This window comes from Microcebus murinus, chromosome 8 (assembly GCF_040939455.1).
Source record: "Microcebus murinus isolate Inina chromosome 8, M.murinus_Inina_mat1.0, whole genome shotgun sequence".
NCBI classification, from domain to species: Eukaryota; Metazoa; Chordata; class Mammalia; order Primates; family Cheirogaleidae; genus Microcebus; species Microcebus murinus.
The window spans coordinates 3,941,037-4,081,654 of NC_134111.1; the positions used below are offsets into that span (position 1 = coordinate 3,941,037).

General features: G+C 52.9%; 1 protein-coding gene and 2 long non-coding RNA genes across 31 annotated transcripts; all 3 read left to right on the top strand.

Annotated features, from left to right (window-relative positions):
- Positions 1–7,301: 7,301 nt before the first annotated feature.
- Positions 7,302–61,012, top strand: BIN1 (bridging integrator 1). 28 transcript variants are annotated; one of them, XM_012779240.3, is made up of 20 exons: positions 7,302–7,607; positions 34,932–35,012; positions 39,902–39,956; positions 40,076–40,170; positions 40,597–40,692; positions 41,651–41,758; positions 42,411–42,503; positions 45,815–45,900; positions 46,069–46,144; positions 47,519–47,601; positions 48,811–48,855; positions 50,235–50,382; positions 51,588–51,716; positions 54,839–54,946; positions 55,389–55,412; positions 56,353–56,460; positions 57,231–57,302; positions 57,552–57,662; positions 57,934–58,035; positions 60,428–61,012. In XM_012779240.3, the coding sequence occupies exons 1-20, from the start codon at positions 7,524–7,526 to the stop codon at positions 60,533–60,535; spliced, it is 1,812 nt and encodes a 603-aa protein (XP_012634694.1). In that variant the 5' UTR covers positions 7,302–7,523; the 3' UTR covers positions 60,536–61,012. The 28 variants fall into 28 exon arrangements, with proteins under 28 accessions (XP_012634694.1, XP_012634683.1, XP_012634730.1 ...); XM_012779229.3 differs by having other exon boundaries at positions 7,303–7,607; positions 57,231–57,320; XM_012779276.3 differs by lacking the exon at positions 56,353–56,460 and having other exon boundaries at positions 7,303–7,607; positions 57,231–57,320.
- On the top strand, positions 13,222–28,620 carry LOC142872335 (uncharacterized). Of its 2 annotated transcripts, none has more exons than XR_012920525.1 (2): positions 13,222–16,621; positions 27,833–28,620. It is a non-coding gene; the product is annotated as an uncharacterized LOC142872335 (long non-coding RNA). The 2 variants fall into 2 exon arrangements; XR_012920526.1 differs by having other exon boundaries at positions 27,836–28,620.
- A 14,905-nt stretch (positions 61,013–75,917) lies between the features above and the next one.
- LOC105879281 (uncharacterized) lies at positions 75,918–113,692 on the top strand. The gene is made up of 4 exons (XR_001157691.2): positions 75,918–76,073; positions 76,712–76,792; positions 99,793–100,067; positions 112,938–113,692. It is a non-coding gene; the product is annotated as an uncharacterized LOC105879281 (long non-coding RNA).
- Positions 113,693–140,618: the final 26,926 nt, after the last annotated feature.

Sequence of the window (140,618 nt, forward strand, 5' to 3'; positions counted from 1 at the left end):
AAAGCCCTGTAAGTATTAGGGGCCTGTCTGGGCAAGGCCGAGATGGACAGGTCAGCTCTGGACTTGGGGCACCCCTCTCCATCTGGGTGTTTATTTGCTGCCACAAGGCCACACGGAGCAAGACAGTCAGCTAGGCCCAGTTAGATTTCAGATATACATGATGAACTTGTGTAGAAGATGATGTGAGAGAAAAAGATACATTCATCATAAGAAAGGAGGCATCTGCCGTGGGGAGGTGGCTTTGCGCAGAGCTCCAGTTGCTCGACTGGCTCGCTGGTGGTGTCAGTCTTTTTAATTCCGGCCATGTCGTGAGTGTGTGGTGCTAGCTCCTTATGGTTCATTTTGCATTTACCTAAAGACTAACAACGCTGAGCATCTTCTACGTGCTATTGCTACTTGTATATCTTATTTGGTGAAGGATCTCTTCAAATCCTTTGACTGTTTATTATTATTATTGTTTAGATAAGCTGTTTGCCTTTTTATTATTGAGTTACAACAATTCTTTATATATTCTGGATAAAAGTACTTTGTTAAATATATGTATCACAAATAGTTTTATCTGAGTGGATTACTTCCTCATTTTCATGATGGCAAGTTTGGAAGAGCAGACTTTTTAAATTATGCAGTCCTATTTATTGATTTTTAATGGTGTCCTACTATTCAAAATACAGTTGACTTTTGATCAATGTGGGGCTTGGGCACTGACCCCTTGGGCAGTTGAAAACCGGTGCATAACTTTTGACTCCCCTAAAACTTAACTACTAATAGTCTACTGTTGACCAGAACAATCAGTTAATACATATTTTGCATACTATATGTATTATATACTGTGTTCTTATAATAAACAATAGAAAAGAAAATGTTATTAAGAAAATCACAAGGAAGAGAAAGCATATTTACCATTCATTAAGTGGAAGTGGATTGTCATGAAGGTCTCCATCCTCATCGTCTTCATATTGAGTGGGCTGAGAGGAGGGGGGTGTTGGTCTTGTCTGAGGATGGCAGAAGCAGAAGAAAATCCGAGTATAAGTGGACCCACTCAGTTCAAACCCATGCTGTTCAAGTGTCACCTACAAAGACAGACTAAAATGTAGCCATTAGCTTATTTAACAACCCATGCTTGGACGTTTAGGTTGTTTCCAACTTTTCACTATTTGACCTGTTGTGTCGAACGTCACTGTACTTATACCCATGTTGTAAAGACAGACTCTCAGATGCAGGGCAGGATGCAAATGTTTGTAAGGCTTTGGTTATACACCCCGAAACTGTCTTCTTAAAGGGCACCTAGTAACTTGTAAACAAAACTCAGTTTCAAGGAACTTGCCAGTTCTCTTAGTAGTTCCACAGCTTGGTACTTTGTTTATAGATAATGAAATTTTAGAAATGCTTAAAAATGTACATGCACGATGTTATCGCTACACTCTGATTCATAAGACCTTCTTCTCATAGATAACAAAAGATAATTACAGTAACTTTCCAGAGAGCATTCCGAAAGCCTGGACCCTCACTCCGCAGGAACTAAGCAGGGATCTGTCACAGAAGGAGTGCCAGGTAAAGGGCTGTTGCTTTTCTGCACCTGTATTTACCCGTCTGTGAAGCTGCCAAAGGTCAGCCCTGTCTCACCTCCAATGAGCGCCACACGTCAGACTAACTGTGAGCCTGGGGGTCATAGCAGTAACCATCTTCACCAGGGCTGGGCAGCCCTGGACCAGGGCTGCCTGTTGTGCCTCTAACCCTCGTGACAGCCTCACCTGGCGAGTGCTGCTGCCCCACCTCAGAGCACAGGCAGGGACCAGCCCAAGGCCACAGGGCTAACACTGACAACGCCTGTAGTATGGTTGATGTCATCTTGATCTACCAATTTCTAACCATGCCATAGACCACACAGGGGTCAACCAAGGTTAAAGGCATGGAGGAGAAACACAAGCAAGCTGATCATCTTGAGAAATATCTTGCTCTTCGAGACTTTCTTTCCTCTTTCAAAGTTGTCCCAGTTATACTCCATGTTAATGCGAACGGGCCGGGCAGAGGCACTCAGGGCAGACTGGCCTGAAGATACCTCTAGTGCTATGGATGCCTTAGGGTTGCCTCTCAGGGCTTTATTATGATAATGGTATATTAGTCATGACTCTTTTAATTGCAAGTGACCTCAAATTGGCTTTACCAAGAAAAGAATGTATTGGGTTAGTGTAGGTGGGTAGTTGGAGGCGGGAGTGGGTAGGATTCAGGAGTCCCTGGGACCAAGTTCTCAAGCAGTATCACTGATTCTGCTCGTCTGTCTCTGTCCCCATCTCTCTCTCTCTCCATGGACAAGCAGTTATGAATAAAGCTGTCCAAACCTGGAAGCAGCCAAGATATCCTTCAGTGGATGAATGGCTCCATAAACTGTGGTACATCCAGACACTGGAATATTATACAGTACCAAAACGAAGTGTGCTATCAAGCCACAAAAACACATGGAGAAAACTTAAATGCATATTACTAAGTGAAAGAAGTTAGTCTGAAAAGGCTACAGACTATGTAATTCCAACTATATGGCATTCTGGAAAAGGCAAAGCTATGGGCACAGTGAAGAGCTCAGTGGTTGCCTGGGGTTGTGGGGTGGAGGGAGGGACGAACAGGCGGAGCACAGAGGATTCTTAGGACAGTGGAACTAGTCTAAGTAGAATATGATACTTTGATAGTAGATACATGTCATTATACATTTGTCCAAACCCACCAAATGTACGCAACCAAGAGGGGGCCCTCCTGTGAGGTTCACAGATCTGGTGGGGGACGTTGGTAGTGAAGCAGGCTGAGCATGTGGGGCGGGGTATGTGGGAAACCTCTGTGACTTCTGCTCAGTTTTGCTATGAACCTAAAACTGCTGTGTGACTTACAGTCTATTTAAAACTAGGAAACAAACAAGGTTTCTGCAGCTCTCACAGTTGGAGTGTACAGCACACATCCTCTGCCTGTGTGCTTTCTCTTTCTATTTCTCTACATTGCAGTTTCCCAACTAACCCAGGGGACGGTTTCCTCATTTCAATTTGTCTTTTTAGTAGCATTTCTTCTGATGACAGAAATAACATATGTACAAAATTTGGAAAATAAAAAAGGAAGAAACTGCAAAAAAAGGAACAAGCTTACCTCAAATTGCTCCGGCCAGAGATATCAATTACATTTTGGATAGTGGCTGGCAATATACTGTTTACTTAATTTAATATTGCATTATTCTATTAATATCACATTTCTCCATTACAAAAAACTTCAAGAGCATTATCATTTTGGTAAACATATCATGTGTGGCCATACCATGGTTTAGTTAATCATTCAGCATTCAGGCGGTAATATTTAGGATGGTTTCAGTTTTGCACTATTACAAATAATGTCTTGAATGTCTGTGTTGTTAAAACTTTGTTGAATTTTTGAATTATTTCCTACACTTTGAATTATAGGCTTGAAGAATATGGACATTTTGGTGATTCTTATTCTATTACAAGATTGCTTTCCAGTAATTTTGTATCTGTTTATACTCTCAGAAATAGTACATGAGGGTTTCTTTCTGGTTTTAGTAAGTAACAGAATTTAAAAGACAATTTGTTGACTTGATGAAATTGGGGACAGAAATGGTATCTCACTGATTTAATGAACATGTCTTTTTTCCTAGTAAGGCTGAACTTTTAAAACTTATTTATTGATTATTTGAATATCCAATTTTGTGAATTGTCCATTTGTGCCATTTGCCCAATTATACTGGGATCTTACTGTTTTCCTTATGAATTTGTAAGAGTTCTATTTTATTTTCATAAATATTTTTCTCAATTTTTTATAGTTTAATTTTTTATGTCAAACTTATTTTAAAAATGGAAATATCTTTCTCCTGAAAAACAAAGTAATGGAGCAAGGATGTGGAGAAAGGGGAACTCTTGTACACTGTTGGTAGGAATATAAAATTGGTGCAACCACTATGGAAAACAGTACAGAAGTTTATCAAAAAACTAAAAATGGAACTATCATATGACCCAGCAATCCCACTGCTGGGCATATGTCCAAAGGATGGGAATTCAGTATATCGAAAAGATATCTGCACTCCCATGTTTACTGTACCACTATTCACAACAGCCAAGATATTGAATTAACCTAAGTGTTCATCAACAAATGAATGGATAAAATTGTAGTACATATACACAATGGAATATTATATAGCCACAAAAAGAATGAAATCCTGCCATTTGAAACAACGTGGATGGAACTGGAGAACATTATGATAAATGAAATAAGCCAAGCACATAAAGACCATGTTCTCATTCATGTGTGGGAGATAAATATTGATAACAATTGATCTCATGGGACAGGGAGTAGAATGACAGTTACTAGAGGGTGGGAAGGGTGGCAGGAAGGGAGGATAGAATAGGGATGATTAATGGGTAAAAAAATATAGTTAGAATGAACAATATTTGATAGCACAACAAAGTGACAATAATCAACAAGTCAGGGTATACTTTAAAATAACTGAAAGAATGGAATTGGAATGTTCCTAACACAAAGAAATGTTAAATGCCCAAGGTGATGGATGCTCCAATTACCCTGATTTGATTAATTCTCATTGTATGCCTGTATTGAAACACCACATGTACCCTATAAAGATATACAACTATTATGTACCCATAATAATTTAAAATAAAAAATTTTTAAAAATGGGCTCTCATGGTAAAAAAATAGTCACATATAAAGAAGAAAGTAAAAATCTTCGACATTCTGTCCCTTGAACTTGAACTAACATTTTTGGAACATTTCTTTCCAAACTTTTATCCTATGTTTTAATGATACTTTTTGAAGTTCAAAAATACATTTTATGTACCTCAAACCAAGCATTTTTAAATTTCAATGTATCCTCCAATGCTTTTGTGTTTAGAAAAGCCTTTTCAATGTAGAGATCAGAAAAAGAATCACCTTCTTTAAAAACAGAGCGTGGTTCTTTTTATGAAGGTGTTTTGTCATATTACAGAATATTTAGGAAATTAAGGGGAAAAGATCAGCCTTAATGTATTGATCGTAACACATCTATTTCCTTTATGCATTCTTCTTTCAAGTCTTTAATTGTGAGCTTTTAATTTATTTTTATGTGGTTGCAAGGGTAGTGCATGTACAATTTCCTATCTTCCCCTTTTGGCTCATAATTGTGCCATAAGCATTGTTTTCATATTGCTATATAATCTCTGTAATGTGTTGTTTTAAACGAGTCCTTAATGACCCCTCCTGTCGCTGCGCTGTCATAGCTGACCCCATCCGCTGATGAACACTTCCATTGCTCCCCACTTCTCTGTCAAGTGGTATTTTGAAACAGCAAAGCCCAGTGAAGCTGAATCTCCCACTGTTCCCGGGGGCTGACTGTAATAGGATTTGACTTCTGTTCCTTTCCTCCGAGGAGTGTTGGAAGAAATCGCTTTCAGAGAATGGTTAGAAAAACAACAAACATAAAATTAGGAAGAAGGAGATGCATGTTGAACATTGAGGAGAAGGCTGCTTTAGAAACTAAGGCTGTTTAGGTTTTTCTTTTGTGACTCACAAATTGGGCATGAGTTTATAACAATAATTTTGACAAATGCTTTTCACTCATGTGGTATTGGTGTTTTTTAGGGCTTTGGTGGAGGAAGGCCTGGGGCTGGATCTCTGCTTGTCATTTGCTGTGTGTGACTTTTAGCAGTGATGCAGCTGTTCAGCGCCAGCCTGTCTTTCTGCAGAACAGGAGTTTAGTCAGCCCCTATATCCGCAGGTTGGGCACCCACAGATCCAACCAACTGTGGATTGAAAATATTCAGAAAAAGAAATACAACAATAAAATAATCCAGATAAACACAATATAGTATAACAACTATTTATATAGCATTTACATTGTATTAGGTATTATAAGTAAACGAGACATGATTTAAAGTAAAAAGGACAATGTGGGTAGGATATATGCAAATACTGCAGCATTTTCTATCAGGGACTTGAGCATCTGTGGATTTTATATCCACAGGGGTCCTGGAACCAGTCTCCCCCTTGGTACCAAGGGACAGCTGTCACAATAGGCCAGGAAGGAGGGCAGATTCACATCATGGCAGTGCTGTGGTGACAGATGAACTGAGAGTAGCCAGAGAAACTGCAGGAGACCTTCCAGGGAAGAGAGCAGCCTGTGTGAACCCAGCCTGGATCTTCCATTCCTGGGCCTCAATTTCTCCATTGGTATACCAGGCTTGGTGTGTGGTCTGCAAGAACCCTTCCTGTTCCTCCAGGGAGCCCCTCAATCCTGTCCCTGGCCAGCTCTGCTCCTCTGCCTGCAGCAGCCCTGGTCATGCCCAGGCCTCCTCAGCAGGACTTGCTCTGTTCCACAAGCCCACAGTTCCTGAGAGACTTCCAGAGCCAGGCCCTGACCTCTAGGGCAGCAGAGTGCTGTAGCCCTGACATGTTTTGGGGTCAGGGTTGGGTATCAGCAGACTTAATATGTGTCTGTTAACCTATGATGGTGTCATTGATGGGTTGCTGAAGCGGTTCACAATAACCTCATTTCTCTGTGAATAGTATCATTAATCGTTTCCTTTCCTGCACGGGATAGGAGACAAGCCAGCAAACAGTGGTGGAGAGCGTGGGACGCAGAGTCAGAGATCTATTTCCACGATGTCTTATTTGTAAAATGGGAATAATACTAGCACCTACCTCACAGGTCTGTCGCGGAGACTGAGATAATGCCTGGCAAGTCACTTGGCACCCAGTAAGCCAGGCACGCAGTGAGCGCTCAGTAACGTCGGGTGGTTGTTATTTTAATAAATTGTTAACAAACTGGAAGGCGAGTGCCTGTGGGCAATGGACTAGGCTCTGCCGGCAGGGGTGAGGAGACGTCACGGAGGCGCCCAGAGAACCCGGGTGGCGACGCTGGGCACCCGGCGGGAGGTGAGCCCGCGAAGCAGAGGGGCTCCGGCGCTCTCCCAGCCGCCCGTCCTCCACACAGGGCGGCGCACCCGCCGCACACGTTAACCTTTGATTGTCGCGAGCACCCCTCTCCTCCACCTGGCCTCCTTTCCTGGGCGGCAGGATAGCGACTGCTTGGGAGGGGCACCAAGGCGCCAGGCCCGCGGCGGCGCCGATCCCAGGACTGTCGTGTTAGTCCCGCCCCTGGGCGGTGTCGCCCGAGCGTCCGGGGTGTCCCTCTCCACGCAGCCCCGAGCGCCCGCGCGTGCCCCTCCCTTCTCGCGGACCTCGCGCTCCCGGCGCCCGGAGTGGCCCTTTAAAAGGCAGTGCCCCGTCCGGAGGGGCGGGCGGGGGCGCTGACCGCTGCCCGAGGCCCGGCCCCCGTCCCTCCCCCTCGCTCCGTCCCCGCGTCGCTCGCTCGCCCGCCGGCCGGCGCACGCTCCGCCCCCGCCAGTTGGCTCCGCGGTGTGGTGCGCGGCGTGGAGAGGGAGCCAGTCTGGACGCGCGGCGGGGCTGGGGGCTGGGGGCGCAGCGCGCGCAGCTTCCCCGAGCGAGATCGGCGCCCGCCACCGGGCGAGGCCCGCGCCGCGATGGCAGAGATGGGCAGCAAGGGGGTGACGGCGGGAAAGATCGCCAGCAACGTGCAAAAGAAGCTCACCCGCGCGCAGGAGAAGGTGAGCGAGTCGGAGCCCCAGCCGCCGCGCCATCCCTGCCTCTTGTCTCTCCACCCTCCGTCCCCGGGGGACGGTCCTCACCGGGGTTGGGCGCTGTCACCTCCAGACTAGAGCTTCCGAAGGCTTGGAGGGGACCACAGGCTGAGCTCACCCCCGCCCACCCCGTGTCCCTGGAGCCCTCGTCCTCGGTCTTTCCACCCCCGGCTGGGGCAGGAGAGGGCGCAGCTGTCCCCTCGCTCCCTTCGTCTGGACGCTTTGTACCTTCGCCGCTGGTCTACAGAGAAGTGGCGGCCCACGCTCTGGGCTCTTGGGACGCACGGTCCAGGCTCGCCCCGCTTTGGATGCCGGGGACCGGAGGCTGGGAGGCCAGGAGGCCGGGTGGCGATCCCAGCTCTCCAGGCCCACGCAGGCAATCCGGGCGGTGCCGGCGCTTGGGGAGCGAGAGTCTGTTCCTCCGACCCCGGGAACGCTCCATCCCCAGACTCCCGAGCCGGCTTCCAGCGCCCGCACCCGCCGTTCCCCTCCCACCGCCTCTTCGCTGGCGTTCACCGCGGGCTGAAGGAGGGATCTGGTTTCCTTTCCCGAGCGGTGCCTGCGGCCTGGAGGCTCCGGCCGGCCCGCCGGGGCAGAGGGCTGCGCATCCCTCGAGGAGGTGCCCTCATCCCAGCAGGGGCTGAGCGTTTTCGGCGGCTCAGAAGGGGTGGCGGCGCTGGCTTTCGGGGCCCCTGGCCCTGGTGGGGAGCCGGCCTAGAGGAGGGGCGCCGAGGGCGCCGCAGGAAACCCGAGCCCTCCTGCTGGAGAGCGGCTGGCTGGAGTGGGGGGTGGAGGCGGTCTTCCCGGGGCACCCTGAGTGTGCAGGAAATGCAGGGGTTGGGGCGGGGGTCTGCCCCTGTCCGCTTTCTGTCCCAAGCCACCTCTGGTTTATTGAATTGGATCACGCCAGCTGCTGACGCCACTTCCCCTGCCGACTCTGACTCTGAAATCTGAGATTGCAGAATCCGTGTTTGTGCCCGGGTGGGCCCCGGTGCTGCGCGGCGGGACCTGCCTCCTCTCCAGCCCTCCCACGGCCGCCCGCTGCATGGGGACCCAGGGGCAGGCCGGCCTTTCCCTGCCAGGCCTTGTGGCTGTTATAAACAATGACTTTTGCAGCTGAGACCTGGGGGCTCCCTAAGGATGCAGCCACGTGACGGGGGTGGGGGGTGGGGGGGGCTAGAGCTGCCCTTGCACCTCCCGCAGAGTCTCACTGCTTACCCTTGTGGGTCCCGGGGCAAGGGGGGTGGGCTGGCGTGCATTGAGGGAAGGGCCCTCAGCCAAGCTCCAGGTCTGGCCAGACCCAGCTTGCCCACCCCGCACCACAGGAGGGAAGAGGAGGAGGAGGAGGGGGAGGGGGAGGGGGAGGGGGGGAGGAGGAGGAGGGATTAGAGCCCCCAGGAATAGCTGGTTGGGTGCTGGGAAGACTTGAATCACATAGCTACCTTTGCCCCTGCCCACCCCCTTGACAGGGTAATCCATCTGGGGCCTGAGCCTGCTGCCTGCCCCTGAGGAGCCAGGGAGATGAATGGGAAGCCCTGGGTTAGCGAGACAAGTTCCCTGCCCCCACCCTACTGACTCCCGTTTGCTCTTGGTGTGTCCCCTTTGCCCTGGCTGCCTTTTCTCTGCAGCAGCACCTTTGATGTCCTCCTAGGGACAGTAGGCATGGGCTGTGTATCACTGACCCACTGAGCTGCCAGCCCTCTCTCCCAGGCCCTGTTGTGTGGCTGTGGGCAGTTGCCTGACAGCTGGTCAGCTATGGCTGCTGGTCTTGGCCAACAGCTGGCCTTGCCCAAGCCTGAGCTTTATGGGGCCGGAGTTGCTTAGTGCTGCAGCTGCTCTCTGCCTGCTGGAGACTGGTTAAGGACCCTCCCCCATCAGGAGCCAAGACTCCTGGCTAAGTCTCTGAAAGTGGCTCTGCCCTCCCTTCTTGGCCCAGCGACAGGCCCTGCCCCCAGAAAGCCCCGTGCCTCAACCTACACCAGCCTCTCCTGTCTGCCTTCGTGCCATACAGAGTCTGTGTCATAGCCTGGGTGCTGCTACACAGTATCTTTGCGTGGTGTTCAGTACCCCTGTCACTGGGCCTACAGTAGGCAGACCTGCCATCGTCCCTACCTTGCCTCAGTTAAATCAGTGAGTAATGGGGCAGTTCCAGTTTCCCTGTGGCTGTCCTGACCGAGGACAGCAGGAGCTGTGATGGAAGGCCTACAGAGTATTGGCCTAGGAAGAAGGGCCCCCATTTGCCATCCTCTCTGCTTCTCCCCCAGTCTTCCCACATGTCTTCTCAGCCCGACCATCCAGACTCCAGGGGTGACAGTGAGGTCAAGGGCAGCTTGTCCCTTGGAGTGGGGGCACCATGGGGTCCCCAAGCTGCCTCTGCACTGCCTGTCCATGGATCCTGACTTGTTGACCTGCCTGTCTCCTCTGCTGGTCTGGTGCTTCCTGAGGGCAGGGCAGACCCATGTATGTGCACCAACGACATTCACCTGGCTCCAGTAGGGTCTTAGTGAATGTTTATGAGCAAACAAGGGCATTTGGTGGCTTGGCTTGAGAGCCCTGACGCAGGCCGATGGGTACACTGATTGTACTGCATGCTCCCGTGCCTTTCCTCGTTCATCAGATCCTGCCTGGACACTTGCCTGGTGCCTTGTCCTGGCCTGAGTCCCCAGATGCCGTCTCAGGCAGGGTGCCTGTGACTCTGGCCTGCACAGAGCTTTGTCTTGTAAGGTCTGGTGGCCTCTGGCCCTGGGGTAAAAGCACCACTGTTGCTGGTCCCCAGCCGCTGCCCCCAGAGTGCCTGGGGTGCGCAGTGTGTACCTGGAGCTCTGGCCTATGGGTGCCATGAGGTCATCTTCCCATTGCGTTTGGCTTGTCGGACCCTCTATAAATGGCTGTGTCCATTTTTGGGCCTCAGAAGGGTGGCTGGGTAAAGCCAATTTAGGGTGGAGCCTGGGTCAGATGACTGAGAGGATTAGAGGTTGGCAGGCTGGGCCCCTTGGGGGTTGGGTGGCTGGGAAGAAGGACAGTTGGGGTGGGGGGTGGGATCTGGCCTGCTGGCTCTTGAAGCCCACCGCTAGAGGGTCTACTAGAGTGGGAGGCTGGACCTTGCTCTGGCAGAGCGGGGCTGGTGATGAGCACAGGAGGAAGGCCCTGGCAGGGGTGGAGGTGTGACCCCGTCCATCCCTCCTGGCCAGCCCTGAGCCTGCTGGGAGGGGTGCAGGCTGGACAGTGGGGAGGGCCTGCTGGGAGCAGGGAGGGCCCAGGCTGTAGACGCTCACTAAAGGAGGGTGCGACGGTGGTGACTTCTAGGTCCTGGATGCACAGCCGCGAATTGCACTGCACTTATCTGTGTGCTCAAGGTCTCCCGGCACAGTAGCCACCTCAGCCTCCTCAGTAGGGGCCAGGCCTGCACACCAGGGTTGTCCTCCTCACAGCAGCCTTAAGAGTAGCCATGCTATACCCAAGGGTGGGTGCACGCGGCCCCTTTAATGGAAGAGGCATCTGGGGCCATCTGGGTGACGGAGCTGGAAGCCCACCCAGATGCCCTGGGCTCCTCCCACCTAGGCCACTGACTTTGCAGGTGCCCTGCCCCTTCCAAGCCCCAGGCCTAAACTGTCGCCCTCTACCGGTAATTCCTGCTGTTCTGTCTTGGTGTCCATGTCTGTCCTTGAGTGTCTGAGGCCTTGAGTGTCCCTGTTCCCTGCCCTCCAGCTGTCTTGCCTTTTCCCCTCTCTGTTGCGCCTCCCTGCTGTGGGCCTCATCTCTCTGAGCCCGCACGGGTGTTTCCCACACCTCTCCAGTCTTGGAGCACTTCTCCCTGAGCCCAAGTTACTTATGTAGATGGTTCATCTCACCCGCTGGAAGGGGGTGCCTGAGTGGGCATCCTCTCTGGACGGGTGCGTTTGGGCTCCGTGGCATTTGGCTAAGGCCTTGGGAGGTTAGAAGCGTGGCCTCCAGACTTCCCCAAGCCCCCAAGGGCCCTGGGTGGCTTCAGTATAGTCTGGTGGCTCATGGCAGGGGTCCAAGCCAGGCACAGGTTGTTTGCCCAGGGGGGCTGAGGAGGGGGGCGCGCTGGGCTGCATGGGGCACAGGGAAGGAGAGGGTGTTCCAGGAGGCACAGGTGTGGGCCAGGCTGAGGGGCAGTGAGGACATGAGGATGCTGGGGCCCTGAAGATAAGGGTTGGCTGGGTAGTAGATTCGGGTCAGTCTTATCAAGTCACGAAAACCGGGCAAATCCATGTACCCCAGGGATGCTCAGGAAAGGCTTGACCTCTTCTCCATCCTCCGTCAGGGTTCCCTTCCCACATGGCATCTGACCAGGCCCTTGACCCTGGATTGGCAGTGTCAGCCCAGCTGGTTCCTTGCAAGCTGTGAGATGGGATGGAATGAGTAGGGTGCTCCTGTCCATGAGGCTCCAGAACCCCTGAGTCCTACCCTCTGTGTGAGGCCCTCTGTCCTCAGATGGCTACTGGAGGGATGGCAGGGAGCTCCAGGGCTCTGGGGTCCCCTGCCTGGCTGTGGGACCTTCTTGAGCCCAGTTTCTTCAGGCAGTAATAATGGTTCCTCTTCACATGTGTGTTGTGCAAAGTAAAGCCTCCAACAGGTGCCCGGCACATAGCAAGTGCTCATTAAATGCTGGCTCTGGGGCAGAACCAACATCAGCCTGCACAGAGAGCCCTCCCTCCCACGCCCCTCTTCCCTGCCCTGTGCCCGAGAGTGTCCATTACAGGCCTCTATAGACAGCTAATCCCTGCTGAGCCTGGAGCCGATCAGGCTTATGATGTCACAGTCCTGTGGTGGTGACTGTGTATGTGCATGTGTGTGTGTGTGTAGAGGGTGGAGGGCTTGGATCCAGAAATCAGATAGTTTTGGGGTGAGTCTTGACTCCTACATATAAACCCTGTGACCCTGTGTAAGTCTGCTCCTCATCCCTGGGCTTTCCTTTTCACCGTCAGTAAAGTGATACTGGGGTTTGCTTGTTCATTTACTTACCCGCGCAGCAGATATCCAGGGCCCACCCTCCCCTGGGCACTGTGCACGGGGACTGGGGCCATGGGGGAGCAAAACCAAGCCCCTGCCCTCCTGGAGCTGACATTCTTGCTGCAGGAGACAGTGGGGAGCCGCAGCTGCGATGGCAGGTAGTCAGAAGAGCAGTGAAGCAGGAGGTGGCCTCTGGTTTCCTCAGTGGAGACTGGCTGGTGTGGAGACTCGGTGGGGGCGGGGCGCAGGTGCTCACACAGCGGGAGGATGCAGGGTAGAGGCCCGTGGGCAGCTCTGGTCTTCTGTTGGATGCCACCCTGGTATATGGTGTTTTCCTAAAGCCACCTCTTTGGCAAGTCTCCTTTGGGGATTAGAAGTGCAAAGAAAAGGATATCAGTTTTATGTGGACAGAGGGCAGGCCTGGGCAGATGTGCAGCCTCCGCGGGTGTTTGTGCAGGGCCAGGCGGGCGGGGCCCCCGCCCAGGAGTAGGGTGGGGGAGGTTAGAGGGGCTGCTAAAAGAGAGGAGGAGGAAGGCATGACAGGTGGCCTCGACTGGGGGTGGGGGTGGGGGGTGGGGCTGCAGCAGCGTGGTGTAGTGGAGCCCATGAAGGCTCTCGAGAGCTCTGTCTGTGTCCTTCCCACATGTTGCTACTCTTGGGCAAGTCATGCTCGCTTCTCTGAGCCTCGGTTTCCTCATCTGAAATAGGGGTAGTGATCGCTGCCACTGGGGCTGTTGTGAAGTGGGAGCGTGTGGGGTGGGGAGCGGCTCCAGGTCCTGCTCCGCCTGAACTCACGGCAGGGTTTGCCTGCTGCTGTTCTCCTGCTGCAGAAGGCACGTGCTCGGGGCAGCTGGCACCTGGCTGCTGGGCTCCCCGAGAGGCTGCGATCTCCTAGAGAGGCCACAAGGTCGGGGACATGCCAAGGGCTGACTGGGGTCAGTGCTGGGGAGCTGAGCAGAGAAAGGCAGGCTCTTTCTGCCCCTAGGGGAAGCCTTTGCCAGACATTGACTTAATAATAGCGTAGTGTCACTGCATACCTGCCTGAAAACAGGTGAGGGCACTGGGTCCCATCCAGCAAAGGAGGAAACTGAGGCTCGAGTGGTGGTGTGACTAGTCCACCTTCCTTGTGGTCAGTTGGTGGGGCTGGCCTGGAGGAAGCCTGCCTCCCCCACCAAAGACCTCACGGTGAAGGGCGTTGCTGTGACAGACTTTGGTCCCTAAGTCTCTCCCCTATTAAACAAGAATTGGAGCCCCTATCTGCCCCCCAGCCCCACCTGGGATCTAGGCTTACACTCTGGGTGTGTGGTGGAGTCTGGGGCCGAGGGAAGGCCTGGGGTTTCCAGAGGCAAGTCCAGAGGCGGGAATTTGCATGCAAATGAGGACAGAAAACCTGTGGTGTGTGGTGTTTCCCAAGTAATAAAAGCCACATCCAATCTATTCCATCTGAAGGAACACTCCTTATACTGAGATTGTATCCTGTCTACTTTTGTTTTTGTCATTGCTACAGTCTTTCTTTTATGCAATCATAGTGTAATACTAGTTGCTTTTTATTGTTCTTGCAGAGAAAATAGCCATATGGCTGACCCGCACACAGGGAGTACTTTTCCTGCTGTGGCATCCCATGCTCTGGGCACATGGCTGCCACCCCTGTGGCCCACCTCGAGGCTTGAGGCAGTCCCATACATTTCTGCTCCACAAGAGCTGGGCTCTGCCTACTGTGGTCACCGTGGCACCTGCCACCTCACCTTGGCACACAGTAGGTGCTCTGTGCATATTTGTTGCATGCATGGATGTGTGGGTCCTTCAGGCAGCGGGAGACGGTGCTGATGGCTGGCAGAACCCGGAGGCCCCTGGTGTCAGGTGCAGGTGGGAGGGAGAGCTGGCTGTGACTGCAGGATGCAGGCTGGGGCTAGGCTGGAGGGTGCAGATCCCGCCCTGCCCCAGGTCACACCCCCTTGTCCCTCAGTGGAGTGATGAGTGAACTGCGTAGGGCCGTGGCGGGGCCTAGCCTGAGCCAGTGGCTATAGCGCTTGGTGCCCAGTAACGCGGTTCTTGTGATGGGCCGGGGCCCTGCCTGGGAGTCCTGCCTGGCTTTAGGCCAGGTGCCAAGTCCAGCTTGGCCTCAGCCCTCTGCAGAGGGTATCCCAGAAAAGAAGCGTTCGGGTGGCAGAGGTGCTGGAGAGCACCAGCCGAGGGGGTCGTTGTGGTTTGCTGGCCCAGAGACGTCCCCGTCAGGGCCAGGGAGCTGCTGCCCTCAGACAGGCTTCGCTGGCTCTTTGCCAAGCCTCTTCCCTCTGCTTCCTGGGCCTGCACCTTCGGCCCCAGTCACTGACCCAGATCCGAGCGCAACAGCAGATGGGGTGGGATTGGGGTCACAGCACAGGGCGGGAGGTTCAGGCCTTGCAGCTGGGGGGACAGCGGCTTTGGGGTGCTGAGGACTGCCCTGTGGTGCCCTGGGGGTGGGCATTTGTGCCCCCCTGCCGCACCCATCCCACACGGCCACCCCAACCCCCAGGGGCCGCGAGCTGCACATGGCCGCCCTCTGCAGTGTGGGCCGCAGCATCTTGGGGGCTGAGCCGGTCTGTCATGGCAGTGAGTGGGTGGCCGCGGGCTGCCAGGCCACGGGGCGGGGAGAGGGCTTCCTCTTGCTAGGGCCATGCAGAGACTCAGGCCTTCCAGAGCACTGAGGCCTCTCGCCTCTGGGCCCCCAGGGTGCCTTTGCAGGGCACGCCTGCTGGCTGGCTCGGAAATACGGTCCTCGTATATGGGCCAACCTCTTACACAGAGTCAGGCCTCCTGAGGAGCCTGCAGCACACACAGGGGTGGAGGCCGCACTGCCTTCTCACTGACGCCCTCAGTCATTCTTGCTGCGGCCTGTGGTTGTGGGCCAGGGTGCGAGGTGCTGAGAGGAGAAACGGGCCCCTGCTCTCAAGGAGCTCCTAGCCCACACACGGGCCAAGCCCAGGACTGGGGGTGGGGCAGGCACTGGCGCCTTGAGGTGCTGTCCCTCAGACCTCGGTAGTCTGGGAAGGCTCCTTGGAGGAGGTGGCACCTGAGCTGAGTGCAGAGGGCAAGGAGGCAGGTCATGGGGCGGGGAGAGAGAGTTCTGGCGGCAGTGGCTGTCCGGGGTGGCCGGACAGTGTGCGCGTGTGTGGCAGGTGGGATGGCGGCTGCGTCTGAGATGGGTCAGGCTGGCCCCAGTGTAGCCCGTGGCCTCTACAGGAGGCCAGTTTCCCTGTGGTCCCTGGGCTCTGCACCTCCCCTGGTGTTCCCTGAACTCTTCCAACCCCAGTCTGGCCTCAGCCAAGGACTCGGTGTCTTACTGTTAGGCTGGGAGTGAGAGGATGAGCCCCAAGGCCCCGGAGGGACTGGCCTTGTCTGGGTTAAACTCCAGCTGTGCCCAGGGAGGCACAGGGACCCAGGGTGGGGCTTAGGCTGCCGTCCTCCAGTGCACCCCAGTCAGGGCTGGGGTCACAGGGGCCGGCGACGCCCCTGTGGGAGGGGCTGGTGGACGTCCTGTGCCTGCCGCCTCACACACACCTGCACCTCTGTCCGCTTCAGGGCCCAGGTGACATGAGGAGGGGCTGACACTGCTGGACTTGGAGAGCTGTTGCTCGGACGGCTGGGCCAGGAAATCGACCCAGGTGGCCGTGGGGGCCATGCCTCTTTGCTCCTGGGCCACAGCCAGGGAGGGTCCTCTGAGGTAGCGTGGTCCTGTTGGTTGTGTGGCCGTGGCTCCAGGTGCAGACCGCTAGGTGGGGAGTGGGCACAGTAACAGACACTGATGATGGCATAGTCGCCGGTGTGTGGGTGGAGCTGCAGACAGGTTTGCACTGGGCCTGTGTCTGGAGGAGTGTTGCTGGGACTTCGGGGCTGGCAGGGATGGGGTGACAGCAGAGCCTTGGCCAGCCCGGCCCCTTTTTCCAACAGCTGCTGCTGCTTTCTTTGGACGCTTTGCTCAGCTTGGCTTCTTCCTGGGGCTGTGGCCAACATGCCTGAGCAGGGTGAGCCTGCGCCTGCCGCTGGGCCCTGGGGACCGACCTGGTGCAGAGAGGCCAGGGCTGGGAGAGACCCCTCAAGGGCACCCCTACTTCCCACCCCCTGCCCATGTTGGGGCCAGATGCGGGCGGTAGGGGATGGGGTGCTGAACTGCTCCTGGGACCACTGGCGGTGGGCAAGCGGAGAGGAGAGACCGAATGGGGGAAAGGGAAGAAGAAAGTTCAGGGGCATTAACCCTCAGGGAAAGGAAGGAATTCACCCCCTACAGCCACTCCCCTGCTCTGTGGCCCTGGGCAGGTTGCTTACCCTCTCTGAGGCCCCATTTGGGAGGATGGGCAGGGGGAGCACACAGCACAGGGCCGGCCCAGGGGTGCTGAGGCGCGTGCTCTTTCCCAAGGGAGCAGCTCAGGAGGACCCGGTCGCCCACAGGCGCGAAGTCTTGGCGTCTGTGTTTTAAGCTTGTTTGTGCTTATGACAGTTTCTTGCAATTGAGCTGAGACGTGCGCCCCACTTTCTTGTTTTCCTGTGTAGACTGAAAAGGCTAAAGGAAGAGATGGTCTCACCTTCTCACCTCCCAAGGGGCCAGTCCGCGCTCCCTGCCCAGACCCTGCTTGAAAGGGGGGAGGAAGGCGGAGGGTGCCGGTGGGGCTGCAGTTTGAGGGGCAGAGGAGGGGCACAGCGCTGGGCGAGAGGGAAGGCCTCCTCTCGTTCACTCTTTCACTCACTGGAGGAGCCTGGCGGGTAGCAGGAGAGCACAGGCTTTGAGCCAGTCACACCTGGTCTGGCCACCAGCCTCGGTGTGCCCATCCGGGCACTGGGGAGCCAGAGGCCACGCTCTCAGAGAAGTCAGGTGAACTTGCGCCCTGCGAGGGATCCTGGCTGCCGCAGGTCCTGCTGGGTGATCGGGAGGGCAGGGCCTGTTGCACCTCTGCTGTGTTTTGTGATTTACCGAGAGCCATCACCCTGCTGCTTCCTGTCTGTTTCTCTCTGTGCCCTGGGAGGCAGGTAGGACTGAAATATGGTCCCATTTGGCAGATGAGATCACTGAGGCTCAGGGAAGTTCTGGGATTTCCTCCCTGCTGGGCCCCAGCCTTGGCCCCAGATTGGCCTTTCCCAGGTCCGAGTCCGGGCAGTGGGAGGGAGGAGGTGGGAGCTTGGAAGGCACTATTAAATCACAAGTGGGAGCCCTTCCCTGTCTTCCAAGGAACACGGGTACGAGGGCTGCCTTTGTCAGGGAGCACCTGGTGTGTGTTTGGGGATTTCACACTGCCCAGGATTTCCCAGCCACCCACAGGGAGGTGGGGTGCAGGCGTATGGGACCCCAGAGAATCAGAGTTGAACTTGAAGGTGGTTGGCCTGACCTTCCCTCCCTGGAGCCCCCGTGTGGGGATAGGCGGGTGGAGATGCTGCACTCACACCTCCCACCTCCCGCGAAGAAAGAGATGGGGAGATTCTAGGGGATGTTAGCAGCTTGGGGGGATTTAAGGATGAATTAATTGCCAGGCATATGCTGACTCTTGTCCTACACTGAGAAACAGAATCCACAATTAATTGGATGTATTTGCTGAACCTGGAACAGGACCCAAATGCTGTTCTTTTTCTGAAATATACACTAAGCCAGTTTATTTATTGCGTGCCGGTACCCCCAAGGACTCTGTGAGGCAGCCTGCCCTGGAAGGGGGCTTGGCTGAGCTGGAATGTCACCACCTTCCCCAGGCCGACCGACCAGCCTGTCCTGGTGGGTGGATTGTAGGCCCAGGGGAGGCTCCAGTGAGGGGGCTCTGGGTCCTTCCTGAGGACTCGGGGGCAGCACTGCCTGGATCTGGTGGGCCAGGTGGGGTTTCCAGGCCGGCCTGGTGCAGGCGCCTGCAGGAGCCTCCCTTAGCCGTGGGTGTGGGGCCGCAGGGCCTGGCTGGAGAGCTGAGTCAGCACCGTGGCGCCTGTGCTCAGTGCTGAGGACAGAACCTGATGCCGGCCTCTGACTTTGTGCCATGCACTCGTGGGTCACTCTGCCCGCTGTGCCCGCAAAAGGGGAGGCTGCCCCCGTGCCTGTGCTCAGGGCGTGTGCCCTAGCCATGTGGGGCGGAGAGGGGCAGGCAGTGGATCCAGGGATCCAGGGGAGGGATCTCTGCTCCTGCTGTCCCTCCCCTGCCAGGGCGATGGAAGGGGATGGTCGTTATTTAACCCTCTGGCTTCTGTGCGCTCCTCCTACAATGGGCAGCAGTCCTGCCTGCTGGACCCCAGTCTTGAAGGCAGGAGGCCCGTCCTGTCGTGTGTCTGCGTCGCGGCGCCGGCACACAGCAGGCACGCCACGCCAGGTGGATTGGAGTGAGAGACCAGGGACAAGGGCGGGAAAAGCTCTGTAGGGCACCTGCCGCAGTGTGGCCGGGGGAAGGAGCATCAGTCTTGAGTCTCACGGCCCAGGTTCAAATCCCAGCTCTGCTCCTCGTAACCCTTTCGACCTCAGGCAGGTCACTTTTCCCCTCCGAGCCTCAGTTTTCCTGTCTGTGAAATGGGTGATATCCTGCGTGGGAGGGTTGTCCTGAGGAATGAACGGAGGACAGGTGTCTCCGTGTCACACACGAGGACACAAGGCCGGCACGGGTGTTCAGCCGCACCACCACCCTGCATGTGTGCCCCTGGGGCCATCCGCCCGCGTCCAGGCCTTGCCCCTCCAGCGGTTGAGGAGTCCAGGCCCAGCGTGGGGTCCGGATGGTGGGGCCTGAGGCCCTGGGGAGGGAAGGACGGGGAGGGGACTGTCCAGAGAGGCAGTAGGGCAGAGGTGTGTGGCACCTCTCTTGCCGCCGTGAGGGTCGGGGCTGACGCTGGCGGGAGAAAGACAGGAGGCTCGCAGGAGGAAAGCACAGCCAGTGTCTCGCCACAGGCGCGGCAGGGCCCTTCGGAAGGGAAGACCCGAGCACCCTGGGCAGACTGCCTGTTTCTATGCTGAGGCTGGATGATCGGACAGTGGTGTAGACATGGGGTGCATGGCAGGCTGCGATCTCACGGGCTGCGGCTCGGATGTCCTTGGCCTGTGCCGCGCAGGAAGGGCCCCTCTGGGATCGCCAGGGGGCTTCAAGGGAGAAGGGAGGACGGAGAGGGTGGCCTTTCTGGAGTCCTGGCTGGCTCTGAGGAGCGACATCGCCGCCCCCATGGGGAAGAGGGCCTGGTTCCCCTGACTCGCCTGGGGGCGGGAGGGCGGAGAGGGCGGAGGGGCCTCCAGCCCACAGGCTGTGGCGTTCTCAGCCCCCACCGGCTGTTCCTGTTCCTGTTCAGGTGCAGCCTGGCATGGGTCTGTGCCCGCCGCACCCCAGGCCTGGCCCATCTGCCCCTCTGTGCTCTTGCCTTTGGCTCCATGCTGGGATTTTGTCTTTTTTTCTTCTTTAAGAGATCAGTAGCTCTGAGCTCAGCTCCTGTCTCTGTCGAATGGTGAATGGTTTCTCCCGATGAAGAGGGTGCTGGGGTATGGGGAGGCGGGAGGCGGGAGGGTGCTGGGGTACTGGGAGGGTACTGGGGTACGGGGAGGCGGGAGGGTGCTGGGGTACGGGGAGGGTGCTGGGGTACGGGGAGGCGGAGGGTGCTGGGGTACGGGGAGGGTGCCGTCTGGGATGGATGGCCCTTTGGAGCTCTGGAGGCAGTGACCTGCCCTGGGCTGCAGGCTAGTGACAGTCTTCTGGCTGCCCCTGCATCGGCCTTGGGCCATTGCCGGGCTGAACTAGGGGTGGCAGGAGCTCCGGGTGGCAGCCCCGCAGCTCAGTAGCTGGGCGGTGGCCAGCCTCTCTGAGCCCCACCGCGCCTGTGACGTCCTGTCCCTCAGAGGTCAGCAGGACTGAGTCATGCCGAGAGAAGACTGGCACCTGCTGGAGTGCACAGCCAGTCGGGTGGGCTGGGCTGTACCCCCCGCCCCTCTCCACCCCGCCCTGTCCCACTGTGCACTGACCCTGGCATGGGCGGGTGGGGGACAGTGCCTTCCCCTGGAGCCCACTTCAGTTTCCTCCTTGCTCTCCACATTTATCTCAGACCACTCCCCCTGCCAGCACTTGCATAGCGGGGAGCAGGGTTAGCCGGGGAGCAGGGTTAGCTGAAGTAAGCCTGGAAAGCCCCTCTTCTCCCCTGAGCATTCCTCATCTGCCAGGGTGGGGCAGGGCTGTGGCAGGGAAGGGGTGGGAGAGGGCCAGGGGCACTGCAGGGTAGGGTAGGGCAGGGCAGGGTAGGGCAGGAGTAGGGCAGGGTAGGGCAGGGTAGGGCAGGGCAGGAGTAGGGCAGGGTAGGGTAGGGTAGGGGTGGGGCAGGGCAGGAATAGGGCAGGGTAGGGTAGGGCAGGGCAGGGTAGGGCAGGGCCGGAATAGGGCAGGGTAGGGTAGGGTAGGGGTGGGGCAGGGCAGGAGTAGGGCAGGGTAGGGCAGGAGTAGGGTAGGGCAGGGCAGGGTAGGGTAGGGGTGAGGCAAGCTAGGGTAGGGTAGGGCAGGAGTAGGGCAGGGTAGGGCAGGGTAGGGCAGGGCAGGAGTAGGGCAGGGTAGGGTAGGGTAGGGGTGGGGCAGGGCAGGAATAGGGCAGGGTAGGGTAGGGCAGGGCAGGGTAGGGCAGGGCAGGAATAGGGCAGGGTAGGGTATGGTAGGGGTGGGGCAGGGCAGGAGTAAGGCAGGGTAGGGCAGGAGTAGGGTAGGGCAGGGCAGGGTAGGGTAGGGGTGAGGCAGGCTAGGGTAGGGTAGGGCAAGGTAGGGGCAGGGCAGGGTAGGGCAGGGGCAGGATAAGGGCAGGGCAGGGGCAGGATAAGAGCAGAGCAGGGTAAGGTAGGGCAGTGTAGGGCAGGGTAGGGAAGGGACAGGGCAAGGTAGGGGCAGGGTAGGGCAGGGTAGGGCAGGTAGGGGCAGGGTAGGGTACGGGTGGGACAGGGTAGGGGAGGGTAGGGGCAGGGCAGGGTAGGGTAGGGGTGGGACAGGGTAGGGTAGGGTAGGGTAGGGTAGGGTAGGGGCAGGGTAGGGCAGGGTAGGGGCCGGGCAGAGTAGGGTAGGGGTGGGACAGGGCAGGATAGGGTAGGGTAGGGGCAGGGCAAGGCTGCCACAGACCTCTCTCACCTGTCCTGTCCCTTCTCAGGCGTTCTCTCCAGGCCCCACCCTGATCTGAGTACCTGTTCATCAGACACCCTTTCCCTTCCGGTCCCTTCCTACCTCTCCTCCAGCCTGGGCTTCTGCCATCTGAGGCCAAATGTGGTAGGCAGGTCCTGTCCTGGGCGGGGGTGTCCAGCCTTTTGTGCTGGGGCCCTGAGCCAGCCAGCCCTTTGTTCACCCGTCTGCAGAGTGGGGAGTCCCTTGGCACCTCACAGCCATTTGGTTTGGTGGGCAGTCCAGGTCTGAGGCTGGGAAGCCCTCTAGCACCATGGCCGAGGAGGGCCTGGGAGTGGCGCTGGCGGTGCGAGGCCCCCTCCCGCCATCCGTATGTCAGTGGCAGGCCTGCTGAGCGCTACTTGAAGCTGACTCTGGGCAGTCACTCCTTTGAATAACAAAAATGACAACAATAATATCCAAAATAATACCGGTGATGTGTTTAAAATAAACACAGATTTCATCCCTAGTAGGCACCATTTCATAGCTCCAGTGTCACAGGTGTGGAAACTGAAGACTCTGATTAATAAATAAATAACCATGTTGCACATTTAGGTCTAGCTTCTTGGACAGGAGCAGACGGGAAAGGGCTGAGTGTGCCCAGAGGAACAGGTGAGCCCCTCGGGCCTGGGGCGGAGTCAGAGAAGGCTGCCAGGAGGAGGTGATGGGAAGGGCCAGCCATGGCAGGGGAGCCAGGGCTTCCTGATGCAGACTGTGGGGGTGCCCAGCACCTGTGGCCAACTGCCCTCCACCCTGTCAGCCGGGTCGTGGCTTGGCCCCAAGGCGGGTAGGTGCTGGCAGGGCTTTGCTGCCCCCTGGCCCCGCCCTGAGCTCTGCCCTGGCTGGGGCTGCCCCTCCCCCACAGGCTGTTCCTCCACCCAGCCCAGGGAGCAGGTGACAAGGGTGGGAGGTGGCTGGGCTGGAGGAGCAGATCCCACCCGGTTTATGCCAGTGTCCTGGAGCCTGGGCTGAGAATAGCACCCACACTTGTGTGGAAGGACAGGTGGGTGGAGGGCAGGGGCCAAGGGTGAGGTGGGTGCATGTGGAGACAGGTTGTCCTTAGCAGGTCCCAGGTCGGCAGAAGTGGCCAGAGGGTCGCCCTGGGTCCCTCAGATGCGGTGGCCGCGCCCTCCCTGCGTGGGCTTGGCCCAGGGCCGCGAGGGGCGCCTAGCGCTGCTAGGGCCGCTCCTCCTGAGGCTGAGAGTCTCCGCTGCTGTGGGGTGGTTTCCTTGAGTCTTTCGCGGGTTTGCCCCTTCTCAAGGGGCCCTTGAGGAAGTGCGGCGGGGGCTTGCAGGGCTGTGGGCGAGGAAGGCGCGCCGCTGTCTGCACTCCCCAACAACGCCAGGCAAGCCAGTGAGCCCTGCGCAAGTGCGCTGGGTGCAGGGAGGAGGCTGTGTGCGCGGCGCGACGCAGGGCGGGGCGGGGGCTGTGTGCGCGGCGCGACGCAGGGCGGGGCGGGGGCTGTGTGCGTGGCGCGTGGGGAACCAGGGCGGGGGCTGTGTGCGCCGTGCGTGGGGACCCAGGGCGGGGGCTGTGTGCGCCGTGCGTGGGGAACCAGGGCGGGGGCTGTGTGCGCGGCGCGTGGGGACCCAGGGCGGGGGCTGTGTGCGTGGCGCGTGGGGACCCAGGGCGGGGGCTGTGTGCGTGGCGCGTGGGGACCCAGGGCGGGGGCTGTGTGCGTGGCGCGTGGGGACCCAGGGCGGGGGCTGTGTGCGTGGCGCGTGGGGACCCAGGGCTGGGGCTGTGTGCGTGGCGCGTGGGGACCCAGGGCGGGGCGGGGGCTGTGTGCGCGGCGCGTGGGGACGCAGGGCGGGGCAGGCAGCTGTGTGCGCGGCGTGTGGGGACCCAGGGCGGGCAGGCGGCTGTGTGCGCCGCGCGTGGGGACCCAGGGATGGGCGGGCGGTGGCCCTACCAGGCCCCTCACCTACACAGTCACACTTCTTCCTTGAAGCCCTTGAGGGAGTTCTGGGCTCCGAGTTACTGATTAGACTAAATAGGCCAGAGAAGTGAAGTTACCCGCCCAGGATTGCACAGCTGGGGCCTGCTACCTGTGCTCCCGCCCGGCAGCGTCCTCACCAGAAGGGGTCCCTGGCCAGCTGTCTAGACTAGATGCCCTGACCTGGTCACCTGGAGTGGGAGGAACCGAGGGGCAGGTAGGTGGGGAATGGGGTGTAGAAGGTGCCCGACTGTGGGGTCTGTCTTGGCTGCTTGTGTCCCCACCTCCTGCCATGACATCTTTGGGTACCCCCACTGTCCCCCTGGGTGTCATTGAGTGAAGACAGCTACTTCCCTCTAGTTGCTCAAACCCAGAATCTCCTTCGCTCCCCTTTTTGTCACCCCATGTCTGACATTTCTCATCGTTTGCTGTCTTTGCCCAAGCCACTGTGGCCTCCTGCTGGGGTCATTGTGGTCGCCTGTAAATGGGCCCCTGCTCCACCATTCTCCGGGGACTCGTCCTCACAGCAGCCTGGGACCTCTTCATGCTGTAAGTCAGACCGAACTCTGCTCGCTCGCTGCTCCCCCATTCCACGCTGGATTGAGGGGTCAGGGTCTTCAGGGGCCCAGGCGCTCCTGGGGCCGTGCCCTGGCTGCTGAGGTGGTCTGTGCAGTGGCTACGGCACTTCACGCCTCTGGACCCCAGCTCGGGGGTGGGAGCCTGGCTGTCCCCTGGCTGGCTGTGTGACCCTGGGGACTTTTTAAAGCAGTGCCTCAGTTTGCTCATCTGTAAAGTGGGGATATAATGGTGTTTCCTTCGTGAGGTCATGGAGGGATTGACAGATGAATCAGCTCAGCATGAAACCTGGCACCTGGCGTTTCGAGGCCCCTGATCCTGTACCTGCCCTGTCACCCTCTTTCAGCCACACTGGCCTTGCCATTCTGTGGACACCCCAGCCTGGCCCCACCTCGGGGCCTTTGCACTGGCTATGCCCTCTGCCTGGCACCCTCTTCCTCTGCACGGCCGTGCCTTGCTCCTTCATCAGGTCTCTGCTCAGCTGTCACCTCCCTGAGCTCCTCCCTGGAGCAGCACCCACTCTGCTCCCCGGCCGCTCCTGCCCTGCTGCACTGCAGAGCAGGCTGGGCGCACAGTGGCCCCACACGGGATGGGAATGCAGGGAGGAACTGCACTGGGTGGGGTCCGGCTCTGCAGCCCTACTCTACATCTGCCCTGCGCTTTGTGCCCCTCTCTGGCGCCAGCTGTGAGGGCCCTGCGCGTTTGGCCAGCGCTCCTTACCCAGTGCCAGTGCTGATGCGGGTGCCAGGGATGAGCCACCCAGCCCCTGGCCCGCAGTGGGGGAGGGGACGCCTCACTGTGGAGGGGCCATTGGATCTGGGCTGAGAGGGGCAAAATCAAGTGGGGCTGCTACGGGGGAGCAGCGTGGCCCTGGCTGGAGGTTGTGAAAGCTCCTTCCTTCCACTGAAGTGCAGGCTGCTGGGTGGACGGCTGGCAGGGCGGGGCTGGCTGCTTCCTAGTGATCCGGTCGTCCCGGCCCTTCTAGACACCTGCCTACCCACTGGTGGACATCTGGTTCTGAGGAGGGGCTCAGCCTGGCGTGGTCCCTGAGGGGAGGGCATCAGTCATGACTGGGGGGCTCTCTGGAATCCTGGTACTCGCCATTGTCTCCTTGAGAGCCACGGGCCATGTGCAAGCCTAGCTCATTGCTTCCCTGACCTTTTGAGCCTCAGTTTCCTCATTGCGGGTGGGACACCTTCCCCTCCTCAGAGGAGTGGCTCCCACTGTGCTGTCGGCTCCTGTCCTGGTGTCGGCTAGCTCGGCCTCGCTGACCCCTCCTCTGGGGTCCAGATGGCCCCCTGCCCTGGCCATGGCTTATCTGCTGAACAGCTGGAATTTCAGGCGCCCGGCAGGGTGAGAGGAGGGGAGGCAACTGGACGCTTCTGCCCCGGGCCGGAGCCTTCCTTCCACTGGAGAGGTGGGTATGGAGGAGGAGACCTTAGCTCCCCTCCCTTACCCCATCTTCCTCGGGGTGGGGTCCTGCTGCCAGCCTGGGGGGTCTGATGAGGAAAGGGCCCCTGAGGCCAGGCACTTGTTTTTGACCAACCGGTCCCATTTCAAGGCATTGTTGTGGGGCTGACACTGGGGGCCAAGTTTTTATTCAATTAAAGACGTAAGAATGAAAACCCAACACCACGTTTTGCTCCCCTCAGTATTTCACAAAGGAAAGGAAAAATCACTAAAGAGAGGAAGGAGAAGATCATTTTAGAGTGAAGGTCTCCCAAGAGAGGCCACTTGGCTTCCTTGGTCAGCTATTCTTACCAGGGGCCCACAGAACAGTGTGCGTCTCTGTCAACACAGCCACTCCTGGGGCACAAGGACTTGTTAAAAGGACACGTGACCTTGGGGGTGAGACCAGGAGCGTCCTGGGCAGGGGGCTGCCCAGCCTCAGGTAGCCAGTAGCACCCTGGAAAATGTTTTACTAGTTTTCTATTTCCTTGCAAAAATCCTTGCAAATTTTGCATTCTAATCCACAAGCTGTCTCTGTTGGCTACGTCACAGAAGTGTTTCCTTTGCCATTTTTGTCTTTGGAACCCAGCAAGATGGAGCGTGAATCTTCTGCAGGAAACCCCAGACACTGCCCGCTCCTCCCGGGGCGTCTGTGCACCCGAGCCAGAGAATCTCGAGTTGAGTTTGGGCTTTGGAATTGGTGGGGTTGGCGTCCTGGCTCCGCTGCTTGTTAGCTGAGTGACCTCCTTGAGCCTCAGTTTCTTCATCTTTCAGATGTCGCCAACATCTGCCACCTCAGGTGGCTTGATGATGTGAGCCCAGCTGAGGGGAGTTGAGGGTGGTGGGAGCCCGGCGAGGTGAGTCCTTGGCTGAATGACTCCCTGGGGGTCACGCCTTGCACTGTGAGCTTGGTGGGGGTGTAGGGCAGGTCCTGGGCTCTCCTTGGCTGGGACCAAGGGGCCCTTGTATGGCTGAGAGGAGGAATGGAGTGTGGGGAAGCCAGGTTGACGGACGGCCCCCAGAGCCAGCCTGGGGGAGTGGGGTGCAGAGGGACCCCAGGGACACTGAGGCTCCGGCCTGGGTTCTCCTCTTGGGGCAGCCCTGAGTGCGTGAGCTGGGGCGGGAGTCCTCTCTGCCACTCACAAGGTGCCGGGCCATTCCCTCGCCGCCCTGGGCTCCCTGTTGCTTTCCCTTTCTCTGGTCTGTCTCCGGCTCTCCCTCCTCACTCTGGGTCATGCCCAGTTTCCCCTGGCCTCTGCTCTGCCCCTTGCCCAGCTCCATGGCTCCTTCATGGTTCCTGCCACCTTCGCACTGTGCCCAGGGGGGCCAGAGGCTGTGTGAGGGTCACTCACATCTGGGGCTGCCTGTGTGTGTGCACACCGAGCTTGTGCCTGTGGGGTCTGCAGAGTGGGGGCATTCCTGCCTCCTGGGGGCGGGATACTTCCCTGGCTCTTGCCCTGCAAATGACTACTTACCAAGAGAAAAGTTACCTTCATTTCCAAGAAACAATCAATTTAATTAACTAAACAATCAATTTAAGAAGTCATCATACCTTTGGGAAATGGGAAGGCAAAGCCTGACGGGTGCAGGTTTTCACCGCCGGACTCTGCTGTGTGTTCTGGACCCGCCTTCCAGCACGGAGCCCCAGCACCCTGGGCTGTGCTCCCGGGTGGGGTTTGTGGTCACACCTGGGCTGCTGTGCTCTGTAGCTCTCCCAGGGAGGCCTGGCCCTTCTTTCTGGCCCCTTTCTCCTTGGTCACAGGCCCAGGTGCCCTTCCCTCCTAACCCGAGGGTGCAGCAGCAGCTCTGGTCTGCAGCCAGGACTGACTTGTCCCCAGTGGAAGCGCCAGGCGCTGGGGAAGCCTTGCCACTCTGAGGGGCGGAGCTGTGCCTGTGTGAGCTCACTGGCTCTGAGGCGGCAGGGAGCTTGCCTGCAGCTTGCGGGGTCTCCAGGCGGGGTCGCCACCATCTGAACACCGTCAGGGGCCCAGTGGGCAGCCGCCACCATGGTCTGTTTCACTTCCCGCAGCAGACAGGTGGAGCAGTGCGTGTTTTCGGCCACGCAAAGCCACAGAATCCTGGCTCTGCCCCTTCTTAGCTGTGTAGCCGAATCCCTTAGTGTCTCAGCCTTTCTTTTCTTGTCTCTAAAGTAGGGGTAATAATCTGCAGCTCGAGGCACAAGCTGAAGATTAAATGCCTACTGAGGACGCCAGGTGGTGCCTGGGCTGAGCCTGGAGCGCGTGGCAGTGCCCGCAGACCAATGGGGACGTGTTCAAAATCTCCCCCTTGTGCCACTTGGGACCGTCAAGCGTCAGAAACTGCAGTGAACGCACAATGAAGGCATGAGTGCGTAGGGATCTCAAGACGGCCCTCCCCACGAAGGCGAGACCAGGAAGCTCGTCCTTGTAGAGTGGCAGGTCGCGGGGAGGAGGCTGGATGGCAGTGGGCTCCGGCAGGGCGGTGCTGCTCGGACTGCAGCCTGCACGCAGCGCGCTGGGGCCTGGGTAAGGTGAAGACTGGGGCTCAGCGGGTCCGAAATCTTTTTTATGTCTGCCAGGCTTTCAGGTGACTGCGATGCGGCTGGCTGGGCCCACTTTGAGTAGCGAAGCATCAATGGAGGCCACAGGCACTGGGACAGCAGAGGCTGGGCTCGACCGCCCTGCAAATGACTAGTTACCAAGAGAAAAGTTACCTTCATTTCCAAGAAATCTGTTGAACACAGCCCAGACTGAGCTCCTGAGCTTGGCACAGCCACCAGGACCGCCGTGCCGGCCGAGTGCCGCCGGGAGGACCCACCTCTCGCAGTGCGCGGCCGGGGCAGCGCTTAGCTAGCTCAGTCGCTGTGCAACAGCGATGGCTGCGGAGCGCGGCGCATCCTGGTCTGTGCTGTTGCAATAAGTCAATATTGTGAAAGGCAAAATTAAATAAAACTGATGCACAGGTGTGTGGGGTCGTGTTCTGGATTAAAGGGATGAGAGACATGACATCGAAAGCAACGTGTGAGCCATCACTGGATCCCAGATCCGAACACGAGCCACCCAGACGTAAGGGACATTTCAGGGGACAACTGGGGGCGTTTGAGTGTGGACTGTAGATTAGATAATAGTAAATGCACATTGAGTGCATGGAGGGCGCTCACAGTATCATAGGGTTTAGGAGAAAGATCTTGTTCTTAGGAAACATGCCCAAGTGTTTAGGGTGAGGTGCTTGGGAGTGAAGGGTCTTGATGTCTGCAGCTTTCTTTCCATTGGTCGGGCAGACACGCACGAGAACCAGACTGTCTAAACCTGGAGAAAGCAGGTGTGGCCAAGTGGTAACCACTGGTCGGCAGCTCCCAGTGAAGGGTCGATGGCAGTCCCTTGTGCTGTCCTTTCGACTTCTTTCGAGGTTTATATTTTCGAAATAAGAAGTTGAGAGGGGTGTGCAGTGAGGTGGCTCAAAACCTCTCTTCCTCCCTCTGCCCTCCTGTCGGTGCTACTGTGGCCCCCGATGGCACCTAGACTGCTGGTGGCTGCCACTCCAGGGTGGGCGATCACAGGGGCAGCAGGGACTCGTCCCCAGGGGAGGGCAGGAAGGTCCAGCAGCAGCTAGGAGAGAGGGCTCCTGCCCGCTGGGAGCAAGGGCAGCTTGGAGGGGGTTGGGAGCTGGGGCCTGGTGATTGTGGGGTCTGCAGGACTGTCCCAGGGCTGGGCCCCTCTGCCCCCCGGGGGCTCCAGACTCCCCTGGCACCCCTTCACCACCGCTGCCCCAGCCTCCAGGCCAGTGTGTGGCCTCTGGGGCAGGAGGGAGAGGCGGGAGGGCCTCACCCCTTCCCCTGCCTGGTGCCCACGTGGACCCTGGCCTCGGTGCAGGGTTTCTTCTCATGTTTCTGGCCTCTCCAGCCAACTCCCCACAAGGCCTCAGAGCTGGTGGCAGGTGAGGCCTGTAGCTGGCGCCCTGCCCTCTGTCTTCCTGTGAGGGCCCCTTACGCATCGGGGCAGAAGGACCCAGGAGGCTGGCTCTGTGCTGTCAGCCACAGTTCCCCAGCCTGGCTGACTGGAGCTGTGTGCAGGAGAGGGTGGGGGGAGGGGGCCGGAGAGAGGAAACCTCAGGGTGTCAGGCAGCAGCCTGGAACCTGCAGGCAGATGGGCAGAGTATGGCCTTTGGCCTCCTTCTGGGAGCTCCTCCACACTCCCGTCTTTTGAGGTGTGTCCCTCAGGACTGGGCCCAGGGACAACCTGGCTGGGTATCTCGCAGTGGCTCTTCCATGTGTCTGTATCTGCCTGCCTGCGGAGCCTCAGTGCAGGGGTGAGGGGTGTGAGGCACGAGATATGCATCCTGTCCTGTGGTCTCCAGCCGAAGGTCCTGCTGGGAGGAAGAGGGAGGTGCAGCTGCCCTGCGGGCGGGGCTCACTGTGCACCCACCCTTCCTGAGGCAGCAGCGGGGCAGGTGCGGGAGAAGATGATGAGGAAGGTGAAGGCCCGATGCATTTTCTGGGGGGCTTGGCAGCTGGGTGGAGGGGATCTGTGGGATGGTGGGAGAGTCTGGGCCAGGCCTCCCTTCTGCACGCACGCACCCGTGTTTGTGTGTGTGTGTGCGCGTGTGTACTGGGAACTCTCGGGGTGAGGCCTGGGGTGTGCCCGGCTCTGCCACCCCTGACAACAGAGATGAGGGGTGCTGCCAGCCGGTGGAGGAGCCCCCACTTTCCTGCCAGGCTGGGAACCCAGGACCAGGGCTGCCTGGGAGTGTGGGCCCTGCCTTGCTCAGGGCCTGGCGTCTGGATGGCGTGAATCCCCCCACCTGCGCCATGCTGTGCAAACTGAGGGGACGTGTCCCCACAGGTGCACGGGGTACTGAGGGAGGGGTCGGAGTCCCCAGGGGGACTGCCAGAGCCTGGGCCCAGCCGGGGGAGCCCACATGATGGCTCTTCTGCGTGCCTGGATGGCCGCAGGCTGTGTCCTGATTTGTCTGCGGTTACCTGCCATCTGTCGCAGGGTGGTGAAGACCTTACCTTGGGAGGAGGAGGTGGTTGGTATTGGGAGTAAGTGGTGAGCTGCTCCTAGTTCAAATGAGACGGACCTGGAGGCCTTTCCTCCCTCCGCCTTGGTGGCTGTGCACCAGCCTGGGCCCTGCGACCCACTGTGCTGGCGCCTTGCCCGCCGTGCGTGGCTGGTAGAGGGCTCGGCAGGGCTCCCTGCGCCTATGGGAAGCGGCTGCCCCGAGCCTTCTGTGCACACGTGGGGCATGACAAAGGCCATGTGGAGGGCTTGGGAGGGGCAGGAGAAGGAGGTGCTGGAGCTCGCCATGGGGGCACCCCTTTGCCTCCCTGCCCTGGCCCAGAACGTCCCTCCAAGGCCTTCCAGCCCCACTCACATCTGGCCTCAGGCTGAGGCGGTGCTGAGAGGAAGCTCTGGCAGGGGAGCGGTGGAGCCGGCAGGCTTTCTGGCCGCCGGCCCCTCCCCCCTGCCCAGCCTCTGTGCTCATAGTGCTCACCTGGGGGCAGGGCCCGTGTCCCTGGCCCTTGTCACATTATCAAAGGCTCCCTCTGTTCACTGCAAAGTGAGACGTGTGGCAAGTGCAGATGAGACCTAGTGTCTGGGGCTAGACCTAGTGTCCCAGCCGGACCGCCAGCCCCCTGCACCCGAGTCCTGCTCCTCCCTCAAACCCGCTCAGCGGCCCCGCCTTCCCTGAGCCCCCGCGGCCCTGGACACCCGGCGCCCCCTGCGTGCTTTAGCGGCCTGTCCATGGGCCTGGCACAGGGCAGCCCGGTGAGCAGGTGCGGGGTGACGGGGTGGAGCCCGTGTGCCCTGGCTCCGTCAGCGTGGGGAGGACTCTGAGCGCGAGCGTGGGCCTGTGTGTCTTGGGGGAGGCTGCCTTGTGCCCCGCCCGGCATGGACACAGGCCCTGGCGTGGCTGAGCAGCATTTAGGTGGCCGAGAGGGGAGTGGTCTCGGCCTGGGCACCTGGGGGCTGTCAGAAAGGCCTCTGCACCGCAGCTGTGGCGAGCTCCCCAGTCCCCGGGGAGTGGGGAGCCGGAGTGGGGAGCCGCAGCCAGCGAGGAGGTGGGGACATTGTTCCGGCCCACCCTGGGGCGGGCGGTGCTGGCTGGTTTTCCCTGTGGCAGCCACCCCGGGAGCTCCTTGAGGACGGGGACCCCAGGCCACATGCCCCCATTCCCTGACCTTTAACACGGGGGCAGGTGCAGTGAGGACTCACCAGGCCAAGGCTGGTGTAGACCTGCTGGCTCCCCTGGGCCTCTGCCCCGCGGTGGCTGCCGTCCCCACTCCCACTTGCGAGGTGGGGACTGACGTGTGGATGGGTGGGGCAGTGCTTGAGCGGGGATCCTGGCTCAGCCTCCCCGTGCCTGTCACCCCTCCACCCTTCAGGGCTGAGAGCTTTCTGTCCATACCCCTCCCACTTCTCATGGGAGGAAACCGCGGCTGAGAAGCAGCTGTTTTGTTTAAAGTCGCAGTCTCTGCCCTCATAGCCCATGGCTCAGATGAGCAGCAGCCACCGAGGCTGTTTTGTGTGTCTGTGCTGTGCCTAGCCCTGTGTGGGGGCTGGGGACACGAAGATGACTGGGACACCGTCCCTGACCTCAAGCTGTTCATGCGGTGGGGGGCGGATGCCAGGCAGACACTCAGGCAAGTCACACAGCAGTGAGGAAAGTAGGTCCCAGGTCCTGAGTGCTACAGAGTATTTCAAGGGAGGGAGAGGCCAGGGACAGCTTCACACTGGAGGTGTTGCCTGAGTAAGGTTTTGAAGGGTGCGTAGGAGTTTGCCATATGCACACACAATGTGCATGTGTGTGACTTCTGTCTAGCACCCTAGGATGCCATCAGTCTGGACCTGGAGTGAGGGCTGGCAGTGTCGGGCCCAGCCCCAGTTGCGTGAAGGCTGCTCTGAAGGCCTTTTGGAGAGTTGCCATTGCTTGAATGCTGTGGGCTGGCACTGCTGCGCATTTTATAGACATGATCCTTGTCATCCTTCAGGCAGGTGCTAATGTTCTCTTTGTTTCACAGATGTGGCACGGGAAGCTCAGAGAATAGGTCTCCCTTTTCTTTAAAGGGTGCTGGGTGGATTTTTACCTTGACTGGCCTCTCTTAAGGCTGGAAGATCTCCTGTGTGGCTCCAGCTGTCTGGGCAGAGCACACAGCAGTGCCCGGGAGCTGGGCCGGGCAGTCCACGTCTCTGTACAACTGGGAGCCGTGACGGCCAGCTGGGGACTGGCGGCCCCGTGCTGACTGAGTGCATCCGTCTCTGCAGGGAGAAGGAGAGCAGGCGGCGGAAGGGGCCTCCTCCCTGTTCCTCTTGCCTTGAGGGTCTGCCAGGCCCTGACCTGTCCCTGGAAGCCTCTGGCTCTCCCTGGTGGCCCTGGTGACTTCTGGAAGTTTTTTCCCTTTTGGTGACCCATTTCTATCTTTGGAGGTGGCGGGGCTGTGGTGTAGCACCTGAGAGTGGGGGCTCAGTCACCTGTCCAGGCTCAGTGCAGAGCCAGGCAGGTACCTGCCTGATCTACCCCCTTCCTGGGGGACCCAGCTTGGGATGGCTGCCAGGGAGCAGTGGGGAGCCTGGGGACTGTGCAGAGTGTCATTTACTTGCTCGTGGAGGTTTTGTTTTGGTTTTTTCCTCAACCCAGCATCAGCCCTTGGCACCCACGTCCATGTGCCCGATGGGCTGTGTCCTGATTGGTGGGGGTCCTCAAAGCCCACCCTGCCTTTCTACCTGCCACCTCGGCCTTCCCGCTGCATCTTCTGTGAGCTCTAGTCATCGCAAGCAATCCGAAATTCCCCAGTAAGGTGCCTCAGGTCTCTGGTCCCCTCGCCTTTGCTACAAGCTCTCCCCTCTGTCTCGCCACCACCTCCCCCAGGAAGTCTTCCCTGTCTGCCCAGGCGGGATGGAATCCCTAGCCTGGGCTCCCTGTGTGTTGGGACAGGGATCCTGTCTGACCCATCTTTCCTGCCCCAGCCGAGATGCACGAGGCCGGCACAGAGCAGGCACTTGGCCAGAGGTGGCCAAGAGCGGCCGCCGTGCCAGGCCTCCTGGGGGGATGCATCACTGACCCAGCAAGGACCAGGCAGGGTGCCAGGCCTCCCGGGGGGATGCAGCACTGACCCAGCAAGGACCAGACAGGGTGGGAAGGGCCTGTCCTGTCCTGGCACCAGGCACCCCTTGGGCCAGGACCCTGCCTGGGCGCTGGGCAGGCAGAGCTGGGTTCAGGCAGTGTGGCCTGCCACGGGTCTTCAGAGGAGGATAAGCCGGTGAGGACCTGCCAGCCCCCGCTCACAGGGCCCGCCTTCGCGGGGCCACCTCCTCCGCCCACCTCCCAGCCCCACCCCCACCACCATTTCCTTCTCCTTCTTATTGGGTTGTGGCTACTGCCTCTGCAGAGGCCTCTGCTGAATGTTGGTGTGGTGGCGGCCTCTCTGCACCAGGTGCCCCTCCTCTCCTCCTTTTGCCTGCCCTGCCCTCTGTCCCTCGTGGGGAGCTCTGGGGTCGGAGGGAGCAGGCCCAGAGAGGGAGGTCTGGGAAGCCCTGGTGGGCTGGCCTTTCTGGTCAGGGCTTCTGCTTAGCTTCCTGGCCCGGCTCCCTGCTTTTTCTAGGGTTTCCCCCCCTCTCCTGGCCTGGGCCTCCTTCCTACCCTTACCCGCCACCCCCCGCCCCTCCCCAATCCAGCTGTGGAGGGCCAGCTGTATGTTGTCAGAGGGGGTCCTCCTCTGAGATCCCCAGCTGGGAGCAGAGCCTGTGGCTGTGGGCCGTGTGCGCCCTCGAGGGGCTCTGTGTGTGCCCAGATGGGGCCCGTGGGAAGGCGGGGCTCGGCTCCTGCTTGGTTCCTGCTTGGCTCACTTTTCAGCAGCCAGGGGAGCACCCAGGGGTGCAGTGTGAGGTCAGCTAGGAGGGTGCCCAGTCAGTCCCTCCTGCTACCTTTGAGGCCTCCCTCCTCCTGGTGTTGGTCCCTACAGCAAGCCTGTCCCAAGCTCCCACTCTTGGTCGAGGACCCAGCCCTGGGTAGTGGCTGGGGAGGCCTCCAGACCTGATGGCCTTTTAGGGAGTTGCCATTCCTTGAAAACTGTGGGCCAGGCACTGCTACCTACGTGTTTATAGGCATGTCGTGCCCTGGAGGTCACAGCAGCGGGGAGGGCACCCTGGGCTGAGTGACGTCATCCAGGGGCCCCCGGCCCTGGTCTGGGGTATTGGTGATGGAGCACTCCTGGTTTGGCCACTTTCTTTCTCAAGATAACATTCTCCACTTCTCCCTTCGCCATGGCAGGTCCTCCAGAAGCTGGGGAAGGCGGATGAGACAAAGGACGAGCAGTTTGAGCAGTGTGTCCAGAACTTCAACAAGCAGCTGGTGAGTGTGGGTGGCCCTTGGCCTTGGGGAGCTTGTGAAAATTTGGCTGCTGGGTGGAGGACGACAAGAGCCGAATCTGTGCAGCAGGAGAGCTTGGAGAAAGGCCGGTGTGGGTGACACGGTCACAGACGCTCCTGCAGCAGGGAGCACCGCCGAGAACACAGGGCATGTACACTTTCCATCCTTGGGAAGACAGAGAGAGGGCGGTGGGGTGATGGGAGAGAGTTGGGTGCAAGTAGGAAACAGTGTGGCCAGGCTGGGAAAGCTTGCCTGTCAAGGCAAGTGGGAGCTACAGGAGCTTGTGGCCAGGAGAGTGGCACCTGCAGGGTGAGTGTCGGGGCAGAGCAGGCGAGGTGTGACCTGGCATCTGCTGAGCGTGGTGTGCTCCCATCGCCCTGTAAGGTGGCCCCTACCCTTGTTTCCTTTTGTAGCTGAAGCAGTGGAGGCTGAGAGCGTTTGGGTAGTTTGCCCAAGGCCATCCAGCTTTGGAGGTGGATTTGGGCCCATACTCGTCTAGGTCCAAAGCCTGGAAGAGACTTCCAGGGCCCCCTTACCAAGGCCCGTTATAGGCCAGGGGCCAGGGGCATCCTGACATCTGACTCCCCTGACATCTGTCCAAGGGGAGTAATCATGGGGCAGCCTGGCGGCAGTGGTTAGATACAAGAGAGGACTTCCTGACTGGAGGGCTCTGAGCGCTCTGGTCTGCCCTAAAACTTTCCCCTGGAGATCTGCTAAGTCGAACAAACCACTGCTGCTTCCGTGTCTGAGGACAGTAGAGGTGGGGAGTGAGATGACCCTGGCAGTTCCCCTCCCTGGGGGGGGACAAGGTGGCAGGAAGGGAGGGGAGCTGGACCATGGCTCTGTGGCTCCTTCAGGCAGCCACAGGAAGTGTCAGCTGGGGATGGAGGCCAGAGAGCGAGGCCACGGTGAATGGGGCTGGGCCTGGGGGAATGAGGTCTGTGTCCAGATCTGCGGAGAACGGGCGGGGTGGGCCCAGGCTGGGCGCCAGGGGAACCAGGCCTCTGTCCCTGCCTTGTTGGTGTCTGAGCCTGAGGCTACTGGAGCTGCCCACCTAGGCCTCCGCAGCCGCAGTGGAACTGGGGGACAGGCCTCCTTTGGAGGACCTTGACCAGGAGCTGGGAAAGGGCCAAGGAACGTTCTGGGAGGGGCTGGGAGCATCCTCAGGGTGGACTAGGAGCATTCTGGGAGCAGCCCCACGGCCAAGTCCACCCTGGCCTGGCAGAGAGCCTGAGCCTGAGAAGCTTCCAGGGCAGGGATGGGAGCCACCTTCGCTGCTTGTCCTCTAGGCCAATAGCAAGACATGTTTTAGGGCCCAGGTCGGCCCCATAACAGGGACAGCTCCTGCCTCTATGGCTCTGAGCAAGCCCCTGCCCCTTCGGCCTCAGGTACTGTCTGGCAAAACGTAGGCTTGAACAAGAAACCTGAAGTCGGAGTTTTTGATTCCATCTCCAGGAAGCCCCCGAGCGCTGCCCCCACTCAGCTGACTTCCTCAGGTGTGGGCTCTCTGAAGGCCTTCAAAGGAGTCGCTGTAACTTGGGCACTTGCTTTGGGCCAGGTACTGCTATGTGTTTTACAGACATAGCCTTGCAGTCCTTAAAATAGGGCTGCCATTCTCTTTATTGTGCATATGAGGTATTTGACGCTCAGAGAGGTTAAGCAAGTCTTCCAAGGCCACATAGCTGGTGTGGGGCTTTGGGGACTTAAATCCAGGCCAGGAAGGACTGGACTTAAATCCTGGCTCTGGGGCCTTTGGCTCACTCTTGAGTTTCCTCTTGAGCTGGCCCAGGCCTGAGGGCAGCTGGCTGGGCTGGGGAGAAAGGTTAGGGCAGCTCCGGAGCTGCTGCCCTGGGGTGTGGGTGCTGGGGTCTCCCTGGAGCAAGCTGGGCCATTTGGCAGAGGGTCAGCAAAGCACAGGTCTGGGAGCTAAGGTTCCTTGTGGCCTGGCCCCACTTGTTCCTCAGAGTCACCCCTCTGGGTCCTTGGCTCTGGGCAAGGAATCACTCCTCGTTGGGCAGAGAGGCCAGGGCTGAAGAGGCACAGCCCCTCCTGTGCCCAGCCCTCTGAGACCCTAGGGAGCTCACTCGGCCCCTCCTGCACCCCCAGAGTGCTGCAAACCCAGCTCAGGAACTCCTAAAAGCCATCCTGGGTGTTCCGGGTCAGCCAAGCTCTTCCTCTTGGGGGTCACCTGTAGCTTTCTGGACCTCAGGATTTATCATTGCTGTCTGTCTGCCATTGAGTTGGGGTGGTCTGATTCCTTCTTGTCCCCAGGCCCAGCCAGGTCTCCGCTCAAAGTGAGCATCCCTGGCTGCTGGGTGAAGAGTGATCCCCCAATGTAGGCTGCCCTGCAAAGCTGCCAGAGTCAGGGCTGGAGCCAGAGGGGCATCGCTGCATGCTAGACCCACTGGGAAGACGGGGCTCGGGTCTTCAGGCCGCAGTGGGGGCTGGCATGGGGGCAGGTGCAGCAGGGGTGTGGGGGTGTCGGCTGCTGCACCACCAGAGTTGTACCAGGCGCTTGCTGACTCCGGAGCCCCAGAGCTGGGAGACAGGCCGAGATGGGCAGTGGCCCCCAAATCTTCTTTTCCCCAGCTGGGTTCTACTGGGAGTGTGATCGGAACCCCAGGAACCTCCAGAGAGTTGTTCCTCAGACACCTGTTTAGGGGGCTGAGGGAGCCGGGGGCAGCGGGGCGGGGCCTGGCGAGCCAGCTGCAGCGGCACAGGGAGGCAGCCCCCACCGCCTGCACATCTGTGCGCCACGTGCCCGCTCACAGCCCAGCGTTGTCTGGGGAGCACAAGGGACCCTGGCACGGCCTGAAGCCCGGCGAGTGCAGCACCCACCGCTGGGGCCGCCGGCTTGGGGCACGGTGCCGGGGAGAGGGGTGGCTGGGAAGCTGGAGACTTGGCAGGGAAAGCAGCTGGGGCTGGAGGATTCTGTGACAAAGGGGACACAAGGGCATCCCACCACGCACAGGCCAGTGCTCATCGCAGCCAACAAAGCGCGGGCTGTTGCGGTGAGCGGGCGTGAGCGGGCGTGAGCGGGCGTGTCGGGAGTGGGAGGCCCCTCCCTCAGTGTGTCTCAGCCCCGGGGGTTCCAGAGAGCTCTGCATGCTTGCGATTGGCCTTTTGTTTCTTCGCTTAATCTTGCACCAGTGAGCCTTAGACCCTGACGTTCATAAGCATGAGGACTGGCCAGGGTTACGGACTGTCTCCGCGCCCCACGGAAGGGGTTCAAAGAGGGTTTTCCTTCACTCGCCCTCTGTTAGATCACACAGCGCTCGTGTGCTGCTCTTAACCCTCCTGCTGGCTGTCTCTGCGGCCACGCGGAGCGCTCGCCATGGGAGATCGGCACGTCTGTGGGTTCTGGTGGCCACATTGCTACCAGTGACCCGCTCGGCCCTGCGGCCTGAGCGCCCAGGCCTTGGAGGGTCTCACCAGCTCCCCCAGCCTCCTGTGACAAGTGGCTGGCCCTCTCCCCTTCCTCGACTGTCACGAGGGGGCAGTGGTGTGGGAAGACGGTGCGTGGCAGCTGCCGGCCCCACGGTGGGTACCAGGAGAGGAAGAGCAGGCTCTGGCTGAGGAGGGGACCTGTTTGCGGGGCAGGAGAGATTTGAGGGTGCCGGGGTTGAGCCTGTGAAGGTGGCCAGGTCCCTGCTTGCCCTCACCTGGAGACTGGCCTGCTCGGGTGGGGACCACCTTCTGGCTTCTGTGGGAGACAGAGCTGGCCAGGCCGGAGCTCTGCAGGGCGCTCGGGCTCCCGGGCCCGTGGCCAGCTGCTGGGTCTGTGTCTCCCTAACCCACCCTCTGGTGGCAGGTGGGGAGGCTAGGGGCGTCCTTGCCTGTGCAGGTCGTCCCGACCACTGCACTCTCTCCTGAGGCCCCTGTCTGCCCCCGTGCCTGTCCTCAGCATGTGGCCCGTCTCCTGTGGCTGGCTCACTGCAGCTGTCCCCTGGGCACCTGTGGACAGCCAGGGAGGGGCCATTCATGCCCGCTGGTGGGGGCTGAGGCTCAGCGAGGCTTAGGCTGCATGTCCACTGAGGGGTAGAGCCGGGTCTGATGGCTCCACAGCCTGTGTGTGCTGCCACCTTTTTTCCCACGGCTTCTGGGAACTTCAGCATCTCACTTCGGGGTCCCGGACCTCATCACTGGCCTCACCTGTTGTTCACCCCTCCTCACACCTGCAGTTCAGCTTTGTTGGCTCCTGCTTTCTCTGTTACTGACAGCCCAGAGGGACTTGAGGCCTGGCCCACGGTTCTACCCTCTTTGCTGGTCCTGCTATCTCAGGAAGCCTCTGGAGGCCACTCTCCCTGTAAAGGCCAGTCCTTCTTCCCTGGTACGATGCAGTGGGAGCGCCCCATTCTTGGGCACCACCTGATCTTGTGGAACAAGGTGCCTGGTGGCCACCAGCCCCACCTGGCCCGTGCCCTGTGGCCCTGTGCCCTGTGCCTGGTGGTCTGAGGGCAGGTCAAGGTGCCAGTCCTGCTGCACACGTGTGCTGTGCCTCATTCAGCCATACCCTCAGCGTCCCCTCTGGGGCAGGGCACCCTGTCTTCCTGCTGTCCTTCCAGGGCTGAGGGTGCTGTCTGGAAGAGGACAGGTGCTGATGAATGGCAGGTGAATGTCCCTGTGGGAATAGGGTCTCTGAGGTGGGGATGGTGCCAGGAGCTCCCTGCTGCTCAGCTTGAGTTTGTGGCCGAGGGGCCGTAGCTGCTGTCTTCTGAGGTGCACCTGGCACTGGCCTGAGGAGAGGGTGGCTGACTGGTGGCTGCTGTCAGAGGAGTAGCCTGGCTGTCCATGTGGGAGTGGCAGGGAGGAGAGGGTCAGGGACCAGTGTGCCCCAGGCCCTGACCTGGCCCTTGTCTTTCTCTTTGCAGACTGAGGGTACCCGGCTGCAGAAGGATCTCCGGACTTACCTGGCCTCCGTCAAAGGTAAGGGGCAGGCAGGGCAGAGCTGGCCCTCGGGGGACAGGTGGGTGCAGAGAGGTGGGTGTGTGGTGGCTGGGCGGGGCTGTCAATGGGAGGCCCACGTGCCTCCTCTGTGCCCACAGCCATGCACGAGGCCTCCAAGAAGCTGAATGAGTGTCTGCAGGAGGTGTACGAGCCCGACTGGCCTGGCAGGGATGAGGCAAACAAGATCGCAGAGGTGAGCATGGGGCAGGTGGCCCTAGCCCCTCCCTGTGGCCCTGTGGGACAAGCCCTCTGGCACTTACATGCTGTGTGCTCCTGGGCAAATTGCCTTCCCTCTTTGAGGGTCTTCTCACACGCCCTGACACCAAGGCGAGTCAGATCACGGATTGTGGCCGTCCCTCACCTGTGTGTTCTGGTTCATGACTCATGAAGCCTCTCTGGCTGGTCACAGTCTCAGCACACCTGACCCCCACAGTCTTCCCGAGAGAAGCTTTAGGGCAGGAATTGTTGCTCTCATTTTACAGGAAACTGAGGCTCTGAGAAGCCACTGAGCTGCAAAGTGATGGGGCTGGGCTGACCCACAGGTCCTGGGCGGTGAGCGCTGGGGGCTGGGTGTGGCCCCACTCCCTGGAGGCACACTCCGTGCCCTTGCCTGTTTCAGAACAATGACCTGCTGTGGATGGATTACCACCAGAAGCTGGTGGACCAGGCGCTGCTGACCATGGACACGTACCTGGGCCAGTTCCCTGACATCAAGGTGAGAGTGCTCTATGGGTCCCCACGCTCCGCCCAGTCGCCTGTGGAGGGAGCTGGAGAGGGCCCGGCTCGCGGCACAGGCTGGCTCAGGCACGGAGGTGACTGTCCTGGAGGCTGGCGGCCCCTGCTTGTCATCTCCTCCCTCCAGGGCTGCTCCCCTATAGCTGCCCACTGCCCCTGCCATCTCAGGCCTGGGCCTTCCTGTCCCTTTGGGTCTCAGGCTGCGGGTGTGTGTGTGGCATGTGTGGCCATGTCGCTGGGGAGTGATCAGATTAGTGTGCAGGTGTGTAGGGTCCGGGCATGTGTGTGTCTGCAGGTCCCCTGAATTTATGCTGTGTGTGCCTGGAAGGGTGCGTGTGCATAGTCGTGGGTGTCATCTGTTACCTGTGTCTGTGTCTGGGTGTATTTGTGTGGTTGTGTGTGTTCACGAAGCCTGCTGTCTCTGCTGGGCCTGGGTACTTGGTAGGAGTTGTCATCGTGCCGTGGTCTCTACTGAGCTGAACGGCCCCCGGGTGGTGTGTCCATGGAAGCACTGGTGTCTGGAGCCTGGGAGGGCCACCGCCGTCTTGCTGGAGCTGGGCTGAGTGGGTGGCAGTGTCACGCTCATGCTGGCTCCAGGGGCCACCCAGTGTGGACTGCTCATATTCCCCAAGGCTGATGGTAGTGGCTCTGGAGAGAAGCCAGGGCCCAAGAGGCGTCTTTAAGGAGCTCAGGGCCAGATCAAGGAAGAGACTTGGGTGATGCAGTCTGGCTGGTGGGAACTCACAGTGGGTTCATGTTGCAAGGAACTGGTTTGATAGTGGGGCTGGACTGCATGGAAGGGTGAGCTCTTTGCCACCAGAAGGGTTCGAGCAGCAAGGGCTCGTGGATACTGCCTGGGCCCTCCAGGCCCGTGCAGGCTGGCCACGGCCGGCTTCTCTGGCCTGCCTGGCTCAGTCCCTCCTCCGTCTGTCCTTCAGTCACGCATCGCCAAGCGGGGGCGCAAGCTGGTGGACTATGACAGTGCCCGGCACCACTTCGAGTCCCTTCAAACCGCTAAAAAGAAGGATGAAGCCAAAATTGCCAAGGTAAGGGCTGACGGGTGGCGGGAAGAGCCTGCAGGGGCCTGAGGAGGAGGCTGGTGTCCCCAGCGGAGCCTTCCTCTGCCTGGTGCAAGGTCACTGAGCAGGGGTGGGGGCGGCCCGGCCCAGGCCACGGGTGAAAGGCCCTGCGGGTGCCTGGGTGGGGGCTCACGTTCACTTCTGGTCCCTCCCCACCCCCGGCCTTCCCAGCCCTTGGCCCCATCCGAGGCCACTTTCCAGCGTGAGAGTGGGCCTGGCTTGGGTTTCGCTGGGCTGGCGCCGCCCTGCCTGGCGCGCTCCAAGTGGAATTCTGTCACAGGATCCGGTGTGGCCCTGCCTGGGCTGGAGCAGGCCGGTGGCGCAGGGCTGGCCACACTTGCCACTGGTGAGGGGCTGAGGGCGGCCCCCCGGCCCTGGGCGACTGCTGGCTGAGCCCTCTGGCCGCTGACCGCTCTCACCCTGCACCTCCTCTGCGGCCGAGTCCCCCCTTGGGCTCCGCTTCTCTCAGCCTCAGGGGCCTCCACCTGCTGCGGGGCGGCCCCCCGGGGTGGCTGGCTCGGCTGTCACTGTGTGGGGTGGGTGGACGTGGTGTTTAATATCTGTGTCTCTGTTTCTCTCTCCCACCCCTCCCGTCTCTCCACCCTCGGCCCCCCCCCAGCCTGTCTCGCTGCTTGAGAAAGCCGCCCCCCAGTGGTGCCAAGGCAAACTGCAGGCTCATCTCGTAGCTCAAACTAACCTGCTCCGAAATCAGGTGACACTGGCTTCTAACCTTGCACGCGCTGGTGCCTTCCAGTCTGTCCTCCTCTCCTCTCGCCCTGGGCCAGGGATGCAGGGTGGCGTCTGAGCACGGCCGAGTGGCAGTGGCAGAGCTGCAGCGGGCAGAGGCTTGTCAAAGGCCTCTGCTGGGAGAGTCCTGCTTCAGGGGGGCCTGAGGTCGAATGTCTGGGCAGAGAGCAGCGGAGGAGCTCTGGGAGAGCTGCTGGGGCGCCCAGGTCCACCCCTCAGTGCCTGGGTCTGCGGCTGTTCACCAAGACTCATCCAGGAACCCAGGGACACTTTCAGCTGTGTGTTCTCTGGGAAGTCTCCTGTGGGGGAGGTGGCCATGAGGGCTCCTGGCCCCTGGCATGTGCTGTCCTTCAGCCTGGGACGCATTCCAAGGGTATCTTGAATTTACTGAGCAGACAGACCTGCCCAGAGAGGCACGTCTCCTCCCGGGGTCCTACAGCTGACCGGGCAGAGGCAGAGCCTGGGCTCTCCTGACTCAGCCCCTGGGTTATTATTATCCTGCTCCCTGGCTGGGCTCCCGGGACCTGTGGGCCCCTGTGGTGACTCCAGAGGGGACGCCAGGAGGGCTCTCCAGTCTGGCTGAGCTGCTGAGGCCTGGGGTTGGCCGTTTGGGGGTTTCGTGGAGGGCAAGTGCGCAATACCATAGTGGTCCTGGGGGACTTCTTGGAGGAGGCTCCTTGTACAAAACTGCTGGGCCGTCTCTGCACTGTGGCAGTAGATGCTTTACTCTTTTTAACCCCTGGTCCTTGGAATGGGCTGGTGTGGCCAGGGACCCTGGATGCACTGCTCTGTGAGAGGTGGGCCACATGGTTTTCTCTCCCGTGAAACTGAGGCACGTTTCAGGTCATTGTAGACACAGCCTGTATGAAACTCTCAAACTCCTTCATGTCCCCACAGTAGGGGTGTGGTGGGGATGGGGATAGGGGACTGGGAGGTTGGGCTTCTCTCTGGGCAGCTGCCCCATTTTCTCTGGGCCACCTCTTGATTTCATCCTCTTCAACCCACACGTGTTGAGCCCTGCAGTGTGGACGGCTCTGGGCTCGGTGCGGCTTGCTGCCTGATTTCCCACCTCGCTTGCTGCCTGATTTCTTTTAGGCTGAGGCCATGGGCTGTTGTTGGAGGTGCTGAGTGTTGGCAGCCTCACCTGGGGTTGAGGTGACACTGGCTTTCCAGGGACTAGGGGAGATGACTAGGGCTTCCATAGGCCTGGAGGAGGAGCGAGGGGCTGGGTGGGTGGGCCCTTGCCTGTCAGTTCAGGACGGGCTGGAAGGGGGACTGGAGTTACTGACCCAGAGTCAGAGAGTCTGCATAACTTCCCTTAAAGCAGCTGGGAGACTTTGTGTGGCAGAAGCCCCTGGTAGGCCATGGGGCCTGGGATGGGGCCTGCCCACTGCCCAGCGCTCACCTGGGGGAGCAGCAGGACGGTGAGGCACGTGATTGCATCTGTGGCTGCTGGACTGCAGATGTGTCACCTCTCAGCCAAATTGGCCTTTGCATTTGTATCCCATTTTTACTTGAGCACATCCTTGTTGTCCCCACCCCGCCTCATGCCCGCTGGAAGCTGGAGAGCCTTTGGAGTTACCCGTGGTGGCTGGCTGGCTGTGAGCTGGGCCACTTGGGCCCCTGGGTGCACTTGACTTGGGGAGACAGTGAATTCTCCTGAGGCTGCGCTTGGGGCGGCCGACCAGCACCACATGGCCCCTGATCTGGCTCCGAGCTGCTCTCCACACTTGCCACAGCCCCAGAAACCCGCCCGCAGGGCCCTGGGCCCGCGTGGCCCTGCCCGTCCTGTCTGCAGGCTGCAGTGGGGCCGTGGGGCTGCACCCCACAGCGGGCAGTTCTTCCCTCCCTCCCTGCCACTCCCAAGTGCTTCTTAGAGAGCCAGAGTGTGAGGGATGTGACCCAAAGGGGACAAAAGGCACAGGCCCCGACTTCCAGGCAGTCTGGAGTGGAGCCACCCCGTGCTGCGCAGTGGCCTTGCCATGGGAGCACGGCTCGGCGCAGATGGGCTGCCTGGACAGGCTGCTGCCACCAACACTGCTTCCTCGATCGCTCATGTGGGGAGCTGGGCTCAGGGGCTGGGGTGGCTCCGTCCCCATGGAGAGGTGGCCTTCGAGGGTACAGGAACTGGGGAATGTGGCACTTGAGGAGGACTCCTGGCTGTTGAGGACGGGAGGTGTGCGCGGTCCATAGTGCCGGGCTTGCGCCGTGCGGTGGGAGTCACTGCCTCGTGCGTTCCACAGTCCACCCTCGGCAGCCGCTGCCAGGCAGGGGACGAAGGGCAGGATGGCCCTGAGCCTGGCCCTGGTGCGGCTGTGCCAGACCCCTGAGCCTGGCTCCGTCTCAGAGAGGCACGCATGCTTAGATAATCGAGACATTCCTTTTTATCTTATTCCACCTTTAAATTTATATTAGATTCTGAAAGGTCGGGCAAGGAGCCCACGCCCTCTCTAGCTAGTCCCTGAGGTAACTGTGGGCAGAGCCGGCGGCCCCTCCTCTGGCCCAGGGGGCGCTGACTGGGGCCCGCGTCGCCTGCTGCCGGGTGGGACAGTAGGCTGGGCCCGGAAATCGTGTGCTTTGTGGCTGGCCGCTGGCTGCCTTTGCCAGAGGCCCCAGCGCAGCCCGAGAACGTGAGGCTACTGGCGGGAAGTGCCCCCCGCCGCATTCCTGGGCTGTGACTCAGACCCTGAGTCCAGGCCCCCTGAGTCAGTCCCGGCAGCGCCCTGCCCTCCAGGAGTGAGCAGTGGAGCCCTTCCAGCGTCTGCGCCTGGGCCGGCACGGTCACTCTGGCTGTGGGACGGGGCCTTGGGGCCACCGCACGGTGGCAGCTCCCAGCACGACAGGCTGGGGAAGCGTGGGCAGGAGCGTCCGGCAGCCACCTCCCTCCCTCGCCACCCCCCACCATTCCTGGGGTGCCTGAGCGCTCCTGCGACCTCTGCTGGGGGCCGCAGGCCGCAGGGAGGGCTGACGGGAGGGGCTGCCCAGGGCGGCGTGAAGGCTGGTGGCTGCTGAGCAGCAGCTGGCCCTCGGAAGGGGCGGGCGGGTAGGAGGGAGGCCGCAGCGTCGGGCCTCAGCCTGGGGGCCACGTGCGAGTGCGCAGGTACCCTGGTGCAGGACTGTGCGTCTGCCCTGTGCCCTGGGGCTGCAGTGCGAGGGGCTGCAGGTCCAGCCCAGCCCCTGTCTTGCCCGAGCCCTGGTCCCGGAGGGGGCAGGAGGGCCTGGCTGGGCTGGCAGGGACAGCCCCCAGCAGAGGGGATTGACTCATCCTGCCCCCAGGCCGAGGAGGAGCTCATCAAAGCCCAGAAGGTGTTCGAGGAGATGAACGTGGATCTGCAGGAGGAGCTGCCTTCCCTGTGGAACAGGTGAGGGCCGGGAGGTGCCAGAGTGCCTGCCCGAGGCCCCAGCCTGTGTGTCTGGTGTGGGCCGTAGGTGCCCGTGCCTCTCAGGGCTTGTGTCTATGATGGGGGTGGGTGTGTTTCCCTGGGCCTGCCCTGCCTGCTCATCTGGCCCTCCTTCCCTCCCTCCTGCAGCCGTGTAGGTTTCTATGTCAACACATTTCAGAGCATTGCTGGTCTGGAGGAAAACTTCCACAAGGAGATGAGTAAGGTAGGCCCTGGTGCGCCCTCTGGGGGCCACATGCCACCCTGGCCAAGGGTGAGAGTCAGAGGCACAGAAGCTGCGCTGGTGGGGAGCTGGCTAACACCTGCCGGCGGGCCCACACTGGTGCCCAGGCCCAGTGGGAGCTGCTAGGGAGGCTGCGAGTGGGTCCCTGGGTCCAGCCCTGGCCCTCTCCCATGCCCAGTCCTGTTCTTGCCCGGACAGATGGTTGGGAAATGCAGACCAGCCCCTCTCAGACAGTAAATGAGTTCTCAGGCAACCTTGGCCCAGGGAGCTCAGTGTTAGAAAATGGTAGCAGTTTTCCAATTTGTAGGAAACTAATAAATAAAATTACTAAAATTTTCTCAATTTTTAATTTTTTGTGCTATGTTTCTTAAGACATTGAAATAGGCCAGCTTCATCTGCCAGAATCTGGTATAAGAAGTCTGGTCTGGTCAGCTTGCTTTCCTGTGTTGTGTTGTTTTCATCTTACCTGGCAGTGAAAATGCAAAGCTGTTTAACTTTGCAGTTTGAGAAACCCAGTGTTGGAAGTGCCCCCAAATGCTGCTGGAGAGACCCAGCGTCAGCAGCTCACTCACTCTGCTCAGTGGGTGGGTCTGACCTTTTCTCTTGGGCCCAGAGGAAGGAAGCGATGATGGTATATTCCAGGCCAGGGCTGGAGGAGGAAAACCATCTTGGGGCCTCTTTATACTCACATCCCTGAGGATAGATTCCTGCCTAGTTGGCCTTCTCTTTCCTTCCTACTTTCTCTTCTTCCCTTCAGAGATTTGAGACAACTTATAAAAAAGTTTAAAAAATAAATATTTTAGGGAAGGAAATATTTATGTAAAGTTAGTCTATGGAAGTAGATGCCACAGGGCACAGTTGTTTATAAGTGGGAGGAAAATTCAGCTCTGAGCTTCCTACTGGCCAAATCGAAGAAGGAAACATTTTCAGTAATGAGAATCACCATGTGCCAGGCATAAACCTCCTCTCTCGCCTGTTCTTTCAGTGAAATTTGTGGAATTTGTAGTGTGATCTGAAAGCATCTTGGCAAAATGACCTTAACAATTAGATCAGCAATCTATAGAAACAGTTTTTAAGAAAAATATGTAAAACAGTACAAGCTGTATGTGGTTTAGGATAGCCCTACAAATAGAAGGAGAAAAGATGGCCACCGGAAACGACAGGTATTTGTGACGCAGTCCACTTTTGCCTTTGGTCTGGGTTTGGTGTGCTGCTTCCAGCTCTCACTGGTGGGGAAGGAGGAGTTCGTTCTGGGCAGCAGCAGGGACTGGGGGGAGGTGTGGGACGGGGTGTTTTGGGGGATGCAGGTCTGTTTGGAGGCGCTGGAGCCCCCACTTCCTTGTGTCCCTCCTGCAGCTCAACCAGAGCCTCAACGGCGTGCTGGTCAGCCTGGAGAAGCAGCAGGGGAGCGGCACCTTCGAGGTCAAGGCGCAGCCCAGGTGTGTGAGCCCCGCCCGCTGAGCCGCGGCGTTGGGGCCCTGGCGCACACCGCCTCTGCGCGGCGGCTCCACTGCCGGTGTCCTCCTTGGCCGCCGTGGGCTTGGCCCGGGGCGTCTGGGGACCTTCCTGGCTCGGCCTCGCTGTGCTCAGGGAGTCGGGTGAGGGCAGGTCTCTGTCCGGGGACACCTCGCCCTCTGGCCGAGTCCGCTGAGGAGGGAGCACCCTGGAGGAGTCTGCAGGCCGGAGCCTGGCGCCGACCCCTCATCTGTGGAGCAGCTGGCAGGTGCCGGCTTGGTTTTGGGGTGCGGGAGGGGACAGAAGGATTCCCGGGCGCACAGCCTTCCTGAGGGCGAGTGCCCTCTCCAGAGCAGGGAGGCGGCTCTTGGGAAAGCCCGAGTCCCTGGACAGCGCTGGCTGCGCTGGTGCCTGTGCTCAGCTGCGGCCCCTGGGGAGGCCGGACTGCCAAGGAATCGCTGCTTCCTGAGCGGGACCCGAGGGAGGGGACATGCCTCTTCCGCTGGCTGTGGCTCAGGGACAGCAGCAGGACTGGGCGTCCCTCCTTGCACGCGTGTGCGTGTGTCGAGACTGCGCACACAGGCGTGTCGGAGCAGAGCGCGGCGGCGCTGGCCGGCCTCTGTGGAACTGCTTCTGGGGGCAATGGAGGTCTGTGCAGGCCTGAGAAGGTATCGCGGAAGTCGCTGCTCCCTTCCCTCCCCAACATAGAATAGGTGCCCTGAGGCCAGGGTGGGGAGCTGGGGCAGGGCGTGAATGAAGGCCAAAGGCAGGGACAGCTGCCAGGCCAGGGAGCGTCCAGGATGGGGGGTGGGGCAGTGGGCTCGCTGTGAGCAGACTGTCCCGGGCAGGAGTGGAGGCTGGTGAGCCTCCTTCCCGCCAAAGCGGCCCGCGCTGGCCAGCGGACCCCTTGCTGGCACTCTGGGTGTACCCGGAGTGCTTGGGCACTGGGGCCCAGACAGGGAGGACCTGCCTGTCCGCCCGGCCTCCGGCCGCTCGCCAGGCTGTCAGCGCCACCCGCAGCTGCGTGCTGAGGCCAGCCAGGGCAGGCCCAGGCCCTCTTCACGGCGCTTGGGGGAGGCTTTTGACCCTTTGCCCTCTGAGCAGAGGGACTGGCAAAGAGGAAAGGGGACAGGCCACCCCTCATCTGGCCTTGCCCCAAAATGAAGGCCTCCACGTCCTATCCGTCCCCACAGAAAGAAAACTAAACTGTTCTCCCGGCTGCGGAGAAAGAAGAACAGGTACTGCCGTGCGTGCTGCGTGCGGGCGCAGAGGCCAGTGCCCGGCTGGCCCTGTGCATGTGCCCGGCTGGCCCTGTGCCCGGGGCGCCACTAACCCGTAACCTGCCTTGCGTGTGGCGCTCGGGCAGGGCTGCCTGTGCTGTGCCGTGTGTGTGGGGGAGGGGAGGAGGTGGAGGCGCAGGGCAGCCTTCGCCAAGCGGCCTGGCTTCCTGCGGCACGTCCCCTGGGCGCCACCGCGTGGCCAGCGCTGGTCGGCCGCGGACAGGGCCTGCTGTGGAGAGCACAGCCAGGAAGGGGCCGGCGGGGGAGGGGTGCTCGGAGCGGGTGCTGCAGCATGGCGGGGTTTGAGTTCTAAGACCATGTGTGTGTGCGTGCGTGTGACTCACATGCATTCTTTAAGGAGGCAGATACATTCCCATAAAACGCAAACTCAAAACAGGAAGGCGGCACCAGCAGTGACTCTCACCCGTCCCAGCGTCGCCCCGGGTCCTCCTGGACCCTGGTGTCCAGCACAGCAGCCTGTCACCCCTGTGGCTGCCGAGCACTCGACATGCGGCCAGTGTGACTGAGCAGCTGAACTTGAAACTAATTTAAGTTTACGTCCCGCCCCGCAGCTAGTGGCTGTTGGGGGCAGCGCCGTCCCAGAGGCCTCTGTGAGCACTGGCGGAGGGTCCCTGCCCACGCCTCCGCACCGGCCCCGCGCCACACTGTGCCCCTCGGGGCCGGGACTGGGCGCTGTGCTTGGGGGCCTTGCCCTCCATCCCTTGCTGCCCGCTCCTCTGCCTCGAAGGTGCCACTCTGTCACCCAGGCCCCGCCTGTGCCCTCCAGTGGCATGGGCGCTTTAGCGGGTGTGTGGACAGGAGGTGTCTGGCTGAGTGTGGCCATGCGGCGTGTGACGGGGCTGTGGGGAGGCCTGGGGGCAGGCCAGGGGACTGCAGCCCAGCCGAGGGCGGGACTCACTGCCTGGAGGACTCGCCACAGCGGGAAGTCTGGCTTCTCGTGCTGTGGGTCTCCAGCCCTTCAGCGCGAGCCAGGGTAGAGGCCCAGGGAGCCTGTGCAGCAGCTGGCCTGGCCTCTGGCAGGTGGTTCCCAGGGACCTGCCCTGCACCCTTGGGCACCACAGACCTCCAGCCCAGAGGCACGCCTTGTGCTGTCACTGTTCCCAGCGCAGGCCCCCCACTCTGAAGGCCCACAACCCAGGTCCTGAGATTCCTACCCATTCTCTTTCACACACACAAGCCTGCAGTTTCACACTCGGGGCCACGGGGCACACACATGCACAGTTTCACACGTGGGGCCCGGGCATCCACACGTGTGCACACTCACCCCTTGTCACCGTGGTCTCCCTACACCAACTCCCCTTGTCCTGCCTCCACAGTGATGACGCCCCTGCAAAAGGAAACAAGAGCCCCTCGCCTCCGCCCGATGGCTCCCCTGCCGCCACCCCCGAGATCAGAGTCAACCACGAGCCAGAGCCTGCTGGCGGGGCTGCTGCTGGGGATACCCTCCCCAGGTCCCCATCTCAGGTAGGTGTGATGTCTCCGGGCCTGTCCCTGCCTTCCTCCTCTGCCTGCCCAGCTGTCACCCCCTCTCCCTCCTACTCCTTTGTCCCCTCCTGGGCCTGGGCCTGGTAGGTTTGGAGCCGGAAGCTTTGCCTAGTGGGGTGTGGGCCTGGACCTTGGTCTTTTTGGCCACCCCCTCTAGGCTAGCTCTGTGGTCCTGGTCTGCTTTGGAGGGTGGGGTGGTGGGAGGGTGGCATCTGTGACTATGTCCCCTCTCCAAGCGGCCCCCACTGCAGCACCTTCCCCTTCCCTCTTTCCCCGGCCTTTGTCTCTGTCCATCTTCCTTTCCTGCCTGGGCAGAGGCTCGGGGGCCCTCAGCTCCCAGGGCACCGGCATCTCTGGAGGTGGCCGCCTTCCCTCTGCCTGGCCCTGTCTTGCAGGGGCTGAGGGAGGAGCCCAACCTGGTGGCCGTGCAGGACCTGGAAAGGGACAGAAAGAGGATGGGCTCAGAGGGGAGCGTGGGGTGGCTGGGGGTACAGGCCTGACCCCCAGGTCCTCTAGGTTTCTGCGCAGGCCCTGGAACATACCTGCGTGGAGCCTGCAGATGGCGTCCTCCCAGCGCTCCTCCGGCCGTGTCCCACAGCTGCTGGGATACGCTAGGATAGCCGCGTGGGGGCAGGGACGGGGCCCACTCTGAACAGCGCTGCCTCTGGGCCAGACACGTTTTCATTCCCTGAACGCTCACAGAACGCCCCCGTCAGTACCGGCTGGGTCTCACATGGGAGGGAGCCACACTTGGCGGGCAGGGGTGTGGCCTGTGCCGCTGGCTCCGTGCCGCGTCCACAGGGACCACTGAGGCAGAGTTGGGCTGGGGCTAGAGCGAGGGCCTGCAGGAAGGGTGGCCCGGCTGTCTGGGGGACTTCTTCCCCACAGCGGGTGGGAGCCACACCCTCCCACAGTGGCCGGGCAGCTGGGCTCTCCTCCCTCCCTTCTTCCCCCTGCCCCCCTCCCGGCTCTCTCTGCACAGGGTCTGGCTTCTGGACCCTGGCTGGGTCTCCTCCAGGTGGCCTTGGTCCCGGTGTCTGTGTCTCCGGGGAAGTGACTCTTCATCTGCTCCCTCCTCAGTGGCCTGGTGGGGCTGTGGCCTGGGGTGTGACTGACTGTGGCTTTGTCTCTGTCTGTCTTCCCCGCCCGTGCTCCGCGCGCCCCTCACCCACCACCGACCACAGCTGCGGAAAGGCCCGCCAGTCCCTCCGCCTCCCAAACACACCCCGTCCAAGGAGGTCAAGCAGGAGCAGATCCTCAGCCTGTTTGAGGACACGTTTGTCCCTGAGATCAGCGTGACCACCCCCTCCCAGGTCAGCCGCGGCCACCGCGGCCCAGCTCTGCCCACTTCTTGCCCTCTCTGGGCGTGCATGGTCTCCGCCCTCCATCCCATGCCCTGGGCTTCTGTCTTTAGAGCCAGGAATCTGGCCAGCGAGATTGGTCTGAGCCTCCCTCTCTCCTGCCTCCCTCCATCATCTCCATCATCTCATCGCCCTCCTCTAGCATGTGCTGTGGCCAGACGCAGGGCACAGGGGAACCGTGCGGCACCCTCCGTGCAGGGGCGATGGGTGCTCTGGCAGAGGGGCGTGGGGAGCGTGGAGGACCTGGGGTGGGGGGGGTTTCCTGGAGTGGGGAGGGCGTGCAGGGTGTGGCAGTGGAGGAAGTGGCAGGAACGCAGTGGGAATGCTCTGGAATGGCCAAGACACCTGGACCTCAGCTCCAGAGCTGCTGCCAGCCACTCAGGATTGGGGTCAGTGGCCAGGCTGCAGGATAGAGGCGTGTGACACCCAGTCACAGATGCTCAAAGGGAGGGCCGGGTGGGGAGGTGTCCCTTGTGGTAGAATCGCATGCAGTCACGGCTGGAGTGCCTGACGCACTGTCAGGTCAGCTCAGGGGTGGCTGGGTTTCCCTGCACCAGAGCCTGCCTGCTGCTCCAGGCCGGCTCCCTCTGTGGCTGGGCCCTTCCCACGAGGGTCCTTGCCTCTGGGGAGGTTAGCTGGTCCAGACTGTGCCCCAGCAGGTGCTTGGCGCAGCTCAGAGGCCTGGATCATGGACAGGCTGGAGGGAGAGTGAGTTGAGGAGTGGCCGTCAGAGCTGAGACCCGTGTTCTCTGCTTGGAGGGGCCTAGGTGAGGTGCCTCAAGCTCCCATGCAGGGATGTGGGGTTGGAAGTAAGGAATTTTAGAACAAGGCTGCTAGTAGGTAGGTGGATGGACCCTGGTCAGGGCCTGGCAGACAGGTGAGCCCCTGTGTAGGAAGAGCAGTGTGGAGACGGGGCTGAGGACCTGCAGGGCTCGAGTGTGCCTCTGCCCGGGGCTGGCTGAGGAGGCCTGGCAGCTGCCACGAGTGTGCAGCTGAGCACGGATGGCAGGGTGGCGTGAGCGCCAGCACATCCCGGGGGCACAGTGCCGGCACGGCTCTACTTCTCCCTGTTTGTTTTTTACCACCCTCTGGGAGGGGTCGTGCTCCCATTTAAGAGGTGGGGGGCTTGTGGGCCCACCTGTGGCCTGTCCAGTGGGCCATTGGTAAGACAAGGCAGGGTGGGCCCAGCTGGGAGGTGGCCCAGAGACTGCCCACACTCTGGGCTCCGAGTGCGCCTGTCCCTCAGGTCACCTCAGGCCCCCTTGCTGCCCCCTTGCGCCATCTCCAGGGAATTGGGCCTGTGGGCCTGGTCTGGGCTGGAGAGCTGTGCACCGGGGTGGTGTTGCGGGCAGGGGTGGCTCGTCCTGCCCATGATGGCATTGCCACCAGGGCTTTTCTGCTGTGGCGTGGTGAGTAGCCTGTGGCCCTGCACGGAGGGGTGGTCTCGGTCTTGCAGGGCAGGGTGGCTGGCTGCTGGGGCAGGGCAGGGAGGAGGTGGGCCGCTCTCTGGGGGTGACCCTCCCCGTGGAGCACGAGGGGCATTGCCGCCTGGGCGTGGCTGACTTCTCAGAAGGGGAGGGGTCGTGGGGCTTGGTGGGGTCCACTGAGAGGCGCTGGCCGCCTGCTGGTGGGAGAGCACCTGGGCCGTGCACCGGCTTCCGCCCGTCCCTCAGAGACGCGTGTGGCAGGCCGAGCAGCGACTGCCCTGCCCAAGCTCTCGGGCAGCGCTGGACAGACGCAGAGTCAGTTGCTGGGTGGGCCTGGGGCAGGGCTTGGGGCCCAGACCCCCTGGTGCCAGGAAGTAAGTCACTTGGGCAAGGCTCTCCGTCTGTGGCTGGGCCTGCATGTAGTGCCCGATGCCTTGTCTGCTGAGCTGTGGGACAGCTCTGCATTGTTGGGGCTGAGGGTCTTGGGTTTCTCCTGATGGGCCCACTGCTCGGCTGCAGAGGCCCCTCTGGGAAGGGCCTGCACACAGCCTGGCTCTTTCATGATGGCGCCATGGGGTGGACGCGGGCCTGGGGGCACCCCCTGTCAGTGCTGGCACCCCTCAAGCGTGAGTGGAGCCAGGCCGCCTGCTGGCCTGGGCTTGTGGGGGCGAGGGTCCTTCCAGCGCTGCGTGAGGGCCGGGGAGGGGGTGTCCTGAGCCACATCCCTCTTCCTTTGGACCTGGGCAAAGTCCTCTCTGGCCCCCCAGGGAAGCCCCACATACAGGATGGGCTCCTCCTTCCCAGAAGGCAGCTTGTCCCCGGGTGCTGGAGCGGCCCTGGCCGGCCTCCCGAGCCGCGGGGAGTCCCTGCTCCCACCCGCAGGGCCCTTCCTTGTGGGGGTGTCTGAGAAGGCCCCTGCCCTCCCAGGACAGCTGGTCACCGCAGGCTTGTCACAGAGTTGCCGGTGCCGTGCCCCGTCTCCTGGGCTGTGCCTGTACGTGCACATTCCTGCGGCACCCTGGCTCAACAAGCAGCAATTTCTGGGGGTGGCTGCTGGACGGGGGACGGTTTGCAGTTTTAATGCAGGTGCCCCAGGGGTTCTGAAGCCCCCAGTGTTGGGGACCCCAGTTTGAAGGTTGGCCCCTGGGCTATGTGGGCTGGTGGTCCCTGTCCTGGACCCTGGGCTGTCTGGGCTGGGGAAAGGCCCGTGAAGCCTCTGCCCTTGGGCCCTTCCTGGTTTGGGGGCTGAGTGTGCTTGTGTCTGGCAGTGGCTGTGGCCTGACACTGCTCTTGGGGGCAGGGCGAGGTCAGTGGAGCTCATGGGGTAGGGAGCAGAGAGGAGGGGCAGGCACAGGGCGACGCCCGCCCGCAGGCAGAGGCGGGAGAGTGCGGGTTTTGTGTTGGCCCTGCGGGGCCGCCCGAGCAGCCTGTTGCTGGAAGTCCGAGGCGTGCGCCAGGGACTGTCCTCTGGGCGGGGCCTGTGCCAGGGCATGTGGCTGCGGGCAGTGCACCCTGCGTGTGGGTGGGGTGGCCGGGCCGGTGCCTGGACGTGTGTGCGTGTCCCTGTGTGCGTGCGTGAGCCTGCCGTGTGCGCCTGCGGCTCCCCGCCTGACACTAACCGCTTCCTCCTCTGCTGCCGCTGCCAAGTTTGAAGCCCCGGGGCCTTTTTCGGAGCAGGCCAGTCTGCTGGACCTGGACTTTGACCCCCTCCCGCCCGTGGCGAGCCCCGTGAAGGCACCCACGCCCTCTGGTCAGGTTGGTTGTGCCCACCACTGCCCACGATCCGCCGGCTTCCCACGCCTGCCGCGTGGGCCCATCTAGGCCCAGGTCACGGCCCTCCCCCGGCATCCTGGCCCCGGCCCGCAGCACCGCCGGGTGTGGGGCAGAGAGCAGACACGGGCCAGCCAGGGCCGCTCGGGAGGGCCGGCTAAGCCCTGCCCAGCAACTGCCGGCTCTTCTCAGCATTCTGCCCTCGTGGCAGCCGCCCCTTGTCCGGGCACTCCCTGGCCGGGCTCCCAGCCTCCTGAGAGGTGTCCGGGCGCGTCCATGGTGGACCGCAGGGCCCAGCCGCTCTGGGCCAGCCTGTGCCTGCTGTGCTGGAGAGCCTGGGCGGGTGGGGGTGTCCCCGGGAACTGCTTGCCGCCCCCATCTTAACGTCTGTGCTAACTTGTCCTTCTCCCCTCACTGCTGCGCTCAGCCAATTCCGTGGGACCTCTGGGAGGTAAGCTCAGTGTTTGCGCCCCGCCCCTCAGGGAGCCGCGCTCCCGCACATACCCCGGTTCACATGCTGCCTCCTCCACCTGCCCGCCACAGGTGCCTGCACACGCACATGCACACGCACACCTGCCCACGCACACATGCACACGCACACATGCACACGCCATGCTTGCTGCGCAGGGAGCTGGCGGGGCTGCCCTGTCTGCAGCTATCCTGCTGCTTCTCCCTCCGTGTCAGGCCCGTGGGAAAGGGGCTCCTCAGTGTCGCTTGAACAAGGGTCCTCTGAGTGGCCCTCTGGTCTCCTCTAGACAGTGGCCGGCTGGTCACCCAGGATGGTTGTGTCCCCTTGGTGGGGTGAGGCCTGCGAGCCAAGAGGGCCCGAGGGCGGAGCTGCTTGGAGGGAGCTGGAGGCGGTGGAGGGATGGTTTGAGGGAGGCAGGGTAGGGGCGCCTTCTGAGAGCAGGGCCTGCGGGCTGGTGTCACCCACGCCTGACAGCTCAGGACATGGAGGCCCAGGAGGCTCGGGACTCGCCCGACAGCTGGTGATGGCAGAGCAGAGGTCTCCCAGGCTTCCTGGGCACGGGCCCTGAGACCCGCTGACAAGCAGGGGCGCTGGGAGGCGCAGGCGCAGGCCCTGGGCCCCCGGAGTTCGGGAAGCCCTCGGACAGTCTTTACTGTGGAGCTGGTGGGGCCACTGGACAGTAGTTCTCAGTGGGTGCTGGCTTCTGCAGCGCAGTCACAGCGGCCTGTTCCCTGGCGGACGCAGGGGTGAGGGGCTGGGAGGTGGGCCCGGCCAGGCCACCCCCCACTGCAGGCACCACACCCCGCCCTCTGCCAGCACGGGCCACTGGTGACCGTCTTCTCTTGTCCCACGTCCCTCCCATCACCTTTTCCACCCCGGCCTCTCCACTGTCCCCCACTCTCTCCTGGTGGCCTGTCACTAGCCCACAGAGGGTCCAGCTGGCAGCTTGCCTTCCGGGGAGCCCAGTGCTGCTGAGGGCACCTTTGCTGTGGCCTGGCCCAGCCAGACGGCCGAGCCGGGGACTGCCCAAGTAAGTGTCTGGTTCGTCCCCCGCCTCTGGGGGGCAGCATGGAGGAAGAGCCTGGAGGAGGGGGTGCAGGATGGACCAGGCCACCGTGGGCCTGAGGGTGAGGACAGGGACGGGCTTGTCACCAGGGCTTCCGTGGGCGGGGAGTGGGCCTGGCTGGGGCACATTAGCCCTGCCCCGCGCCCCCGGAGCCCAGCCTCTTAGAGTAGGAGGCAGGAGCACTTGGAGCACCAATGTGCTTATGCCAGCACTAGCCAGTGTCCTCATTGAATCTTCCCCGTAACCTTGTCAGTCAGACACTGCCTCCTACGAGTGAGGGAAGGGAGACTAGGCAGGTGGAGTAACTTGGTTGCAGCCCTGGAAAGGGGCGGAGTCTGTCGCCAAGTCAGCCCCCGCTTGCTGTGACCCCTGGGGGAGATGCCCCCGGGTCTGGGCATGGGCTGCTCCAGCCCGCCCTGCGTTGTGTTCCCGCTGGGACAGGCAGGTACAGCTGTCCCTAGGCATGGGCCATCTGCGAGGGGCCACTGGACAGGGCGAGCGGGCGGGACCTCCGAGGCTCCGAGGGCGCCAGGCCCGCCGTAGGCTGCTCAGCATGACCGGCAGTGTTCCTGGGCCCGCTCGCGCCTTCTCTCCAGCTGCTTCCCACGCACGGGGCTGCTATCCCACGCAGGGAGTGGGATTGGGCGAGGCACTGCCCTCCTGTGGCTGGGTTCCTGTGTCCTGGTCTCAGGACCTGTTCTGTGTCTGACCCCAAGCCGGCATTTATGTTGCAGCCAGCAGAGGCCTCAGAGGTGGCGGGTGGGACCCAACCTGCGGCCGGAGCCCAGGAGCCCGGGGAGACAGCGGCAAGTGAATCAGCTTCCGTAAGACAGCAGGGTCCAAAGCCCGTCTCCTCCTCCCCACTGCCTGTCCGCCTGCCTGCGGCTCCCCCTGCTCCTCGCCTGTGCTGGTCCAGGCCTGGCTCCTGTCGAGGGACCTGGTGCAGGCCAGTCTGGCACCGGGCGCAGATACCTCCCCTCCCATCCCCTCTGCGGTGGCCCCGGCCTTCCCTGCACCACCTCCCTGCCCAGCTGACTTGTGCTCCCTGCCCCCAGAGCTCTCTTCCTGCTGTCGTCGTGGAGACCTTCCCAGCAGCTGTGAACGGCACCGTGGAGGGTGGCAGCGGGGCTGGGCGCTTGGACCTGCCCCCGGGGTTCATGTTCAAGGTGAGCCAGGCCAGCGACCCACTGCCTCTGACTGCATCCCTTGGAGCCCTGGGTGTGGGATGGGGCGCTGAGCCCCTGGAGGCCTGGTTTCCCGCAGTCACACTACCCTCGTAGGCCACTCCCGGGAGGCAGGATGGCTTCTGAGGCCCGTCCTGCTGCTCTCAGGCGCTGAGGGTCTCCACGTGGCCACACCGTGCACACCACAAGGCCTAGCGTTGTGCAGGCTGGAGCTTGGGGCCAGAGGTCTGACACACCATCCCCACCCCCGCAGGTGCAGGCCCAGCACGACTACACGGCCACCGACACAGACGAGCTGCAGCTGAAAGCTGGCGACGTGGTGCTGGTGATCCCCTTCCAGAACCCCGAAGAGCAGGTAGTGCTGGGGGCCGCTCTGGCGGGGCTGGCCAGCAGGAGCAGCACAGGCCAGGAGAACCGCAGCCCCCACCCCAGCCTTCTCTGTCCCTGAGCTCCTCCCCTGCTCCCCCGTCTCCTGGCCCGGCCCCTCCCTCTCTCCCCCTTTAGCCATTGCTTTTCCCTTCCCGCTTCCTCCTGTCCTCCTCCGGTGCTGTCTCTCACTTCTGCATCCAGGTCTCTCTCCCCATCTCCCTCCCTGCCCCTGTCCCTAGGGGCCTGCCCTCCTCCCAGGATAGGTCACTGCCTGCAAGGTGCCTACTCTGCAGCTGGACCGAGCAGTGGCCTGAGCGCCGGCTCTTGCTGGGCTCCAGTCGGTCCTGCATGCCCCTCCAGGCGGGCCCTGCCCCCCTCCAGGTGGGCCTTGCCCCCAGCCACACAGGACCACAGGCTTCCCAGCTGTGTCCCCAGCCGAGGGTCGCCCCACATGCCTTCCAGACCCTCTTCCTCCTGCTGTGGTTTCTCCATGTTAATCTCTTGAAGCGAGGGCTCCCCTTGACTTGGGTGCTAAATGGGTCCCTTCTGGATCCGGGTCAGCTGCCCTCCTCTGGTGGCCGTGGGCCCTTGGCAGGAGCCTCCGTGGTTGTGCAGATAGCACATGTGCTTGTGGGGTGTCTGGGGTGCCATGTGGTCATCCCAGCTTCAGCCGAAGCTCAGCCACTGCCTGCCCTCAGGCCGTGCACAGGGGGCCTGGCTGGGGTCTTCTTGCTTCCAGAAAACCCATGAGTTGTCAACACGTCTATGAATGGATTGTTGGGGATGTGGGGTGGCAGGTCCGGCTGGGTCTGGGATGAAGCTGGCCTGCCTGGGGGTCCTGGGCTGGGTCATGAGGGCAGCAGGTGCTCACTGAGGCCCAGGGTGGGAGCCTGAGTGACCAGGGTCTCTGGGGCTTGGTGCTGAGTTTCTGTTCTCCCAATCCCCGGCTCCACTGACCTCCCTGTGGGCCAGCCCGGCTGGGAAGGGTTTCAGGAAGCACAATCCTGGTGGACTCCCACAGTGGGTGTGGTCCATGAGTGGCTGAGTGGCCTCACACAGGACATACATGAGGTCTGTGACAAGGCCTATAATGACACAGGGAAATAGCAAAGACCCAGGCAGAGCCCAGCCGCAGGGGCAGCAGCAGCCCAGCCATAGGCAGGGATATAGCCATGGGCGGGGGTGCAGCCATGGGTAGGGATGCAGCCATGGGCAGGGGTGCAGCCATGGGCAGGGATACAGCTATGGGCAGGGGTGCAGCCATGGGCAGGGGTGCAGCCATGGGCAGGGATGCAGCCATGGGTAGGGATGCAGCCATGGGCAGGGATGCAGCCATGGGCAGGGGTGCAGCCATGGGCAGGGGTAGAGCCATGGGCAGGGGTGCAGCCATGGGCAGGGGTATAGCCATGGGTAGGGGTGCAGCCATGGGCAGGGGTGCAGCTATGGGCAGGGGTATAGCCATGGGTAGGGATGCAGCCATGGGCTGGGATACAGCCATGGGTAGGGGTGTATCCATGGGTAGGGATACAGCCATGGGGTATAGCCATGGGTAGGGGTGTAGCCATGGGTAGGGGTACAGCCATGGGTAGGGGTGCAACCATGGATAGGGATGCAGCCATGGGCTGGGATGCAGCCATGGGCTGGGATACAGCCATGTTTAGGGATACAGTCATGGGCAGGGGTGCAGCCATGTGTAGGGATGCAGCCATGTGCTGGGATGCAGCCATGTGCTGGGATACAGCCATGTTTAGGGATACAGTCATGGGCAGGGGTGCAGCCATGTGTAGGGTTGCAGCCATGGGCAGGGGTGCAGCCATGGGTAGGGATGCAGCCATGGGTGTATGTCCACTGCAGTTCCAGGGGCCAGGGTATGGGGCTGGAAGGTTGTCAGGGTGCGGGTAGGAGCCCCGTGAGTGGTGAGGGGTCAGTGTTAAAGCCAAGGGGCAGTTGGAGCTGAAGGGATTGTTGATGGGGTGGCGTGGATCTCTCTAGAAGCTTTTAACTGGTCCTTGCTCCTAGAACATTCTGGTATTGTGTGTAGGCGTCTGGAAGCCTGGAACGACAGTTATGGCCTGTGCGGGTGCCAGCAGGTGGGAAGCCCCTTGCCCTGAGTGAGGGGACTGGACATGCCCGACCAGGGCGGCCGTGAGGCTGCCCTTCCAGAGTGAGGAGGGTCGCCAGAATAGCGCCAGGTTCAGTCCGCCTGCTGAGGGTGGCTGGCTGCGGCGGGGCGGCAGTGGGCACAGGTCTCGGCAAGCATCAGGGAGTGCTGCCTGGAGGAGGTGTTCTTAGGGTGGGCTTGGCGGGCTGAGGGAAAAGAGCAGCAGGACGGGAGACGCATGCCTGCCTGTGGCACTATGACCCGGCTGTGCCCGCAGGATGAAGGCTGGCTCATGGGCGTGAAGGAGAGCGACTGGAACCAGCACAAGGAGCTGGAGAAGTGCCGTGGTGTCTTCCCTGAGAACTTCACCGAGCGAGTGCAGTGACGGAGTGGCCTCTGGCATGTGAAGAACACCTCTTCCCGAAAAATGTGTGGTTCTTTTATTTTTATTTTTTTCGTTGTTGTTTTTAAACTTTTGCAAAACAGAGGGAAATCAAGAGGAGAGACCTACGAGGTGTTCTCCCAGAGATTGGGTGGTTTTCCAAGGAGCCCGTCCCGCAAGTCGGTGGGATTCACCGGTGTTCCCGAGCGGCTGTGACCCCTCGCTGAGCCCCGCGCCCTGCCCGTGCCGCGTGTGTGCGGGCCTCGGGGCGGGGCGGGGCGGGGCTGCCCAGCCACACGCTTGCCTGAAGCTTCGGCCGTGTCACGGGCAAGGGGCCTTTTTCTGGCAGCTGCTGTGGGTGGGCCCAGAGCCAGCCCAGCCCAGCCCGGCCCTGCAGACGGTCTGTGTGCTGTTTGAAAATAAATCTTAGTGTTCAAAACGAGACGAAACAAAAACTGACGAAAACACTCAGGAAATGTGTGTGTGTTTACTTTTCTCCTTCCTCTTTTCTGTAAGTGTGGATGGAACCGTGGTTATCTGTGGCTTTCCTACCGAGACAGCCCCCCTCGCAGGCGGGCACTGGTGGGCCAGCCGCAGGGCCACCACGTCCCCTTCTGAGTGCGACTGGGCTCTGACGCAGCCGAGGGGCTGTTGCAGCCAGGGGCCGGGGTGGGCGCCGAGGAGGCAGCTGGGCGCCGTCCCGTTTGACCTCATTTAAAACATGACAATCTAGCAGTCAGGGACCAAGCTCCAGGAGGTCCGGTGGCTTCTGGGTGAGCGATGGCACAGGGATGGATGTGAGCCCTTGGCCCCAGGCCACAGGGAAGGCCTCGGTCTGGCAGGGCCTGGTCAGGGGCAAGCTCTCGGGCCTGGCTTCTCCCTCAGCGTGGGGCCCTGCGCGCCAGCCCCGGGCTCTTCGTGTCCGCTGGTGGGCCTGGCGGGTCTGAGCAGCCGTGGCACGTGCAGCCGCGGCTTCCCGGGAGCTGCAGGCGTTGGCGTTCACAGGCCAGCTGCCGGCCTGGACTCCAGGCGGAGGAGCCTGTCTCCACGTAAATCTGTGCTGACGTAAGAGCAAAGCGGTGAGCTGAGTGTCAGAGACTGAGCTTGGCTTGTGGGTGGAGCCCTGGACTTCGCAGGAGCTGGCGTTGCTGTGGCCCTGCCTTGTCCTTCAGGTGGCCCTGCCACCCACAGTCCACAAGCAGTGGCAGTCACAGGGGCCTCCGCTTGCCCTGCCTCCTCCCTCGCCCTTCGTCCCTGCCAGAGCCCGCCCTGGGCTCCGTGGGGTGTGCATCCACCTCTCAACATGGGGAGTCTTCACTTTTATTTCAGCGTGAATACGTAAAACATTGTCATTTGAAGCACATTAGCCAAGAGAAAGCATTTGTGTTAGATTTTGCCACGAGACTCAAAGATGTATCACGGTGTGGTGGCTTTGAGCTGGGCACTTTGGTAGGAAAAGCCTGCTCTGCAGCAGGGGCGGCTGCAGAGACAGGCAGGGGTGGGTGGGCAGGGTTCGAGGTCCCCACCCCACTGCGGAGGGGCAGCTGCCTGGAGTCTGAGCTGGGCTGTGTGTTTGGGAGCCAGCTTCTCATCGGGTTCATGTCAGCCTGAGGGGCGTTCAGAGGCGGCAGCTTGAACAAGCAGGTTGGCGAGTTGCGGGGCGGGGCAGGAAGCAGAGGCCAGAGCCAGGATGGAGTGGAGGACGTGTTGAGAGGTCGGTGAAGGGGGGGAGCAGTAGAAAGGAGCGGGCCGGGTCTCACACCTGGCAGCGGGGCACATAGTGCCCTGGAGGGCTGGCAAAGCCTGGCTTGATTGGGCTGCCGAGGCCACGGAGGCCCAGTCCCTGGGCAGGGCTCCCGGCTCGCAGGCAGGCTGGGGATGTGGGTTCGGGGGCCCCCCAGAGGCTGGTGGCTCCCGAAGACCCCATGCCCTAGGAGGTCCAGGCCAGGGCTGGGAAGAGCGCTCCTTCTGAGACTCCTCTGCACTCTCGAGCCAGAGTGTGGCGGGCAAGACGGGGGAGGATTGAGCTGGGACGGGATAAGCCAGGCCTAGGAAGGCCGGTCCCTTGCGTGGGGGTGGGGGTGTCCGGGGAGGGCCAGGCCAGGGGTGGAGGCATCCACGGGGCTTCCTGCAAGGTGTGGGCCTCTTGAAACCCTGTCAAAATCTTTAGAACATCTATGAACTTATTTTTCTATATGTTATGAACCAATTTGCCGGCAGGAAACAGAATTTTAAGTCTCAGGACTTGGCACCTGAAATCATGACACACGGCTGGCCAGTGCTGGTTGCCCTCCCTGCCCCACACCCAAGGCCATGGGCCCTGCAGACTCCACTGTCAAGTATCTCAGGTCTCGGGCGGCCTAGGGAACTCCGTTGCCCCATCCTGCCCGCTCGCAAGGCCTTGCACAGCGGCCCCCACCCTGTGCCGCTTGGCTTCCCGCCCTCGTCCTCGGCTGCACTGGGGAGCCAGGCTGGAGTGGCTTCACTCAGTTCGGCTGGCCTGGGCACCCTTGGCCCTGCCTCTGGGAATTTAAGTGTCCACACCCCTGACCTCACCGACCCCCAGCACCAGGCTCCATGCAGGAACATAGCAAGAGGCCTCCACACCTCGTGCTTCTGCTCAGAACCTGCGGTGAGTGTAGTTGGTGGCTGGCAGTGGGCGTCCAGGCTGCCTGCTGGTCCTCTGGGGTATTCCTGGTCCCCCATCCTCTGGGCGTCAGCTTCACTTGGGGGCTGGGTCCCCAGTGGTTGCAGGTTGATACCTGCACACTTTCTTCCTGGAAGCCCCCAGAAAATCTCTTTCATGTAATTGGCCTAACGTGGTCAGGTCCCCAGTCCTGACCCCCTTGCTGGGGCCTGAGCTGGGACCTGCTGATTGGCCCAAGAGGAACGGGCCAGCGCTGGAGGTGGGCCCGCTGGGTAGGGAGGGGTGATCACCGGAACAGAAACTGGAGTGAGACCTCCAAGGAGAAGGGGAGACAGATGCTAGGAGCTCAGACCCTGAATGTCCACTCTGTAGTGGCTTCCAGAAAAGGCTAGAGACCAGGGAACCCGGCTGGACAGAGACCGAGTGTGTGGAGTGAGCTCTGAGTGTGACACTGGGGTGGCCCTTGCTCTCTGCCCAGTCTGTTGGACTAGCCTTTCGAAGGTCAGTGTGTGGCAGAGCACATGCCCAGGCAGGTCTGCTCTTTCTGTCAAACCCAGGAGGAACATTCATCAGACACCCCCTGCCTCCTTGTCCCGGAACCTGCCCCACCACTGAGACAGTATGGACAGCCTGGGACCACCCTCAGCCGTTTGGAGGCTTGTGCGGCTGGGGCTGTGCCTCTGTGAGGTAGATCAGTCTCCGGACGTTCATCCACTCACTCATCCGTTCCTGCATCCATTCAGCCTCCATCTCCCTCGCAGTATTAAAATGTGGTTCCTGCCCCAGGAGTGCTCACAGCCTGGAGGACGCAGCCGCAGTGGCAGCCGCAGTGGGCACTGTCTCTGTGGGTGTTCAGGGCTCTGGAGGCGGTCAGGCAGAGCTGCCACCCGGTGCACACGGGGGAGGTGACCTGCGGCACCTTAGGGAGTCCCTGGAAGGCCAGTGGCAGGAGTGGCCCGAGGTTGCTGAGTTGGGGAGGGATGGGGCACCAAGCTCTTGCTGGGGAGCCTGGCGCTGGGGGAGCCTGTAGAGGCGGTGGCAGGGGTGGCCCAGGCGCCTGTGACCTGCGCTGTCAGAGGAGTGAGGGAGCATTTCATGGCAGGCGCCGCTAAGGGGCAGCTCAGTGCCACGGTCAGGACAGCCCGCCTGCCTGCTCCCGCCCCGGGCTCCCGCAGGCTGCCTGGCCACATTCCCGACTCTGATTATGTGGAAGAGCAAACCGCTGAGGAAAGGCCCTTCTCCGCATAATTAAAAAGGATAATTAACTTCCTGACAGCCCTGAGTACAAGTGAGGGTCAGAGCAAGGGCACGGATGGACAGCGAGTCCTGCCTGGGCAAGGGCTCTCAGGGTGCACAGAGCCCTGCAGGGCCCTGCCGCCCCCGTCAGCCATCCCCAGGCGTCATCCTCGCCCTGTGGACTGCGGGTGACCAGGAAGGAGGCGCGGGCGCAGGCGGGCCAGGGCCGGCACACAGGCGCCACCCAGGGCTAAGGCCGGCACATTTCTCCTGGGGGCCTGGTGCCTCTCCCCATTCTACCTTGGTGGGTAGGTGGAGAAGGCACGTGGTTTCCATAGAGCAGAGTCAAGAATGGGCTAGGAAGCTTCTGGAAGATTATCTGCCATTATGAACTGAGGGCCCCAAATCTATATCTTCCAGTGTCTAACTGCCATCTCCCTAGGGGCACTTTGAACTCTAAGTTTCTCTAGGCTTGGCTTGCCGAATGTGGGCCCTCCCCTGGAGCAGGTGCCGCTAGGTGCACACCCAGTGCTCACCTGCCTCCTGGCTAACTCAGCTGATGTGTCCAGGTGCCAATGTTCTCCACTGAAGTCACTAGTTTTCCTTGCAGCCAGGGGTGGCCTCATGACATTGTCCTGGCCAATAAGATGAGGGCATCCCTTCCCAAATGAAAAGTCAAAGGTTTACTAAGAAAAAGGTCTTTGTCTCCTTCTGCCTGAGACGAGGGCGGAGGTGCAGCAGCCGTCATGTGACCCCGAGGCCACATGCAGGCAGACAAAGGGCCTAGATCTGAGGATGGCAGAGCCCAAGAGTAGGGGAATAGCATCAGACAGTGTTTGGCTCAACCCGATTGCCATCTCCTGACTTATTTTTGTGTGAAACAAACACATCACATTTGTAGGCGTGTCTGTGACTTGCGTTCCAGATCGAGGAGCCTTGTCTCCTCGTCCTCTGACTGGGCTCTTAGAGAGCTCTGCATCTGGTTCTTCCTCCCACCTGCCTCCTCCTGGTTCAAGCCTTGCTGTTCATTTCCTCCTGCACTGATGCCGTCGTGGGTCCCGCCACCTCTGCAGTATCTTTCTCTAGTCCATCCCCAAGTGGACCGTGGCCGCCGGGAGATTTTCCTGAAACTCACTTCTGACCACATTGCTCCCATGTTTCAACACTCCAATAACCTCCACTTCCCAGACAAGCCCAGATCCTTAACCAGACCCTGCACGCTCTGCCCTGACCATCTCTCTAGCCCCATTGTCACCCCCCCACCCCCCCACCCCCGCCTGAGTGGCATGTCCCTACAACGCAGACTAGCTATGGGTCCACCTTTTCTCTGCCCAGCTGCAGTCAACACTGCCAAGGGACGAGCTCTTCCCCCACTGACTCCCGCTCCCTGCAGGGCCCCCATGCCCAGCCCCAGGGCTGGCTGCCCCTCTTGCTACTCCCCCATCTGTCCCCGAGTCAGCTGGGGCACTGTCGTGCTGAGTGTGCCTGTGTGTCCCCTGCCCACTCCTCCGACGCCTGCCCGGATGCCGGCTCCCATGCAGCCCTCGGCCCCAGCCCAGGCTCTAAGCCCAGGATGCTCAGTGAGTGGACTCTGTGCTGTACCATGCTCTGCCTGAGATGTACCATGCCCCTGTCTGAGAGTCAGACAATCCCTGGGGGTGCTTTAGATGACATTCAGAATTCCATCAAAAGGACACTCAGTGGTTTCTTGCCCATTTAAAGCCTCTCACGATTGAACAGTACTGTTCTCCTTCTCCCAGGATCATTGCAATCTCTGAAAGCAGTCTCGACGGCAAAATGGCAGGTCTCTTTTAAGTGCAGCCTGTTTATTTACATGAGTGCAGCAAGAATGTTCCTGCCTTTACCGTCCTCCTTGAGCTAGCTTTCGAATCTGAAAGAGCTGTGTGGCATCGGCAGCTGCTAAGGCCCTAGAGTTAGCTTCTGTCTGGACATTTGTATATGGAATCTTAGCTGGGATTTTTACAAGACTCCTTTATCTGTTAGGCTAAAGGAGTCTTTTCTCTGTTAGTCTTTTATCTTTTACAAGACTCTTTTATCTGTTAGGCTAAATAAAGCTTAAGGAGTCATTGCTACCGGATCTCACCTGCATACTTTGGATAACTTTGGATGACTTCCTCTCTGCTCAAAGTCTTCCAAATCTGGTGGTGCTCCTGGCCTTCAGGAAGCTACCTTCCCTACCACTTGTGAGGCTGGGACTCAAGCACCAGGCATGTTCTCCTGTGAGGGCTCTGTGGCATTGATTCTGTATATAATTATCATACCCGATTAAAAGAGAATTATTTCCAAGTATAACATCCCAAATATGACCCTTATCATGCAAATGCAGTTTTATCCTAGTGAAAACTCAGCATCGGCTGCAGTGCACAGAAGAGCTCCCAGACGCACGTGAGACTGAATGAAAAGCTTCTTGTAGATGATCAGAACTGTGGTTAAGAAAAATGGCGGAGTAGAGGTGACTCCGGACTCTTGCTCCCCGAGAAGGAGACACAGATCCAGGTCTCCTACACGCGAGTGGATCTCCCCACTAAAAGGACAGCGTTGAGAATCCGCAGAGGTTCAGCGCAGGACTCCCATAAAAGGATAAACAAGGTGACTGGGAAATAAGATCGCGTTCTCTGGAGCGTGCAAAGCAAACAATAGGGCGCGTGGGAGGGCGCCCGCCCGCCGGGCCAGGGGGTGAAGTGGGATCAGACCCACAGGAGAACTCCTTGCTTCCCCATTGACCTCCACACCCAGCCAGCCAGAGACCTGTCTGCAACTGGTGTGAAATTGCAGCAGGAGAAGACGGTGCTGGAGGGTGCGGTTGATGGTGAGAGGCGGTGGCGTGGTCTCCCCTGAGCCCCGAGCTAGGACGGCTCCAAGACGGGAAGAAACTGATCGGCATGGACCGGGGAGGCGTTAGAGGTCTCACCTCCGGTAACCTGCGAGACTAAGAGGGGGCTCTAAGCTGGTACTGCCCCAGGCGAATAAAACCTCACAGGGCAGGTCAGTAAAAGCGTGGGCTCCGACTGAACAGGTGGGCAGGCAGGTGTTATGGAGGAATCTGCGGGAGCGTCCTATTGACCCAGGCCCCCAGCCCAGCACCGGCTGCACCCTAATCAGTCGCTCGCAGTTCTGGTGCCCTACGAGTGGCCTAGCGATCGCCATTGAAGGGGTCTACAGCCCAGCCAGCAGCGGCAAAGCCCCCGCCCCCGCCCAGACTAGAGACTCTCCTGGCAAATCCCCCCCTACACAATCGGTGATCAGCTCATCAGGCCTGGCTCCATCAAGGATCTACTGAGAAGCCTAGCAGCCGAGGGGAGTTACAGCCACTGGGCACTGCGGTGCAGGGCAGACTGGCGAGATACCGCCTCCCCTCAGCCCGCATCTCTCTTGCCCAGAGTGGTAGGCTCCACCCCTGGAAGTGGGGCGAGACAAGAAAACCCACTTTCCCCAAAAGCTACCCCTGTCAGGGAAACTTCCAAGTGTGGTGGAAGAGCTCCCCCCAGTGCTTGATCAAGAACCTACAAAAAGTAGTCGACTGCGCTCTAGCAATTGACCCATGATGGGGAAGACCCAACACAACTCAAAAAATCAAGGCGAAAATACACCCCCTAGGAGATACACCAGCTCTCAAGAAATGGAGCCTGAACAAACCCAAAACACTAAAATGACAGAAGAAGAATTCCAAAATTGGATTGTTAAAAAGCTCAATCAAATGCAAGAAAAAATGGATAATCAACACAAAGAAACTACAAAGAAGATACAAGAATTGGAAGAAAGATTCACTAAGGAGATCGACATCTTGAAGAAGAATCAATCAGATATCCTCGATATGAAGAATTTATTCAGGGAAATTCAAAACACAGTGGAAAGCCTCAAAAATAGGGTAGACCAAACAGAAGAATCTCAGAGCTGCAAGACAACTCATTCAAATCAAATAAGTTAATCACAGAGCTAGAGCAGAAAAATCGGAGACATGAGCAAAGCTTATAAGAATTGTGGGATTATACAAAGAAAAATAACCTGCCGGTACACTGGATTCCCGAGAAGGAGGAAGAAAAAACCCAAGGGTTAGATAAACTTTTTGAAGAAATAATTGAGGAAAACTTCCCAGGTCTAACCAGTAACCTAGAATTAGAAATACAAGAGGCCCAAAGGACTCCTGGGAGATACAATGCAAACAGGAAAACACCACGCCATGTAGTCATCAGACTGACCAAATATCAACAAAAGGGACCCACCTACAGGCTGTGAGACACAGGAGGGAAATTACATATAAAGGAAAATCAATCCGAATAACTCCAGATTTCTCAACTGAAACAATACAAGCAAGGAGGGAATGGGGACCCACTTTCACTCTTTTAAACAAAATAATGCCCAGCCTAGAATCTTGTACCCTGCAAAATTAAGCTTCATATATGAAGGAGAAATTAAGACATTCTCAGATAAGCAAAGTCTCAGAGAATTCACCAAGACAAGACCAGCCCTACAAGAAGTACTCAAAACAGTGTTACGCACAGAATACCATAATAAAAACTCACGAATATAAAAACAACCAAAACCCAAAGATTAAAGGCCAGATAATACAATGGCTCAAGAGAGAAATCAAAGCAACAACATCCAACCCAACAGAATGAACAGTAATCTACCTTACCTATCAGTTCTCTCAATAAATGTGAATGGCTTAAACTCTCCACTCAAGAGACATAGGCTGGCTGAATGGATAAGAAAATACAGGCCAAGTATATGCTGTCTTCAGGAAACACATCTAACCTGCAAGGATGCATATAGACTAAAAGTAAAAGGGTGGAGATCAGTATTCCAAGCAAGTGGAAGCCAAAAGAAGGCTGGCGTGGCAGTTCTAATTTCAGACGATTTAGTTTTTAAACCTACAAACGTAGTGAAAGACAAAGATGGTCATTATATAATGGTGAAAGGCACAGTTCAACTAGAAGAGATAACAATTTTAAATATATATGCACCCAACTTAGGTGCACCCAGATTCATAAAGCAAACCTTACTGGATCTAAGCAAATGGATTAATAGCAACTCCATAATCACCGGATATTTCAACACCCCACTGACGGCACAAGACAGATCCTCCAAACAGAAAATTAATAAAGAAATAATGTACTTAAATAAAAATCTAGAACAATTGGGTCTGACTGACATTTACAGGACATTCTACCCAAAATCCACTGAATATACGTTTTTTTCATTAGCTCATGGGACATTCTCTAAGATTGACCATTACTTTGAGGACACAAAGTAAACCTCAAGAAAAATTTCTATTTTATTTTATTTAAAATTATTATTAAAAATTATTAAAATTATTATTATTAAAATATTATTATTATTATTTAATTATTATTAAAATTATTATTAAAAATTTCTATTCTATTTTAAAAAATAGAAATCATACCATGTATCTTCTCAGATCACAGTGGAATGAAAGTATAAATCAACCCTAACAGAAACTCACACTTCTATACAAGAACGTGGAAATTAAACAACCTCCTACTAAATGATTACTTCACAAATGAAGAAATAAAGATGGAAATAAAAAAAATTCTATGAAGAAAATGACAATGGAGAGACAAATTATCAAATCCTCTGGGACACAGCTCAAGCAGTTCTGAGAGGAAAGTTTATTTCCACAAATGCTTATAACCAAAAGTAAAAAAGATCACAAATAGACAATCTAATGAAACGATCAAAGAGCTGGAAAAAGAAGAACAGACCAACCCCAAACCCAGCAGAAGAAGTGAAATCAAAAGATCAAATCAGAATTAAATGAAATTGAAAACAGGGAAGCTATTCAGGAGATTAATAAAACAAAAGTTGGTTCTTTGAAAAAATAAAATTGACACGCCATTGGCTAGGTTAACAAAAAGCAGAAAAGAGAAATCTCTAATAAGCTCCATCAGGAACAAAAAAGGTGATATCACAACTGATCTCAAGAAAATACAAGATATAATTTAAGAATACTACAAAAATCTTTATTCACACAAACTGGAAAATGTGAAGGAAATGGACAAATTTCTAGAAACACACAGCTTCCCTAGGCTCAACCAGGAAGAAATGGATTCCCTGAACAGACCAATCTCAACAGCTGAAATAGAAACAGCAATTAAAAATCTCCCTAAAAAGAAAAGTCCCGGTCCAGATGGTTTCACACCTGAATTTTACCACACTTACAAAGAACTAATACTTATCTTGCAGAAATTATTCCACAATATCAAGAAGAATGGAAACTTCCCTGACACCTTTTATGAAGTGAATATTACTCTGATACCAAAACCAGGAAAGGATGCAACAAGAAAAGAAAACTACAGACCAATTTCCCTAATGAATATATATGCAAAAATTTTCAACAAAATCTTAGCTAACCAAATCCAGATCCTTATCAAAAAAATAATCCATCACGACCAAGTGGGCTTCATCCCAGGGATGCAGGGATGGTTCAACATACATAAATCTATAAATGCAATTCACCACATAAACAGAAGCAAAAACAAAGACCACATGATTCTTTCAATAGATGCAGAAAAAGCTTTTGACAAAATTCAACACCCTTTCATGATACAAACACTTAATAAAATAGGCATAGAAGGAACATATCTAAAAATGATACAAGCCATATATGACAGACCCATAGCCAACATCATACTGAATGGGGAAAAACTGAAAGCATTCCTACTTAGAACTGGCACCAGACAAGGCTGCCCACTATCTCCACTTCTGTTCAACATAGTGCTGGAAGTCCTGGCTACAGCAATCAGACAGGAAAGTGGAATTAAAGGTATCCAAATAGGGGCAGAAGAGATCAAACTTTCACTGTTTGCTGATGATATGATATTATATTTAGAAAACCCCAAAGATTCAACCAAGAAACTCCTGGAACTGATCAATGAATTTAGTAAAGTCTCAGGATACAAAATCAATACACAGAAATCAGAGGCATTCATATATGCCAACAACAATCAAATTGAGAACCAAATCAAAGACTCAATACCCTTCACAATAGCAACAAAGAAATTAAAGTACCTAGGGATATACTTGACCAAGGAGGTAAAAGACCTCTACAGGGAGACCTATGAAACATTGAAGAAGGAAATAGTAGAGGATGTGAACAGATGGAAATCCATACCATGCTCGTGGGTCGGAAGACTCAACATCATTAAAATTTCTATACTACCCAAACTGATCTACAGATTCAATGCAATACCTATTAAAATCCCATCAGCATTCTTCACAGATATAGAAAAAATAATTTTACGCTTCGTATGGAATCAGAGAAGACCCTGAATATCAAATGCAATCCTAGGCAACAAAAACAAAATGGGAGGTATTAATATGCCAGATATCAAACTATACTACAAAGCTGTAGTAATTAAAACAATCTGTTATTGACACAAAAATAGGAATATTGACCAGTGGAACAGATCTGAGAATCCTGATATAAAACCATCCTCATATAGCCATCTAATCTTTGACAAAGCAGACAAAAACATACGCTGGGGAAAAGAATCCCTTTTCAATAAATGGTGCTGGGAAAACTGGATAGCCACTTGTAGAAGGCTGAAGCAGGACCCACACCTTTCACCTCTCACAAAAACCAACTCACGCTGGATAACAGACTTAAACCTAAGGTATAAAGTTATTAGAATTCTAGAGGAAAATGTTGGAAACACTCTCCTAGACATCGGTCTGGGCAAAGAGTTTATGAAGGAGTCCCCAAAGGCAATCACAGCAGCAACAAAAATAAATAAATCGGACATGATCAAACTGAAAAGCTTCTGCACAGTCAAAGAAATAGTCATGAAAGTAAACAGACAACCTACAGAGTGGGAGAAAACTTTTGCATCCTACGCATCTGATAAGGGGCTGATAACTAGAATCTACTTAGAACTCACGAAAATCAGCAAGAAAAAATCAAATAACCCTATTGAAAAGTGGGCAAAGGACTTGAACAGAAACTTTTCTAAAGAAGACAGAAGAATGGCCAACAAACATATGAAAAAATGCTCATCATCTCTAGTCATCAGGGAAATGCAAATCAAAACCACAATGAGATATCACTTAACTCCAGTGAGAATGGCCTTTATCAAAAAGTCCCCAAACAATAAATGCTGGCTTGGATGGGGAGAGAGAGGAACACTCCTACACTGCTGTTGGGACTGCAAACTAGTTCAACCTCTGTGGAAAGCAATATGGAGATACCTTAAAGCGATACAAGTGGATCTACCATTTGATCCAGCAATCCCATTACTGGGCATCTACCCAAAAGATCCAATGAGACTCTACAAAAAAGACACCTTCACCTGAATGTTTATAGCAGCACAATTAATAATTGCAAGGCTGTGGAAACAGCCCAAGTGCCCATCAATCCAAGAATGGATTAATAAAATGTGGTATATGTATACCATGAAGTACTATTCAACTCTAAGAAACAACGGTGATATAGCACATCTTATATTTTCCTGGTTAGAGCTGGAGCCCATACTACTAAGTGAAGTATCCCAAGAATGGAAAAACAAGCACCACATATACTCACCAGCAAACTGGTATTAACTGAGCAGCACCTAAGTGGACACATAGGTACTACAGTAATAGGGTATTGGGCAGGTGGGAGGGGGAAGGGGGGCGGGTATATACATACATAATGAATGAGATGTGCACCATCTGGAGGATGGTCATGTTGGAAACTCAGACTTGTGGGGGGAGGGGGGGAAAGGGCAATTTTTGAAACTTTAAAATTTGTACCCCCATAATATGCCAAAAAGAAAAAAAGAACTGTGGTTAATTTATTATAGCAACGAAAATACAAAAGTGCAGGAGAGTAAAATTCTCTGCTGGGAAATAACTATTTCATGAGAGTTTTCATCAGTGTTTCCCTGAGGGTGGAACATACAACGGAGGGCCAGGGTACCGGCAAACCCTCAGGGCCTTCCTTAATCCTGTGCAGTATCTGAAATATTTATGCTGGCAACAGTTTACTGACACAAACTTAACCTGGGGAGCGCTGAGTGTCTCTGGGAATGCCGATTAAGGAAGAACAAACATAATTACTTCCAGTATGTCTCACTCGTTTCATAAGGTGAAAGAACAAACCTTTGTGAATTTTCCGGACCCTCTGGGAAGTTTCAGAGAATGTTTTAGCTAAGGATAAAAAGTTTTATTTTACTGTTTCTATATTGAGGATCTGATCTCAGGAAGGAAAATCAAAAGAGTTGTCAGAGATTTGGGCACTTGAGTCAGAGAGCATCATGGGTGTTCAAGAAACAATTCTTGCTAGCCCTTTCATCAGTAGTAGTAAAAACAAATTTTAGAGTAAACTAGAAGGCGATGTGATTTTGAGGAACTTCATCTCTTTCACAGGTGAGGTTTCATATATGTTTTGCTTTTTAATAATTAAGGACATAGCACAGCCAGCAGAAAGGGCAGACATTGTTCTGGTAAGATACAGACCATCTGCTGTCTAGGCAGATGATATGGGAAGAAAAAATAGCCCTTCATGCTGTAGGTGAAGGCAGCAAACCCATCAAAAGTGAGTAAATTTGCCAAGATTTTAACATATTTCTTGGTTTCTTTTCAGAATCGGGTATTATAAACCAAGACAAATAAAACTCACTTTTTTGGTTTTTCACTGCACTCTTTCATATTCTGGAATAAAATTCCCCTTTATGGCCTCACAAAATAAAAGCACACATAGTTGTATTTCTTTGTCATTATTGCTTTGTGTAGCACAACCACCTGTATTAATAACTTGTCCAGAGTAACCAACTTCTATTTCACAGAAACAGCTGGGTATCTGGCAGAAACCTGAGAACTGCCCAGGCAAGCGTTTCTGCAGGCTGGCGAGGCGTGTGGACGCACACCTCACATGTCCGCGTGCACACGTGCCTCTTACTCCTTAGAGTGGCAGATACGAACACGTGTCACCCGACCCAAAGATACTGCCTTTCTGCAGCATATAAAAATAAACAAAAGTATGTAACCTTAAAAGTATGTTTAGTCATTTATTTTAATATGTATCTCACTTAGAAATTTACCTAGGTGGCCAATGGTTACCCACTAATTAGCTCCATTCAATGTCAGTTCCAGGTTCTAAATCATCTAAAGGTCTTAGAAATTTATTTAGTTTCTTGTATTACAAAACTTAGGCTGATGTGATAAATGTGTCTGAATAATGATTCAACTTAGAGTAATACCAATTTCCAGTTTTTGTAATAGTAACGTTATATTAGAATAATGTTTGTTTTTTGATCAATAAACTAGGAAGCCCAGACTAACTACTTTCTTCATGAGAGACCAAACCTAATAAAATATGCATTTGTATTATATTTAACACTGATCAAAGAAGTTTTTTTAAAAACCACAAATTATCAGCTAATCTGATATGCTAGAAGTTTACCTTAATTATGTGCACTTGGATTTATAAAATGTTTCTAAGTTAACAGTTTCTGTATGAATGGCTTTTTAAAGCCTAAAATGTTGAAAGTATCAGAAGTTAGAAATATTGGATTTATATAAGTGCTTATTTTTCCTATAAACTAATCAAAACAGAGGTCCTTTGATTTAGGAGAGATAATAATCTAATTTATTAATATATTTCACACTCATGATGTGATCAAGGCTTTTCTCAGTTATATACTCAAAGACACACAGACCACAGACACAGTGATTTTGGCTTCAGTCCTGCAGCTTCAGCCACAAGGCAAAAGTAAACACAGCAATACAATCCCAAGTCTCAAAAAGCTGTTCTTCCCAGTGGGCACTAAATTCTTAATTGACTTGAGCTCAAGACAAACAAGAAAGGATCAACAAACTGGGTTTTCTGTTGTTTGTTGTTGGAAAGTGACTAGATCTCAGTCATCCATCTGCAGAGATTACTAAATGGTCAGACGATAGAACCAAATTCTCATTTTTGTCAAGAACAGGTGATAACTTACTAGTCAGGCATGAATCAGAAATAAAAACACAAACACAAATTCAGCAAAGATTAGAAAAATAAGACAAGAAAAACAAGAGAGTGAATAAAATTAAAGTTCTGTTGCTGCTCGGAACTCACTCTGGGGACCAAGAAGGGACAGGCCCTGGCGCCCGCAGCCCAGGCAGTGCCCTGCGGTGGCGTGGCCGCCTGGCGCGGCGGGCAAGCCCGCTGGGTGTCCCGGCGGGCCTTAGAACAGTGGAGGGGCATTGTTAAAAAGGTACAATCATGACTCTCATATAAATATAAAAGAATATATGTCAGAGATCTTATGTAACTATTAATTGACTAGAGGGTCAGTTCCAGGGTCCGTACTCTCCACCGGACAAAACCGATCCGCGCGTCCCTGAGCACCTCCCCTCAGCACGGACAGGACACGTCCGCGCCCCAGCAGCTTCCGTGAAGCGACTTCCGTCTCCGCAGAGTGGCCGGCCCCGCGCAGACGCAGAATCAGACAACTCCGGCGGGGCGGAGTTCCACTGAGAGGGTTCTCTGTCTTCCGGTTTCCCGTCGCGAGCTCTTCTTCCGGGGGAAGGATGGAGGGAGTGCAGCTGCCGCGGGGTGGGGCCCGCCGACCGGCCAGCTGCTCACCAGTTTTTACACGGGCTGGCCCCAGGCTCCGGGTGCTGTCCAGAGTGGGCTCAGTCCCTGGCTCCTCCCAGGTGGCTTCTTTCTTCCCGGGGAAAGAGACCGACAGTGTTGGTGCGGGTGGGGTCGGGAGCGGGGTGGAAGTGGAGGGACATCCCTGAGAGCAGGCTTCCTGGCTCCCTGCCGGCACGCGCAGTTGTTCCTCTATTCCTGCAGTTTTCCTGGACAGTTGCATGGAATGTTCACAAATAAAATTTTATCTAGCCGGGCGCGGTGGCTCACGCCTGTAATCCTAGCTCTTGGGAGGCTGAGGCGGGCGGATTGCTCAAGGTCAGGAGTTCAAAACCAGCCTGAGCAAGAGCGAGACCCCGTCTCTACTATAAATACAAAGAAATTAATTGGCCAACTGATATATATATAAAAAAAAAAAATTAGCCGGGCATGGTGGCGCATGCCTGTAGTCCCAGCTACTGGGGAGGCTGAGACAGAAGGATCGCTCGAGCCCAGGAGTTTGAGGTTGCTGTGAGCTAGGCTGACGCCATGGCACTCACTCTAGCCTGGGCAACAAAGCCAGACTCTGTCTCAAAAAAAATAAAATAAAATAAAAAATAAAATAAAATAAAATTTTATCTTGAATGTGTTCGGGGAGTTTGCACAGAATTGAATACTATGATGATTTTTTAAACTGAATATACCTTTTTGCTTATTGCAGAAGTGATTTTGAATGTTCTTAACAACGGAAAGGGCACAGACAGTGACAATCAAGCTCCAGCCCTGACCCATGGGAATGGATGTGAGTAGCAATCCTGGACTAATGTCCAGGTTGGCTCATCTGTTTCCTTCCTGTGGATTTCATCTTGCTCATTAAAGAAAAGCCAGAACATGCCCCAAATGAAGACAATCTCAGTATATATTGTATATATTCTTGTATATATTCTTTGAGGTCTTTCTACTTATTTGTATTTTACTACTTATTTTCAAATATGGATTAATACTGTTATTTTGCAGTTAGAATGAAGTATCGTGAATATCAGCTACATGCACATCTGAAACCCCTTTCTTAAGATGGATCACCTTCCTTGGGCTGTGTAGATCCATCATCATTCACTGCTGTCATCTCCTGTTGTTGGATGCTTAAGCTGTTTCCAGTTTTTTTTTTTTTGGCGAGACAGACTCTCACTTTGTTGCTCTGGCGTGAGTGCCCTGGTGTCAGCCTAGCTCACAGCAACCTCAAACCCCTGGGCTCAAGCAATCCTCCTGCCTCAGCCTCCCAAGTTGCGGGGACTACAGGCATGTGTCACCATGCCCAGTTAATTTTTTCTATATATTTTTAGTTGTCCAGCTAATTTCTTCCTATTTTTAGTACAGACGGGGTGTTGCTCTTGTTAAGGCTGGTCTCAAACTCTTGACCTCGAGAGATCCTCCCCCCTCGATTCTCAGAGTGCTAGGATTATAGGTGTGAGCCACCCGGCAGGGCCGCTGTTTCCCGTTTTAACTATTACGAACTTCATATCTGTAACTTATTCTCTGTTTGTATCCTCATTTATCTTCTCAGGGCAAATTTCCCAAAATGGAATTTCTAATTTCTGGATCAAAGGACATGCATCTTTAAAAAAAATATTTTATTATTATTATTTTATTTTGGGATAGTTTCGAGTCTCTATATAAATAATGAACATAGAGAGTTTCCATATATCCTGCACCCACTTTCCCCTGTTATTAACATCTTACATTAGGCCCAGCACAGTGGTTACAATTAATGAGCACATATTGATACATTATTATTTACTGACATCCATACTTCATTCAGATTTCCTTAGTTAGTCCCTAATGTCCTTTTTCTGTCCCAGGCTCCCATCCAGTGCACCACATGACAGTCATCATGTGTCCTTAGTCTTCTCTGAGCTGTGATAGTTTCTCAGACTTTCCTTGCTTTTGATGGCCTTGACAGTGTGACGGGTCAGGTATTTTGTAGAATGTTCCTCAACTGGGATTTGTCTGATGTTTTTCTCACTATTAGACTGGGGTTTGTGTTTTGAGGTTGAAAGCCACAGAGGCGAAGTGACATTTTCATCACATTATATCAAGGGTTGATGCTATCAACATGACTTTTCACTGTTGGTCCTGACCTTGATCACCTGGCTGAGATGGTGTTTAAAGTTTTTCTCCCTCACCCCTTTCTCTACCGTGCTCTCTGGAAGGAAGTCACTGTGCACAGCCCACACTTGAGGGGTGGGGAGTTATGCTCCATATTCTAAAGGGAGAAATATTGCACAAGTTATTTGGAATATGTCTGTATGAGAGGCTTGGCGATTCTCCCCATTTATTTATTTAATCAACTGTTCATTTATATCAGAATAGATATAGGGCTATTGATTTTATACTCTGGGTTATAATTAAATGCTGTTTTATTTTGTTGCTCAAATTGTTCCAGCTTTTGTTAATGGGAGGTAAGCTCTTTCCACTGGCTCTTGTATCTCCTTTTTTTTTTTTTTTTTTTTGAGATAGAGTCACTGTGTTGCCCGGGCTAGAGTGCCATGGCGTCAGCTTAGCTCACAGCAACCTCAAATTCCCGAGTTCAAGCGATCCTCCGGCCTCAGCCTCCCGAGTAGCTGGGACTACAGGTATGTGCCATCATGCCCAGCTAATTTTTTTCTATTTTAAGTTGTTGGGCTAATTTATTTCTATTGATAGTAGTGATGGGGTCCCGCTCTTGCTGAGGCTGGTCTTGAACTCCTGAGCTCAAGCAATCCTCTTGCCTCGGCCTGCCCAGAGTGCTAGAATTACAGGTGTGAGCCACCGTGCCCAGCCGCTCCTGTGTCTCTTGACGCACCCCTCATTGTGGGCTTTTTATCTACAAGCACTTTCATATTTTCTGGCACTGCAAGATGCTCTAGGCTGATCTTGTGTATTTCTTGCACCAGTCCTAGAACCAGTAGTTTCTCTAAGGAGCCCAGGACACACATTTTCAAAGGTTTTTGATACATGTTGCCAAATCATCCACTTAGACAATTTATAATCCAGTTGGGAGTGTATGAGTGCTTATTTCTCATTATACTGCAATGACCTAAAAATAATATTTCATCACTGCTTTAATTTAGTTCCTTTAATAATTAGCGACCCTTCTAATTTTTGTAAGTTTATTAGTCATTTGTAATTTGGCAAATTGCCTTTTCAAGTCCTTAACCCATCTTTCTATTAGAGTGTTCTCTTGTATCTTCACACTTTGTGAGAACTATTTATCTAGAATGTAGATTAGCCTTTTGACTATCATAAAAATTGCACATAGTTGCCTCAGTTACTTATTTGCCTTTTGAATTTATAGATTGTTTTTGATTTAAAAACTATAAAAGGCTTTTTAAGATGGGAAATTTTAAACATGTGCAAGAAAGATGATGTAATGAAAAGCTCATGTACCTATCCCCCAATCTCAGTAATTATCAAAAATTTGGCATCCTTATTTGAACTACCCGTCTCTCACTTATTATTTTGAACTGGAGTCTTATAAAGTAAATTCCAGACAGTATGTCATTTTACCTATAAGTACTACAGTATGCATCTCTAACTAGAGCATTTAATATAAAAACATAAATACCACACATGACACCTATGAAAATTAAGCCACAGTTCCTTGATATCATCTAAGTACATAGTTCATGATCAAATTCTCCAAAATGTCTTTTAGAGTTGATTTGCCTCAGTCAGGATTCAAACAGGGAATACACATTAGAGTATGGATCAAATACCCTATATTCTTTTTTGTTTTATTCTCCATTATTGTTACTTGTAAATGTGATTAATTTGCTGGAGAAATGATTTCACTGGATCTGTAGAATGTCCTGTATCCTGGATTTGGATGGTCGGTGCCTAGAGGGCTTTTCAAACTTGTCCCTGTATTTCCTATAAACTAATGGTTGGATCCAGCGACTTGATTAGTTGGATTCAAGTTCACTTTTTAAGGCAAGAACACTTTGTAGGGGTGCTGTGGCTTCCTGTGGGATTCCATGGGGGAGGCTCACTGTATCTGCTCTACTTTTAGTGATGCTAAGAGTGATCGGTAGGTGCAGGTGGGGGTCCCCCTGTTCCCTTCATTATAAAGTTCTTTATCAAAATTTCACCTCATCAACTCTTGTTTCCTCAGAAGTATAGTTTGGAAGGGAAAGGCAGAATGGGTGTCCCTTTATCAATTTTCAGAATAATGAACTGAAGTCCTAACAGAGTCCAATCATGAGCAAAGAGTTTGAAAACTGTTGTTAGGAACTCATGGAGTTTTACATATTAGTTGCATTTCATTCCATTTCAATCACTTGACTTTTTAGTGCTCAAAAAGTGGTCCCAAATTAACTCCTATGTATATATTAAGATTATTATCTCTTTATGGAGAGACATTCAGAAGACCTAAAAGCATGGAGAGATAAATGATGTCCATGAATCAGAAGGCTCAGTGTCACCATTTTCCCAAATACATTTATAGAGCTAATGCAATTCCTTTTAAAATTCCAATAAGATTCTTGGTGGAACTTGTCAAATACATTCAAAAGTTTATATGGAAATACAAAGGACCAAGCCAAGCTGCTCTTTAAAAAGAACAAGGTGGGAGGACTTGAGAAAGTCCAACAGAAATCAAGACCTGTTTTAAAGCCATAGGAATTAAGGCAGCATGTTATTGGTGCAAGGACCAAAAGGAAAAGCCATTGACCCAAAATACAGGCTTTTGATACAGACCCATACACCCATACTTTAATAGATCCCTAATTTATGGTTTTTTTGAGACAGAATCTCACTCTGTTGCCCTGGCTACAGTGCTGTGATGTCAGCCTACCTCACACAACCTCAAACTCCCGGGCTCAGGCAATCCTTCTGCCTCAGCCTCCCGAGTAGCTGGGACTACAGGCATGCACCACCATGTCCGGCTTATTTTTCCTATTTTTAGAGCAAGTAAGAGTAAGAGGGGTCTCATTCTTGCTCAGGCTGGTCTTGAACTCCTGAGCTCAAGTGATCCTCCTGCCTCAGCCTCCCAGAGTACTAGAATTACAAGGATGAGCCACCTCGCCCAGCCCAGCCCCCCAATTTATGGCAACATAAATTACAGATTTCTCAATAAATTGACAATTACAAATCCACGAGAAAAAAATGAATTTACATCCTTACCTCACACCATACACAATCTATTCTAGATGTATTAAAAACCCAAATATAGGAGGTAAAGCTATACAAATTTTAGAGACTAAAATATCTTCATAACCTTGTAAGGTATTTTTTAAATAAGAAAGAAAACAAGCATTAACCCTAGAGGAGATGAATAAGACAAATTGGGCTATTTTCACAGTAGTGTGTGGAAGACTTCAGAGCGGTGTCCTCTGTAAACTCTGTGTCTAGCTTGTGACAGAGGAAGTAAGCACACTGAAAGTCGGCTTTTAGAAACTTTATGTCAATTTGACAGTGTATTTGATGTTTGTTTAATCTATCTAGTGATTAGAAAATAGAGCTTAGATTGTGAATGTCATTAATATTTTTAAAATCCTTTTGTTTAATTTTTGAACATACCAGTCTGCCACTGATTGAAATGAAAAGCAAACAAATGGAAAAACCAAAACTGGTTCATCACCACAGATAATTTAAGAACTATTGAAATAGACATCATGGAAATCAAGAAATTCTACTAACGAAAAAACAACATAAATGGGAAAATGTAGCACATTAGACCAGGCTTCCTATCTCCATCTCCTGGGAGGGCCTGGAGGGTGAGGGTCATGAGATACTTAGGTTCTTGCATCCTCGCTCCTATTGTGTTAATATTGGTCCCTGAGCTCCAGGCTCTGCCCACCAGGCTGAGATCTGAGCCCAGCCTCCTGCTGTCCCCACAGAAGCCTGCCTCGCTGGTGATGGGACCCTCCCTGCAATCTCTGCCTCCCCTCCCGACCGCCCCTCCTGGGGTCATAGGTCAAGCCCTTTGCTATAGAGCAGCTGTGGCAGGTAGACCCTGTGCAGCCTGTTACTGCTTTAACAGGACCACGTCCGTTTTTGATTGCTCCCTTCCTTTCTGGTACAGTAAGTCTCATTCTGTACTTTTTTTTTTTGTCCTAGACCTGGAATCAGCCAATTACCATGGTAAATGGCATCTAGAAATTTCAACCTGGTGTGAGTGTGTTCATTGTGACTGGGTTTTCATGGCTTTGAGAACTTTTCAGTGGAAAGAGCTAGGAAATATGTATTTTTTAAAGAGAAAAGCACAATATGAGTTCATACTGCTATTTTCAATTTACTTTTAAGGTTATAGGATTTTACTTAACTTCCTTGATTTTTATGCTGTGTCATTTTTATGCTGAAAATTATGGTTTCTAATGGAAACATTATAATTTAATAAAAATATCAATACTAACATATGACTACTGAATGCAGTTTATGATTTTTCTTTTTTATTATCCATAGAATATCTCCCGCTTGGGATGTATAGTCCAAATGCTGTGCACTAAAGCCACTTTAAATGACTGTTTTCTTTATGTGGCTGTGCTACATCGTTTATATGCAACTGGGCTCATTCATTTCGGTTTACTTTAAAATTTTAAGGGACTGTTTGTTTTCTTTTGTGACTTAAGTTTTAAAAATTTATACAAAACTTTTACAGTCCCCCAAGTCCCCCCTCTTCCTCCAGTTGCCTACAGAAGTCTTGCTTCCACGGCTCTTCTTTACCTTGATTCCTTTCTCTCCCAATAGATAACCATTACAAAATTTTGTTTTTGGTTTATCCATCCATTGTTTCTCTTGGTAATATAAATAAATGTTCTTATCTATCTGCTGTGAACTAAATTGTGTCCCCCCCCAGATTCACCTGTTGAAGCCCTAATGTGTGGCAGTATTAGGAGGTGAGGCCTTTGGGAGGCGGTCAGGCTTAGACGGAGCTCGCCGTCTCTCTCCACCATGAACGGCAAACAGGCAGCGCCACCGCACCCGCCTGGGGCCTGCACAGCAAACACGGACACAGATTTGCAGGGAGAGAATGAAGGGCATTTATTTCATGATGCTGAGCAAGGAGAACAGGTAGCTATCACTAAAGACTCCCCAACGGCTTACAAGCAAGGGTTTTTAAAGGCAGGTGTACATTTCAGGAAAGTAGAAGTTACAGGCAAAATCGCAAAGCAGACATGGAGGCCATACATTAGTATGGCCCCAAAAGGTGGGATATCTTGAATCGGGGGCACTGAAGGATCACAGGTGGGTTCAGAGTCTTTGATTAGCAGTTGGTTAATGAAGCAAGGCCTTGTCTGAAAACTTGGGGGCAGCAGAAAGGAATGTTAAGGCCGGGCCTGTGGGCGTGGCCCTCTCCAGTTCCCTCAGGAAGGAATTTGGAACAAGGAGCAGTGGTCAGAGTTTAGTCCTCACTTCCCACTTATCTGAGGTCTGTGTGATAGCATTTTACATCTGATAGGGGCCAGGTTTCTGAAAAACAATTCAAGAACATAGATTAAGATGTTATCTTTTATTTTCTATCTGGAACCAAAACGCCTGTGACTCTAACTTGCTTGAGATACAATTGTTTGCTGGCTTCCAGGTTGCTCATTCATGTCTCAAGGTTAACTAGTCCTGGAATTTTCCTTGAAGGGACTCGAGAGAGTTTTCCTTTATTTCCACTGTGGGGGGGCACAGCTGGCAGGCCCCTATGAGGGGAGCCCCTGCTCCATCTTAGCAGCTGTCTGCAAACCAGGGAGAGAGCCCCCATGTGGGCACTGAATCCACTGGCACCTTGATCTTGTGCTTCTGGCTTCCAGGATTGTGAGAAATAAATTCTTACTGTTTCAGCCACCAGTCTGTGGTATTTTGTTGTGGTAGCTTGAACGGACTAATACTCTACCATCTGTCTATCACCTATCTTCCCCTTCTTAAATAAAAGGGCCATGTAGTTCATATTATTCTGCTCACTCACTTCTTTCACTCATTTCTTCCCACATGTGTGTGTAGAGACCCTTGTCATTCCCAAATACAGCAGGTCTGTGCTCCACTGTGTGGCTGAAATGCAGATTATTTAGTAAGTCAGTCCTCTACACTTGTTTAAACCTTTATAGAGACTTTTTCTTACGATTTCTACCATTTGAGTCATTTTAATAATTTTTTAAAGTGAAGAATTCAAATAAATGATAAAAAATCCCCACTTTTAAAAATTTGATTTTCATTTATCAAAGTTCCTTAAACGAGGGATGTCCACAGAACTGGAGAGCCTGCAGTTACAGCGTGCGCGAGGCAGCTGAAGTTGCCATCAGAAGGTGTCGGGGAAATATGATTGAGGACTTAATGAGATGTGGCTCATAAGACCATTATTTTATTGTATAACCCAACATTACTATGTTAAAGACAGAAACAGGAGTTTGTAGGGTTTTTCCCTGAAGGAAGTGGACACAGCGGTTCACTTATTAGAGGCTGCTATCGTGGGAGAGCTCTCAAATCTCCGATGGGGATGTTTTCTAGGAAGGCTTCCCGGTATCTCAAAATCTGTGAGCTTCCCTGTGTCTTGAAAGACAAGACAAGACAAACATGGCCCACAGGATGGGAGCCGGAGACAATGAGTGCACTTTGCCCAAAGAAGTGCCCCGGTGGTTATAAATAACCTGAGTTATAGAGATGGGCTTCCTGCTCTCTCCTGTCTGTCTACCTTTAAGTTTACTGTAACTAATCAAAGATATATTGAGTCACTATTCCTCTTTTGTTTTAATTGACAACTCTGTTAATTGACAACTACCTCTTAGAACTTAGAAGCTAGCCCCTGAAAGACTTTGTACCTGTTTGTTCACCTACATAGATTAGAAGCCCCTTGAGAGGACTTTTGATCCTAACTCACTACCTGTATCCCCTAGCAACTGCATTCCCTGATATGCAAATATGTTACCCTGACAACTAGTAATTGATGTTTGTGATTATAAAAACCTGTATGAATCTAACCATATTGCTTGCATTTATGGAGATACGCCAGTCTCCTGGGTACTCCCTGCTGTGTTATATCTGATCTTTATATATATGTTATAAAACTATAAAGTATATCGTAGTCTCTGTGTATTCCTTTATTTCTCTCTGCTGCCTATCAATTTCGTTATCCTCTGTGGCGACCCCTATCTTAGGGACTTGGCTCCCTGGGGAGAAGCAGCTGATCTCCTCACGGGCCTGCCTCACTACTCTCGCCCCGCAAGATGGGAATACTCTGGCTGGCTCTTCATGTGACCCAGGGCCCCTCCAGCCTTCCCGCTGCTGTGGGGTCTCTGACGCCCAGCCGCTGGCAGGTGGTCCGACATGGCACAAACGTGTTGCAGAGCCAAACTGGGGTCTGGAAGAGGGTGCAGCATTTTATGAAGTAGTTAAATGTGACTTTGGTGTTTGTAGAAAACATCATATCTCCCTCCCCCCAAGCAACACTTTGATTCTTTCCCTGCTTATTGTAAGAGTTAAATTAATCAAGTCTTGAGGTTTAGCTTGGAGTCTCTAGGAAACACAGGGGCAGAGGAAGAAATTCAATGATGAAATGAAGAAAGAATCAGCTCCAGAAGGTGGTGGTGTTCTCCATAACAGCTGGCCTGGCCATCTGCAACAGGTGGGTGCCACACAGGAAAGAGAATCCAGACCAAGGGTGCCTAGAGCCAGGGGAATGTTCTAGATCAGCACTATTCAGTAGCATGTCCTGTGATGGTGGCAACATTCTATCCTATAGATGCGACAAGTAAGCACCAGAAGCGTGGCTACAGGCTGAGGACCTGCATTCAATGTTATTTACTTATTATTGATTTATTTTCAATTAATTTCCACCACGTGTGGCCGGTGTCTACCACACTGGGCACTGCAATATCTAGACTAAAAGAGATCTAGAAGTCACAGCAGCTACATGCAATGAGCGGCTTTTGATCGGAAATTGTTGAAACAAATCAACTGTCAGACATATTTTGAGGATAATCAGGGAAATTTAAATGTGGTCTGGGTGTTAGATGATATTAGGGCTTTTTGTTGATTTTTCTTAGATGTAACAATGGAATTGTGTTTTGTAAGTAAATGTCATTTTTAAAAGATTCACATTGAGAAGTCATAACACCTGTAATTTACTTTAAAATACTTTAGGCCAGGCGTGGTGTCTCATGCCTGTATCTTAGCATTTTGGGAGGCCAAAGTGGCTGATTACTCAAGGTCAGGAGTTTGAAACCAGCCTGAGCAAGAGGGAGACCCCGTCTGTACTAAAAATACAAAGAAATTAATTGGCCAACTAAACATATATGGAAAAAATTAGCCAGGCATGGTGGAGCTTACCTATAGTCCCAACTACTTGGGAGGCTGAGACAGAAGGATTGCTTGAGCCTGGGAGTTTGAGGTTGCTGTGAGCTAGGCTGATGCCATGGCATTCTAGCCAGGGCAAGAGTGAGACTGTCTCAAATAAATAAATAAAATACTTTAGCCAAAAAAAGTAAATATAAAAGAAGTTAAGAATTATGAAATCTTGGCCATGTGTGATGGCTCACGCCTGTAATCCTAGCACTCTGGGAGGTCAAGGCAGGCAGATTATTTGAGCTCAGAAGTTCAAGACCAGCCTGAGCAAGAGCAAGTCTCTACCAAAAATAGAAAAAATTAGCCGGGCATGGTGGTGCATGCCTGTAGTCCCAGCTACTCGGGAGGCTGAGGTAGAAGGATCATTTGAGCTCAGAAGTTTGAGGTTGCTGTGAGCTAGGCTGACACCATGAAACTCTAGCCCGGGCAACAGTGTGAGACTCTGTTTCAAAAACAAAAAAAAAGTATGAAATCTAGGTTATGGATATAGAAAGTTTCATTTATTTATTTATTTATTTTTGAGACAGAGTCTCACTCTGTTGCCTGAGCTAGAGTGCCGTGGTGTCAGCCTCGCTCACAGCAACCTCAAACTCCTGGGCTTAAGTGATCCTCCTGCCTCAGCCTCCCAAGTAGCTGGGACTACAGGCATGCACCACCATGCCTGGCTAATTTTTTCTATATATTTTTAGTTGGCCAATTAATTTCTTTCTATTTTTAGTAGAGACGGGGTCTCGCTCTTGCTCAGGCTGGTCTCGAACTCCTGAGCTCAAACAATCCGCCCGCCTCGGCCTCCCAGAGTGCTAGGATTACAGGCATGAGCCACCACACCTAGCCTTCTATTCTGTTTTGTTTAAAGTTTTTCATAATGAAAAAACCCTAAAACAGAAGTAAAGGATCATTAATTATAATTATAAATTATGTATTAACATAAGATAAAATAACATTTTTATAATTTTTAGTTTTATTTTTCAAAATAAGTCTAAATATAAGCTTTTCTCCCCATTGTTTGCTATGAATTTTAGTCCCTGCTTTAAACTGGTGTACTTTTGGTTAACTTTTTTTTTTAGGTGCCAGCATCTTTGGGTAACAAGGACCCTGTATCCCTAAGTAAAGTGCTTGCAACATTTATTTTTTTTAATTCAATTTAATTTTTCTTTCTTTCTTTTTTTTATTTTGGCATATTATGGGGGTACAGATTTTAAGGTTTCAATAAATGCCCTTTCCCCCTCCCCTCACAAGTCTGAGTTTCCAGCATGACAATCCCCCAGATGGTACACATCTCACTCATTATGTATGTATATACCCACCCTCCTACCCCCTCCCACCTACCCAATACCCTATTACTGTAGTACCTATGTGTCCACTTAGGTGCTGCTCGGTTAATGCCAGTTTGCTGGTGAGTATATGTGGTGCTTGTTTTTCCATTCTTGGGATACTTCACTTAGTAGTATGGGTTCCAGCTCTAACCAGGAAAATATAAGATGTGCTATATCACCGTTGTTTCTTAGAGCTGAATAGTACTCCATGGTATAGATATACCACATTTTATTAATCCATTCTTGGATTGATGGGCACTTGGGCTGTTTCCACAGCCTTGCAATTATTAATTGTGCTGCTATAAACATTCAGGTGAAGGTGTCTTTTTTGTAGAGTGTCATTGGATCTTTAGGGTAGATGCCCAGCAATGGGATTGCTGGATCAAATGGTAGATCCACTTGTATCGCTTTAAGGTATCTCCATATTGCTTTCCACAGAGGTTGGACTAGTTTGCAGTCCCACCAGCAGTGTAGGAGTGTTCCTCTCTCTCCGCATCCACGCCAGCATTTGTTATTTGGAGACTTTTTGATAAAGGCCATTCTCACTGGAGTTAAGTGATATCTCATTGTGGTTTTGATTTGCATTTCCCTGATGATTAGAGATGATGAGCATTTTTTCATATGTTTGTTGGCCATTCTTCTGTCTTCTTTAGAAAAGTTTCTGTTCAAGTCCTTTGCCCACTTTTTAATAGGGTTATTTGATTTTTTCTTGCTGATTTTCGTGAATTCTAAGTAGATTCTAGTTATCAGTCCCTTATCGGATGTGTAGGATGCAAAAATTTTCACCCATTCTATAGGTTGTCTGTTTAATTTCATGACTGTTTCTTTGGCTGTGCAAAAGCTTTTTAGTTTGATCAAGTCCCATTCATTTATTTTTGTTGCTGCAGTGATTGCCTTTGGGGTCTTCTTCATAAACTCTTTGCCTAGGCCGATGTCTAGGAGAGTGTTTCCAACATTTTCCTCTAGAATTCTAAGAGTTTCATACCTTAGGTTTAAGTCTGTTATCCAGCGTGAGTTGATTTTTGTGAGAGGTGAAAGGTGTGGGTCCTGCTTTAGCCTTCTACAAGTGGCTATCCAGTTTTCCCAGCACCATTTATTGAAAAGGGATTCTTTTCCCCAGCGTATGTTTTTGTGTGCTTTGTCAAAGATTAGATGGCTATATGAGGATGGTTTTATATCAGGATTCTCAGATTTGTTCCACTGGTCAATATTCCCATTTTTGTGCCAATACCAGATTGTTTTAATTACTACAGCTTTGTAGTATAGTTTGATATCTGGCATACTAATACCTCCCATTTTGTTTTTGTTGCCTAGAATTGCTCTTGATATTCGGGGTCTTCCTTAGTTCCATACGAAGCGTAAAATTATTTTTTCTATATCTGTGAAGAATGTTGATGAGATTTTAATAGGTATTGCATTGAATCTGTAGATCAGTTTGGGTAGTATAGACATTTTAATGATGTTGAGTCTGCCAATCCATGAGCATGGAATGGATTTCCATCTGTTTACATCCTCTGCTATTTCCTTCCTCAGTGTTTCATAGTTCTCCCTGTGGAGGTCTTTTACCTCCTTGGTTAAGTATATCCCTAGGTACTTTAATTTCTTTGTTGCTATTGTGAAGGGTATTGAGTCTTTGATTTGGTTCTCAATTTGATTGTTGTTGGCATATATGAATGCCTCTGATTTCTGTGTATTGATTTTGTATCCTGAGACTTTACTAAATTCATTGATCAGTTCCAGGAGTTTCTTGGTTGGATCTTTGGGGTTTTCTAAATATAATACCATATCATCAGCAAACAGTGAAAGTTTGATCTCTTCTGCCCCTATTTGGATACCTTTAATTCCACTTTCCTGTCTGATTGCTGTAGCCAGGACTTCCAGCACTATGTTGAATAGAAGTGGAGATAGTGGGCAGCCTTGTCTGGTTCCAGTTCTAAGTAGGAATGCTTTCAGTTTTTCCCCATTCAGTATGATGTTGGCTATGGGTCTGTCATATATGGCTTGTATCATTTTTAGATATGTCCCTTCTATGCCTATTTTATTAAGTGTTTGTATCATGAAAGGGTGTTGAATTTTGTCAAAAGCTTTTTCTGCATCTATTGAAAGAATCATGTGGTCTTTGTTTTTGCTTCTGTTTATGTGGTGAATTGCATTTATAGATTTATGTATGTGGAACTATCCCTGCATCCCTGGGTTGAAGCCTACTTGGTCGTGATGGATTATTTTTTTGATAAGCGTCTGGATTTGGTTAGCTAAGATTTTGTTGAAAATTTTTGCATATATATTCATTAGGGAAATTTGGTCTGTAGTTTTCTTTTCTTGTTGCATCCTTTCCTGGTTTTGGTATCAGACTAATATTCGCTTCATAAAAGGTGTCAGGGAGGTTTCCGTTCTTCTCGATGTTGTGGAATAGTTTCTGCAAGATAGGTACTACTTCTTCTTTGTAAGTGTGGTAAAATTCAGGTGTGAAACCATCTGGACCGGGACTTTTCTTTTTAGGGAGATTTTTTTTTTTTGAGACAGAATCTTGCTTTGTTGACTAGGCTAGAATGAGTGCCGTGGCAGCAGCCTAGCTCACAGCAACCTCAAACTCCTGGGCTCAAGCAATCCTTCTGCCTCAGCCTCCCAAGTGGCTGGGACTACAGGCATGCGCCACCATGCCCGGCTAATTTTTTCTATATATATTAGTTGGCCAATTAATTTCTTTCTATTTATAGTAGAGACGGGGTCTCGCTCTTGCTCAGGCTGGTTTCGAACTCCTGACCTCGAGCAATCCGCCCGCCTCGGCCTCCCAGAGAGCTAGGACTACAGGCGTGAGCCACCGCGCCCGGCCTTATAGGGAGATTTTTAATTGCTGTTTCTATTTCAGCTGTTGAGATTGGTCTGTTCAGGGAATCTATTTCTTCCTGGTTGAGCCTAGGGAGGCTGTGTGTTTCTAGAAATTTGTCCATTTCCTTCACATTTTCCAATTTGTGTGAATAAAGATTTTTGTAGTACTCATAAATTATATCTTGTATCTCTTTGGGATCAGTTGTGATATCTCCTTTTTTGTTCTTGATGGAGCTTATTAGAGATTTCTCTTTTCTGCTTTTTGTTAGCTTAGCCAGTGGCGTGTCAATTTTATTTTTTTAAAGAACCAACTCTTTGTTTTATTAATTTCCTGAATAGCTTCCCTGTTTTCAATTTCGTTTAGTTCTGATTTGATCTTGTTGATTTCACTTCTTCTGCTGGGTTTGCGGCTGGTCTGTTCTTCTTTTTCCAGTTCTTTGAGTCGTTTTGTTAGATTGTCTATTTGTGATCTTTTTGACTTTAGGTTATAGGCATTTATGGAAATTAACTTTCTTCGCAGAACTGCTTTAGCTGTGTCCCAGAGGATTTGATAACTTGTCTCTCCATTGTCATTCTCTTCATAGAATTTTTTTATTTCCATCTTGATTTCTTCATTTATGAAGTAATCATTTAATAGGAGGTTGTTTAATCTCCACATTTTTGTGTAGAAATGTGAGTTTCTGTTAGGGTTGATTTCTACTTTTATTCCACTGTGATCTGAGAAGATACATGGTATGATTTCTATTGTTTTAAATTTCTTGAGGTTTAATTTGTGTCCTAGGATATGATCGATCTTAGAGAATGTCCCGTGTGCTGATGAGAAGAACGTATATTCAGTAGATTTTGGGTAGAATGTTCTGTAAATGTCAGTCATACCCAATTGTTCTAGAGTTTTATTTAAGTACATTATTTCTTTATTAATTTTCTGTTTGGAGGATCTGTCTTGAGCCATCAGTGGGGTGTTGAAATCTCCAGTGATTATGGAGTTGCTGTTAATCCATTTGCTTAGATCCAGTGAGGTTTGCTTTATGAATCTGAGTGCACCTAAGTTGGGTGCATATATATTTAAAATTGTTATCTCTTCTTGTTGAACTGTGCCCTTCACCATTATATAATGACCCTCTTTGTCTTTTACTACTTTTGTTGGTTTAAAAACTAAATCGTCTGAAATTAGAACTGCCACGCCATCCTTCTTTTGGCTTCGACTTGTTTGGAATACTGATCTCCACCCTTTTATTTTTAGTCTATATGCATCCTTGCAGGTTGGACGTGTTTCCTTAAGACAGTATATACTTGGCCTCTATTTTCTTATCCAATCAGTCAGCCTATGTCTCTTGATTGGAGAGTTTAAGCCATTCACATTTATTGAGAGAACTGATAGGTAAGGTAGATTACTGTTCATTTTGTTGGGTTGGATGTTGTTGCTTTGATTTCTCTCTTGAGCCATTGTATTATCTGGCCTTTTATCTTTGGGTTTTGGTTGTTTTTATATTCATGGGTTATTATTATGATATTCCATGCGTAACGCTGTTTTGAGTACTTCTTGTAGGGCTGGTCTTGTCTTGGTGAATTCTCTGAGCCTTTGCTTGTCTGAGAATGTCTTTATTTCTCCTTCATATACGAAGCTTAGTTTTGCAGGGAAGAAGATTCTAGGCTGGGCATTGTTTTGTTTCAAAAGAGTGAGAATGGGGCCCCAGTCTCTCCTTGCTTGTAAAGTCTCATTAGAGAAGTCTGGTGTTATTCAAATTGGCTTTCCCTTGTATGTTACTTCCTTCTTTTGTCTTACAGCTCTTAGAAGGGCCTGTTTAGCTGATATTTTGGTCAGTCTGATGACTGCATGCCGTGACGTCTTCCTGTTTGCATTGAATCTCCCAGGGGTCTTCTGAGCTTCTTGAACTTGTATATCGAGATTTTGAGCAAGACCTGGGAAATTTTTCTCTATTATATCTTCAAATAGCTTGTCCAACCCGTGAGTGTTGTCTTCTTCACCTTCTGGTATCCCTATGACCCTCACATTCGGTTTCTTCACATCCCACATGTCTTGTAGGCTTTGCTCTTTTCTCTTGTTTCTCTGCTCTATTTCTGTGACTGATTTATTTAATTGGAGGGTGTTCTTCAAGCTCTGAGATTCTTTCTTCTGTTTGACCCTGTTCTTGAGACTTTCCACTGTTTTTTTGTAGTTCCATGAATTGATTCTTCATTTTCAGGAGTTCAGTTAAACTTTTCTTCATTGTGTCTATGTCTTTAGTGAACTTTTTTTCCAGATCCTGGAGGCTTTTTGTGGTTTCTTTGTGTTGGTTATTGAGTTGTTCTTGCTGGTCGGTGAGTGTTCTTATGATCCACATACGAAATTCCTCTTCTGTCATTTTGGTTGCCTGATTTTGGTTGGTGTTTGTTTCTAGGGGCCTGGGGCTCCTCTTTGGGGGTGTGTTTTCCATTTGGTTCTTTTTTTTTTTTTTTTAATCTAGTCCATGCAGATGCATACATTTGGTTCTTCATATTTCCTGAGTTCCTTCGCTGATTTCTTCCCATGTCAATCAGTTGTTGTTTCTTTTCTTTAGGTTTTTGTTTGGGTATTCACATGCCTTGTTTAGTTTCTGAGCCGGTAGGTGGTGTCTGTGGGTGAGATTCGACCACTCACTGTATGATGAGTCAGTTGGTGCCGTGAACAGGCTGTGCAGGATGCCGTCCCTGTCAGTAGGTGGCGCTTGCTTGGAGGAACAGGATACACTGTTGTTTTTGTGTCCTGTTATCAGCTCTTGTTCCTGTAGAGAGAACTCTAGTACCTCAGGTGTTGGGTGGGGCCTGGGACTTCCATGTGTGTCCTCTTCTCCCCCTCAGTGAGGGCTGGTCTAGGAGAGAGTCTGGGTGGAGCTGGGTTTGGTAAGCCTGCCCTTAGGCACCACCAATGTCCTTAGCAGGGGTCAAAGTTCTGTTCTCTGCTTCCAGGAAAAGCTGTCAGGGCGGGGCTGGAATGGCCCAGCTCAGTCCGAAAGTATGTGTGTTGGGGTGGGGCTATCTGAGACCTGTAGTCTGGAGTGGGCCTGGCTTCTTTCCACCCTCCCCAACTCCACGGCTACTCCTGGGCCTGTGCCAGCAGGCCAGACCACATGCCACCAGGCCTCCCCTGGTCTGGTGTGCTGCCGGCGGGGAGGTTCCCTGCGCAGGAACGCCACCTGGGCTGGGCGCACGACCTCCCTTTGGGGGGGAGGGTTGCCCTCTAGGATGCTGATCTGCCCCTGAAAGCACACACACCTCAGTAGGCTGTTCACAAATATCCCTTCTGTGCCCCAGGCAAGGCGAGGCCTCGGTGCACGGGATGTGGTCTGCAGGTCCGACCTCTGGGTCCCAGAGTTCAAACTGTATCCCCACCAGGGAGAGGAGTGCCAGTCCCAGTTCACCCACAGGGAGCCCAAGCTGGGTCTATGTCTCTCAACCTCAGGGTCTGCCCCATTCTCCTGGGATCACCGTGCCAGCAGCACCTGGGAGGGCTGGCGGGTAGGGGGCTCACAGTCTGAGTTCCCCTTAGTCAACTGTAGGGCCCCAAAAGGGAAGGCCCCATTCCCTGGAGGTGCCTCCAGCTGGTGGCTATATTGTCTCTCTGTCTCTCTGGGCAGCCGCGGGGAGGGTCGGGGGAGGGGAGGAGGAGGCAATATGGCGCCTGCCTCGCGGCTCGGGTCTGTGCACACGGAGGTGCCCAGAGGGAGTTGGGAGCCTGGTGCTATGTCCACTACTGGCTTACTGCTCACTGGCAGTGGCCGTCTCTGGGCTGGTGTCCGCAGGTTTCTCGGACTCGCTGGGGAGCCCACCAGCAGTCCGGGATGCAGGGGAGGGGAAATGGCCGATTCACCTACACTTCCCGCTGGTCTCCGGGCTGCTCCGGGGGTCCCAGCTTCCAGTTCTCCTCCGTGACCTCCTCCTGTGGAGTCTCCCATGGTCTCAGGTACTCCTCCTTCCGGCCCTCATCCGATGTAGGCTCGTCTTCTTGCTTCTTTCTTCTAATTTCTGCTAGAATCTGTCTTTTCTGCAGAGACACTCTGTCAGGCGGTGTTTCTCATCCGCCATCTTCTCAGATTTTCTGCTTGCAACAGTTATGAATAAGAATTCTAAAAATTTTCCTTTGAAAATGAAAGTGAAAAAATTCCTTTTGAAAGTTAAGTCAAAGCCAAAGGTCTAAATTCAAGCATTTTGTACTTCCCCGCAGTCTGGCCATGCTCACCATTCCCTGGTGATTCACCTGTGCTCTCTCCTTTCAGAGACACTGTGTTCCACTGTCACTGACAGGGTTCCTTGACTTCTTGTCTGTCAGGTGGTGGTGGTGAGGATTAGCTGAGCGGATACTGTCAGCCCCACAGCGGCTGGGCCGGTCCCAGAGGCTTGATGGGGGTGTCTCCACTGCAGAGCGATGCCTGCCTTCACAGCTCCCTCTGTCCCCAGGGTCACTGCCTGCCTTTGAAAACAAAAGCCCACTGGAGGAACTTCCAAGAGATTAACTAGGGGTGGAGCTGGCAAAGCGGGTGCTGTAGCCAAGAGAGACTAACTGTTCTGAGCACACAGAAGGGAATGGAGTACTTGAAAACTGATTTTTTTGTTGTTGTTGCTGTTGGGTAAATCGCTTTTTAACTTCCAAGCAGTGTTGCAAGTCTGTGGGTCAGCTGTGTTTTGGCCAAAGAAATGAAGTGGACTCCAGCCGCCCCCACTCCCAATCCCTGCTACAGACTGTAGCCGTGAGCGGCCCTCACTTGGGAGCTGTTGTGAGATGCAGTGACCCTGAATGTGCAGATCGTGCACCATTTCTTTTAGTCTCCAGCCCAGACCTCTCCTCTGAGCTTTAAACAGAAGTGTCCGGCTGCTTATACTGCTGCCACCACGGATTTCTCAAGGGCACCTCCAATCTGGCCCCCAATCCAGAAAAATGCGTGACTTGAGGCCTGCAAAACTGGCTCCTTCAGCAAAAGGCATCATTTTCCACACAGATACTGGAAGTCATTTTGACCCCCTTGCTCCTCCTCCTCTTCCCTCTCAGAGTCAACGCTGTTACCAGCCTGCATGCAGTCCTGCCCTGCTTCAGTCCCCTGCCATCTTCCACAGCCTGGATCTCTGATACCACCCCTCTGCTTACAGCTTTCCAGCAGCTGCCTATTGCTGTTGGATTAAAAGCCCTACATGGGCTGACCCTGCCACCTCTCCTGCCCGGTCCCATTCTCTGCTCTGCTTCTAGTTCAGGAGAGAATGGGCTTGCCCCAGAAGGGGTTATTTAGCACCAACATCTGGGACACAGACTTCACAGAAGAGAGGGTTTGCCTTGGCTGATTATCACAAATCCAACCCGGAAAACGGGGAACACCACGAGTGAGAATATTGGGTTTTAACAAACGAAACCAGCTCATTTAGCTGCCTCCTTTTCCTGGTCTGCGAAGCCCAGAGGACCTATGCATTATCGGTGAGAGTGTGACTTGCTTTTGAAGTCTACTGTCTTCAAATGGTTCTTGAACCCAGGCAGCAGATCATGGTAGATCACCTTCAAATCCTGCCTCCTCCATTTAGTAGTTCTAGAACCTTGGGCAGGATTATAACCTCCTTGACCCTCAGTTTCTTTATCTATAACATAGAGACAATCTTACCTGTTCTGCCTGCCCCAAAGGACTGCTTTGAGGCTCAAAGAATGCATTCAGCCATTATGTATGGATAAGGTGATCACAAGGTTACTGTCCAAACCGAGCCCATTTTGGGAGAAACGGCCTAGTTACACAGGGAGCCATCCCGTATGCGGGGCCAGCTTCCGACACGCTGGCCGCCGCTCTCGCAGGTCCTCACCCGTGTGACGAGCAGGGCCCTGTGTACCCCACAGGGGAAGAAAAACACGTCTGTAAATGGGTACGTGCTTTGTGTCCCTGTGGCGATTATTTCAACTCCTTAGATAGTACAAGATAATCAGTGGGTTTGTTTTTAGAAGCTACTAAATTACACACTTTGGTCCTGCTACTGTGTCTGGCAGATTACAGACATTAGCCTTTGAAGGGACGCCTGCAGATCGGGGCAAAGGCCGTGTCGGGGAGACGTCTGCATACGCCCACGTCCAGCAGCGTGACCCTGATCCTTCTGCTCTCTTCCGTCGTTGCTGGGGTGGGGTGGGTTCTGTAAAGACTAGGAAACCTGCTAGGCAAATTCTGCAAGAGCTTTTTGTCTTCTCCACTTCTTTCTTCTGCCTCTGTTTTTGTCATCTTTTTTTGTCTTGGTCTCTCTCTTCATCCCCCGACTCATGTCCTCTCCCGGGACTGTGGCATCGATTTTTGATTTGTCATGCTTGGTGCACAGTGAGACTCAGCGGGAAAAAGCCACCCTCGTGGGAAGGCCAGTGGTCCCCTGGGGCGGCTCAGGGCAGCGCAGCGATAGGGTGAGGCAAGCGAGACACTCTCCTGGGGGCAAAATTTTAAAAGGCGCCCGAAACTCAGTCATTGGGATGTACACTATATTGATGCAATATTTTAAAAGGTAACAGTTAATGCAAAATTTCCATGGTGAGCAAAATATGAAAATTTTAAATAAGGACAGGATCAGCGTGGAGTCACATTGTAGCCATCCTTGCTCCTCACCCTTCAGAAGCCCCTTGGGACAGAGCGTGGCCTGTACAGACAGCAGAGCAGCCCTAACGAGCCTGGAGCTGCCCCTGCAGATGGTGTCTGGCAAATGTCCCCTAGGTGCTCATGCCTCCAGCCTGGGGTGGTGTCCACTGGAGCCCAGGACCAAGCGGCTGCCCTGGTCCTCACTAGGACTGAGACCCTCTGCTTGGACCCCCCACTTGTTCCCCAAAGCAGCTGCCTCAGGGTCCCACGTCTAGCCCCAGCTTTGTGCTGAAAGGTGGCCGAGGCAGCCCAATCCCAGAGCCTGCCCTCCTAGAAGCTCTTTATTGTCCCTGGAGAGCCCCTCTCGTCCTATCCCCTCCCAGGACTCTCCTGTTCATAAAGGGCCACCCAAAGGCCACTCGCCCTTGTCCCTTCCTCCAGACGCCACGAGTGGAGGCATGTGGATAGGCCCAGGCCACTGGCCACACTGTGGAGCCCCTTGCTGCCCTGCTCCGTGTCCCTGAAAATAGACTCGGAGGCAGACACTTGGGTGCAGGGAGTTTATTTGTGAGATAATCCCAAAGGAAGCAGGGATCGGGAATAGGGCAGAGGGAGATGCGGAGGGAGACAAAGCCAATATCTGGTAGGGTTCGAGATCACCCCTGGGGCAATGGGATTGTGCCCTGAAGGGCCAGGCACTGGAACACTTACTGGTGCCCACCCACCACTGGTTGGGCCGGGCCGGGCTCCAGGGCCGCCGAGGACTTGGGCCACAGTGGGCAGACACGCAGGGCCCCGCTCGCCTGTAGAGCCCAGAGCCTCCCCAGCCTGGCTGGGACCCAGGCACCACTCTTCATGTGGAACATCCTGAGCTCCCATGGCCAGGATCACTGACTTCCCTCACCCTCCTCCCGTCTCCACCGTGGTTCCCTGGTTTGGCACACAGCTGGGTCTGCAGTAACTGCTTTTCAGATAAATGTGCGACTCACAGGAGACAGATGGTTTTGTTCTCTTATGCCAACTCTGTCAGTAAGTAGCTGCTTTGAGAACCGTGCCAGAAAGCCTCTGAGGCTAGGTTGAGGCTCAGTAGAGAAGCATGTCCTGGTGGGTGGCTGTGGCGGCAGTGCTCCTGTCCCCTCTTCGACATTCCTGCCAAGTTAGAAGTTTTGTAAAGGGAGGTGGTTCTGTAGACACTGGAAAATCTTATGACTTATCTAAGGAGCCAGTTAGCATATGCCATTGACAATGCTTAGAATGCTGGTTTCTGGCCGGGAGCCGTGGCTCAAGCCTGTAATCCTAGCTCTCTGGGAGGCCGAGGCGGGCGGATTGCTCGAGGTCAGGAGTTCAAAACCAGCCTGAGCAAGAGCAAGACCCCGTCTCTACTATAAATAGAAAGAAATTAATTGGCCAACTAATATATATAGAAAAAATTAGCCGGGCAAGGTGGCGCATGCCTGTAGTCCCAGCTACTCGGGAGGCTGAGGCAGGAGGATTGCTTGAGCCCAGGAGTTTGAGGTTGCTGTGAGCTAGGCTGACGCCATGGCACTCACTCTAGCCTGGGCAACAGAGCAAGACTCTGTCTCAAAAAAAACAAAACTTCACTGTTTGGCATCTTACTCCAAAAAAACAAACAAACAAAAACAAAACAAAACAAAAAAAAGAATGCTGGTTTCTGTGATGGAGGAAAGAAGCTGCTTGCAGTGGTGACTATGATATCAGTTTCTACTTACCAAGTGCCTATCAGAGCCCAGAAACTGTGCGAGGTATTTCATATCTGTTTCCCCATTAACCCTCACACTGCCCCCAGAGGTGCATGCTGTCATTCCTGTTTTCCTTGACGGCCAAGTTGAGACTCAGAGACACTGAGTAAACCACCCAAAGTTGCACAGGTGTGGGCTCCGTGTTCTCCTGGCATCACTGCTCTGCCTCGTGGGCAAGCCTCTGCAAGCTGTGGCGTGAGAGCGGTCAGCGGCCTGAGGGGCACACACGGAGGGCTCACTCTGTCACACGGGGTGGCATAAACTTGGGCAGAGACCCGAGCCCTGCAGGGGCTGAGAGAAAAGAGAGCTCAGGCTGAGCTGGTGACCAGAGAGGGCCTCCTGGAGGAAGCAGAGAAGGAGAACGCTAAAAGGGGAAAGATGGTTGGCATTTGGGTAGCAAGAGAGCAGGACATGAGTGTTTTCTGGGTGGGAGGGGCACAGCCCCGGCCAAGGGGCGATAGCACTGGGCATTGGAGGCACACGGGTGACCAGTGTGGATGTCCTGGAGGCTGGTGGAGTTGCTGAGCCTCAAGGCACAGTAGTCGGGGGACCTGCAGGGTCAGGGGCTGGTAGTGAAACAGCTGGGGCGGCACAGAGCCAGTGCAGTGAGGCAGGGTGGAGGGACGTTTGTCAGGGAGCATCATTGGGGACGCAGGATGACAGGACAGGAGCTTCCTCGAGGGTTTCCATGAAGGCGCCAGGGCCTTCGGCCTCCTGCAAGAGGAGCTGGCCGTGTCCTCCAGAGCAGCGGCCGGGCCAGCCCCTCTCCTGCCTCAGGCTTCCTGTCCGCGCCCTGCGTTGTTGCTGGGAAAGAGTGTAGCCTGCACGGGGCGCAGCGCAGCCAGCAGGCCGCCAGCCAGCTCTGCCCCGCTGCTGCGGCAGGCACACCCGAGGCCCCCACTTTAATTCCCTGCTTCTCTAGAGCGATTTCTTGAAGCCTCCTTAGATGACAGCCTGAACCCCTTATCAAAAGGTGTTTCAGCTGCCAGCGGCAAAAATCCCCACTCAGGCATCTTTCCCGCACAGGGCATCGCTGTCCTCCGTGCCAGCTGGGTCCCTAGGCCCATCCTCCCTGCGCAGTCTCCTGGACCTGCTTCCGCCCGCCGGGAGCCGCCTCAGGCCGGAGGCGTCTCAATGGCTGTCTGCGCCTCACAGGGTCCGGAGGAAGAGGAACCACCCCGTCTGCCCGTCCAGCGTTTGCTGGGTGCCCGCCGTGTGCCCGAGCGGCTCCGAGTCCAGCAGGGAGGCGGACGCTCGGCGGTAACCGTGGCGGGTCCCCCCGTTGCGGCTGCTGGAAAGTGGTAAGTGCTGCCCAGAAAAAGAGGGTGCGGGCTCCGGGGGAGCTAGGTGGGGCCTGTTGGAAGCGTCTGGAGGACACAGCTGGACAGAGGGCAGCGGGCAGAGACCCGGAGGAGGAGGCAGCAAGAGGGCAGCTGTGGTGCTCAGTGGGGGGGGTGGCAGGTGCTGTTAGAGGTGACAGGGCCAGGCGGTGGCCATTGTAAGGACTTTAGCCTTTACTCTGAGTGGGAGGGAGGTCATCGCAGGGCTCGAGGCAGGGTTGTGGCACAGTCTGGCTGGCATTTGGAAAGGCTCCCTCTGGCTGCTGTAGCAACAAGGAGTCTATTAACAGGCTGCAAGGGTGATCCAGGCTGGGCCCAGGGGGACAGTAGTGGAGGTGGTGGGAAGCGGTCCGATTCTGGACACGTTTTGAAGTCAGTGCAGCAGAACTTCCACAACCAGCAAGGAGTTGTCATCGCCCCCGGGGGGTGGGGAGAACGGCGCCCCTGTTTTGGGGGGCGAGCTCATGGTGCACGTGCTGGGAAGACAGGCTGCGGAGGAGGCGGGTGCCCAGGTGAGCCTGGAGGGCAGGGAGTGGTGTGGGATGGAGCTCCAGGTTCAGGTGCTGGGTGAACGGTGCTGTTTGCAGCCGTGGGCTGGGCTGGGTGCAGATGCAGGCGCAGAAGGAGAAGAGCAGTGGGCACGCTGGGCCCCTCCAGCAGGTCAGGGAAGAGGGGGGCAGGGAGAGGGAAGCAGGAGGGGTGCCTCAGCAGTCTCAGGGCAGGAGGACACTGGGGAGTGTGGAGATCTAGAAGTCAGGAGAGGACGTGAAGGAGGAGTGACCACTGTGGTCAGTCACTTATGGCTGAGGGGCTCCCTAGCCAGCCAGCACCCTGCTGTCAAGGGCGGTGGGAAGACAGTAGCTGTTAGGAACGAAAACCCCCTGCTGGGGAGGGGTGCCCTATGCACTCCCCGCCCCACAGCTGGGTGGAGACAGTGAGGACCCTACTCCTGGGGCAGCTGACTGCACAGCTCCTTAGGGCCCCCTTCCAGTTTCTGTGGCCGCTGTCCTCTTTGACAGCACGCAGACTGCGGTCCCGGCTGCCACTTCCTGCCGTGGCAGGCAGGGCGTGTGGCTGCCTCGGCCGCCATCTGCCCAGCCAGGCCTGGCTTCCTGTCTGTGTGCTGTGGGCTGTCCTTGTAGTCATAGATCTTGTCTGGTTGTAAGTTTTGGATCTGGGAATTTCTGTCTCCCAGTGACAAGCCGTTGTTATCTTTCCATTGTTCTGGATCAGTGGTTCTCAGCTTTAGCCTGCACCAAATTGGCCCAGGGCTTATTAAAGAGCAGGCTGCCGGCCCACCCCTACATTCATGCTCCAGTAGGTCTGGAGTGGGAACCTGTGAGCTTGCTTTCCTACACATTCCCAGGTGTTGCTGCTGCTGGTGGTCCAGGGACACCTCTGGGGTGTGTGTGCATGTGTTTGTGCACGCGTGTGTGTGCGCATTTTTATGTGTGTGTGTGTGTGCGCACACGCCGGGAGTGGGAGGCCCCCTTAGCCCCACTGCTGCGTTCCAGGGGAACTTTACAGTGGGCCTGGCTGTGGCCTTGGTCAGGCTGAAAATGCTCACTGGGGTGCGTGGGAGGGGCTGGGCTGGCCTGATCGTTTGCTGCAGCTGGTCTCCACTGACATGCTAAAGCATGGCGTTTGCTATTGCTACTTCAGCATGGGGCAAAGAACTCAGCTTTTCCAACCATACAGGCTTCAGGTCACCAAACACGGGGTCCCACCCTGAACCCGGACATCTGCTGTCCCTTTGGGGGTGCTAGCAAATGTGATGACCACCCCCAATTCAGACATTCAGAGGCTGCCGTCCAGAAGCCCGTTCCCCCGGCCACGCCCTGCCCAGCATAGAGGGGCAACTCCCCACTCTGGGAGAGGCAGGAGCCCCCCAACCCCTGAGCTTGCCTCGCTCAGTCTCCTCAGAACCAGTGTGACGCTGGGGTTGCACCCCTCTTTACAGAGGGGCAAATGGAAGCCCCTAGTTGTCACCAAGCGCGTCCAGGGCCGCGCAGCTGGAGCCCCGTCTCAGGACGCTTCAGTGCTAGTGCACTCGGCCACGTGCTGCAGCAGCTCCCGGCCTGGCTGCACCTGCATGCCCGTTTGCGTGCCAGGGACCTCGCCCAACCAGCGCAACACTGATTTTAGGGTCGAGGGGCAGGGTGGGGTCAGGGGACAAGGGCCCTCCCCGCCATGGTGCCACAGGACCCCTCCTCTCTCTGCTTCTCTGTCTCTGTCTGTCGCCCTCTCTCTTTTTTTGTCTCTGTCTATCTCTCTTTTCTTCCCTCTGTCTCCATCTTTTTATAGGGGAGGCAAACTTTGACCTCTGCCCTTTTAGGGTTTTCAGCTGGGCCTGAGAGTTAAGTTGGCAGAAGACAGATGAGCAAGAGAGAAGCAAGCATATTTATTCAACACGAGCTTTACGCGGCACGGGGGCTTCACAAGGACATGAAGTCCCCAAGCACAGTGAGAGGTGGGCGCCTACGAGCTGGGCTAGCCAAGGCGGCGGACGAGGCGAGGGCTTGGGCTGGGGGTGACTGGTGGAGGACGGGGGCAGTCTGCCGGTTTGTCCGCCAGACTTCCCTTGGCCTCGTCTGCCCGCCTTGTGGCTAGGGGTGCTGCTCTCCTGCTGCCGCAGGGGGCGTCTTTCACGGGACATCATCTCCTGCTTTTGGGGAACAGGAGGAAGGTCAGAGGGATCTTCTTGTACCTGCTGCTTTTCAAGTGCCTTGAACTCAAAACAGCCAATATGCTGGACTGGTAGGTTTTGAGGGGGCCTCTTTTTAACTTCTTCATTCTCTTTGTTTCTGTTTCTCTGCCATTCTGTCTCTATTTCTCTCTGTCGGTCTCTATCTCTCTCTCTGTCTCTGTTTCTCACTCTCTCTGTCTCCTGCGCTCTCAGCCTGTCTCCCTGTCTCTATAGCTCTGTTTCTATCTCTCTGTCTCTCCATCTCTATCTCTCAGTCTCTGTCTCTATCAATCTTTGTCTCTCTCTATCTCTCCATCTCTGTCTCTGTCCCTTTCTGCCACACATACACTGGCTTTCTCCGCCCCTCCGGACACGTGGGACACAGGCCTTAGGAGACATGCAGCGGCGCAGTCCAGATGGTAGGCTGGTCTGAGGAGTGAGACATTCTGGGAACAGGCTGCGTGGATTTCAACCCCAGCTCTACCATTGACAGTTGCACAGCCTTGCACACATTCTCTGACTTCCCTGACACAGCGATGAGAACAATGACATTACCTGACACGGTTATTGTGATGATGAAATACATTATTCTAAGCAGAGCATTTAAAACAAAACCTGGTGTGTGGTAAGCACTTGGACAACGTTAACCAGCTTCATTCTTATTCTTCATCTTGCTGCCGTGGTCACTGCCACCTCTGAATTCCAATGTCCATTTCTTGGAGCCAGACTCTGACTGGCCCAGCTTGTGCCAGGCTGTGTATTTGGTAAGTCTGGTCTGATCCCAGCACTGGAGAGCTACCGTGGCCCACCATGGCCATGCGGCTGAAGTGGGGAGACGGGGGACCACTGGGGGGCAGGGATGGGTTGAACAGCGTCCTCAAGGTCAGATCTCGGGTCACCAACCATCCCAGCCTGCCTGGGACTGAGTGGTTTCCCTGGAAATGAGATTTTCAGTGCTAAAATTTAGAAGGTCCAGGGGAAACAGGGAAGGTTGGTCACCCTACAAGTCAGAAATGATTTCTATGACTCCCAGGTGGGGTCAACATGCTGGGCATGATGTGTGTTGAGAGTCTGTTTTGATCCTTGGAGGGAGAGTGAACAGACGAGGAGGAGGTGATTTGGGAAATCTTCTGTGACACGTCCCCTGCTGCTCCAAATGTTCTTGTCATCGGCCCTCCTCCCTAGCATTCTCCAGAAACTGACCCTTGCCAGCTGCTGACATGGTTTAGATTTTTCAGCGCTTCCAGTTTGTTAGCCATCTCCCAGTGCCAGCACCATTACTAAGAAGGGCTTTCCCACATCCTCAGACCTCTCCTGCCACCGCCCTGCACATGAAACTCGATTACTTTCTCCTTCGGTTTAATGTACTCAAGATTGAGTTAAGATTCGAGTATTTTATGGAAGGCAGAGTGCATTAAGCTGTTATGGCTCATTAGGGTTTTAGCCTGGATAACTGAATTAGATTATTAGTCAGTCTCTGAGCAGCGCTGCAGCCTAGGGCACAGAAAACCTGCCTTGGAGGAGAGCAGAGAGGACTGCAGCCTGAGGCTGCCCGGTGGGGGACGAGGGCCCCGGCCAGCCCTGGCACAGGGTGAGAGGCAGGCGCTTCCGCCCAGGCGGCTGTCCAGTCAGTGCTGAACAGGGAGTGCTTTTTCCCTCCAGGGAAACTGGTTCACAGCTGTGGACAACTTTTCAAAGAGCTAGAAATAAAAGGATAGGCTGAGAACGGACTGGGCCTGAAGGTCAGCGTGGAACACTCTGAGTGGGTCTCTAAGGAAAACTGACTTTCATGAGTTGCTTCTTTGAGCCTTGGTTCTTTTTTCCATGCCCATACAGAGGGGTGAGGACGCTGGGACACGGGCGGGGAGACATATGACACATTCATTTGTTCACCCACTTACACGCCCACTGACAGAACTAGTTTTAAGCAAACTCACACTTTACAAAGCTTATAAAACTAAGAAAGAAGGAGAGATGACTCAAATTACTAAAATTAGAAATGAAAGGGGACATCACTACCATTCTACAGAAATAAAACGGATCATAAGAGAGTACTGTGAATAATTGTATGCCAACAAATTGGATAACTTAGATGAAACAGACAAATTTCCAGAAACACAAATCATATCAAGGCTGAATTACAGCAAAATAGAAGATTTGAGAAGACTTATAACTAGTAAGGAGATTGAGTCAGTAATCAAAAATTTCTTGACAAAGAAACGCTGTGGACCTATGGCTTCAGTGCTCACTCTACCCAACGTTTAAAGAAGAGCTAATACCAATTTTTCTCAAACTTTTCCAACAAATTGAACAGGAGGGAACACTTTCTAACTCATTCTATAAGGTCAGCATTGCCCAGATACCAAAGCCAAAGGCAATATGAGAAAACTATAGACCAGTGTCCCTTCGAACATTGATGTAAGAATCTTCAACAAAATACAAGAAAACTGAGTTCAGCAGCATATTATAAGGCTTATACCCTATGGCAAAATGTGATTTACACCTGGAATGTATGGATGGTTTAACATATATATAAAAATTGATCAATGTAAAACACCACATTAACAGAATGAAAGAAAAAAATGATGTGGTCATCTTGATTCAGAAGCAGCATTTGACAATATTCAACACTTTTCATGCTAAAAACAAGCAACAAGCTAGGAATAGAAGGAATCTATCTCAACATAATAAAAGCCATATATGAAAAACCCACAGCAATGTCATACTTAATAGTGAAAGACTGAAAACTTTTCCTCCAACATAAGAAACAAAGCAGGCATGCCCACTTTTGCTACTTCTCTTCCGCATATTACTGGTGTTCTAGATGAGTAATTAGGCAAGAAAAGAAATAAAAGACATCTAAGTCAGAAAGGAAGAAGTAAAATTATCTCTGCTCATAGATGATATGATCATATATCTAGAAAGCCCTAAAGATTCCACAAAACACTGTTAGAATTAATAAACAAATTCAGCAAAGTAGCAGGATACAAAAATCAACATGCAAACATCAGCTGCATTTCTATGAACAATCTGAAAAGGAAATTAAGAAAAAAATCCCATATACAACAGCATAAAAAATTAATAAAAGACTTAAGAATTGAATTCACTAAGGCTTGTACAATGAAAGACTTATACAATGAAAACTAGAAACATTGCTGCAAGAAATTAGAGAAGACAAAAATAAATGGAAAGATATCCCATGTTTGTGGATTGGAAGACTTAATATTATTAAGATGTCAAAACCACCCAGGGTGATCTACAGACTGAATGCAATCACCATCAAAATCCCAATAAACTTTTTTTTTTTTGCAAAAATAGAAAAATACATTCTAGAATTTATATGGAAACTCAAGAAAACCCGTATAGTCAAAACAATCTTGAAAAAGATGAACGAAGTTGGAGGATTCAAATTTCTTGATTTCAAAACTTACTACAAAGCTACAGTAATCAACACTATGGTACTGGATAAAGACAAATATATAGATCAACGAAATACAGTACAGAGCCTAGAAGTAAACCCTTGAATATATGGTGAAATGAGTTTTGATAGGGTGCCAAGACCATCTAATGGGCAAGGGACAGTCTTTTCAACAAACAGAGCTGGGAAAACTGGATATCCACATGCAAAAGAATGAACTTGAACCCTTCCTTACCTAACCACACATTAAAAAATTTAACTCCAAATGGATCAAAGACCTAAATGTAATAGCTAACACTATAAAACTCTTAGGAGAGAATACAGGGTAAAATCTTCATGACATTCGGTTTGGCAATGATTTCTTAGATATGACACTGAAGTCATAGGCAACAAAAGAAAAAATATACAAATTGGACCTCACGGAAATTTAAAAAATGTGTGCATCAAAGGGCACAATCAATAGACTAAAAAGGCAATGAATGGAATAGTAGAAAATATTTTCAAATCACATATCTAATACAGGATTAAACTTTAGAGTATGCAGAGAACTCCTAAAATTTTACAACAAATAAACAACCCAATTCAAAATTGGGCAAAGAACTTTGTTATGAAAGAACTGAACGCTGGCACCTTGACCTTGGACTTCTCAGCCACCAGAATTGTGAGAAATAAATTTTTGTTTTTTAAGGCACACAGTCTGTGGTATAGTATTTCTTTTTGTTATAGCAGCCTGGCAGACTAAGATAGACTTGAATAAACATTTCTCCAAGGAAGATACACAAATGGCCAATATACACATGAAAAAACACTAAACATCAGCAATTATTTGGGAAATGCAAACAAAACCACAATGAGATACCACCTTATACTCATTAGGATGGTATATATATATATATATGAGGTGTATATATATATATATGAGATATATATATATGAGATATATATATATATATATATCTCAGAAAATAACAAGTGTTGGAGATGTGGAGAAATTGGAACCCTTGTGCATTGTTGGTGGGAATGTGAAATGGTGCAGCTGCCATGGAAAACAGTATGGCAATTTCTCAAAAAATTAAAAATAGAATTACCATATGATTCAGCAGTTCCACTCTGGTTATGTGCCAAAAGGAACTGAAAGCGGGGTCTTGAAGAGACATTGCACACCCATATTCATGGCAGCAGTATTCACAATAGCCAAAAGGCGGGAACAACCCTGGTGTCCATCAATGGATGAATGACTGTAGAGTATATGCACACACATATACAAATGTACACGGCATTAAAAAAGAAGGAAATTTTGATGTATGTTACAACATGGATGAACCTTGGGAACATTATGCTATGTGAAATAAGCCAGTCACAAGAGGACATGTAACTATATGAGGTATTTAGAGTGGTCACAATCATAGAGACAGACAGCAGAGTGGGTGCTGCTGGGGAGCGGGGGTGGCGGAGTGGGGAGTTAGTGTTCAATGGGTACAGAGTTTCAGTTTTGCAAGATGAGAAGAGTTCTGGAGATGGCTGGTGATGGTTGCGCGACATTATGAATTTACTTAATACCACTGAACTGTATACTTAAAAGTGGTTAAGATAATACATTTTTTGTTACGTGTGTTTTGCCACAATTAAAAATATTAGAAAGGCAGAAGAATACGCTTGGATTTATTACTCGTTGTTTTAGGCTGTGCCTCAGGCTCTGTGAGGAACGTTTGTAAGTCTGAGCTCTTGGGGAGAGGTAACACTCAGTGTGATGTGGTTTCCCCCTTCTCCTCCCCTTTCTCCCTTCTTCCTTCTTCTCTCTATTCTTCTTTCTTAAAAATGCAAAGCTAAGTACTAACCCAGAACTTTGTATAATACAACTGTGAGTCACACAATACTTACTTCCGGTCCATGTGTCCATGAGCTGGGTTTGGGAAATACACACACAGTGCCTATGACGTGGCGGTGATTGCCCAGGGTTTGCAGCCATCAGCGTGCCACAGATGCCACGAAGGTTATCTGGAGCTCTCCAGACCAGAGCGAGAGGTGACCGTGCCTTTCCGGTAGTTGAGGGCTTAGTTCTTTACACGATTTAAGAGAGCCTTTATAACAATTTAAAAATGTTTTACAAATAGAAATAAAAATAATTTATGCTTTTTTGACTGCTGTCATAAATGATATTGTACTTTTAATTTTATTTTCCTATTTACTCATTGGTCCTGTGTAGAAAAAAAATAGCATATGCTGATTCAAAAACCTACACAAAAATGTTCATAGTAGCTTTGTTCATAATAGCCTCAAACTGGAAACAACTCACATGTCCACCACACGTGAATGGATAATCCCTACAGTAGAATACTACTTAGCAATAAAAAGGAACAAACTATTGATTAATGTTGCAACATGGGTGAATTTAAAAATAATTATGCTGTGTGAAAGAGGTCCAACAAAAAGTACATACTTCGTGATTCCATTTATGTACATTTTTAGAATATGAAACCTGTATAGTGACAGAATGCAGACAGTGGTTGCTGGAAGATGGGGGAGGGATGGGAGGGAGGGTTGCCAAGGGGCAGCAGGAAACTTCCAGTGATGACAGATATATGTTCATTATCTTGACGGTGGTTTGGGTTTTATGGCAAAACTTACCCAGTCATATAATTTAAATGCGTGCAGTTTATTATATGTCAATTATACCCCACTACAGCTGCTAAAAAATGAATCTTCCAGGACAAGGAAAAAAAGAATTGTTTTTATTGATCTTGTACCCTGCAACTTTGCTAGATCAGTTATTACTTCTTACAGTTTTTTGTAGATTCTTTAAGATTTTCTATGTACACAGTTATGTCTTCTGTGAAAAAGGCAGTTTTATTTATTTCTGATCTGTATGACTTTTAGTTATTTTTTCCTGCCCATGTGCTGGGTAAGATCTCGTGACTATGCTGAAGTGGAGTGGTAAGTGCCTTGCTGTTGATGTCGGGGGAAAGTATTGCCTTTTGTTATGAAGTAGGTCATTAACTGTAAGTTTTTGCAGATACCCTTTATCTGGTTGAGGAAGTTCATTTCTACTCCTTTTTTTTTTTTTTTTAATCATGAGTGTTGTGTTTTGTCCAATGCATCAAATTGGACATCATTGATGCAATCATGTGGCTTTCTCCTTTATTGTGTTAATTCAGTGATTGATTTTTGAATGTTAAGTCAAATTTGTATTCCTGGGATAAACTCCACTTGGTCATGATCCTCACAGTATGTTGGTGGGTTATGCTGGCTTTATGGAGTTGGGAAGTGTTTCTTTCTCCTCTCTTTTCTGAACTAGCTTGTGTAAGATTTGATAGAATTCACCAGGGAAGTCATGTGGGCCTGAAGTTTTCTTTTTGGGAAGGTTTTAAATTATGAGTCATTTAAAAAAACAGCTATAAAGCTATTTGGACCTTCCTTCCTTCCTTCCTTCCTTCCTTCCTTCCTTCCTTCCTTCCTTCCTTCCTTCCTTCCTTCCTTCCTTCCTTCCTTCCTTCCTTCTTCCTCAGTTTACAGCTCCTCAAATTTCTTTTTACCACAGATTTTTCTTTTTATTCTAGTTAAATTATATGGTGATTTTTGTCTTTCAAATGCTGCTATTTAAGTGGTCCAGTTTACTGGCATGGAGTTTGACACAGAATTTCTTTATTATCCTTTCTATGTCTGTAGCATCTGTAGTGATGTCTCCCTTTCCACCCCTGGTATTGGTAATTTGTGATTTTTCTCCTCCTTTCTTTGTTTTGATCAGTCTAGCTAGAGGGTTACTGATTTTCTTAATGTTTTCAAAGAACCAACTTTTAGTTTTATTTATTTTCTCTGTTGATTATTTCCTGTTTCTATTGATTTCATTTTTATATTTATCATTTTCTTTTGTCTACTTATTTTGGGTTTAAATTGCACTTCTTTTTTTAGCTTTCTGAGGTAGAATCTTAGGTGATTTATTTTTAACCTGTTTTTTCTACTCTAGGATAAGTACAGCTTTAGCTGCATTCCATAAATATTGATATTTTATATTTTTATTATCATTTCAATTTATTTAGAGATTTTCAGATCTATATTTTATTGACTTTTAATTTCATTTTGGTCAGAGAAAATATTTTGTATGATTTCAATTTTCTGAAACTTCTTGAGACGTATGTCTGTTCTGGTGAAAGTTCCAGGTACACTTGAAAATGCAGTGCATTGGTTGTAGCGTCCTACAAATGTCAACTGGACAAGCCATTGATTCTCAACCAGGGGTGATTTTTGTCCCCTAAGAAAGATTTGGTAATGTCTGGTGACATTTTTGGTGTCACACCTGGGGGAAGGATGTTGCTGGTACATAGTGAGTAGGGGCCAGGAATGCTGCCAACATCCTGCCATGCACAAAGCAGTCTCCCACAGCAAAAAGTTTGCCCCAATTGTTAACAGTGCTGAGGTTGAGAACCTCTGGGTTAGGTTGGTTAAGGTGTTGCTTAAATCTTCTACATGTTTATTGATATTTTGTCTAATAGTTCAATCAATTAAGGAGAGAAGTGTGTTAAAATCCACAACTATGATTATAGATTATTTCTCTATTTAATTCTGTCAGTTTTTGTGTCATGTATTTTGATGCTCTTTTATTAGGTACAGACATTTTTAAGATTGTTGTATTGTATTTTCTTGATGAATTGGCTCATTTATTGTTATAAGATATTCTACATTAGTCTGCTGGGCCGCTGTAACAAAATACCACAGGCTGGGTGGCCTAAAGAAGAGAAATTTATTTCCTCGCAGTTCTGGAGGCTGAAGTCTAAGATCAAGGTGTTGGCAGGGTTGGCTTATTCTGAAGCCTCTCTCCTTGGCTTGTAGATGGCTGCCTGCCTGTGTCCTCACATGGTCTTCCTTCTGTATGTGTCTGTGTCCTAGCCTCCTCTTCTTAAAAGGACACCGGTCATACTGGGGTAGAGCCCACCCACACGACCTCATTTGAATGTAGGTCCCTTGGTAAGGACTCTATGTCTGAGTGTAGTCATGTTCTGAGGTGATTAGGGTTAGAACTTCAGCACGTGAATTTTGCGGGGACACATTCAGCCCATAATATACTCTCTTTTTTTTCCCTCAAATCTCTGGTACTACTCCTATATTCAATGGGAAAGTTACTGTATGAACTGTATGAACACGGAGCTGGCTGAGGAGAGAAGCAGGTGTGAGAGGAAGGCTTTGTGTGGAAGGGAGCCTCTGAGCAGACACAGCCAGGTCCATTTAGCCTGTCACACTGGGCAAATGTCGCGTTGTCATAATTTGTGTGGTTGTGACGTCTTCATGTATATATTAGGCAGAGACCACTCACTGCCTGATCTTTCCTATTTAAATTTGGTTTGGCTGTGTTGCTCTTTTGCTTTTCCATATAAATTTTAAGTTTAGTTTGTCAAATTATATGACTAACACTATTAATTTAACTGAGGCAAGACTTCCACATTTTATGTATAGATGAGAAACTCCATGGAGTTATAGATTTTATTTTTTAAAAAACTTCATGCAGAGAAGAGGAAAATAGAACTGATCATCTGCTTTAATAAAAAGTGACAAATATTTATATCTTTTAGAAAATAAGGGCATCACTTAAATATTATTATTATTATTATTTTTGAGACAGAGTCTCACTTTGTTGCCCAGGCTAGAGTGAGTGCCGTGGTGTCAGCCTAGCTCACAGCAACCTCAAACTCCTGGACTCAAGCAATCCTTCTGCCTCAGCCTCCCGAGTAGCTGGGACTATAGGCATGCGCCACCATGCCCGGCTAATTTTTTCTATATATATTAGTTGGCCAATTAATTTCTTTCTATTTATAGGAGAGACGGGGTCTTGCTCTTGCTCAGGCTGGTTTTGAACTCCTGACCTCGAGCAATCCGCCCGCCTCGGCCTCCCAGAGAGCTAGGATTACAGGCATGAGCCACCACGCCCGGCCTTCAATACTTTTTTGTTAAAAAAAGAAAAAGTAAGCATATTTGATACTTTCTGCACCTGTAGGGAAAGAGGCAAAACTTACTTCTCCCAGCGTTTTATAAGGGCCTATAGATCTAAGACTAAGTACTAGGACTCCTTTAGTCAGCACGAGTGGAAGGAAAGGAAGGCCAGAAGCTTACAACTTGCAAAATGGAAAAGAAATAGGGAGAATAGGATAATTAAGTAAATGGCATAATATTTTTCATCTATAATCATTTGGAATTTGGGTTGAAACTTCAGTGAACGGATAGACTAATTTGGAGGAGAATTGCCATCTTTATAATACTCAGCCTTCCCACACATGAATGTGTTTTAGCTCTCCATTTACTTGAGTTTTTCTTTTCAAAAAGTTAAATTACTCTTTTTTTTTTTTTTTTATCTGAAAAGGCCTTGCACATATTTTTGCTACATTTATTCCCAGGTACCTGATTGTTGCTTGTGATTGTGAGATCTGCCTTTTGCAGAATTTAATTTCCCAATTGGCTGTCGTTGTTCGGTGGGCGTGTCGCTGTTTGGTGGGCGTGTTTTTGCTCAGTGGGCGTGTTGTTGCCCGGTGGGCGTGTCATTGCTCAGTGGGCGTGTCGTTGCCCGGTGGGCGTGTCATTGCTCGGGGCGTGCTCCAGCAAGCTGGTGAGCCTGCACATGAGTTTCCACATTGTTCTAGTAGATCTCTTTGAGACATCTGCAAACATCATTTGCAAATAGTGATCTTTTAACACTTCCTTCTTAATCCTTGTCCTTATTTTTCTTATCCTGTTTTGGTAGCTAGGAGCTCCAGGACCAGCTTAACTAGAAGTGATGATGGTGTTGAGAGCACGGATACGATGGCAACATCTGTCTTGTTCACGCTCTTCAAGGGAACGCATCTGATGCTGCACTGCTAAGGGCACTTGCTGCTGTAGGTTTGTGACGTGCACTTTACCACGTTAAGGAAGGCTGTTTTTATTTCTGCTTTCTCAGTATTTTTTTCTTAAATCATAAATAAGTGTTGAATTTTATCAAAGGATTTTTATACATTTACTGAGATTATTTTGCTATTTTTCTCCTTTGTCATCTATGTGCACTTACATATGGATGTATCCATATTGGAATGTTTATTATATTTATTCCTGAATGTATCTGCTTGTTTATGTTTTGCATTATTGTATTCATGTATAGTATAGTAAATACATAAACCAGTAACATAGTCGTTTTTTATCAAGTATTGTGTAATGTACATAACTCTATGTGCTATTTTTTCATATAGCTGGCAGCATAGTAGGTTTGTTTACACCAGAACACATGAGTAAGTATTTTTTTTTTCTTTTGAAGTCATTTGGAGTGGAACATGAGTAAGTATTGTGTTACGACTTTATGACAACTGGGATGGCACTAGGCAACCCACGGATTTCCAGCCATTGTAATGTCGAGGGACCACCGAGGTATATGCAGTCTGTAGCTGACCAAGGCGTCGTCATGCTGGCATGACTGCAGAGTCCTGCAGAGGGACTCAGGTTGAGACAAGTTCATGCCAGATTAGCGTGGCCCTAATCTAGTGACCGGTGTCCTCAGAAGAAGAGGAGAATTGGGATACAGAGAAACAGACAAGAAGGACATTTAACGTCCGAGGCAGGATTGAAGCGATGCGGCTGGCGGCCAAGGAGTGCCCAGGGCGCTGGCGCGGGAGCAGGAGCCTCAGGGCAGGGGTTGCCCGAGCCTGCAGAGGGAGCCGGCCCCCAGCACCGCTGCGGGAGGGTCAGGGCAGGGGTTGCCCGAGCCTGCAGAGGGAGCCGGCCCCCAGCACCGCTGCGGGAGCGTCAGGGCAGGGGTTGCCCGAGCCTGCAGAGGGAGCCGGCCCCCAGCACCGCTGCGGGAGGGTCAGGGCAGGGGTTGCCCGAGCCTGCAGAGGGAGCCGGCCCCCAGCACCGCTGCGGGAGCGTCAGGGCGGGTGTTGCCCGAGCCTGCAGAGGGAGCCGGCCCCCAGCACCGCTGTGGGAGCGTCAGGGCGGGTGTTGCCCGAGCCTGCAGAGGGAGCCGGCCCCCAGCACCGCTGCGGGAGGGTCAGGGCAGGGGTTGCCCGAGCCTGCAGAGGGAGCCGGCCCCCAGCACCGCTGCGGGAGGGTCAGGGCAGGGGTTGCCCGAGCCTGCAGAGGGAGCCGGCCCCCAGCACCGCTGCGGGAGCGTCAGGGCAGGGGTTGCCCGAGCCTGCAGAGGGAGCCGGCCCCCAGCACCGCTGCGGGAGGGTCAGGGCGGGGGTTGCCCGAGCCTGCAGAGGGAGCCGGCCCCCAGCACCGCTGCGGGAGCGTCAGGGCAGGGGTTGCCGGAGCCTGCAGAGGGAGCCGGCCCCCAGCACCGCTGCGGGAGGGTCAGGGCAGGGGTTGCCCGAGCCTGCAGAGGGAGCCGGCCCCCAGCACCGCTGTGGGAGCGTCAGGGCGGGTGTTGCCCGAGCCTGCAGAGGGAGCCGGCCCCCAGCACCGCTGCGGGAGGGTCAGGGCAGGGGTTGCCCGAGCCTGCAGAGGGAGCCGGCCCCCAGCACCGCTGCGGGAGCGTCAGGGCAGGGGTTGCCCGAGCCTGCAGAGGGAGCCGGCCCCCAGCACCGCTGCGGGAGGGTCAGGGCGGGGGTTGCCCGAGCCTGCAGAGGGAGCCGGCCCCCAGCACCGCTGCGGGAGCGTCAGGGCAGGGGTTGCCGGAGCCTGCAGAGGGAGCCGGCCCCCAGCACCGCTGCGGGAGGGTCAGGGCAGGGGTTGCCCGAGCCTGCAGAGGGAGCCGGCCCCCAGCACCGCTGCGGGAGCTACTGACACCCCAGGAGGTTTCACCCTAGGTATAGTTACTTCGGACACCGAGATCCAATTATTGAGCCAGCGAGCATTGCCAAGCAAGAAAGGAATATTGTAACACGAAAGACATGTTGCCAGGAGAAGGGTGGACGCGCCTCAAGTCCGCCTTGGCGTGCAGTGACCTGTTACCGCAGCCGGACCCGCCGCTGTGGGGCTCTGCTGACAGTCCCGCTGTTCTCAGCGCGGAGGACCTGTCTGTGGTCTTTCTCATTTCTTTTGTTTTCCTCCAGACGTTAACTATTAACATAACTATTGTTCCTTTCTAATCAATCTTTCTTTTCTTTTCTGGTTGGTTTTAAGATCTTTGTCTTTAATGTCCTGCATTTCACTATGCAATCTTTAGTTTTGGATCTTCTTTTAATTATTGTGTTTGGTATTTACTGAACTTCTGAATTTGAGGATTTGTGGCTTTTATCCATTCTGGAAAGTTCTAAGCCATTATTCCTTTCTTTAACTTTATCTTCAACACCTCATTCTGGAAACTAGATTAGATGTATATTAGTCCTTTTTGCTTTAATCCTTACCTTAATCTTGTTTTTATATTTTGATATCCCTTTGTCTCCTAGTGGTGTGTTCTGAGTTATTTTTCAGATTTCTCTTCCAGTTTGCCAATTCTCTCTTTAGTTGTGTATAATATGCTGTTTAACCCACCCATTTGTGGTTTTTTAATGGCACAATATAACATTTAATTGTGTTTACATTTCTATTGTTGATTATAGCAAACACAGAAAAATATGTAAAATAAACAGAGCTTCACAAACTTTGGTGAAGCCAGCCCTGTGTAATTGCACCAAGTGAGCAAGGAGAGTGTTGCCCGTGCCGCGGCTTGCCCGTGACCCTGCCCCGCCACGCCCTGCCCTCCCTCAACAGGAACCACCGTCTCAGCTTCCACAGCATTCATTTTGTTGCTTTTTGTTTGTTTTATGCATTATGCATCATTTAACAATATAACTTAATTTTACTGTTTTTGACTTTTATATAACAGAATTACACAGTGGAGTTCTGTTGTGTCTGAGTTCTTTTTTGCTTAATATTATGTTTTTAAGATTCATCTATGTTGTACATCTGTGTAACTGTAATTTATTCATTTTCATTGCTGTATACTATCCCATACATAAGTATACCTTAGTTACTGTTGACGTACATTAGAATTATTACCAGTTTGGGGCTATTTTCAGACCTATCAACATGTATTCTAGTGTACATAAGCAAATATTTCTGTAGAGTATATATCCAGGAGTTAAATCACTGGGTCTTGTGGTAGGAATAGCTTTACTGTAACAGAAGGAATAGCTTGGAAAAATATTTTCTGTCTCTTTATAGCATCCTCCACTCTCTTTTGAGAACTACAGCCTGCAGCCTGAGTTTGAGAACTCAGGCCAGTGGCTGGAAGGGGCAGGGCTAGTCTTTTGTTATTTGTGCAACAGGAGTTGGCCCAGCCCGGCCTGGTAAAAGGAGGTCCTGGGTGGAGGTCTGGAGGTTGTCTTCAGCGAGACGGGACGATCAGAATCATCAACTGAAGTTGAACAGTAATTGCCTGAAGCTGAGAACTCATCTTTTAAAAGCTCTGTATTTTTGCTAATGTTCAGGAAAAATTTGGATTTAGAGACGAAAAGGTCTGCCATTTTTCCTACTTTGCCAGCAAAATAAACTCTCTTTCCTTCCTCCTCAAACCACTTGTCCTTGTTCCTCTTCGGCCTTGTGGACAAGTACCGAGCTTTTGGTAATATTACTAGATATTGCCAAAATTTTTCCTACCATGGTTGTTCCATTTTACAGCCCACCAATAATGTAGGAGCCAGACTTTTACACTTTTGCCCTTCAGGTAGGTGTATAATATTATGTCATTGTGGCCCTAATTTGCATTTCCCTAATTACTGGCGAAGCTAAGCCTATATTCATATGTTTAGTGGCCACGTGATGGTCCTTTTTTCATGTGCTGCGTGTTCTGGTCTTTTGCTCATTTTTCTATTTGGTTCTTTGTCTTTTTCTCATGTGATTCCTTACATATTTTGGTAATAGACCATTTGCCATTTATTATTTTCTCTCACTCAGTGGCTTGCTCTTCCCACTTTTAATAGTGTCTTTTTACAAACCAAAACTTTTAGTTTTAATATAGTTATTACTAAAATTTGGTAGATCCTTTTTATTATGTCTAGTGTCTATTGTGTCCTGTTTGAGAAATATTTTTCTACCCTGAAGTCATGGAAGGTATTCTTCCAGATTGTCTTCTCAAATATCTATTGTTTTGCTTCTCACTTTTGGTTTATGATCCACCTGGTGTTGGTTCTGGGTACAGGTGAGGGAAAGTTCAATCTTTTTCATATAGATACCCAGGTGTCCTATCCCCATTTGTTGCAAAGCTGGCTTTTCCTAGGGCTTTGTGGCACTGCATTTGTCAGAAATCAAATGTTATGTATTTATGTGTTTGTGTCTGGGACTTCTAATGTTTCCCACTGTTCCATTTGTCTATCTTTGTACCAATACTATGCTTTCTTAGTTGCCATCTGGGACAGTTAATTTTATACGTCAATTTGGCTGGGCTGTGGTGCCCAGATTTTTGGTCAAACATTTCTCCTGGATGTTTCTGTGAGTGCAATTTGTTTTTTAGAAGAGACTAACATTTTAATGGTAGGCTTTGAGTAAAGCAAATGACCTTCCCTAGTGTGAGTGAGCCTCGTCCAATCAGTTGAAGGGCTTGCTATCATAGAACCAAGACTGGCTTCCTCCAAGAAAGAATGCATTCTGCCAGCAAACTGCCTTGGACTCAGCTGCAACTCTTCCCTGAGTATCCCACCTGCCAGCCCAGGATTTTGTAGATTTTGGATGTACCCAGCCTCCACAATAAATCAATTCTCTCTCTCTGTGTACACACACACACACACACACACACACACACACACACCATTTGTTGGTTCTGTGTGGAGAACAGCCAATAATACACCATCATTTTATAATGTTTTGATAGCCATTAGAGCAAGTCAGTCCACCTTTTCCTTGTTAAAAGAGTGCTGTGGTTGGTCTGGGTGCTTCATATTTCCATTTATTTAGGTTGTCTCCACTTTCTCCAACCCTGCTTCGTGGTTTCCGGCAGCAGAGGTCTGGCACTTCTTCCCTCGCTCCTTGCAAATGCCCCACCCAAACGGTCTGCTGTGCTCTCTGTGGGGACAGTGAGTGCCCTGAGGCGTAAATGCTGACCTTCCTCTCTGCATCCCCAGCACCCAGCACAGGCGTGGCCCCGAGTAACTGTGTAACGCACATTTCTTGCATAATTTAGTGAATTTTATTATTCATACAGAGAGTGACAGTTTTTCAGTGATCTGCCCAAAGATTAATAATGCAGCTGTGAATCATCAAACATTTACTGAACACCCATCCCAGGCAAGGATGCATGTAGGGCACATTCTCTTGTGTAACTCTCACCAGCCCCAGCTGAGAGAGTCTCTGGGTCCCCGGCCTTGTGTCCCTGTCCCAGCATCAGGTGTGTACTGGGATGGAGTGGACTCCTAGTGGCCACCTCCCCTGGTCTGCCTCTCATCTACCCCAGTGTCTTTCCGCAGGGGACAGCCACTTCAGACAGGAGGCATGTGGGCCCCGAGGCTCCCCTGCCCAAGCTGCATCTCAGAATCTTGTGCCTTAGGACCACTGGACCCCAGGGTCCCTCATCATTTCCCTCTGGCTTCCCTCTTGTTCTCTCTGTGTAAAACTCAATTTGCATCCTTTTTTTGACATAGTCTTGTTCTGTTGCCCTGGGTAGAGTGCAGTGGCATCGTCATAGCTCACAACAACCTCAAATCCTGGGCTCAAGCGATCCTCCTGCTTCAGGCCCCTGAATAGCTGGGACTACAGGTGCGTGCCATGTTGCCTGGGGTCTTGGTCTTGTTCAGGGTGGTCTTGAACTCCTGACCTCAAGTGATTCACCTCAGTTTCCCAAAGTGCTAGGATTACAGCCATGAGCCACTACACCAGGCATCAATTTGCATATTGATGGAGATGAATAATTAGATCTCTCCAGTGTGAATAACTCTAGGCAAATTAATTTTCATGCCAATCAGGGCAAATTAATTGGCTTCCCCGATGTTTCATATTTTCTAGGAGGGGCCCCCCAGCTGTACCTCTCTCCCCCTAAGTCTCTGGCTCTTCCTCCTCAGCACTTTGGAGAAGAGTGCTTGTTAGTTTTATCGTGTTTGTTTGCTTTGCAATGGCATCCGCAGGCAACAATGCTGCCTTCCTTGCAGCTAAATGACCCATTTAACAAGCGTGATAAAAACCTCCTCAGAGCCACTGCTAGCTAGCTCAGTAAGATCCACCTGGTCCTTTATAGCCTGCTTTCTTTTTTAACCTTTTTATTTGCTGTTGTGGAATGTAAACACATACAGGAAGTACATCGACTGTCTTCATACACAGCCTAATGAGTTACTGTAAGGCAAACACTCGTGAATGTCTTCTGTGGTGTGTCCTCTCTCACTCTTGTTGATACCTTTTGATGACAGAAATTTTTAATTTTAATATAGTCAAATATGTCAATCTTTTTCATTTATGCTCTGATTAAAAATTTATTCCAAAATGAAGAGTTTATCCCCTATTTTATGAGAAAACTATAGTTCATTCTCATTTTTTTTCCAAAATGGAAAAGTACACACGTGCACATACTCACAAGAACTATTTAAAAGTTGTAGGTATCATGACACTTTGCTTTTAATCATTTCAGATGAGCAATAATACCATGATCACATCTAAGAAAATGAATGAATCTCTAATATTGTCAAATATTCAGGACTTACTCACATTTCTCTAATTATCCCCAAAATGTCTTTGATAGTAGGAGGATTAGTTTGCCTTTTCTTAAAAGTTTCATATAAATGGAATTATATTATATATACTCTTTTATGTTTGTTTTCACTCATCATTACATCCGAGCAGTTCACTCATATTGTTGTGCATGGTTGGAGCTCAGTTTTGTTCATCATTATATAGTATTCCATCACATGAGTATGCTATAAATTATATATTCCATCTACTCTTGATGGAAAATTGGGCTGTCTCTCATTTATGAATATGTTTCTATGAAGATTCTTTTACATTGCTGTTGGTGAACAAACTTAGAAGTGAAATTTCTGGGTCATAGAGTATAAGTGCCTATCTTAATTATATTCCCACCGGCAGGATATGAGAATTTCAGTTACACCACATCTTTGATAGTATTTGGTATTGAGAGTCCCTTTAATTTTACCTCTACAAGGGGGTGTAATGGTTCTTGTGATGGTTTCAATTTATGTTTTGCTTAGGAGTCATGACATTGGCCCTTTTTATATACTTATTGGCCATCTGGATATCCTCTTCTATAAAGCACAAGTCTTTTGCTTATTTTTCTATGGGACTGACTATTTTTAAAAATAATGTTTGTAGGAATTCTTAATATATCTTGGGTACAAGTCCTATGCTAGATTTATGTAATGCAAATATCTTCTACTCTGTAGCTTGTCTTTGAAGAAGTTAAAAGTATGACACTATAGCATAGTGACTATTGTGAGTTAAAGGCACTTGAAAAGCAGCAGGTACAGGAAGATCGCTCTGACCTTCCTTCTCAGGAAGCAGGATATGAAATTCCCAAGGAAAAGATGTCTTCCCTGTACTAGAAGGAGAGCAGCATTCTTATCATCAAGGATGGGAAGTTGGGCCAAGGGAACTCTGTACTGAGAAACTCTGTCAGACTGACCCTTTTCCTCCTAGCCTGTTCTCCACCCATCAGTCCCCCAGCTCAAGCTCCTTTGCCTTGTCCCACTTTCATAACTTGCTGCTGCGTCTAGTCCAGTACATAAGCACTTGCCTTTAACTGCACCTTTGGGTCTTCATGTCCTTATGGAAGCCCCCGTGCCACGTAAAACTCACGTTGGATAAATGCGTTTGCCTTTCTCTTGCTGGTCTGTCTTGCGCCAATTTAACTCTCAGGCCCAGCAGAAAACACTAAAAGGGCAGAGGTCAAAGTTTGCCTCCCCTACATCTTCTTATTGTTTTAATGAACACTTTTGGTGACCAGAATCTCTAATTTTAATGAAGCCTAATTTTATTTTCATTTTTTAGTGTGTTCCAATTAAGAAGTCTTTGCCTACTCTAAGTTCCTAAAGACGTTTTCCAGCATTTTCCTCTAGAAACTTTAGTATTTCACCTTTAGTATTTATTAATAGGTCTGTGATCCATCACAAATTCATTTTTGTAGGGGAAAAGTCAAATTTTACCTTTTCCCATATGAGTATGTAGTTGCTCCAGCACTGTGTGTTGAGAAGACCACTCTTTCTCCCTCTGAATTACGGCAGCACATCTGTTATAACCAAAATGACTATAGGTGTGTTTTTTTTTTTCTCTGGGATTTAAAAAATTCTGTTCCATTGGTCTATATCTCTATCCTTATGCCAGTACTATTCTGTTTTTATTATGGTGATTTTAGAGTAAGTGTTGAAACCTGGTAGGATATATCTTTTCACTTTTTTCTTCTATTTCAAAATTGGTACAGCTATCAAAGGTCTTTGTATTTCCATATAAATATTTGAATCACATGCCAATTTACATAAACACACAAACACACAAAACCTGATGGGACTTTGAGTGAGATTGGGTTGTATCTGTAGATCATTTGTGGATAACTGATCTTTTAACAGTATTGAGTCTCCCAATCCAGGGACATGGTATAGATCCTCTATTTATTAGGTCATCTTTATTTTTTCACAACAATGCTTTGCTGTTTTCAGTGTTAGAGGGCTTATGTGTCTTTCACTGGATCTGTTCAGTAGTGTGCTGGTGACCCTGCCCTGGGCCGGGGCTCACTTACCGACTGTGTTGATTTCTCTGGTGGAGACAGACCCATACGGCTGTTTTTCGCGCTAATGATGTGGTGTTAAAAATATGGAGTTGGGAAGAGATACAGTGGCAAGCAGGACCCCCCAGGATGTACCCCAAGGTTTCCTGCCCCCTGGTGTGTACACTCTATACTGGCCCTGGGCCTGTGGAGATGGTGATGTTACTCCTGTGATTAGGTTGATATATGACACATCTGACCTTAAGACAGGGCTGTCATCTGGGTGGGCCTGCCCTAGGCACATGAACCCTTCAAAAGCAGGAAGTTTTCTCTGCCTGGTTATAGGAGGAGGAGTAGGAGAGATCTGGAGCATGGGAAGTACTTGACACGAGGATGGCTTTCTGTTGCTGAGATGGAGGGAGCCACCTGGCAGGGACCTGAGAGTGCCCTCTAGGAGCTGCGAGTGGTCTCTGGCCCACCGCTAGCAAGAGAATGGGTTGGGGTCCTTGATCCTACAGCAGCAAGGACATGAATTTCACCAGCAGCCAGTGAGCAGGGAAGATGATCCTGAGCCCTGGGTAGAGCTTCAGCCCTAGGGAGACCCAAGCAGAGGATCCAGTCGTGCCCTGCAGTCTGACCTGCAGAAGTGACTACGAGGTGATAGGTTTATGTCGTTCGAATCCAGGAAGGACGCAGTACTGAACCTCCAGGTTCCCTGCTGCCTCTCTGTGCCCTCCACAGTGAGCAGTAGAACCTCAACCCTGAGCCGCCAACAGACAGAACGGCTCCAAGAAAAGCCTGTTTCCTCTTAGCTGAAGGACTGGGAAAAGTGTGGCCTAACAACAGAAAACTATCTTGTGCACACCCTTCCTACTCCAGCCAAACACCAATGAAACCACCTCTACGCTTTAGCACGGCTGGGGGGAGGTGACCTTCTGGCCCCTGCCCAGGAGCAGGTGGTGTCCAGCTCCCCTGCCAGGAAGGTGTCAAGAGGGTCTGGGGGTGAACTGTGCCTTCACTCCTACCTGGAAGCAATGAAACTGAAGGGGATCAGAATATGCCACCCTACAGCCTGTCCCTTTGGCAGGAGGATTATTTGAGCTGAGGGCGATGGAGAAAGAGCAGACACAGGAAGAGCTTGCTGCCCTCTCCCTCTCTGCTCAAAGGCAGGTGTCAACTGCCCATTGTGAAGGTATTGGCCCTCCCCTCTCCTATACCAGAAGGACAGAAACCCCCATTGCCACTGGAGGCAGGCAGTTGGCGCTGAGTTGGGTCACATAAACAAAAGTCACTACCACAGCTCTTGTCTGCCACAGGCTTCCTCCACATATATATTTATCTCTACTGCTCCCAGAAGCCCAAACCCTTTTTCCTTTGTCTTGTCACTTCCCCACATATTTATTTCCCTTTTTAAGATGGTTTTACAAGCCCCAAATTCTAACCACCCCTCTGAGTTACTTACCATTTTGTACTTCCGTGTGTATGTGTGTTGTGTGCATAAATAAACTATGTTTTTTCTCTCCTATTAATTTGTCTTTTATCACTCTGGTTTTGCAGGCTCCAGCCACAAAACTTAAGAAGGTAGAGGAAGTTTTTCCCTCCCTTCAAAACGGAACGAGATAGTGGAGTTGACCGGCCTCCCCCTTCCCCTGGCATCGAAGCAGTAACACGAGGCGGTGGGAGAGGGGCTGGTTGGCGCTCCGCTTCCCTCTCCCTCCCAGGTTTCTCACCAGAGCTCCTGCCCCCACTGCTCAGCCACATGCCAGTGTGACTCAGACTTCTTTCCTTCTCCTTGGTGGCGGTGGGGCCCAACGGGGAGCTGATATTACATCACCACTCGGAAGCAATGAGCCTGCACAAGGTGGTGCCCCAGGAAGTGGATGCAGAGGGAGCAGCGCAGCTTCCCCCTGCCCACCTGTGGGGAGTTGGTGGGAGTCACTGTGCCCGTCTGCAGGGCAGCTGTCAGCCTGCGCTGTGGGAAGTGGAGCATGCAGCCCTTGCACCATCCCTCAACAGGGGGACTGCCTGCCTGCAAGGAGTGTTGACTAGAATCCAGAGTCTCAGCATGTCCCATGTGTCCAGATTACAACTGAGAATCAAGAAACAAGAAAAATCACAACAGGGATGAGAAAAAGTGATCAATACAGTAGGTGAATCAGGTGTTGGATTATCTGACGTGGATTTTGGAGTGCCTGTCACAAAAATGCTTCCACAACTAATCAAGAATTCTCTGGAAAAAAATTTAAAAGGTAGCAAATCTCAGCAAAGGAAAAGAAGTTATAAAAAAGAGCCACATGGAAATCGTAGAACTGAAAAATACAATACATGAAATAAAAAATTCTTACTGGATGGGCTGAAGAGAAGAGCAGAGATGACAGAGGACAGAATCAGATCTGGAGGAAATACCAGATCTGAACAATGCTGTCATCCAACCAGAGCTAATAGACATCTATGCAACTCTCCACCCAATAGCAGAATTCACTGTTTTTTTATTCTTTTTTCTTTTTCTTTTTTTTAGCACCCATGGACCCTTCATCAAGATGGACCACATCTTGGGCCATAAAACAAACCTCAACAAATTTAAAACAATTAAAATCATACAGATTATGTTTTTGACCATAATGGAATCAAACTAGAAATCAATAACAAAGAGGCAAAAAAAATCTCTAAGCCCTTGGAAATCAAAATTATTCTTCTAAATAATACTTAAGTCAAAGAATAACTCTCAAAGAAATAAAAAAAATAAAGAAGTAAATTTAAATGAAAGTACAACATATCAAAATATGTGGGACATAGTTAAGGTAATCCCGAAAGGAAAGTTTTTAGCATGAAATGCTTACATAAGAGAAGAAGAACTGCAATTTCTCTACTGGGTATCTACCCAAAGGAAAAGAAGTCATTATATCAAAAAGATTCCTGCACTTTAACATTTATTGCAGCACTATTCATACCACCAAAGATATGGAATCAACCTAAGCATCCATCAACAGACGAGTTGATAAAGAAAATGAAACACACGCAATGGATTTGTGATCATTTGTGGGCACTCCAAAATCCATGTCAGACAATCCAACACCTGATTCATCTACTGTACTGATCACATCATTCAGCCATAAAAAAGAAAGGGATTGTGTCTTTTGCAGCAACATGGGTGGAACTGGAGGCCATTATCTTAAGTGAAATAGCTCAGGAACATAAAGGCAAATACGCATGTCCTTCCTTATAAACGGGCTGCACAGCGCACCTGGACAGGAGTGTGGAGTAGCAGACCTGGGAGACTGGGAGGGGGTGGGAGTGGGTGAGAGGAAGTTACTTAATGGAAACATTGTACCGTATTTGGGTGATGGTTGCACTAAAGCCCAGACTTCACTATGTATTTAATGAAACTACACTAGTAACCCTTTAACTCTATACAAAGACAAAAAAGACAAGAAAAGAGGAACGGTTTCAAATCAATAATCTGAATACCTACCTCACAAAACTGGAAAAAGAAGAACACAAGAAATGTAAAGTGTGCAGAAGAAATAATAAAGGTAAAGGCAGAAAAACCCAGAAAATCTACAGAGGAAATAAGTGAAACAAGAAGCTGGTTCTTCAAAAAATATTGATAAAATCGATAAACCTTTACCAAGACTGACAAAATAAAAAGAGATCATCAATATCAGAAATGAAATGGGATGTCACCACAGAGCAGGTTCCTGTTCAGTGGCCAGCCGCGGGGAGCTGTTTAACAGGGTTTGTGCAGTGAGGCCAGGCACGCCCAGGTCGTCTCCCAATCTGAGGCCAAAAGTACCATAAAAGCTGCCTCATTTTGGAGGACACTTTCCAATCCTGCCCAGCCGGCCACCCTCTGGCCCACAGATATTTCTATTCTAAATGAAAACATACATTCACCTCCTCCCAAGGCTGGCAAGGGTCTTATCCCAGTGCATCGAAGTCCAAAATCTCACATAAATCTCATCAGCTCAAAAGCCGAAAGCTCACCACACACAACATCTAAATCAGTGAGGACGAGGCTCTTGCGTGCAATCCATGAATCCGACTCCCGGCGCTTCCTCTCCGCGCCTGGAGCCCGTGCAGGGACGGAGGGAGACTGCCTGCCACATGCCGCCGACAGTGCGACAGTGCGGCCGGGCTCAGAGGACCGTCACAAGCACTCTGGTTCACAGCAGGAAGGAATGGGCGGTTAAAAAGGAGCCACCAGACCAGGGCAGTTTTGAAGTCTGTGCAGGCGAGCCTTGATCAGGCTTCACGACCTGGGAGGGACCCTCTGGCTCTAAGCCGCACTTCAGCAGCTGTCTGTGACGCTGAGCTCCGCTGGCCTCTGGAGCAGGCGAGAATCATTGTGTTCTGGCTCCTTTTGTTCAACAGTTCTTCCCTCAGCTCATCTCTCATTTTACTGTAGGTGGTAAGAAGAGACCAGAAAGTCCCTTCAGCATTTGGCTTGGAAATGGCCGCAGCCAGAGAGGCAAGCTTGTCACTCACAAGCAGCGTGCCCCATTGCTGCAGGACACAACGCCGTTAGGGTCCCTTCCGCCTCCACCTGCTAATAAATAGCATGCTCCTTACTTAATTCTGAGCGCTCAACAGAAGTTTTCTTAAATTCCAAATTTCCAATGATAGCCATTCACAGAGACTTAGCTTTTCTCTAATGCAGTTCAGTTTCTGTCTAACGCCCCTGTCATCTTCTGAGCACTCACCAGCAGCGTCTTCAATGTTCAATATTCTACCAGTTTGTTCAAAGTAATCAAAGTTTTTTTTCCTATCTCGTCCCCCAGAATTTTTTCAACTATACCAATTCCAAAAGCCCAATTCCAAATTCCAATTCCAAAGTCACCTGAGTGCTTTTATTTAAACTTTTTGTTTTGCGACCATTGAGGATTCACATATAAAATAATACAGAGAGATTCTGGGTGCTTCTACCCAGTTTCCCCCAGTGGCTGTGACTTACGAATTGTCCCAGCCTGATGTCGACCTGGCAGTCACGGTGCAGAACAGTCCCCTCACCCAGGCGAAGCCCGCATCCAGCTCCCTCCTCCGGATCCGTGGCAACCACTGGTCTGTTCTCAATTTCTATAACTTTGTTGTTTCAAGAATGTTATGTAAATGGAATCATACTGTGTGTAACATTTGGGATAGGCTGTTTCCACTTGGCACAGTTCCCTGCAGAGTCATCTAAGTTGCCATGTGTATTGGTAGCTCGTTCCTTTTTACTGCTCAGTGCTGTTCCATGGTGGGGACATAGCACAGTTCCCTGCAGAGTCATGTAAGTTGTCATGTGTATTGGTAGCTCGTTCCTTTTTACTGCTCAGTGCTGTTCCATGGTGGGGACATAGCACAGTTTAAGTATTCTCCAGTTGAAGGCCAATTGCATTTTTTCAGTTTTGGGCTTTTATAGATGCTATGAATATTTGCACACAGTTTTTATGTGAATACAAATTTTCATTTCTCTAAGATAAATATCCAAGAGTACAATTGCTGGGTTATACGATAGGTAAGTTTTTTTTTTTTTTTTTAAGACATTGCTGAACTGTTTTAGAAAACAGGAGTGGCTGTACAATTTTATATTCCCATATGCAATAATGAATGATTCAGTTTCTCTGTGTCCTTGCTCACAGAGAAACTGAATAGTGTTGTCACTTTTTATTTTAGCCATCATGACAGGTGTGTAGTGATAGCTCATTGCAGTTGTCATTTGTATTGGCTAATGCACACTGAACATCTTTACATGTGCTTATTTGCCATCATATATCTGCCTGGTAAAAGGTCTGTTTGTGTCCTTTGTCCATTTCCTAATCGGATTTTTTGTCTATTTACTGTTGAGTTTTGGAAAGTCCTCATATATTTTAGAAACTAGTCCTTTGTTAAATATGTGGTTTGCAAACATTTTCTTCTGTATTTTCGGCTAACAGAATCTTTCACAGAGCAAAAGTTTTAAATTTTTATGAAATCCAATTTATCAATTTTTCCCCTTTGGTGATTTTGGTGGCAGGTCTAAAAACATGAATGCCTATAACCATTATCCTATTCCTGTCCTGCAACTGTATGATGGGAATGCTGGTCAGATAACTGTCTCTAGCATCACAGGCCCAGAGATGAGGAAGAAACATGCCCAGGAGTTGCACTTAATGGGTTACGCCCAGGAGCCTCGCTCACATCTCATTTAGGTATTTTATATTATGAGCTTTCGGACTTTTGAGCTGATGAGATTTGTGTGAGGTTTTGGACTTTGAGTTGATGCTCAGTGGGTCTCAAGGATGAGACCCTTGCCAACATGGGAGGAGGCAGATGCATGTTGCATTTGGGGAGATATAATATTTGGGGGCCAGAGGATGGGCTGTGCCCGGCAGAATTGGAAAGTATCCCCAAGATTAGTTCTCTGAGTAATCGCTAGGCCTGTGAAGGCGAAGGGGTTCACGGCTGTGATCGGGTTACTTTATATGGCATGTTTGGCCGTAGACTGGGAGATGGCCTTTGTGAGTCTGAGCTCGTTGGGCCAGCCCTTCGAAAGCAGAGAGTTTTCTCTAGCAGGTCACTGAACAGGGGTAAGAGATATGATGCACAAGGGAAATCTGATGTGGGAGAAATTCTCTGTTGCTGGAGAGGCCATGTGACAAGAAATCCAGGTAACCTTGAGGAGCTGATGGTGCTCCTGAAGTGGCCTGCAAGGAAGTGGAGACTTCATCCCCACCCCTGCAAATTCTGCTAATAATAAAATGAGGTTGAAAGTAATTTTTCTCCAGTGCCTCCAAATGATAACTTAGCCCGGCCAACACCTTGATTTCAGCCTTGTGATACCCCGAGCAGAGAACTCACCCGCACCATGCTAGACTTTCCAACTATTGAACTATGTAACAAACAGGTGTTTTAAGCCTCAAACTATGTGATGTTTCGCTGCAATAGGAAGCTAATATTACTGTGCTCAACTGGCTCTCATGAACTGGTGTGAGCTGGCTCCAACACAGCATGGATGACTTCCTAGATATTGGATATTTTTTTGATGCTGTCATAAAGGGTGTTGTCTCTTAAATTTCATTTTTAAGTGTCTATGCTAGTGTATAAAAATACAATGTATTTTTCTATATTGACCTTGTGTGTGTTCTGTATTCCTGTAAAACTCAACTATTTGTTTTTTCCCTTGGTATTGTGAGCACATATACTCATGCCATTTGTGAATAAAGAGTGTTATTTCCTTTCCAGACTTTATGCCTTTTACTTCTTTTTCTGTGCCTGGCCATGGCCTTCAGTGCAACATTGAAAAGAAGTGGTGAGAATGGCCATCTTTGTGTTTTTCCTGATCTTGAGGGTGAAAATATTGATTTTGTCATGATTAGCTATGATATTAGTTGTTCTCTATCAGATGTAGGAAGTTCCTTTTCATTCTAAGTTTGCTGAGAGTTTTATTATAAACCAGCTTTGAAATTTGTCACATGCATCTTTTTGGCATTTTTGAAATAATTGTATGGTTTTTCTCCTTATTCTGTTAATGTGGGGAATTTGGATGTTAAGTTGGCCTCACATTCCATGCTAAATCACTCTTTTTGTTTGTCACTGGATTTATTTTGCTCATGTTTTTTTTGAGGATTTTGCACTCTATTTATGAATGAGTTTGCCCAGAAATTCTAGTAATTTTCTTTACTCTTAATGTCAAGTACTGGAACTAAGATTATGCTGTCTTACACAATGACTGGGATAGTACTTCCTGTCTTCTTATCTCTGGAAAGCTGTGTGTAATATTGGCTTTATTTCTTCTATAAATGTTATCATTTTCTGGGATAGCTGTCTGAGCCTGGAACTTTGTTTGGGGAAGATTTTTGTTTAATTTGCAGTTTTAATTTCTTTAATCATTATAGAACTATTCAGCTTTTCTATTTTTCTGGTGTCAGTTGTGTTTTTCCAGAAATTTGTTTATTTTAAGAAAATGCCCCACATACCACCTTGGCAGGCCCCGGCTGTGCCCTGCCTCCGGCAGTCGTCAGTCAGCCGGACGCTGGCAGCCGTCAGCTCAAGGCCGCCTCGCCGCGCTGGACGTCCTCACCCACAGGCTCTGGTCTAGCGAAGGGCTTAAAACAGATCCTCGACAGTTTTGTTCCAACTCTTGGTGGAATTTCCCTCTCTCTTTTTTTTTCTATAGAAATAGTTTGGAGTTTTGTGTGCTCCCGAATCAGAAGGGATGCTGCTTTCCATGGTAACAAGCATTTGTAAGGGATGCAGATGACAGTTTTCCAAGCCTGTTGGGAATCTCTGGGCTAGGGAGCAAGCAGTGCTTGGCCCCTGGTGGCCCTGCTCAGGGAACGGAGTGCTAGCATGCTGACCGTCCCTAGCAAGGATCTGGAGAAGGCAAAAAGCCACTCTGGGCTGCTTTGCGGGTACCCACTTGCTAGACCAGCAGTGAGACCCTCTTCAGACTCCTTTGCCAATGTCCGGTCACTCAGAGGTGCGGCGATCAGGAGTGCATTTAGAAAAGGAGGTGCTTGGAGGGGAGCCTGTTCCGTGCAGAGCTCGTGGGCTCTGGGGCTAATGAAGAAAGCCCTTGCTCCCAACGACAGGCAGAGTGTCAGGGGGGCCTAGGAGCCACATTCCAAGCCTCTTATTAAACAGGTGGAGAGGCCCTGCCCAGCCACGGGGCGAGACTTATCCCATTCACGCGGTGGGTGAAGCGGCTGACGACCAGGGCGCCCGGCTCCTGCTCCTCCTCACAGCAGACCTCCTCTCTGTCCTCCTGCTTTTATGAACTCCTCCCCCAGGGAGAGCCTGAGGCTGTCACTGGGCCACTCCCCCCACCGTCAGGCCCGCCTCCCGCGCCACAGGGAGCGGGCAGGGCGAGCCAGACACTCCTCCCCTGTGGGCATGGCAGACCGCGCAGCAGCGCCAGTTCCAGTCACATCCCGTGGGCCAGAACCTCGTCACAGGGCCGCCCCCACTGCAAGGGAGGCTGGGAATGTCAGTGTCATCTTTCGCTGGGTGGCCATGTGACTGACTAAAAATTCTACCTCCGTGTAAGAAGGGGAGTTGGATATTGGGGAATGACTGGCAGCCTCTGCCACAGGGTGTTGCTCCATTAGCCACACCTGGCTAATGGTCTTTTACAAAATACAAGTTGGATCCTGCTAACCCCCAAATGAAAATCTTCTGTTCCCTGGGAATAAAACCCAATTCCCCTTCCACAGCCCACAAGGCCCGATAAGGTCTGGCCCTGCCCTCATTCAAACCCCTTCTTGAGACTCGCTCCGCCTTGCTTGTGGCTCGCTGGCCACCACTGCCTGATTCTGTGAGATTCCCGGAATGTCCAAGTTCCTTGCCGCACTGGGGACTTTGGACTCACTGTTCTCTCTGCCGGCAATGCTCTCCTGCCATCCCCTCCTCACCCTGCAGGCGCAGGTTAAATGCAGCCCCCTAGACAGGCCTTCCCTGGCCACTGTATGTAAGCTAGACCCCCACCCACCTACCGAGTTACTTTCTATGGTTTCACTTTATGTCTTTCCAAGAGTGACTCTTAGGTCCATATTCCCCATCACTCCTGAAGACAGTTCAGTTGCAATTTGGCCCCAGGAAGACCCCAAATCTCCTTATCCAACCAGCCACTTAATGGAGAAGGCCTACCGCTGTCTCCCCCCGTGGAGACCCCACAGAGGGAAGAAAGAAGATTGCACGTGGTTCCTGCGTGGTTTCCGGGCTTGGAAATCACAGCAGTAGTGAAACATCACCCAGCTCTGATTGCACTGGGCTGTGAGCTGGGAAGGGCTGGAAATGTAATTTTCAGTGAGCAGTCCTCTCTAGTCTGGCTTTCATTACACTCTAATTACATTTCAGTCCGGGCGGCACCTCGCTGCGTGGGGAGGCGGCGGGCTGGCTGCCCCGGCCATGAGGTCTTCCCCCGTCTCCGCCTGAGCAGCCCCAGGCTCCCATACCCCTCGGCCTCCTTGGGGACTATCCGGAGGTCATGTCCCTGCTGGGTGGGCCCAGCAGGCTCCAAAGTTCCTGGGGGCACACAAGCACAGGGACACTGGCTCGCAGGCCTTTATCAGAGTTAAATTAAAATGCATACTGCTGGCAGAGGCCTCAGTGCACGGGGACCCCGCTCCGGCCTCCGTTCTCAGAGAGGAACTGGAAGAAAACAGGAGAGGGAGAGGTGTGGGGAGCAGATTCGCCTCGGGTGTCAGAGGGGCTTACCAGCGGGTCACGCCACCCACAGGGAGGTCCCTGGCCACCCTTTCTCCCTATTCTCCAGCTTAGGTAGGGGCCCTGGGACAGTCACCCCAAACCCCTCCTAAAGCAGAGAAGCTGCCCGTGTGCTGGGCGGAGGAGCTGGCCTCGGGAGGGAGGCTGGCCGTGGAGTGGGCCACGAGGCTGGAGAGGCCACAAGGACACTCTAAAATTCGCAGTCTGTAAAAAAAATTACGCCTTGCATTGTTTTGCTCCCTAAAAATGTGTTGAGGGCTAGGCAGAGCCAGGTTCCTGTCTGTCCCCAGCGCTGGATCAGCCATAGGATGTCAGGGCAGAAGCCGTCACTTGAGAGTGACCTCGAGGCCAGGACAGGGCTGACAGTGGGGTCCTCAGGACCCATGGAGGAACGGCAGGGCTGGCGCCCAGAGGCTCCTGCTCCCTCTGCCTGGTCTGGCTGAGACCTCCGCCCTTCTCCTCCGCACTTGGTGGGGACAGAGCAGTGCCTCTCCCGACTGGGAGAGCAGACATTGTCTTGGGGCCGCTGTCCCCGTGCTCATTTCTTCTCTTTCGCTTTTAACGCCGCCCTTTCAGCAGGGAGGTGGTTTCTTTCCTGCGTGTTGGATCTGTCAGGCACTGCAGGGGTCTTCCTCCCCTCCTGCCTCTTCTCTTACTTCTGGGCTTCCAGACCAGGCTGTGGGGGATCCCTGCACCCCCCCAGAGCCAGGCCGCCTGGAGCCCGCTGCCTCCATTGTGCCATGTGCTGTGTGACTGTGGGGGGGTCCCTCCCTCCCTGGCCCACAGCTTTCTGTCAGCAGGAGGAGGGTGCTGGACAGACCAGCGGTTCCGGATGTTTCCTGCATCACGAAACACTTTGTTCATGATGAAAGCGGCAGACTCTGCCCAGAAAATCCCCACTGTGCCTCATTCTGTTTGGGTTTAAGGCTTCACAGACTCCCTGAGATTATCCACTTAAAACCTGTGACTAGACGGTCTTCAAAATTGAGATCTGTCAGGTTCTGTGGTTTTCGTGGTGCTGAGACAGAGGCTGACCACTCAAGAGACCACACAAGCCCACTCCGTAGGACTGTGCAGAGACTCGCCCCTATCTCCCGGCACCCCACCCTTCTCACCTCTCTCAGCACTGGGGCAGCACATACCTCCTTTGGACAGGGGATTCTGGCTCTTAGCTGCAGGTGCTTGTTGGCTGGCCTGAGGGTGGTCCACCTCAAGTTGGCCAGGTGTCCGCCCCCCGCAGTGTGAGGCCCAGCCACACCCCGGGGGATCATCTCCTCGTGGAGGTTCCCAGGGGGTTGGATCCCTGAACCAAGAATGTGACCTCTCCCCTCTCCCTCTCCTGGGTTCCGGCCAAAGGGAGACTGGACACAAAGACCTGAGTCCAGTGGAGCAAAGTGCCTGTGTCACCCGCACTTTCTGTAGACAGCTGCCCTGGAAGACGGAGACAACTTTCTCCTCTAGACTGCGGCCGCACCTGACCCTGCTCTGACTCGCCCAAGGGCCTCGGCCGCTGCTCGCTGCAGAGGTTCTGCCTCTTCCCAAAGGTGGCCCGCCCAGAGTCAGGGTTCTGCCAGAGAGGTAAACAGGAGCTGCTCAGGAGAGGCCTTTTCTTGCCTCCCTCAGTAACGTCACCTGGAAGCCATTGTCAGGCTGTCCTGCCGTCATGCGCTGGGGCAGGGGGATCTGTGTGGGGCATGGCCAGGACTCCGAGGAGACTCGGGCTGTGCTGATCTGGAGGGGCAGTCATGCACCACGTGGTCCCCCTTAGAGGGAGGAGCTGCCTGAGTTTGGGTCCAGAAGGGGAAGACAAGATGAAAGACGGAGAAACCACTAATATTCAGGTTTGGGAGGCAAGAGGGAGCCACAGAGAGGACGGGCTTGCCAGGCCAGGGCCGCGGGCCGAGCGGAGCAACTGAGGGTGTGCACTTTGGACTCACAGGCCCGCCTTCAAGTCGCGACAGTCAACGCGTTACCAGGGACCTCGGCCGGACTTAGTTTCCACAGGTGTGCGGGCATGTGGTGCAGTTTCCACAGGGGTGCTGCAGGGTGAGCCGTGCAAGCAGCCGCGACCCGCGGAGGGCGGAGGCAGGAGGGGCGCAGTCCCCGGCCAGCCTGTGGTGGGCACGGCCGGGCAGGCGGGCTTGTGTCTCCATTCTGTCGGAGCACAGGGAGAGGGAAAGGTCGTGCTTTAGAAATGCCCAGAAAGAAGCGAAAGGAGGGCCTCAGACGGGACCCAGCTGTGCGCGCGAGCTCGGCAGCACCCGGAAGTCACAGGGGGAGGCACCCCAAGTCCCCGGCAGCGGCGTGGCGAGCACGGCCGGAGTGCAGGGCCGGTGGAGTGTGAAGGGCCTTGGGGACAGCGCGACAAGCGAAAGAAGCCAGCGACAAAAAGACAGACATTGCACGATTACTTACGGGAGGCCCCTAGGACGGAAAGCGGACTGGGGCTGCCAGGGCGGGGGGAGGGCGGGAGTCAGGCAGGTGCGGCTTCGTTTGAGAGGGTGGGGCTCTGGAGGTGAGGGAGGCGACCTGGTGCCGCGGAGCTGACACGTGGCCGTCCCAAACGGTTAGCTTTACGTCTCGCGCACCTCACCACGAACCCGGCCTCACACTGGCGCGGGCCGCGCGGGCGCAGGGCGGGGCGGGCGGACGCGGCGGGCGGCGCCGAGGCGGAGGGGCTTGCTGACCGCTGCGCCCGCCTGCCCGTCCCGCCCGCTTGCGGCCCCGCCCGCCCGTCCCGCCGCAGGCTCCCCGCCCGCCCGTCCCGCCGCAGGCTCCCCGCCCGCCCGTCCCGCCGCAGGCTCCCCGCCCGCCCGTCCCGCCCGCTCGCGGCCCCGCCCGCCCGTCCCGCCGCAGGCTCCCCGCCCGCCCGTCCCGCCCGCTCGCGGCCCCGCCCGCCCGTCCCGCCGCAGGCTCCCCGCCCGCCCGTCCCGTCGCCGGCTCCCCGCCCGCCCGTCCCGCCGCGCTCGCGGCCCCACCCGCCCGTCCCGCCGCAGGCTCCCCGCCCGCCCGTCCCGCCGCGCTCGCGGCCCCACCCGCCCGTCCCGCCGCAGGCTCCCCACCCGCCCGTCCCGCCGCAGGCTCCCCGCCCGCCCGTCCCGTCGGAGGCTCCCCGCCCGCCCGTCCCGTCGCAGGCTCCCCGCCCGCCCGTCCCGCCGCAGGCTCCCCGCCCGCCCGTCCCGCCGCAGGCTCCCCGCCCGCCCGTCCCGCCGCAGGCTCCCCGCCCGCCCGTCCCGCCGCAGGCTCCCCGCCCGCCCGTCCCGTCGCAGGCTCCCCGCCCGCCCGTCCCGTCGCAGGCTCCCCGCCCGCCCGTCCCGCCGCAGGCTCCCCGCCCGCCCGTCCCGCCGCGCTCGCGGTCCCGCCTGCCTGTCCCGCCGCAGGCTCCCCGCCTGCCCGTCCCGCCGCAGCCTCCCCGCCTGCCCGTCCCGCCGCGCTCGCGGCCCCGCCTGCCCGTCCCGCCGCAGGCTCCCCGCCTGCCCGTCCCGCCGCGCTCGAAGCCCCGCCTGCCCGTCCCGCCGCGCTCGCGGCCCCGCCCGCCCGTCCCGCCGCAGGCTCCCTGCCGCCGGAGAAACCGAGGCGGCTGCGGGCGGCGGTCCCCGCAGGGCCCGGGGCACCGGAGCGGGAGGGACCCGCGCGCGGCGGCGTCCTGCGCGTCCGCTCGCTGTGTAGCGACCCTCCCCAAACTCGGTGTCTGCGCAGTTGTTCCGTCATCTCCCGCATCTCTGCGGTCGCCCGCGCGCCGTGGCCGGGCTGCGACGCGTCGGTGCCCGCGGCCGCTCCGGTGGCAGCGAACCGGCGGACGGCCCGGGCCGGAGCAGGTCCCGGCGGGGAGACGCGGCCCGCTTCTCTCAAGGCCAGACAGGCTCGCGTCTGCCTCGGACGCCTGACGTCCCGCCAGCGGGCTGAGGCGACCACACCCAGTGCCCTCTCGGAGAGAGCGATGAGCAAGTGGCAGCCTCTCCAAGCCACCCCGGCACTTGTCGTCTCTGGGCCTCAGTTTCCCCTCTGTTAAGTGGAGCCATGTGCTCTACAAAAGCTACCACTTCACAAGATTTAACAGACCTTTAACCCCTCCCCTCGGGGATCTTTGCCAGGGAGGGAAACTCACAACAGTTGAAAGCTTACTGTGCCTACTCGATTTTCATTACCTCTAATCCCCAAAGTAACCCTGTAAGTGGGTCAACCCCTCCCCCATGTTATAGACGAGGAAACGAACTCCTGGCAGCAGTGACTTGCAGTGTGGGCGGCAGGCTCTGAATCCAAGGGCGGCTTTCTCCGGGAGGCGGGAGGCGCGCGCCTGTGCGACACGCTGTGCTCTCCAGAAGCGAAGCTGCGCAGTTTGCAGCGCCGGAGCGCACCGGGTCAGGAGCCTGGCGGGGCGCGGGCCTGCAGAGCCGCAGGGCGCGGGGCGCGGGGCGCGGGGCGCGGGGCGCGGGGCGCGGGAGCCGGCTGGCTGGGAGGCTTTGGGAGGGACGGAAGCTGCGCTGGGGCAGCCTGTGCGGTTGGGAATGTCTGGCTGTCCTGCCGCAAGTTCCAGGCACGAGGGAGGTGGCACTGGATGTGCAGTATGAGGGATTAGTTCATCTCAAGACAGGGGTTGAAGAAAAAGGCTCCCCTCCCCACGTCAAAGGAAGAGACCTTTGCTGTATGGGGAGGTGCGGGATGCCGACGAGGCAGGATAGGTGGACACGGTGCTGGAGCTGACTTACCTTCGTGCTGGCCCTCCACACTGGAAGGCCCGTTTGGGCGACGGAACGAGTCTGACCACTGCCTGCAGCAAAGGGGCAGGACATTGCCACGGCGTAATTTGAAAACCAAAAATTCAAATTCTCAGATACGAGATGACAGGAAGAAACGTGATTAGTCAGAAACACTTTCTCCCCAAGCCCTGTTGCCCAGAGTCTACTACTGCTGTCGTCCTCATGGTTTTCTGCACTCAGGCGTTTTTCACAGGGCTGTATGCAGCCACCTCGGTGTATACTGTTGCCTCTTGCACTTCTGTCTTTTTTCTTTATTGACTATTATAAGCCTCTTTGTCATTATGGAGTCCTCACAATTACTTGGTGAGGACTTTCTTCCTTTCTATTGATGAAAAATCGAGTCTCAGAGAGGTTATGTGGCCTTCCAAAGGTTGCATGGCCAGCAACAGAAAAACTGAGACTCAAAGCCAGGTCTCTGAGGCTGAGCTTGAGTTTTTTCTGTTCTGTTGGCTGCTTGGTAAACTGGGGTCTGATGTTTGAAGGCAGATGAATAGCGCTGTCCGTCTGCTCACATGCTAGAGCTGCCTGCGACCAGCTGTCGGTGGAGTCCCTGTGTATTGCATGCTGTTTGTGGTGAACCCGGTGCCTCTTCCTTTGGTTCCAAGTTAGTTTAGGAATGTGGTAGCTATTATATTGGGTTGCCCAGCAAGGCTCTCCCTTTTCTTCCTCCTTTTGGTAAATACCTGGTCCTCAGGTGTCCTCCAGATCACAGGAATTATCATGTGGCTCATGCCTGGACAATCAGAGCATTCCAATTGCCTGGTCTCAGTGATTTGCTTGGTAATACTAATTTGGTCCACCCCACCAGTAAGAGTCCTTTCCTAGGATTTTTATCCTTTGTTTTTTTTTATTACCAACTCCCAGTCCTTTCCTTTTGCTTCCTTGAACGGCTTGAAAAAGGTGGAATTTGTGAAACCACTAATAAGTTCTAAGATTCTGGCTACAGTAGATTTTTTTTATTTTTACAGTTTCTTTTTTTTTTTTTTTTTGAGACAGAGTCTCACTTTGTTGTCCAGGCTAGAGTGAGTGCTGTGGCATCAGCCTAGCTCACAGCAACCTCAAACTCCTGGCTCAAGCAATCCTCCTGCCTCAGCCTCCCGAGTAGCTGGGACTACAGGCATGCGCCACCATGCCCGGCTAATTTTTTATATATATATATCAGTTGGCCAATTAATTTCTTTCTATTTATAGTAGAGATGGGGTCTCGCTCTTGCTCAGGCTGGTTTTGAACTCCTGACCTTGAGCAATCCGCCCGCCTCGGCCTCCCAAGAGCTAGGATTACAGGCGTGAGCCACAGCGCCCGGCCTATTACAGTTTCTTATGGTTTAACACTCATTGGTTTCCAAGATTTTTGGATGGCTCATCTGACTTACTAAAATATTTTAAGCAGATAGTTCCAATACTTGTTATTTATTTTGTAGATTACATGCACGTATTATTGAAGTAATACATTATGATAATTAAAAACATATAAAGAAGAAACAATACTGTTTATTTTCTTGATGGTACAAAAACTCTCTTTGCTTTTTACTATCCTATTAAGATTGTATGCTTATTTAGGGTTTACATATGACTGAACTGAATATGCTTCATTTGAAAACTTTGGTTTAACACTTTGTGATAGGATTCAAAAGTCTGCTCGGTCTACAAGCTCAGTCTCCTTTGATACCTGCTTTTGGTAACTATCATGGCTGAAACAATGCTCCAGAGATAGTTCAAGAAGGGCATGATTGGTTGTAATTACTGAGCTGTGACATTTTTTCAGTCACATCCACTAGCTATGCAAAGGTTCTGTTGAAAGTTTACTAATAAATTTTCATTTGCTTTTGTGTCAATCAGTAGTTTCTATAGTCTAATCAAAAGTTCTTCCCATTGGCCAAACCCAGAGAAAGTCAGAAGGCAAGGAAATCTGGTTAATACCTTTTTACATAGATAGATAGGTAGTTAGATATGTTCAAAGCTCTCTGAAATTGTACATTCAAAAGATTTTTAAATAATTTAGAAAAATCCCATTGTTCAGTTTTTTGAATGTGTATATCAGAATTTTTAATAGAGATAGTATTGTTTTCAGAACCAAATTTTCACAATGGTGGAAATAATTCTAAATATCCACTTTCAAACTGTTTATGACATGAATTCCTTTTTTCAAAGCAGTCACTTTCTCATGCACTAGTACAATGTCCATGTTACCATGGCTGGACACATCCAGTATCTTTTTTTTGCAGAGCTAACTGCTAGGCTGCATGTTCCAACAGCCTCTTGCCACCGTGGAAATTCTAGAAAATGCTTTTCACATGGTAACATGACAGAAGGGGTCTCACTTGATGAGCCATTTTGGTTTGTTTCTGCTAGGTAGGGTTACATTTTACAAACAGCCCAGGAAAATTGTGAGGGAAACAAGTGGATCCATCTAAGCTCCTGCAAGTAACACCTGGTGCACTTGAACGGGTAAGTGGAGAGAGTTTCATAAAGGCAGTTGGCAAAAATATGGGCACAGTCCAGGGAAACCAGCTGGGATAGGGAGGCAATGGCAGGGAGACCTTGCCACTTTCCCAAGCCTGAAGGGGTGAAGGAGGCTTCGGGACCCAAGCCCAGGAGAGTGCTATAGCTCTAGGGGAGGGAGCATGGGCTGCAGCTGTGGCTTTGCTACAGGGACTGTGTGAGTTTGGTTGGACTGCCATAACAATACAGACTGGGTGGCTAAAACCGCAGAAATCTATTTCCTCACAATTCTAAAGGCTCAAAGTCCAAGATCAAGGTGCTGGCAAGGTTGATTTCTTCTGAGGCCGTTCTCCTTACCATCTTCTCTATATGTTTTCACATGGTCTTACTTCTGTGCATGTCTTTCTCCTGTTGCTGGTGGAAAGATAGTTTCTTTCTATGGGGTCACAGTGCAGGAAGGATGTGACTCTGAGCTGCTAGCAGTATCTTTCAACCTTGTGGAGGAATCTCTTTTTCAGGGTTGAGGGGAGGAGGCTCAGAGAGTAGAGGGCCAGGAGGTGACAAGAGAGCTCACCAAAGGCATAACCTGCATCCTGGGTTTGGTTGTGTGGGACTTCAGCTGCCCCACGCTCACTCCGTCCTACTCACTTACAGGAGTAAGCACATCCCTTTCATGATGGAGCAAGTTAGTGCAGGGTTTTTGTCACTTGCAGTCAAGAGTCCCAACCAGTACACAAGTCATTTGTCATAACAAACAACTACCTAGTCAAACTAACTCATGTATAAAGGTGGTTTCTTATGAGAATCAAGGGAATTATATAGGAGTTGAGGAGCAGGATGTACAAACAGACCTTGTGAGAAACAGGAACGCAGGAGGCAGTTTCTCAAGCTATCTTTCCTTCTCTCTCCCTCTGGGGGAGGGAGTTTTCACAGTTTCACCTCTCATTCTCCCTGGGTTTCTGCTCCATTCTTCTGTTTCCACCTGCAGACTAGTTTCCTCTGTGACTTGTTGGACCCTCCTGTAGCTAAGATCATCTGACCAGCCTTGGTGCCCATGGTGGCCCTGATCCAGATGGGTTTGCATCTCAGCCAATCTGTCTCGTGGTGTGATGTACTAATTACATGGTCCTTGGAAGAAAACCAAAACAACTGCCCAGTCCTGGGCCATCTCTGGCCAGAGGGATGAGGTCAGTGGGTGTAGTCATGGGTGATAGGGAGGCAGCCATGGCATGGCTGGTGCCAGGTGTCTGGCACTAGATGTCCCAGGTCCCCTTCATGGTCAGAAGGCCCATGGTCTCCAGTAGTTCAAGTCATTCTGCAGTATTTCCTCTTGCCCTGAGGGAGACCCTCACTATCTAGTTCTCATCCTTGATATTTTGTCCTAGCAATGGGAATCCTCTCCGACAGGCCATTCTCCCCTCACTTCCACTCCCATGACTGAACGGATTCC

Bases quoted from the DNA above. Each gene is read 5' to 3' on its own strand.
- BIN1 (XM_012779229.3), top strand. From the start codon at position 7,524: ATGGCAGAGATGGGCAGCAAGGGGGTGACGGCGGGAAAGATCGCCAGC. The intron at 40,693-41,650 runs GTGAGAGTGCTC...TCTGTCCTTCAG, and splicing joins GCCAGTTCCCTGACATCAAG to TCACGCATCGCCAAGCGGGG. The intron at 55,413-56,352 runs GTAAGCTCAGTG...GCCTGTCACTAG, and splicing joins TTCCGTGGGACCTCTGGGAG to CCCACAGAGGGTCCAGCTGG.